Source organism: Rhinolophus hipposideros (genome assembly GCF_964194185.1).
Source record: "Rhinolophus hipposideros genome assembly, chromosome: 17".
NCBI lineage: Eukaryota > Metazoa > Chordata > Mammalia > Chiroptera > Rhinolophidae > Rhinolophus > Rhinolophus hipposideros.
In genome coordinates this window covers 59,069,928-59,214,106 of record NC_138063.1, presented here as the reverse complement: position 1 = coordinate 59,214,106, position 144,179 = coordinate 59,069,928, and the positions used below count along the sequence as shown (strand labels likewise).

General features: G+C 39.8%; 1 protein-coding gene and 1 pseudogene across 3 annotated transcripts; both read right to left on the bottom strand.

Annotated features, from left to right (window-relative positions):
* Nucleotides 1-33,930: 33,930 nt before the first annotated feature.
* Nucleotides 33,931-131,748, bottom strand: RAB7A (RAB7A, member RAS oncogene family). 2 transcript variants are annotated; one of them, XM_081078933.1, is made up of 6 exons: nt 131,382-131,748; nt 53,967-54,027; nt 50,972-51,098; nt 42,141-42,359; nt 40,405-40,533; nt 33,931-35,381 (listed from the first exon to the last, which is right to left on the bottom strand). In XM_081078933.1, the coding sequence occupies exons 2-6, from the start codon at nt 54,017-54,019 to the stop codon at nt 35,286-35,288; spliced, it is 624 nt and encodes a 207-aa protein (XP_080935059.1). In that variant the 5' UTR covers nt 54,020-54,027; nt 131,382-131,748; the 3' UTR covers nt 33,931-35,285. The 2 variants fall into 2 exon arrangements, with proteins under 2 accessions (XP_080935059.1, XP_080935060.1); XM_081078934.1 differs by lacking the exon at nt 131,382-131,748 and adding an exon at nt 67,227-67,296.
* On the bottom strand, nt 46,119-46,754 carry LOC308510061 (ATP synthase subunit s, mitochondrial-like; annotated as a pseudogene). The gene has a single exon. The product of its transcript is annotated as an ATP synthase subunit s, mitochondrial-like (transcript).
* Nucleotides 131,749-144,179: the final 12,431 nt, after the last annotated feature.

The window sequence follows — 144,179 nt, the reverse complement described above, 5'->3', positions numbered from 1 at the left end:
TTATTCTCTCTCACACTGTAGTGTTATATTTTCTCTGAACTATTCCTGTTTCTCACTCAATGGGGGGATTCCCTGGAAGGCGGGCTTCTGCTCTGTAAATAGTTCGCCTAGGTCATTGGGTGCCCCGTCTGTGGGAGGCAGGTGGAGAGCTTCTGAAGTTCCAAAGCTCTTCCTGCACCAGATTCAGAGTCCGTGTGTTTCAGGAGTTCTGTTTAGTCCCGCAAGGATCTGCCCAAATAGGCGGGGATATGGTCAGGGTGGGTTGTGAGAGGTGGCCCAGAGCAATGGCAGAGACCACCATCACAGCCAGTCCTGCTTCCACAGCTCCCTCCCGTTTGCTGGACCTAGTTGGGTTGCGAGTTGGTGTCGGTGGACCACAGTTCTCAGAACTGTAAATATTCTGTTCTTTTGATCTGACACTGCTACCATTCTGCTTCTAGCACTGAGCAGGTGGGGGCGTGGCGAGCTCTGGGAGGGTAGGAAGGGGGCAGCTAGGCTTCTGTTCTATGCTTGGCAGTGAGTGCTTAAACCATCGTTTTGAGCCTTCTTCTCTCAGTCTTTGCTCCAAGATGTCTGCCGTGAGTGTTGGGTTCACCGTGCTATATGTTGTTCCCTCAGCCCTGTGGGCCATAAACGGAGCTCTAGCAGTCCGAGTTCTTCCCTCTCCCACAGCTGCAGTAGTTCTGGAATGCAGGGAGCTCGGAGCACCGAGCTAGGTCTGTGTCCTGTGCCTGCGCAGCTCCGTCTCTGCACTTCTCTCTTCCCTCCTCCCTCCCTCTCGTGCAATTTGCCCAGCTTTAGATGATTTCAGTAGGCACCTCTTAGTTTTGCCTGTCTGCTGTGCAGGGAGTCCTTTGTGGAGTTATAGTTGTTCAATTTGTTGTAAATTGTAGGGGAGATTTCAAGGGGCTCACCTCATGTCACTATTTTTATGACATTATCACCCTCTGATTTAGAAAAGTTTTCAATTTTGATGAAATCCAACTTACAATTTTCTCTTTTGTTGCCTGTGCTTTTAGTGTCACATTCAAGAAATCTTTGCCAAACCCAGTGTCATGAAGGTTTCCCCCATGTTTTATTTCCTAATGGTTTGATAGTTTTAGCTATAACATTAGCTCTTTCTTTGATCCATTTTGAGTTAATTTTTTTATATAGTGCTAAATAAAAGTCCAACTTCATTATTTTACATGTGGCTATCCTGTTTTCCTAGCATTGATTTGCTGAATAGATTGTCCATTCCACATTGAATGGATTTAACATCTTTGTCAAAAGTTGACCATGTATGTGAGGGTTAATATTTGGATTCTCTATTCTATTCTATTGGTCCACATACCTGTCCTTATGCCAGCACTACCCTGTTTTATTTACAGTTTTGTATTAAGGTTTGAATCATGAAATTAAATGTGAGGTCTCCAACTTTATTCTTCTTTTTCAAGACTGCTTTAACTATTCAATGTCCCATGATATTCCATATGAATTTTAGGACAGGTTTCATCTGCAAAAAACATCATTGGGATTTTAATAAGTATTGCATTAAATCTGTAGATAGTTTGGAGTAGTATTGTCACCCTATATAATGACTTTCAATCTGAACATAGGATCTCTTTCCATTTATTTAGGTCTTTGTCAGCAATATTTTGTAGTTTTCAGTTAAAAGTATTTTCACCTACCTGATTAAATTTATTCTTCATATTTTATTATTTTTGATGCTATTGTAAATGGGATTGTTGTCTTAATTTACTTTCTGGACTGTTCAGTTAGTATTTAGAAATGCAACTGATTTTTGTATGTTGATTTGGATTCTGCAATGTTGCTGATTTAGTTTATTAGCTCTAATGGCCTTTCTGTGTGGATTCTTTAGGGTGTTCTACATATAAGATTGCATCATCTGTAAACACAGATACTTTTACTTATTTTCCAATTTGGAGGCCTTTTATTTATTTTTATTCCCTAATTGTTCTGGATAAAACTTCCAGTAATATGTAGAATATAAGTGATGAAAGTGGGCATACTTCTCTTTTTCCTGATCTTAAGGAAAATACTTTCAGCTTTTCATCGAGTATGATAGTTTGCTGTGGGGGTTTTCATATATAATCTTTAATATGTTGAGAAATTTCCTTCTATTGCTAGTTCATAGTGTTTTTATCATGAAAAAGTGCTGATTTTCTTTTATGATGACATATAACACATGAGGATTTGCTTGTTTGTTTTGTTTTAACACAGGAGACAGGTAAGTTTTAAGTGAGGTGGGTCCTCAATTACTGATCATTATGAGGAATTCAGGAATGAGATCACAGTGTTGCATTTTCTTTGAATTTTTAAAGAGCACCCAGAAAACTGGATTTTGTGGGGTATCTTCCAATATTAAAATATTGGGTGGATTTCTGTAGGGTAAGTGGATCAAAAAATATGTGCAATATTACAACTTAGTGGTGGAGGGGAGGGTTAAATGACATATTTGAGATCTTTAAGGTTTTTTTTTTTAAAGATTTTTTTTTATTGGGGAACGAGAACAGGACTTTATTGGGGAACAGTATGTCAATCTTAGTTGTGGAGGGTGCCGTTCAGCTTCAAGTTGTTGTCCTTTCAGTCTTAGTTGTGGAGGGCGCAGCTCAGCTCCAGGTCCAGTTGTCGTTGCTAGTTGCAGGGAGCGCAGCCCAACATCCCTTGCGGGAGTCAAACCAGCAACCTTGTGGTTGAGAGCCAGCGTTCCAACCAACTGAGCCATCAGGGAGGCAGCTCAGCTCAAGGTGCCGTGTTCAATCTTAGTTGCAGGGGGCGGAGCCCACCATCCCTCGCGGGACTCGAGGGATTGAACTGGCAGCCTTGTGGTTGAGAGCCCACTGGCTCATGTGGGAATCGAACCAGCAGCCTTCGGAGTTAGGAGCATGTAGCTCTAACCACCTGAGCCACTGGGCCGGCCAAGTTTTTTAAAAGGCTAAATCTCTTAGGAAACAACAGTAGGTTTTACAAATAACTGTAGCTCATAAGATATATGGTGAAATATTTTTACACCAGTTCAACTCTGTCTGCACATTAGAATCACATGGTTTCAAGACAGGTTTTAAGAGCCCTACCCAAGTTATGTAAGTTCAGCAAATCAGGTAGGGTCCAGTCCCTACAATGATTCTAATATACAGCCAAGCTTAAGAGAAAGGAACCTTCTTCCAGCCAAATTTTGGCAAGTAATTAACTTGTTCTCTCCTCCGTTTTTTATAAGTGTATTTTTTTAAATTATTAGTTTCAGGTGTACAAAACAACATAATGACATTTATACACATCACAAAGTGATAACCTCAAAAAGTCCCATCTGATACTGCACATATGCATAACAATTACAATACCATTGACTATATTCCTTATGCTGTGTTGCAACCTGCACAACACAAGCTGTGGGAAGGCAAGGGAGGCGGCGAGGGTTAAATTCTAAAAAAGAGACAGAGACTCATATACAGTTAAATCACAGAGGAACAAGGGACTCGCAGTCTCAAGAGACTGGAGCCCCAAATCTGGTCACCGACAGTATTTATTGATTACAAACAATGGACATCACATGATTAGGGGCAGGGTCTGTGAAACTCTTACACTATTTTAAAAAAAATGATACCAATACCCAATTGTTTGTCCCAAAACAGCCGAAGCATGTCGTCCCCTGATGACTAAGGTGCGGTATGTACCACCCTGGGGGAGAGAGTCCCTCAAGGTGAAACTATCCCATGAGCTGAGGAGAAAGAGTGTGATCTTATCGTTGTAATGGGCTTCTTTCACAATAAGGTGAAAGGGAGTAGCTGAGGCAAGCAGCAGCTTTCCACAATAACAAGAAGAAGGAGGGGCAAGGCCCCCTCATATTCTTACTTATAACAGCTCACTGGGGTCCCAACGGGGTCCTGTCTGGCTTGAGTTGTCCCTCCCATGAGGAATCTTACTCTTCGTTGATGGCAGACCCTTCTCTTGAGGACCAGATGGAGAGACTCAGGGTATTATAAACTCCATCCCAGAGAGGCATAGTCCCACAACTTCTTCTTTCCTTAGGGAAAGGTTGGAGGGGACAGACGGCTAGGCTGCTGTGTGACCACAATGCTGAACTTTACATCCCATGACTATATCGTTTGCATCCCATTATTATATTAAGTTTGCAAACTTGCCACCACATGCTTACATGGGCAGCACTGTACAAACAGCTCGGTAAGGTTTCATAACCTTGGTATATCGGTGTCTCACAGCTGTGTTCGTGTTGATGTGTGGTGATGTCTTGCTGAGTGGCATTCATTATTGTTGTTGCGTGTTTTTGTGTGCCATTGAGAGAATGTCTGAGCTTGAATTTGAGCAATGAACAAGCATTAAATTTCTTGTTACACTTGGCAAGAGTGGAAGTGAAATCAGGGACATGATAGTTAAAGTTAATGAGTTTAATGCCATGAAGAAAAGAGCAGTGTACAAATAGATTAAACATTTTTCTGAGGGGAGAGAATACGTCACTGATGAAGAGAGGTCAAGGCGGCCAGTAACTAGCAGAATTGACAAAACATTGCAAAAATTCATCGAACTGTGCATCAAAATCATCAGCTGACTGTGAGAAACACAGCAGTCCAAGTAAACGTTGATAGAGAAACAGGAAAATTGTAACTGAAAATCTTGGCATGAGAAAGGTGTGTGCAAAACTGGTCCTGAAGGAGCTCTTGCATTGCAACAATGCACCAGCTCACACAGCACTGTCTGCGAGGAAGATTTTAGCCAGTACACAAATAACTGTATTGGAACAGTGTCCGTATTCACCTGATCTGACCCCCAATGATTTCTTTCTTTGACTGAAGATAAAGAAAATATTAAAAGGAACACATCTTGATGACATTCAGGACATCAAGGGTAATACAATGACTGCTGGATGACCAGTCCAGAAAGAATTCCAAAATTGCTTTGAAAAGTGGACTAGGTGCTGGTGTTTGTTCATGGCTTCCCAAGGGGTGTACTTTGAAGGTGACTATAGTGATATTCAGCAATAAAGTATGTAGCAGTCTTTCTAGGATGAGTTCACGAACTTGTCAGACCTCGTGTGTGTGTGTGTGTGTGTGTGTGTGTGTGTGTGCGTGTGCGTGTGCGCGTGTATACCAGGGGTCCCAAAAAAATGTATACGCATGACTTGTATTCATCTTTTGTTATCAGTATATATATTGAGTATTACAATTTTAATAGTTTTCCTTTCTTAAAATGTGTATACATTTTTTGGCACCCTCTGTGTGTGTGTGTGTGTGTGTGTGTGTGTGTGTGTGTGTATAATTATAGTTGACATTCAATATTGTTTTATATTAGTTTCAGGGGCACAGCACTGTGGTTAGGCATTTATGTAATTTATGCAGTGATCCCCCGATAAGTCTAGTACCCACCTGACAATATACATAGCTTTTTACAAAATTATTGACCATAATCCAAATACTGTATTGCACATTCCTGTGACTACCAATTTGTGCTTCCTGTTCTTTTTACCTTTTTTAAAAATTTATTGGGGTGACAATTGTTAGTGAAATTACATAGATTTCAGGTGTACAATTCTGTATTACATCATCTATAAATCTCATTGTGTTTTCACCACTCAGAGTCAGTTCTCCTTCCATCACCATATATTTGACCCCCCTTACCCTCATCTCCCTCCCCCCACCCCACTTACCCTCTGGTAACCACTAAACTATTGTCTGTGTCTATGAGTTCTTGTTTCTCATTTGTTTGTCTTGTTCTTTTGTTGTTTTTGGTTTATATACCACATGTCAGTGAAATCATAGGGTTCTCTGCTTTTTCTGTCTGACTTATTTCGCTTAGCATTATACTCTCAAGATCCATCCATGTTGTCACAAATGTTCCTATACCATTTTTTCTTACCGCCGAATAGTATTCCATTGTGTATATATACCACAACTTCTTTATCCATTCATCTATCGAAGGATATTTTGGTTGTTTCCATGTCTTGGCCACCGTAAAGAAAGCTGCAATGAACATTGGAGCACACATGTCTTTATGTATAAATGTTTTCAAATTTTTGGGGTAGATACCCAGGAGAGGGATTGCTGGGTCATACGGTAATTCTATTCGTAATTTTTTGAGGAACCTCCACACTGCCTTCCATAACGGCTGCACCAGTCTGCATTCCCACCAACAGTGTATGAGAGTTCCTTTTTCTCCACAGCCTCTCCAACACTTGTTACTCTTTGCCTTGTTGATGACAGCCATTCTGACTGGGGTGAGGTGCTATCTCATTGTGGTTTTTATTTGCATTTCTCTGATGATTAGTGATGTTGAGCATTTTTTCATATGTCTATTTGCCATTTGTATGTCTTCTTTGGAGAAATGTCTCTTCAGGTCCTCTGCCCATTTTTCAATTGGGTTGTTTTGTTTTTTTGTTGTTGAGCTTCATGAGTTCCTTGTATATTTTGGATATTAGCCCCTTATCGGAGGCACTGTTTGCAAAAATCTTCTCCCATTCAGTCGGTTGCCTCTATTTTGTCGATGTTTTTTTTTGCTGTGCAGAAGCTTTTAAGTTTCATATAGTCCCATTCGTTTATTTTAGCTTTTACTTCCATTGCCTTTGGAGTCAAATTCATAAAATGCTCTTTGAACCCTATGTTTTCTCCTATGCAGTTTATTGTGTCAGGTCTTATGCTTAAGTCTTTGATCCATTTTGAATTGATTTTGGTACATGGTGACAGATAGCAGTCCAATTTCATTCTTTGCATGTGGCTGTCCAATTCTCCCAGCACCATTTAGTGAAGAGCTTCTCTTTCCTCCATTGCATGTTTTTAGCTTCTTTGTCAAAAATTATCTGTCCATATTTATGTGGTTTTATTTCTGGGTTCTCAATTCTATTCCATTGGTCTATGTGTTTGTTTTTCTGCCAATACCATGCTGTTTTTATTATTGTAGCCCTGTAGTACAAGCTAAAGTCAGGGAGTGTGATACCTCCAGTATTGTTCTTTTTTCTTAAGATTGCTTTGGCTATTCGGGGTCTTTTGTGGTTCCAAACAAATCTGATGATTTTTTTGTTCTATTTCTTTAAAAAATGCCATTGGGATTTTGATGGGGATTGCATTAAATCTGTATATTGCTTTGGGTAATATGGTCATTTTAACTATGTTGATTCTTCCAATCCATGATCACGGAATGTCTTTCCATTTCTTTGTGTCTTCAATTTCTTTCAAAAATGTTTTATAGTTTTCAGAATATAAATCCTTCACGTCCTTGGTTAAGTTTATTCCTAGGTATTTTATTCTTTTTGCTGCAATTGCAAAGGGAATTGTTTTTTGTATTTCTTTTTCTGAGATTTCATTGTTATTATATAAAAATGCAATGGACTTTTTTAAAAATTTTATTGTGGAAGGGGTACAGGACTTTACTGGGGAACAGTGTGTACTTCCAGCACTTTTTTCCAAGTCAAGTTGTTGTCCTTTCAGTCTTAGTTGTGGAGGGCGCAGCTCAGCTCCAGGTCCAATTGCCGTTGTTAGTTGCGGGGGCACAGGCCACTCTCCCTTGCATGAATCGAACCAGCAACCTTGTGGTTGAAAGGATGCACTCCAACCAACTGAGCCATCTGGGAGGCAGCTCAGCTCAAGGTGCCGTGTTCAATCTTAGTTGCAGGGGGTGCTGCCCACCATCCCTTGTGGGAGTCGAAGAGTTGAACCGGCAACCTTGTGGTTGAGAGCCCACTGGCCCATGTGGGAATCGAACCGGCAGCCTTCGGAGTTAGGAGCATGGAGCTCTAACCGCCTGAGCCACCAGGCCGGCCCTGCAATGGACTTTTGTACATTGATTTTGTAACCAGCAACTTTACTGTATTCGTTGATTGTTTCTAACAGCTTTTTGGTGGAGTCTTTAGAGTTTTCTATATATAGTATCATGTCATCTGCAAAGAGTGATAATTTAACTTCTTCATTCCCAATTTGGATGCCTTTTATTTCTTTCTCTTGCCTGATAGCTCTGGCGAGGACTTCCAACACTATGTTGAAAAGCAGAGGTGATAGGGGACAACCTTGTCGTGTTCCTGAACGTAGAGCAAAGGGTTTCAGCTTTTCACCATTAATTATGAGATTAGCTGAGGGTTTGTCGTATATGGCCTTTATTATGTTGAGGTATTTTCCTTCTATACCAATTTTAGTAAGTGTTTTAATCATAAATGGATGTTGTATCTTATCAAATGCTTTTTCTGCATCAATTGATAGAATCATATGATTTTTGTCCTTTATTTTGTTTATGTGATGTATCACATTGATGGATTTGCGAATGTTGAACCATCCTTGTGCCCCGGGGATGAACCCCACTTGATTGTGATGAATAATCTTTTTAATGCATTGTTGTATTCGATTTGCTAGAATTTTGTTTAGGATTTTAGCATCTGTATTCATCAGAGATATAGGTCTGTAGTTTTCTTTTTTTGTGTTGTCCTTACCAGGTTTTGGTATCAGGGTAATGCTGGCCTCATAAAATGAGTTAGGGAGTACTGACTCTTCTTCAATTTTTTGGAAGAGTTTGAGCAGGATTGGTATTAGATCCTCTTTGAAGGTTTGGTAGAATTCACTGGTGAAGCCATCTGGTCCAGGACTTTTGATTTTGGGAAGGTTTTTGATGACTGATCCAATTTCGTTACTGGTGATCTGCCTGTTAAGATTTTCCAGTTCTTCATGATTCAGCCTTGGAAGGCTATATGTTTCTAAGAACTTGTCCATTTCTTCTAAGTTATTAAATTTGGTGGCATATAGTCCTTCATAGTATTCTTGGATAATCCTTTGTATTTCTGTGGTGTCCGTGATAACTTCCCCTTTTTCATTTCTGATTTTGTTAATTAGTTTCTTCTCTCTTTTTATCTTAGTGAGTCTAGCCAAGGGTTTATCAATTTTGTCAATCTTTTCAAAGAACCAGCTCTTTGTCACATTAATTTTTTCTATTGTCTTTTTGTTCTCTAGATTTCATTTAGTTCTGCTCTGATTTTTGTTATTTCCTTTCTTCTGCTGACCTTGGGTTTCGCTTGTTCTTCTTTTTCTAGTTTTTTAAGGTGTAACATGAGGTTATTTATTTGGGATTTTTCTTGTTTCTTGAGATAGGCCTGTAATGATATAAATTTCCCTCTTAAAACTGCTTTCGCAGCATCCCAAAAATTTTCGTAGGATGTATTTTCATTGTCATTTGTTTCTATGTATCTTTTGAGCTCTCCTCTAATTTCTTCTTTGACCCAGTCGTTCTTTAAAAGTATGTTGTTTAATCTCCATGTATTTGTGTTTTTTTCCTGCTTTCTTTTTGCAGTTGATATCCAATTTCAAAGCTTTGTGATCAGAGAATATGCTTGGTATGATTTCAATCTTCTTAAATTTGTTGAGGCTGATTTTGTGTCCCAATATATGGTCTATCCTTGAGAATGTTCCATGTACACTCGAAAAGAATGTATAGTCTGATGTTTTAGGATGAAGTGCTCTATATATGTCAATTATGTCCATTTCATCTAATGTGTCATTTAGGGCTGCGATTTCGTTATTTATCTTCTGTTTGGATGATCTATCCATAGCTGTCAATGATGTATTTAAGTCCCCTAGTATAATTGTGTTTTGGTCAATTTCTCCCTTTAGTTCTGTTAGTAGTTGCTTGGACTATTTTGGTGCTCCCTGATTTGGGGCATAAATATTGATGACTGTTATGTCTTCTTGTTGTATAGTCCCCTTTACCATTATGAAATGTCCATCTTTGTCTCTTGTTATCTTTTTCACCCTGAAGTCTGTTTCATCGGAAATCATTATGGCTACACCTTATTTTCTCTGGGTACCATTTGCTTGGAGTGTCAATTTCCACCCTTTCACTTTGAGTCTATGCTTGTCCTTGTAGCTGAGATGTGTCTCTTGTAGACAGCATATGGTTGGGTTTAGTTTTTTGATTCAATCTGCTACTCTGTGTCTCTTTATTGGTGAGTTCAGTCCATTTACATTTAGGGTGATTATTGATATGTGAGGATTTCCTGTCATTCTGTGTTTAGTTTTCTGGTAAGGCTGTGTCTCCATTGTTTCTTTGCCTTTTTGTTGTTGTCTATTATTTCTGTGTGGTGGTGTTCTATGATGTTTTTCTCTGTTTCTTCTTTTATTACAGTACACATTTCAGATTTGGATGTTTTTTGAGTGGTTACCCTTGAGTTTATGTAAAGAAAGTTTGATATTTAGAGTATTCCAGTTTCTTCAGTACACTTACTTTCTCTATTCCCATATTCCAGTTCAGGCCTTTACTCTCCCCCTTTTTATGTTTCGGTTGTCACAAGTTGTCCCTGGTGATGGTGGTCTAATAGCCTCCTTTAGTATTTCTTATAGTGCAGGTCGTGTATTAGAAAATTCCCTCAGCTTCTGGATGTCTGGAAAGGTCTTTATTCCTCCTTCATATCTAAAGGAGATCTTTGCTGGATATATTATTCTTGGCTCATAATTTCTCTCTTTCAATAGTTTGAATATTTCGTTCCATTCCCTCCTAGCTTGTAGAGTTTCTGCTGAAAAATCTGATGATAATCTAATGGGCTTTCCTTTGTAAGTTACCATCTTCTTTTCCCTGGTGCCTTGAGGATTCTTTCTTTGGCGTTGATTATAGACAGCTTCAATACAATGTGCCTTGGTGAAGGCCTGTTGGGATTGAGGTAATTAGGTGTTCTATTTGCTTCTTGGATTCGAGGATCCAGTTCTTCCCACAAGTTTGGGAAGTTCTCATTGACGATTTGTTTGAATATATTCTCTGTTCCTTTCTCTCTTTCTTCTCCTTCTGGTATGCCCATTATTCTTATATTGCTCTTTCTGATGGAGTCAGAAAGTTCTTGTAGAGTTCTTTCATTTCTTTTAAGTCTCAAGTCTCTTTCTTCTTCCCTCTGTGTAAATTCCAGGTTCCTATCTTCGATGTCACTGATTCTTTCCTCCATCTGGTCAACTCTACTACCTAAGCTGGTTATTTCATTCTTAATTTCTTGTATTGATTTCTTAATCTCCAGAAATTCTCTTTGGTTCGTTTTTAAAATTTCAATCTCTTTCGTAAAATGCTCATGTTATTCTTTGATTGCGTTTCTGAGTTAATTAAATTGCCTTTCTGTGTTTACTTGCATCTCGTTGAGTTTTTTCAGAATTGCAATCTTGAATTCTCTCTCATTTAAATCACATATTTCCATATCTTTAATTTCTTTTTCTAGAGATTCTTCACTTTCTTTCTGAGCTGTCTTGTTGCCTTGGTTATTCATGGCAATTACTGATTTACTATTTCTCTTCCTAGACAGGAGTGACTTCTGCAACAGGTTGATAGGAAGAGGTCTTTTTTTTGTTTGCAAATACTTGTTGGTAGAATGTTTTATTTTCTCTCTGACTGCAGCCTTTTTTTCCCTCTCTTGCACAGTAATGCTATGTTTTCTCTGCACTATTCCAGCTTCTCACACAATGGGGTCATTCCTTGGGAAACAGGCTTCTCCTCTGTTAACAGTTCCCCTGAGTCATAGGGCGCCACGTCCCTGGGGGGATGCGGAGAGCTTTTGAAGTTCCAAAGCTCTTTCTGCACCAGATTCAGAGACCGTATGTTTCAGCATTTCTGTTTACTCCTGCAGGGATCCGCCGAGATAGGGGGGTCAGGGGTGGGGTGAGTTGTGAGAGTTGGCCCAGAGCAATGGCGGTGACCACTACCACAGTCGTCCCGCTTCCACAGCTCCCTCGCCTTTACCAGAACTAGTTGGGCTGCGAATCTGTATCTGCAGTCCACAGTTCTCAGAACAGCAAATGTTCTGTTCTTTTGATCTGACACTGCTACTGTTCCGCTTCTAGCACTGGGCAGGTGGGGGTGGGGCAAGCTCTGGGAAGGTAGGGAGGGGGCGGCTAGTCTCAATGCCTAAGGCTTCCATTCTCTGCTCGGCAGTGAGGGCTTAAACCACCGTTTTCAGCCTTCTTCCCTCAGTCTTTTCTCCGAGGTCTCTGCTGTGAGCATTGGTTTCAGCTGTGTTATATGCTGACCCTCAGCCCTGTGGGCCATAAGCGTAGCCCTAGCAGTCCGAGTTCTTCCCTCTCTTGCTGCTGCGGTAGTTCTGGGATGCAGCGAGTCCTGCGTGCTCGCGGCTCCGTCTCCGCACTTATTCCTTCCCTCCTCCCCAACTCACGCGATTCTCCCACCTGTAGGTGAATTCAGTAGTGGGCCTGTTCGTCTTGCCTGTGTGCTGTGCAGGGAGTTTTTGTGGAGTTTTTGTTGTTTGATTAGTTGTAAATTCCAGGGGAGCTTTACAGAGGTTCACCTAACACCGCCATCTTGATGATGTCCGATCTCTTTACCTTTCTCTCCCATCTGTCCAACAACCCTCCAATCTAGCAACCATCACTTTGTTCTCTGTATCTATGAGTCTATTCTGTTTTTTGTTCATTTATTCTGTTCTTTAGACTCCACATGAGATCATAAGATATTTGTCTTTCTCAGTTTGACTTATTTCATTTAGCATAATATTCTCTATGTCCATCCATGTTCTTAGAAATGGTAAGCTTTCATTTGTTTTATGGCAGAGTAATACTCCATTGAATAAATGCACCAATTTTTTTTCATCCAATTGTTTATTGATGGGCATTTCAGTTGTTTCTACAGCTTGGCTATTGTGAATAGTGCTGCAATAAGCATAGGGGTACATAGATTTTTTTCAAATTCGTGTTTTGAAAATCTTTGGATAAATACCCAGGAGTGGAACTGCTGGGCCTTAAGGTAGTTCTATTTTTAATTTTGGGGGGAATCTCTATACCATTTTCCATAGTGCCTGCACCAATTTGCAATCCCACCAACAGTGCATGAGGGTTCATCATTTATTGATGATAGCCATTCTGAGAGTGAGGTGGTATCCCATTGTTTTTATTTGCATTTCTCTGACAATTAGTGATGTTGAGCATCTTTTAATATGTCTACTGGCCATCTCTGGGTCTTTGGAGAAATGTCTATTCAGGTCCTCTGCCCACTTTTTAATGAGGTTGTTTTTTTGGTGTTGAGTTGTATGAGTTTTCAAATAAATTTTGGATATTACCCCTTATAAGAAGTATCACTGGCAAATAACTTCTCCCATAAAAGTCATAAAAGTCATCCAATTTGGAAAGGATGTCGTTCAGTAGGATGTCGTTTTGTTTTGTTGATAGTTCCCTTTGCTGTGAAAAAACTTTTTAGTTTGATGGAGTCCCATTTGTTTATTTTTTGTTTTGTTGCCCTTGCCCGAGATAATATATCAGAAAAAATATTACTAAAGGTAATGTCTGCGAGTTTAGTTTCTATATTTTCTCCTATGAGTTTTATAGTTTTGGGTCTTATATTTAAATCTTTAATCCATTTTGAGTTTATTCTTGTATATGGCATAAAAAGGTGGCCCAGATTCTTTTTTTTTCATGTATCTGTCGAGTTTTCCCAGCACAATTTATTGAAGACTGTCTTTACGCCAATGTAAATTCTTGCTTCCTTTGTCATAGATTAAATGACCGTATAATCATGGATTTATTTCTGGGCTCTCTATTCTGTCCCATTGATCTATGTGTCTATTTTTCTGTCAATGTCATGCTGTTTTGATTACTACAGGTTTGTAGTATAATTTGATATACCTCCCACTTTGTTGTTATTTATCAGGAGTTCTGTGGCTACTTAAGGTCTTTTATGGTGTCATATAAATTTTAGGATTATTTGTTCTAGTTCTGTGAAAAATGTCACTGGTGTTTTCATAGGGATTACGTTGAGTCTATATATTTAGGTAGTATGGACATTTTAACTATATTAATTCTTCCTATCCATGAGCATGGTATATGCTTCCATTTATTTGTATCTCCTTTAATTTTTCTCTTCAATGTCTTATAATTTTCTAGGTACAGGTCTTTTACTTCTTTTGTTAAATTTATTCCTAAGTATTTTTTTCATGCAATTGTAAATGGGATTATTTTCTTAATTTCTCTTGCTGATAGTTCATTATTAAAAATGTAACCAGTTTCTGAATATTAATTTTGTATCCTGCTAATTTACTAAATTTATTTATCAGTTCTGTTTTTTGGTGGAATCTTTGGAGTTCTCTATATGCATAGTATTATATCATCTGCAAATAATGACAATTGTCATTCCTCCTTTCCAATTTGGATGACTTTTATTTATTTTTCTTGTCTGATTGCTGTGGCTAGAACTTCCATTACCATGTTGAATAAAAGTGGGGAAAGTGGACATCCTTGTCTCATTTCTGATCTTAGGGGAATGCTTTGAGCTTTTCCCCATTAAGTATGGTATTGGCTGTGGGTTTGTCATATACAGCCTTTATTTTGTTGAGATATGGTCCCTGTAGCCCACTTTGATGAGTTTTATTTTTTATCATAAATATATGCTAGATTTTGTCAAATGTTTTTTGTGCATTTATTGATATGACCATATGATTTTTATTTTTCATCTTCTTTACGTGGTGTATCATGTTAGTTTGTGGATATTGAACCAACATTGCATACCAGCAATGAATCCCACTTGATTGTGGTGTATGATCTTTAATGTACTGCTGAATTCGGTCTGCTAATATTCTGTTGAGGATTTTGTATCTATATTCATTAGGGATATTGGCCTATAGTTTCCTTTCTTTGTAATGTGTTTGTCTGGTTTTGGAATCAGGGTAATGGTGGCCTCGTAAAATGAGGTTGGGAGCCTTCACTCCTCCTGGATTTTTTGGAATAGTTTCAGGACAGTAAGTTTTAATTCTTTCTTGAATGTTTGGTAAAATTTACCTGTGAAGCCATCTGGTCCAGAACTTTTGTTTGTTGGGAGATTGTTGATTACTGATTCATTTTTGTTGGCAGTAACCAGTCTGTTCAGATTTTCTGTTTTTTGTTGATTCACCCTTGGAGGGTTGTATGCCTCTAGGAATTTATCCATTTCTTTCAGATTGTCCAATTTGTTGGCACATAGGTTTGTTGGCTCATAGTATTTTCTTAACATTATTTTTCTATTTCTGTGGTGTCCATTACCATGCTCCCCTTTCATTTCTGATTTCATTTATTTGGATCCTTTTTTCTTGATAAGGCTGGTTAAAAGTTTGTCAGTTGTGCTTATCTTTACAAAAAACCAGCTCCTGGTTTCAGTGATCTTTTGTATTTTTCATCCTGTATTTTATATCCACTCTGATTTTTATTATTTCCTTGATTTCATCATTGATCCATTCATTATTTAATAGCACATGTTAGTGTGTGTTTTCCTTTTTTTTCCTTGCAATTGATTTCTACTTTCATACCATTGTAGTCAAAGAGGATGCTTGATGATTTCAATCTTAAATTTATTGAGACTTGTCTTGTGGCCTAACGTGGTTTGTCTTGGAAAATGTTCCATGTACACTTGAAAAGAATGCATATCCTGCTGCTTTGGGGTGAAATGCTCTAAAAATATCAAATCCATCTGGTCTAGTGTGTCATTTAAGGCGGCTATTTCTGTATTGATTTTCTCTGGAAGATCTGTCCATTTGTGACAGTTGGATGTTAAAGACCTCTACTACGACAATTAAGTTTGCAAACTTCTTGCAATGATGTTGCTAACTTTTTTTGATGTCAGAGGGATTATCCATTATGAATTTGTACCAAATGGACAAACAGTTAACCAAGTTTACTATTGGGAAGTGTTGAAAAGGCTGAATGAAAAAGTTAGATGACCTGAACTTTTCGCCAACAATTCATGGTTCTTGCATCATGACAATGCACCAGCTCACACGGCACTGTCTGTGAGGAGTTTTTAGCCAGTAAACAAATAACTGTATTGGAACACCTTCCCTACTTACTTGATCTGGCCCCCAATGGCTTCTTTTTTTACCCAAAGATAAAGGAAATATCAAAAGGATGACTTCAGGACATCAAGCATAATTCAACACCTCTGATGGCCATTCCAGAAAGAGTTCCAAAATTGTTTTGAAGGGTGGACTAGGCGCTGGCGTTGGTCCATAGCTGCCCAAGGGGAGTACTTTGAAGGTGACTGTAGTGATATTCAGCAATAAGATATGCAGCACTTTTTCTCGAATGAGTTGGTGAACTTAATTGTCCTACCTCGTATGATTATGTTACTGTTGATCTCTCTGTTTATCTTGGTCAATATTCATTTTATATATTAAGTTGCTCCTATGTTGGGTGCATAAATGTTTACTATGGTTATGTCGTCTTGTTGGATTGATCCCTTTATCAATATGTAATTTCCTTCTTGTCTATTACAGTTTTTGTTTTAAATTCTATTTTGTCTGATATAAGTATTGCTACTCCATCATTTTTCTTGTTTTCCATATGCATGAAATATCTTTTCCATCCCTTTACTTTCAGTCTATGTGTGTCTTCATCTGAGGTGGGTCTCTTCAGCACAGCATATGCATAGGTCTTGTTTTATCAATTCAGCTACCTTATATCTTTTGACTGGATCATTTAATTCATTTACATTTAAAGTGATTGCGAGTTATATAGTTATAGCCATTTTATTATTCACATGTTTTATTTTGTTTTCTCCTTTCTTTTGTTGAAAGATGTCATTTTAACTTTTTTTGTAATACTGGCTTGGTAGTAATGAACTCCTTTAGTTTTTTTCTTGTCTGGGAACCTCTTTATCTCACCAATTTAAAATGATAGACTTGCTGGGTAGAGTAGTCTTGGTTGTAGGCCCTCGTTTCTGACTTTGAATATTTCCTGCTACTCCCATCTAGCCTGCAGTTTCTGTTGAGAAATGAGCTGATAGCCTCATTGGAGCTCCTTTGTAAGTAACTAGTTGTCCTTCTCTTGATTTTAGGATTCTCTTTGTCTTTAACATTTACCATTTCAGTTATTATATGCATTGGTGTGGACCTGTTTGGTTTCATCTTGTTTGGTACTCTCTGTACTTCCTGGGCTTGTATGTCAATTTTCATTGCCAGGTTAGGGAGATTTTAAGTCATTATTTCTTTAAATAGGTTCTTGACACTTGTTTCCTCTCTTCTCTTTCTGGTAATCCCATGATGCAAATGTTGCTAGGTTGATGTCCCAAAAATTACTTAAAATGTCTTTTTAAAAAATTTTCTTCTTTTTGGTGTTCTGATTGGCTCTTTTGTGCTACTTTGTCTTCTAAATCGTTGATTCGATTCTGTGCTTCACTTAACTTGCTGTTGCTTCCTTGTAGTGTATTTCTTTTGTTTGTTTCTTCTTTATTGGAGTTTTAGTTTAAACAGTAAAACATGCTTATTCTAATAGTTCACATAGTACACAGGTATATAAAAAATAAGTCAGTCATCTCCTCTATTCTCCAGTCTTTATTCTTCATACTCTGCCTCCTTACTCTGTCAGATATTTATACTCATATAAATATTATCTGTACTTTAATATCATGAACAGTATTCTAGGTAAATATACTTTTTATAATGAATACCATTTTACTTAATATATGCCTTTTAGCTATGGTGGGTAATATACATTTAAACTTGTTTTCAAAATTATTTTCCTTGTGCTATATTCAAAAGGGAATGTACCCTTTTGTAATAAAATAAAACGTACCCTTTGAACAATTTTCCCCCTTATCCCCACCCCCCCATCCAGCAACTATCAGTTTTTCCTCTATGTCTCCATACTGTTTCTGATTAGTTCATTCACTTATTCTTTAGATTCCACATATAAGTGACATCATATGGTATTTGTCTTTCTCTGTCTGATTTATTTCACTCAACATCATGTTCTCTAGGTCCATCCATGAGGTTGCAAACGGTAAGATATCTTTCTTCTGTATAGCTGTGTAATACTCCATTGTATAAATGTACCACAGTTTCTAATCCAGTCATCTACCGATGGGCATTTCGGTTGTTTCCATGTCTTGGCTATTGTGTATAACGCTGCAATAAACATAAGTAGTGCACAAAGATTTTTGACTTAGAGTTTTGGATTTCTCCGTATAGATACCTAGGAGTGGAATTGCTGGATCATAAGGTAGCTCCATTTTCAGATTTTTCAGATACCTCCATTCTGTTTTCCATAGTGGCTGCACCAATCTGCAATCCCACCAACTGTGCACAAGCATTCCCTTTTCTCCACATCCGCGCCAGCACTTGTTTGTTGATTTATTGAGGATAGCAATTTTGACTGGGGTGAGGTGGTATCTCATCGTGGTTTTTATTTGCATTTCTCTGATGGTTAGTGAGGTTGAGCATTTCTTCATAAGTCCGCTTGCCATCTGTATGTCCTTTTTAGAAAAATGTCTCTTCATGTCCTCTGCCCATTTTTTAATTGGGTTGTTTGTTTTTTTGGAGTTGAGTTGAGTGAGTGTTTTACAGATTTGTGATATTAACCACTAATCAGACATATCATTGGCAAATATCTTTTCCCATTCAGTAGGATCCCTTTTTGTTTTATTGATGGTTTCCTTTGCTGTGAAAAAATTTTTTAGTTTGATGTAATCCCACATTTATTTTGTTCTTTTACTTCCCTAACGCAAGAGGATCAGTAAAAATCTTACTCCGGGTAATGTCTGTGAAGTTTCTTCCTATATTTTCTCTAGGAATTCTATGGTTTCAGATCGTGCATTTAAGTAAGCCATTTTGAATTTATTTTTGTGTATGGTGTAAGGAGGTGGTCCAGCTTCATTTTTTTGCATGTGTCTGTCCAGGTTTCCCAGCACCATTTATTGAATAGACTGTCTTTACCCCACCGTACATTCTTGCTTTCATTGTCGTAGATTAAATGGCCATATAGGCATGGATTTATTTCTGGACTCTCTATACTGTTCCATTGATCTATGTGTCTGCTTTTATGCCAGTACCATGCTGTTTTGATTACTGTAGCCTTGTAGTATAATTTGATGTCAGGTATTATTATACCTCCAACTTTGTTCTTATTTCTCAAGATTGCTGAGGCTATCCAGGGTCTTTTATGGTCCCATTTAAATTTTAGGATTATATGTTCTATTTCTATGAAAAACGTCGTTGATAGTTTGATAGGAATTGCGTTGAATATGTATATTGCCTTAGGCAGTATGGACATTTTAACTATATTAATTCTTCCTATCCATGAACATGGTATGTGTTTCCATCTATTTGTATCTTCTTTCATTTCTTTCTTAAGTGTCTTATAATTTTCTGAGTACAGATCTTTTACTTCTTTGTTTAAATTTATTCCCAGGTATTTTATAGTGTTTGGAGCAATTTTAAATGGGATTGCTTTTTAAATTTCTCCTTCTGATATTTTATTATTGGTATATACAAATGCAACTGATTTCTGAATATTAATTCTGTATCCTGCTACTTTACTAAATTCATCTATCAGCTCTAATAGTTTTTTGGTGGAGTCTTTAGGGTTCTCTCTATATAGTATCATATCATGTGCATATAATGACAGTTTTACTTCCTTCTTACTGATTTGGATGCCTTTTATAACTTTTTCTTGTCTGATTGCTGTGGCTAGAACTTCCAGCACTATGTTGAATAGAAGTGGAGAAAGTGGGCAAACTTGCTTTGTTCCTGATCTTAGGGGGAATGGTTTTAGCTTTTCCCCATTGAGTATGATGTTAGCTGTGGATTTATCATATATGGCCTTTATTGTATTGAGACATGATCCCTCTATTTCCACTTTATTAAGGGTTTTTATGATAAATGGCTGCTGGATTTTATCAAGTGCTTTTTCGGCATCTACTGATATGATCATGTGATTTTTATTTTTCATTTTGTTAATGTGGTGTATCACATTAATTGATTTGTGGATGTTGAACCACCCTTGCATACCACTTGATTCATCTTAAAAAACTTGATCTTTTTAATGTATTACTGAATTCTGTTCGCTAATATTTTGTTGAGGGTTTTTGCACCTATGTTCATTAGAGATATCGGCCTGTTGTTTTCTTTTTTTGTGGTGTATTTGTCTGACTTTGGGATCAGGGTGATGGTCGTTTCGTAAAAAAGTGTTTGGGAGTCTTCCATCCTACTGGATTTTTTGGAAGAGCTTGAGGAGAATAGGTGACAATTCTTTTTTGAACGTTTTGTAAAATTCACCTGTAAAGCCATCTGGTCCAGGACTTTTGTTTGTTGGGAGACTATTGATTACTGATTCAATTTCCCTGATGGTAATCAGTCTATTCAGGTTTTCTGTTTCTTATTGAGTTAGCCTTGGAAGGTTGTACGCCTCTAGGGAATTGCCATTTCTTCCAGATTGTCAAATTTGTTGGCATGTAGTTGCTCATAGTAATTTCTTAATTTTTTTTATATTTCTGCGGTGTTTGCTGTCTCTTCTCCTCTTTCATTTCTGATTTTATTAATTTAGGTCCTCTCTCTTTTTTTTAATGAGTCTGGCTAAAGGTTTGTCAATTTTGTTTACCTTCTCTAAGAACCACCTCTTGGATTCATTGATCTTTTGTATTGTTTTTCTGGTTTCTATTTCATTTATTTCCGCTCTCATCTTTATTATCTCCTTCCTTGTGCTCCTTTTGGGCTTATCGTGCTGTTCTTTTTCCAGATCCCTTAAGTGTGAAGATAAACTGTTGATTAGTGATGTTTCTTGTTTCTTTAGGTAGGCCTGCAATGCTATGAATTTCCCTCTTAGGGCTGTTTTTGCGGCATCCCATAGATTTTGGGTCGTCGTGTTCTCATTCTCATTTGTCTCGAGATATCTTTTGATTTCTTCTTTGATCTCCTGCTTGACCCATTCATTATTTAGTAACATGTTATTCAGCCTCCATGAATTGGTGTGTCTTCCAGATTTTTTTCCCGTAGTTCATTTCTAATTTCATAGCACTGTGGTCAAAGAAGACAATTGCTATGATTGCAATTTTCTTAAATTTATCAAGACTTGTTTTGTGGCATAACATATGGTCTATCTTGGAAAATGCTCCACGTGCGCTTGAGAAGAACGTGTATTCTGCAGCTTTGGGGTGAAATGCTCTGAAAATATCGATTAAATCCAAGTGGTCCAATGTGTCATTTAAGGCTGTTTCCATATTGATTTTCTGTCTGGAAGACCTGTCCCTTGTTGTCAGAGGTGTGTTGAAGTTCCCTACTATGACAGCGTTACTGTTGATCTCTGTCTTTATGTCAGTCAGTATCTGTTTTATATATTTAGGTGCTCCTATGTTGGGTGCATAGATGTTTACTAGGGTTATGTCCTCTTGTCGGATCGATCCCTTTATTATTATATAGTGCCCATCTTTGTCTTTTAATGTGTTCTTCATTTTAAAGTCTATTTTATCAGATACAAGTATTGCAACTCCAGCTTTTTTCTCGTTTCCATTTGCATGAAATATCTTACTCCAATAGTTCATTTTCAGCCTGTGTGTGTCTTTTGATCTGAGGTGAGTTTCTTGGATACAGCATATAAAGGGATCTTGCTTTCTTATCCACTCAGCCACCCTATGTCTCTTGATTGGAGCATTTAATCCATTTACATTTAAAGTGATTATTCATATGTACATAGTTATTGCCATTTTAAAGTTTGTAGTTAGATTGTTTTCATCTTTCTTCTATTTACAGAAGTCCTATTAATATTTCTTGCAATGCTGGCTTGGTGGTAATAAATTCCTTTAGCTTATTCTTTTCCGGGAAGCTCTTTATCTCTCCATCAACTTTAAATGGTAGCCTTGCTGGATAAAGCAATCTAGGTTGTAGCCCTTTGTTTTCCATCACTTTGAGTATCTCCTGTCACTCACTCCTGGCCTTCAAAGTTTCTGTAGAAAAGTCATTTGATAGTCTTAGGGCGTTCCCTTGTACGTAACCCTCATTCTATCTCTTGCCACTTTTAGGATTCACTCTTTGTCTTTAAGCTTTGCCATTTTAACTATAATGTGTCTTGGTGTGGACCTGGTTGGAACTCTCTGCACTTCCTGGGCTTGTATGTTGGTTTCCTTCATCAGGTTAGGGAAGTTTTCGGACATTATTACTTCAAATATGTTCTCAATCCCTTGTTTCCTTTCTTCACCTTCTGGTATTCCTATGATGCGCATATTGTTGTGCTTGATGTTATCCCAGAGGTCTCTTAAACCATCTTCATTGTTTTTTATTCTTTTTTCTTTCTGTTGTTCTGTTTGGGTGATCTCTGCTAACTTGTCTTCTAAGTCGCTGATTCGATCCTCTGCTTCATCTAACCTGCTAGGAATTCCTTCAAGTGAGTTCTTAATTTCGGTAATTGTCTTTAGTTCTAACTGGTTCATTATGATTTCTACATCCTTCTTTATGTCGTCTCTAAGCTCCTTAAACATTCTTATCATCAGTGTTCTGAACTCTGTCTCTGATATGTTGGTTACCTGTGTTTCATTTGGTTCCATTTCTGGAGGTTTCTTCTGTTCTTTTATTTGGGACATGTTTCTTTGTTTCCCCATTCTGGCTGACTCTCTGTGCTTGCTTCGATGTATTAGGTAGATCCCCTAGAGTTCTTAGTTCTTGCTGGGTTATCTTATGTAGTATGTGTCCTTTATATTTGACTTGCAATACTTCATTCTTCTCCTTCTGCATGTGCTCCACAGTTGACTCTTGTGTTGTGTATATTGTCCTGTTAAAAAAGATCTTTAATTGATTTTCACTTGTGAGTAGGTGGGGTTAACTCCTAGGCTGACTAGTTGTGAGACTTGGCTCTGCCCACGCAGGGTGTTGTGCTGCATGACCACTTAAATGTGGTTTAGCATCTATGGGCTCTCGTGCCTGTAGAGAATTCCTTCTGGGTGTGTCACTTGTAGGTCAAACCCGGTAGTACTCTAGTTTGGTCTGGAAGTGGCCTCTGGGTATGTTGAGTCTTGTGCCTCTTAAGGTGGGCCCTGGTAGGGCAGTTTCAGAACAAAGCAAATCACCAAGCACAACAACAACAACAAAGAAAAAAATCAAATACATTCACATGTAAAAACAACCGACAACACCCACTCAACATAGGCAAAGATATCAAAGATATAAAGACAAAACAAAACAAAAAGCCGTGCCAGTCTTGGCTTAAGCCCACCAAGTAATCTCCATGTTTTCCTGTGCTGTACCAAAGATTCCCCTCCGTATTGTACAGGCAGAGCCGGTCACCTGGTGCCCAGAGGGACATTGGGACTGCATATTTAGATGCATGGGGCTGAGGGGTCTGGACGGTAGTTTCTTCAAAGTCTGTGCAGTTTCTGCCCTTGCCTGCACATATCCGCTCTGAGAGTAGCACCACCAGCCCTGTGTCCAGTTCTCCTGAGTCTTAGGGCACTTCTTCCGTAGTGTGTGTGTGTGTCTGGTGGGCGGGAGATTTCTGAGCTGCTGAAAGCCCAGAGCTGTGTTTGCTGCCTACTTCTGATCCTTGGGAGTGCCTCCGCAGTTGTAATTGCCCTGCCCTAGGCAGGCCAGAAAAGGTGGTGGCTGGGGTGGAGGAATCTCTTCTCTGCTATTCCAGCAAAAATCACACTCTTCCCAGCCGCTTTCCTGGGTCAGAGCTCACGCCAGTCTTCCCAGAGCCTGAGCACTAAGGCTCCTCTGTAATCTGACACTACTCCTCAGTTCAGGGGCCAGTTTAAGTCTCTGGAAGGGTGGGGGTAGGATTGGAAGAACGGGGAGGGAGAAGCCCAGGTATGGAGTTTGTGTCCTTTATCCGGCCTAGGGCCCAACTGGAGGTCTCATCTGAGGTTATTGCCTCAAATGCTGGATATGCTGCCCCCTAGGCAGGAGAGATTGGCTGTGGGACGTAGGGAAAGAGCCCACCTCCTGGCTTTGTGTTCTCTGTTCCGTCCTGGGATCCCGTGTCTCTGCAGCTGCGGATGCCGGCCGCATTTCCACTGCCGCAGATGCAGACCAGGTCTTCTCTCCACTCCCTTCCCTCTTCCCCTGCTCGCTCAATTTGCCCACCTTCAAGTAATCCTTGCACGAGTCTCTTAGCTGTGATGAGTGTGATGAGCAGTGTCCTTTGATGGGTTATAGATGTCCCGTTTGTGATAAGATTCGGAGAACTCATAAAGTGCGCACCACTGCAGCCGTTCCTTTGACGTCCCCTTGTAGTGTATTTTTCATTTCAGTTATTGTAGTCTTTATTTCTGATGGTTCTTTATGTTTTCTGTCCTTTTTGTATGCTTACTATCTCTGTTGAAATTCTCACCAAGTTCCTTAAGCATTCTTATCACCAGTGTTTTAAACTCTGTCTCTGGTAGGTTCATTGCCTCCATTTCATTTAGTTCTATTTCTGGAGATTTAAAAAAAAAATTATTGGGGATGTTTGTTTCCTAATTCTAGCTGCCTGTTTGCTTCTATGTGTGTATCTGTCTTTGTTGCATAGCCGTATGTAGTGTCTCATATGTCTCTCAGTCTTGTTGAGTAGCGTTATGTAGTAGGTGTCCTGTGTGGTCCAGTGGCACAGTTTCCTTGCTCACTTGGCGTGTGTTTCAAGAGTGTCCTTTGTGTCAGTTGTGTGTATTCTCCTGTTGTAGTTGAACCTTTATCGCTTTCAATGTGTCCATGGGTGGGATTGACTGACTCCCACCCAGGCTGACTGACTATTGCCTAAGCCCAGTGTGTATGAGCTGCTATATGTGTATGTGACCCCTCAGAGGGATATTCATCTCCACGGCCTCATGTGGCTGTTGAGACTCCCCGTTGGGTGTGGGGAGTACTCTGGTGTGGTCTGAGGGCAGCCTCTGAGTGTGTTATTTCTGGTGTCCCTTGGGAGGGGCTCCGAAGCAGGACAATTTCAGCTTTGTCTATGACCAAGCCGGGGCTACCTGGTATGACCTACAAAGCTGTATGTGTTTGGTTGCTGCCTCTGCTGGACCTGGAGGTGTATGCGTGTGGCCTAACTATAAACCAAGGCCAGCTGATACCAGTATTGTGCCTAGGGCAGCTTACCAAAAGTTTCAGGGTTCCCCTAGGTGGCCTGTTGCCACCTGCTGGCTGCCCATAAGGCGTGGGCTAGTCTGGTTCACCTGGTGTTGAGTTTGCCTTTGGCGATGCATCACTCGTCAGGGTGGGGTCCGAGAGAGTCACAAGGCATGGACAGTGGTTTCTACCAGGTTAATGCAGATTCAGTTTTTGTGCCAGTGCCGGACTACTTTGAAAAACACCCTAAAAACACCGTGGCTAGCCACTGTGTGCCTCAAGCCCACAGATTTCCATGAGATTCCCGCAACCAAGAGAGGTTGCGGTGCAAATTGTGGCTCACTGCCGACCCCTGAAAGATCCCTGGGCCACAGTGGTCCCTCTGCTGCTGTAGAAGGCTTCCACAGCTTGTGGGACAGGGCTGGCCACCTGGGCACCGAGAGTGCTCTTGGCAATGCAGCTCTTGGTGGGCAAGGCATGGTTCCAAGGAGCTACAGGGGGTCGGCGGTGGTTTTTACAGTTAATGCAGTTTTGGTTCTTGCACAAGTCCTGGGCCTGTGCCCAGTTTGCAAAAACACCTTGAAAACACTGGTCAAGCACTGCTAGCATCAGGCCACAGGTCCCTGAAAGATGCCCAAGAAACGCTGTGACATTGTTTGTAACTCACTGCCCACCCTCAAAAGTTCCCCGGACCACTGTGGGCTGTCTGCTGCTATAAAAAGCTTCCACAGTTTGTGGTGTGCAGCTGGAGCCAGGAGTGCCCCCAGCGATGCAGTACTAGCAGTGTGAGGTGGGGCATCACAAAGGTGGTGCTCATGCATGGATTTTACCAGACCAATTTGGTCTCAGATTTGGTCCGTTGGGTGAGGGTTCAACATAGAAAAGATGGCACCCTACTGTAGGCTACACGTGAGGCAGTCTCCATACAGGGACAATGGCTCCTGTCCTTCCAGCCCTTGCTCTGAGAAGTCACACAATTCAGTCTTTCCCTGTATGTTTCTGGTGCCTCTCAAGTTGCCACCCTTCTACTGGAGACCAGGTGAGTGTTTGTAAGCAAGTGAGTTTGGGTGTGGGACCTTTTAAGATGGCATCTGTGTTTCCAGCCACCTTCCTTCTCGGTAGGACTGACAGAGTTCTCACTGATTTTCACTGATCTTTCCAGCACAGCACCTCCGGGCTGGGTGGGACTCCTCCTCCATCTTCTGGGGGAACTCCTGCCACTGAGGTGTTTCTCCCAATACTTAACCACTGTGTTTGGGGTCAGCCAGTTTTACATCTCTGCCCCTCCTACCAGTCTCAATGTGGCCTCTTCTTTATATCCTTACAGGGCTCTGTTCAACTAGTCTTCAGATGATTCTTGAGGTTGATTATTCTGATTTATTTATAATTTTGGTGTGATCCTGGGAGACAGTACACATAGCATTTACGTAATCCACCATCTTGGACCTTCTCACCTTGTTTTCTCCTATTTACAGAGGGTAGTTTGTACCTTACAAGGATTAAAACAAGGCAGTAAATCTAGCATGAAGCCAGATTTAAGAAATAAAGAAAAGGTAAAGTTAATGACAGACATTGGAGCTAATATGCAGATAGGATATGTTAAGAGCTGAATTGTGTCCCGTCCCAAATTCCTATGTTGAAGCCCTAATCCCCACAGAATGTGACTGTATTTGGAGATACCGTGTTTCCCCGAAAATAAAACCTAGCGGGACAATCAGCCCTAAAATCAGCTCCAAAACGTGCATTAGGGCTGATTGTCTGGCTAGGTCTTATTTTCGGGGAAACATGGTACGCTCTTTACAGGTGTAATTAAGTTAAAATGAGTTCATACGGGTGGGCCCAATATGACTGGTGTCCACGTAAGATGAGAAGATTGGATATATCTGAAACTAATATTGTGTCAATTGTAATTGAAAACAGTTATACATAAAAAAAGATTAGGGCACAGAAACGCATAGAGGTAGGACACAGGAAGAAGCCCATCTACAAGACAAGGAGAGGCCCTCAGAAGGAATCAATTTGCTGATACCTTGATATTGGACTTCTATCCTCCAAAAATTGTGAGAAAATAAAATTCTGTTGTTTAAGCCATCCATTAGCAGTCCTAGCTACTAATACAGGACTTATGTAAGAGAAGAATCAATGAAAAAAAAACTAAGTGGGATCTGGATATGATAGTAGATCACAGATGACAGAGATGACAGGATCAGGAAAAGGCCTCTAGAAGGGCACATCATGGTCAGGATCAGAGTCGGCATCTCGATAAATTCCACATGTGGCAGTTCTGGTCAATTATCATTAGATTCATGATAAAGGTTAATAGTATTGAGGTCAATTTTAAGGATAAGATCATTTCATTGTTGGTGTGGGTCGAAGAATGAATAATGATCTGTAACCAAAGGATTAGGATCAGGGTCAGTATAAGTTCAAGGTCAGAATGGGTCATTTTCAATACAGTGGCAGGATCAGTATGAAGGTAATGTTACTTTAAAGTCAAGCTGAGAAAAGTCAGGAAATTGTCAGTGTCATGGTGAGTAGAGCAGGGTCAAGGTCAGGTTTAAAAGAAAGCAAGACAATCAAAATGATAGGTCAGGGTCAGAATAAGAGTCAGATTCAAGAAAAAACTCAAATTCAAATTCACTTCAAGGTCAGCGTGGCCAAAGTAAGGAAGATTTTTAGTGTGAGGAAGAGGGTCATGCTAAGAAATAAGGTCAGGTTCAAGGTCAAATCAAAACTTAGAGAGGAGACAACCAAGATGGTGCACTAGGTAAACGCTGTGTTTACCTTCTCTCACAACCACATCAAAATTACAACTAATCTACAAAACAACCATTTTTGAGAATCGCCTAAAATCAAGCTGAACTGAAGCCTTTCAACTAAGGATTTGCAAAAGCAGCCACCTCCATACTGGTAGGAATGTCAGAGACGCCGCGTGTGACCATCGGGAGGTCTATTTTGGCTGTGGGGGTCCCCCCAACCCCTAAAGGAGTGAGAGATACCAGCCCCACCCCAGCCCAGGGTTCCAGTGCCAGGGAGAGAAGTCCCCATAATTTCTGGTTGTGAAAAACAGCTGAGATTGTGACTGAGACAGTGCAGCTGCACTCACAGGCGTTCCTCTTAAAGGAACTGCGTGCGGACTTACCCACCTACGGAATCACTCGCTCTGAGCTCCAGTGATGGGGCAGTAGCTAGAGAGGTAGCAGGGAAAAATGGTGGGGAATTGAGTTGTCTGGCTTGGGATGGGGGCTGGAGAGGTGGCTTTCTCTTGGATGGAGGAACTGGCGAAAGCCACTGTTTCTTTGTTGAGCCCTCCTCTCTCCTGGAGTATGAACACAGGCAGCCGCCATTTCTGAGTCTCCGCTGTTTGTTCGCCCCACCCTGGCAATTTGAGGCTTGGTCCTGACCAACTTTCAGGCACACACAGTCTGCTTTCTGTGGCTTTTTCACACAGACCGTTTGCCTTGGCTCAAGCTGCACTTTCCTAGAGTCTCTCAAAGGTTCACGGAACCCAGACAAGCAACATCAGGCTTGAGCGTGTCCTTTACCTCTAGCTGAGCAGTCCTAAGCTGGCATAGTGGCAGCCGGCCTTGGCTTGTGACTTGGCTTCTCAAGGTGCTTCCAAGCACAACACGGGTGGCAGACATCTGTGGGTATTTTCCTTGCTCCTGTTAGGTGGCCCTGGGTGGGGCACAGGCTGTGGTTGAAGTAGATCTAGAGCGGATCCCCACCAAGGTGGTTCTGGGGCTAGCGCCCCAGGTGGCCAGCTTTAAAACAAGCTAGAGCTTCATGTAGCGGTCTCCAAGTACGACACACCCAAGGGATAGATTGGGCAGGCACCAGAGTCCTGCTGAGGCAGACCCTGCTCTGTAGGATCAGCCCCTGCACAACAACTTCCACTATAGTCTAGGCCAGTTGTCACAACCCATGAGCCCAAAGGTCATTCCCTCACATGATGTGCAATTATCAAGCAAGGCTCAACTAAAAGAGGAGGGCACACACAACCCACACAAGGGACACACCTGGAGTGCCTGGCTCAGGTGACCAGGAAGACTGCATCACTAGGCCCCACAGCACACCTACTACATAAGGCCACTCTACTAAGACTGGAAGACATAGCAGACCTATCTAATACATAGAAACAAACAGAGAGGCAGCCAAAATGGGGAGACAAAGAAACATGTCCCAAATGAAAGAACAGCACAAAGCTCCAGAGAAAGAACTAAGCGAAATGGAGATAAGCAATCTATCAGACACAGAGTTCCAAACACTGGTTGTAAGAATGCTCAATTATCTCATATAAAAAATGGAGATGGAAACCATAAAAAATGGTTCTGAACCAGTTGGAAATAAAGGATACAACGGGCGGCTGGATGGCTCAGTTGGTTAGAGTGCGAGCTCTTAACAACAAGGTTGCCGGTTTAATTCCGGCATGGGATGGTGGGCTGTGCTCCCTGCAACTAAAGATTTAAAACAGCTCCTGGACTTGGAGCTGACGGGCCCTGGAGAAACACACTGTTCCCAAATATTCCCCAATAAAGTCTTTAAGAAAAAAAAAGAAAGGATACAATAATGGAAATGAAGACTATATTACAGGGAATCAACAGATTAGATGAAGCAGAGGATCCAACCAACCAACTAGAACAAAAAGAAAAAAGAATCCAAAAAATTGAGGAGAGTTTAAGGGGCCTCTGAGACAGTATCAAGCGTACCAACATTCACATTATATGGGTTCCAGAAGGAGAAGAGATAGAGCAAGGAATTGAAAACCTGTTTGAAGAAATAATGACAGAAAACTTCCCTAACCTGGGGAAGGAAATGGACATACAAGCCCAGGTAGCACAAAGTCCCAAACAAGATAAACCCAGAGGCCAACACCAAGATACATCATAAATGCCAAAGGTTAAATACAAAGAGAATATTAAAAGCAGCAAGAGAAAAGCAGTTAGTTACCTACAAGGGAACCGCCATAAGACTGTCAGCTGTATTCTCAGCAGAAACTTTGGAGGCAAGAAGGGAGTGGCAGGAAATATTCCAAGTAATGAAAAGCAATGACATACTCTACCAAGACTGTTCTACCCAGCAAGGTATCATTTAGAATATAAGGACAGATAGGAGGTTCCCAGAAAAGAAAAAGCTGAAGGAGTTCATCACCACCAAACCAGTTTTACAAGGAATATTAGAGGGACTTCTTTTAAGATGTGAGGGGGTTTAAGGATGGGTGAAAGGGGAAGGGATTAAGAACAAATTGGGTGTTATACAGTAATCATGAGGATGTAGGTTATAGCATAAGGAATATAGTCAATAATATTGTAATAACTAGGTATGGTGCCAGATAGGTACTAGATCTATCAGGGTGATAGATGGGAATGTGGTTGGGGGCAGGGTGAAAAAGGTAAAGGCATTAAGAAATATTAATTGATAGTAACAGTATGGGGAACATAACCAACAATGTTGTGTAAAGAGCATGTAAGGTGCCAGATGGGCACTGGACTTATCAGGGGGATTACGTCACAGACTGTGTCAATTCCTGACCAATGCACTATACACTTAAAAAGCTAAAGTAGAATAATACTGAATGTCAACTATAACTAAATATATAGGCATATATAGTCACGGGATGTGGAGTACAGAATAGGGAAGATAGTCGATGGTATTGTAACAGCTATATTATGTCAGAGGGGTAGTAGCTTTGGGGGGGTGGGTTATCACTTTATGAGGGTTTTAAACGTCTAACTATTACACTGCTTTGTACACGTGAAAACTGAAAAGAAAAAAAAAAACTTAGAAAAAGATGAAGTCAGGATGCTGCTTGGCGTCAGGGTGAGGATAAAATAAAACATCTGAACAAGGCTAAGGATTAAGTCCAGAGTCAAAGTCATTTTAAGTTCAAGGTAGCTCAAAAATCAAAACTATCATCAGTGACAGGATGAGAGATTCAAGATCAAGTATAAACTTAGGGCATAACATGGCCAGGACAATGATCAGGATGTTTTAGATTGAGGTTCAAGGTCGTGAAAAGCATCAGTGTCAGTGTTTGAGTTCAGTATCACAGTCAACATCAGTTTCAAAGACTTAAAAATGAGGGCAAAATATGGTAAGAATAATGGATAGGGTAAGAACAAGGGTCAAAATTAGGGCCTGACTCAGGATGCTGATTGAGATCACTTTCAAATTCAAGGTTAAGTTCAGGGTCATTTCAAGTTCAGAGATGGTTAAGGTCAGGGTGCTTGTCAGTATGCAAGGTTCATGATCAATGTGAAATTATATTCACAATCAAGTTTTTAAAAAAGGGTGAGACATGGTCAGAACATTAGTAATCAAGGTCAGCTTCCAGGTCAATTTCAAAGTTAATCTAAGGTCACTTCAAGGGGATAATCATCAGGATAACCAGTGTTTGAAGGACAAGACTGGGGTCAAGTAATTCAAGGTTAAAATTAGTGACACAGTGTGAGACATTGGCAAGATGAGCAGAGACAGGATAATATGGTCTATTTTAAGGCCAACTTCAAGCTAATCAAACACAAGGGTAAGTTCAGCATTCACTGTGGTTAACATGTCAGCATCAGGTTGAAGGTCAATTTTAAGGAGAAGTCCAAGTTTATTTCAAGGATGTGATGAACATTAGTGTGTCATTTAGAGGCAAGTTCAAACTCAAAATAGGGTAATTCATAAGGCACATGATATTCACAGAGTAACTGGATCAGGGTAAAGTCAAGGTCATTTCAAAGCCATGGTGGGTTGAGATCAGGTTCATGGTAAAGGTCCAGTTTGAGGTAAAGTACAAGGTCAACTTAAAATTAGGGTGAGGCATGGTCAGAATCAGGATAAAGGTCATTTCAGGGTCAAGTTCAAAGTCAGACAAGGTCAGAATGAGTTTTAAGGTTATTTCAAGGCCAGGAAGTGTCAAAGTCAATGTGAAGTCCAGGAAGACCTTCAGGATCATGATGAAGTTAAGCTGATCATCAAAGTCAAGTTCCATGTTCAAGGTCGGATTGGGGGCAAAATCATGGGTCTTTAAAGTATCTGGCTGAGCATCGGGGTCTGGGTTACGATTAGTGAAATGAGATAAACAGCAAGATGCATTCACCTCAACAGCAAGATCTTATTGCGAGTTTGAAGCGATTAAGATGAGTCTAATTACTGGTAAGCTCAGTCTCAATCATTCAATTAACGTAATTCCTGATTGCATGTTAGTGTACACTGAAATGGCCATAAGCAGTGCTACATACATTCATCTCTATAGCATTCTTACTGTGAGTAGGGTAAATTAGCATGAATCTAATTAGTGCTATTGGAAAGCTTTAGTATTAACACAAACAAGCTCAGTCTCAGACATTCTTCTCAAAGATAAAATCTTACAGCTGGTTAGTGTTAACTAACATAAACATGAGTAACACAACACATCATTAATCTCAAAGACATATTCTTACTGAGAGGTAAGAAAAATTAGGATCAGTCTGAATAGGAGTTTGGATTAAGAACTCTTCCTGTTAGTGCAACAAACTCTGTCCAGGATTCCTCATAGCTTGTTAGAATAATGTGAGACGAAAGTAAGCACAGTATTGTATTTCACATTCATAGTGTGAGACAGCATAGGGATGAAACTAAGGAGTACTACTGAAATGAATTTGGATTAGTGCAACAAATTCATTTTCATTTTTCTCAAAAGTAACTTATTGTTAGAGCTAACTGAGATGAATGTTAACACAGCAACAAACATTCATCTCAATTCACATTCTTACTGGGAGGTAAGGCAAATTTAAATTAACCTAAGGAGTATTACTGAAAAAAAATCCTTACTGCTTGTTGAAGCAAATGGACTTGTTTCTTTCAAAAGCTCATGCTTATGCTCAATCTAAGAAGAATATGGAAAAAGATACTATATTAGTGCAGAGTTCAGTCCGTGCCATTATTTCTTACTGTGTATAAACCAAATTTAGATGAACATAGTGTGTACGTATACAATTTACGTATACACAATGAAATCAAGATCAGCCTGGGCTGATGGGATATTAGACTGGTTAGTCTCAGGTTGGAGAGTAAGTTTGTCAAAGTAGGGTTCAATGTTAACTTCAAAGTCAGAATTATGGTTAAGGTCAGATTTAAGGTCATTTCAAAGGGGCTATGTTTAGGATAGGAGTCAAGGTCAGTTTAAGATCAAGTTTAAAACTAGGGTGAGCTATGACTGGGATCGGGGCCACTTATAAGGTTACATTCAAGCTTATCTCAAGATACAGATTAACGTCAGGAAGATCATCAGTTTTAGGATGATGGTTGAGAGAAACATGATCAGAGAGGAACAGTAGCCAGGTTTGTGGAGGTGAGTATCACACAGGGTCCATAAACCATGGCTCAGTCACTGGGCCCCTCAGTCACTGGGCTCAGTCTCTGAGGACTCTGCTTCTCTAGAAGCCAAACACAACACCAATTAGACCCAGCTCAGGAAGTGGGACCAGAGATTAAAGCCCTACACCACTAGCCATGGTAGAACTGTAGTCATGAGTGTCTAAGAATGGTATTTTTTAATGCATGAAGTATGAGCCAAGAGCAGGCACAAGAAAAGAAACCAACTGAGGAGCCTTAGAAGTGGAAATGTAGAAAAGCATGGCAAAGTACAATCGAAGAGCTAAGTCAACAGGGCACTTCTATAAAACCTATACCCAACACACTGACTGAAACACTACTATTTTATAAAATTGGTTCTAGATGGCATCTATTCAGTTCTAGTTGGTGGGTTAAATATGCTGGAATAAAGGGCCCCTGTTGCCAAATCTTCCTCTCCTGTGAAAAATCAGAAATCCAGAACTATGTAATATCTGAGTACTAGCAACTAGGCCAATTAAAAAACAAACAAACAAAAAGAAACCAACACAAAAGCTAAGTTAAACTCATAGGCTGTGGGTGGTCCATAGGTCACCAGCAATTTGTGGTTGTTCCTCTAAAGGGCCAATGTGTTCTCCACTCAGGGTCCCCATCCCTTCAATACTGTGATTAAAAACAAAAAACAGAAAACAAACTAGGAATAGGTAACGCAGGGCTGGATTTGAGGCTTTCTGCCTCAAAGCACCACCACATGCCCAGTTATGGAGGGCTGTTTTGCTTGATAAAGCATGGTTATGATTAGCTAACATGGTGTCTACTGAGCCAGTGGTATGGAAGAAGGAAAAATGACAGGGCAAAGGCAGATGATCTTTGCTCTCGTTACATTTTATTGGCATCACGTTCATTCTTTACAGAAGAACTTGGCCTACACCCTAGAATGTAGACCTTTGGAAAAGGGGGAAGTGCTCTGTTAAGCAAGCTATAGTGCAGGAGAAGATCCTAGAGAGGGGGCAGAAGTTCCAGGATTCCACACCAAAGAAACAGGTTAATTAATAATGGGCAATATTGGGGAGTCAGTGGAGAAAAGGAGAAGGTTTGCTAACCTAAGGATACCACAACCCTGACAGGAGTGCCTTCTAGAACAAAGGTAAAATCACTAGGACAGATCTGTTAGGATATTCCTTTTCCTCTTTTAAGCAGGATGCTGATCTAATAGGGGAGTTTCAAAGTGTGGAGCAGGAAAAAAAAGGGGGGTGGGGAATGAGAATTTTAACAGCCGTTTATCTACTGCACAAACCACCGTATTATGCAAATCAACCTTTTGGAAAATTTAGATACAGAAGGAAACTAGACAGTTTTCCCCCTGGAGAGATGAAAGGCTTTTTGGCTCTTAAGTCTTTGAAAAAAGGCGTACATAATTCTTGTGTCTACTGTACAGAATACTGCCTCTAGCTGGATTTCTGAATTCTGAGTTGCTAACACTCCGCAATCCAGACAGGGTTCAACCCTCCATCTTACACTCCTGCATTACAGGACTTAAACACATAATCCAAGAATTTCTTACACTAATTTATACATTTTTAATTGGTTGCATATATTAACATGTACTATAAGATTCTTTTCTAAGAAGCATTACATAATAAATGGATACTGTAAAAAGATCTGATTAGTTAAAAGTAACAAGCATTAACAGATACATACAAAACTCAGCTTGATCAGACTGGGTGTGAGCCTGTAATGAAGCATGGGGCACCAGCCTTCCCAAGTGGTAGCCTTCACAGGAGGGGGGGTGGGGATGGGGTAAAAAGACCACAAGACCGTTAAAAAAAAAATCAGATAACTAATTAGACACAGATTAACTGTAAACAGTTCTCTCTCCCTGGTGGATAAAAAGAATAAGCTTCGGATGCCAACTCTACGCCAGAATGATGTCTACAGCTGGCCCATCCTGCGGCCATACGACGGCTGATGTGGTGGGTGGGAAGACCCTGATGGGGCCATCCCAGGCCTGGGCTGGAGTCTGCCTGGGCTGTGTCAGGTGTGTGTGTGTGTGGGGGGGGGAGTATGGGGGGGTGAGTGTATTTGGTGGGATTTCTTTTGGCAACTGGATCCAGAGAAATCACATTATATTTTTTTTAGAAGAGGAGAGGGGGTTTGTGTTGGAAGGCCTAAGTGTGTTCTTGGTTTGTGAAGGACTCTGTGCTCTGCTCTCACTGCTCATTCAGCAACTGCAGCTTTCTGCCGAGGCCTTGGCCCGGTCATTCTTATCCAGTTTGATGGGTTCAGGAAATTCATTGTACAGCTCCACCTCCGTTTCCTGGGCAGGGAGAGAGAGAGAAAGGTTTGTCACTCAGGGTACAGGGGAATTCCTGTGTGCAGGTCTGGCCTGCAGTAGCACACTTCCACACTGTGCTCCTGAGCACAATGGGTAGGAGCAGGGACAGACCTAGCAGTGAAGGAAGGGCTCTTGCAGAAGGTACTCAACCCTCAAAGACCAAGCAAGAAGAAGACAGGTTTTGTAATAATTCCAGGACAGTGTGAAGAGATAAGTTAAGCAGGAATAGTAGCAATTGACACTGAGCAGTCAGGACAGAAGCTGACTCATTCTCTACATCAGATCACAGGGGTGGCTGGTTGGCTCAGTTGGTTAGAGCTCAGTTCTCAACACCAAGGTTGCTGGTTCGATTCCCACATGGGCCAGTGGTCTGCATCCTCCGCAACTAGATGGAAAACAACGGCTTGACTTGGAGCTGAGCTGCGCCCTCCACGACTAGATTGAAAACAACTTGACTTGTTGCTGATGGGTCCTGGAAAAACACACTGTTCCCCAATATTCTCCAATCAATCAACCAATCAATAAGAAATAAGTAAATAAATAAATCAGACCACAATGTGGTGGCCTAAGGACCATAGCTACCTCACAGATGCTTTCAGTATGGTCCATATAGTCACCAACACTTAAAAAGAAGTTATACTTTACATGGCCTGGATTTTTGGCAACTCTTAGCATTTCCACAAGGCAAACAGTATGCTGAAAATGAGTGCTAGCTGTCTCTCAATCCCAAAATAGTCCCCAATTTCCCTATATGCCACTAATTTTTCTGGATTTAGGGTCTATTTTCTTTTTTCTTTTTCATCCAAAGGTTTAGGAGAGTTTTGTCTCCAAATGCTGCATGCTTAGAAACCAGTTGTGGATGAATTTTATCATCATCTGTGGTGAGAGATCACAGGAGGTGGACTGTGGTCAGTTTAGTGGGACTTTTGCTGAATTAACATTTTCCCAGTGACGAGGTTTCTACTTCGTGGTATAGGAAAATAATTTGTCATTTAAACACTAAGTACTCATGTGCCGGGAACTGTTCTAAGATTTGGAGATAAAGCAGGGAATGTTTCTTCTATTCATTAAAAGTTCTCTAGGAATTAGGGAAACCAGTTCAGGGATGCTGCAGATGCCTGATCATTGCACTGTATACCATAAGCTGAAGCTGAATAATAATGAATGTCAACTATAATCATATACATATATGTATGTGTATATATACACACACACATATATATATATATTTACAAGAAGAGGAGTACAGCATAAGGAATAGAGACAGTAGAAATGTCATGGCTGCATGCGATGTCAGAGGGGTAGAAGATTGGGGGAGAGGGGTTATCATTTTGTGAGGGGTATAAATGATAAATGTCTAACTATTACAGTGTGTTGTACACATGAAACTAAAAAAAAAGTTCTCTAGGAGAAATTATTCCATTCACAATAGCTATATATAAAAGTGAAGACCTCTGTGAAAACATGGATGGACTAAGAGGGTATTATGCTAAGTGAAATAAATCCGACAGATAAATCCATGTGATCTCACTTATACAAAGAATCTAAAAAACAAAAGAACAAAACAGAAACTGACTCATACAGATACAGAAACATTGTGATGGTTGCCAGAGGGGAGAGGGGTTGGGGAGCTGGGTGAAAAAGGTGGAGGGATTAAGAAGTACAAATTGGTAGTTATAAAATAGTCATGGAGATGTAAAGTATAGCATAGGGACTATAATTAATAATGCTGCAACTGTGTATAGTGCCATGTGGGTACTTGACTAATTGGGGGGATCACTGCATAAATTATATAAATGTCCACCCAATACGCTGCATACCTGGAACTAACACAAAATAATACTGAAAGTCAACTGTAATTGAAAAAAAATATTTTTTTTAAAGGGTAAAAACCTCTAGGAATACTTAAAAAAATTAGCTTCCCCCAGTCTTTAGTAATCACTTATCTATTCTCTGTTTTGCCTATTTTGGACATTTGCCTATTTTAATAGATTTGCCTATTTTGAACATCTGATTTGATGGATGTTTGTTTGGGTTGTTTCTACTTCTTGGCTATTATGAATGTTATGAACATTCATATACAAGTTTTGTGTAAACATATTTTCATTTCTCTTGGGTATATACTTAGAAAAATTGTTGGGTCTTATGGTAACTCTTATGTTTAACTTTATGAGGAACTGCCGGTTTTCCAAAGTGGCTGCACCATTTTACATTCCCACCCACACCTAGGAATACATTTAATACGAAAGGCAAGGAATCTGAAAAATTATAAAATCTTACTGAAGGATGTAACAGAAGACCTAAAATAATAGCTATTATAGACTGAATGTTTGTATCCCTCTAAAATTCATATGTTGATATTCAAACTCCCAGTGTGATTGGTATTTGAATTAAGAAAGTAATTAAGGTTAAAATGAGGTCATAAGGGTTGGGCCCTGATCTGACAGCATTAGTATGTCCTTTTAAGACTAGAGAGCTAGCAGGTTTTCTTTCTCTCCTCTTTCCCCACCTCTGCACGTTCCCACAGAGGAAAGGCCACGTGACGACACAGGAAGAAGGCAGCAGTATACAAGTGAGGAAGGAAAAATGAATTTGCTGGCACCCTGATTATGGACTTCTGGCCTCCAGAACAGAGAGAAAATAAACTTCTGTGTTTAAGCCACCCCCGTCTGTGGTATTTTATGGCACCTAGAGGATAGTAATACAATAACTATAATGCAATTCCAATCAGAATCTCAAGGTTTTATTTCAGGGGAGGGTGAGGAAGAAATAAGGCGGGACTAAAATAAAATCTCTAGGTCTTAAGTCTAAATGGAAAATGCACCAATTAAAAAATAGCCAATTAAAAAAAAAGAATAAGAAAAAAATATGTATATGAACAGGACTAGTGAGGGGAGAGGGAGATTTGCCTTATCAGAAGTCAGATCATACGATAAAGGCAGTAAAACCAAGACGGTCCAGGCAGGGCATTCGTAAGTCGCCAGAAAAGATATAGGGGAGACCAGACATAGATCCCAATACACACAAACATTTAATATAACAAAGGTAATGTTTCAACCCAGTAGGGCAAATGGTTTAACAACTAGCTAATATCTGAAACAACTGGTTATCCTTTTGAACAAAAAAGGTGAGTCCCTATTTCCGGCCATAAGCCAAAATAAATTCCAGCTGAATTAGTCAACAAAGATATAATCTAGACATAGGAAACCTAGAAATTGAAAATGACATAGCCGACTAAAAAATTACTTTTTTCTTACAGCCAAAGAATATCTATCTTATCTATCTTATCCTATCTATCCTATCCATCTATACATCTATCTGTTCTAATCTAATCCAGTCCATGTAATCTAATCTATCTATCCATCCATCCATCCATCCAGACAGCAGAGTTGGAAAAATCACTTGCAATACAGGTGAAGTTAATTTCCATTCACAAAAAGCTCATGAGAACTGACAGGTACCCAGGCAAGTGCTTATATACTGGTTATCTGCAGTAGAGAAAACCCAAAGATTGGCAGTGTCAGCGGAGTTACAGATGATGCCTGCCACTTACTGTTAGGGAGGTAAGAGAAAAAAAGACCTGCGATGCTGGTGGGAACTGAAGTGTTACTGCCCTTGCGGAAAACGCTCTGGCACTATCTCTTAAAAATACACATACCTTTCAAAAATCTTAAAAAAAAAAAATTCCTTCTTTGCGAAAAAAAATACACATACCTTTCAATCTAACAATATTACTCCTGGGAGGCTAGCTTGAAGAAATAAAAGCATTATAATAAGGCTATAGGGAAAGCAATATTTGGAAAGAAAAACTCCAACAGTGATGGCAGGGAATTGGTGGAAAACAACTCCCCAAACATATTTATATTTACATGCAATTAGGTGCACTTTTGGAAAAACACACTAGGTTATTAATTGGTGAGAGGGTGGGTTAAAGGCGGGGAAAGAGGGAGGCAAAAGGCCTTACAGCTGCATCCTTGCCAGTTCCTTCCCACTGTATCAGTGTTTCTCAGAGGGGGCTCTCCTGGCATTTTGGGTGGACCAATTCTTCACTGGGTAGGGCTGTCCCTTTTCATTATGGAACACTCAGTGCAGCCCCCAGTCCTTGGAACAACCCATTCCAAATATGTCCCTGCCCACAGTCCAGATGCCCTGCCCTGCTGAGAATTGCTGCCTTCTGTATAGACACTGCTATCTGGAGCGAACAGAACCCACCTGGCCCTTTACAACCTCTACGTTCCCCCACAAATGTCCTCTGCATCCCTGACGTGCATCTCACCTCTGACACCCATTCCCGTATCTGACCACCACAGACCACTAACAATGCCTCATGACTTGTCTTAACTCACTGGCCCTAACAGAACTGCTAAATCTAAAATACCTCCCACTCTCACATGCCAACAAGTACCTTTTTTTCTGTGAACTGTTGAGTAAACAACACAAGAAAGAAAATACAGGAAAACTTTATTCAAGGAATATAATTCCTGAGCTTCTAGTTAACATTTCTGGTGGTCAAATATAGCCACTTATGAAAACAAGTGTCTCATTTAATCTGCACAACCACCGTGCAAAGTCAGAATTCTCATCTTACAGACAAGGGGATGGAAGCTCACATATGATTAAAAAAACTAGATCTAATGATGGCTAGCAGAACTAGGATTCGAATTTGAGTTTATCCCCTCCATACACAGGAGCAGTGTGACCAGGGGCCTCCTAGTATCCTGATCTCCTAACAGCATGCCAAGAGAGGAGGAACATGCCCAGTCAAACAAGGGTAGCCTCAGCTAAAGTTGTCACTGCCCCTGCTTCGTGTAGGTTATGCACTAACAAGTAGAATTTTTAGAAGCTTTAGCAGAATGTATAATTACCTTTCCAGGTAAATATACAAGATTTTCTGGCTACACAGAAAAGAATCAGCTAAGAAACAAGATTAAGAACAAGTAAGCCAGGCAGAGGCTGGGTCAATGGTCAATCACCAGAGGGAGCCAGACAGTTGCTAGAGACCCACCTGTTTAAGTGCATTCCGTGCAATTGTCTGGAACGCCTGCTCCACATTGATGGCCTCCTTGGCACTGGTCTCGAAGTAGGGAATGTTGTTTTTGCTGTAGCACCAGGCCTGTGCTCGCTTCGTGGCCACCTGGAAGAGGAAGCAGGGTGCATGTGTGCTCATAATAGAAGCAGCTAGCACTGACTCAACACTTCCCAGAAAGGATCATTGTCCCTAGTCTACAGTTGAGTTAGCAGATTTCAGGAATGAAGGTGGGTGGGGAGGGAGAGAGACCTACAGACCTGTCCAAGGTCACCCTGCTCGTTACGTATAATATAGCTAGAATCAAACCCAAAGCCCATTCTCTGTCTACATCCCACAGCTTCAGACTCTTAGCTAACACATAAAAGCAGCTTGTGAAGGGAATAAGAAGCCCACCCAGGCAGAAATGAATCATCTCTGCTGAGACTTCAGAGGTCCCAGCACAGGAAATGCTTGACAGCTTGATCTTAAGGATTGCAGTTCCTTCCCCACTACTGCTCATTTTACATCACCTGTGCCACACACCCAAGTGCCACAGAATTCTGCAGCTCTCCACACCACCCTTGCCTCTCATATCCTAATTCCTTCCCTAACCCCAACCCATTTTCAGTCCTTTAGGAAAGGGAGAAAAAGAGAGTCTGTGTTCCAAAGAGGAATGCTTTTTGAGAGTAAACCAGAACAATTTTACTCAAAGCTCAAAGCAATCTTCTGCACCCATGAATATCCATCCAGGCAGGTCCTTGAGGCATTGGGAGAGTACTTGAGAACAACAAAATGTAGAAAAGAAAACAACTTTTCTTTTTTTTGTTTTCTTTTTGAAAAGAAAACAACTTCTTTTCAAGTGTAGAAAGGCAACTCAAGATCAGAGGGCAAAGGCAATGGCCCAAAGTGACATGAAGCTGGGGGCAGCATGGGGATTTAAACCAGATCTCCTGGGCACTGGTCCTCAAAGGCAGCTGACCTGAAGGTCGTTCACACTCCCACATGCACTTTCTAGAGCTATTCCGGGCTCAGCACAGAACCCTTCAAATTTACGTGGCACCTTAGAAACAGGTGTCTCTAGTAGGAGAAAAAAATAGCAATGGGACCACTAGAAAGTCACCATTTCCCAAGCTCCTCCCGGATGCCAGAGCTTTCACGTGCATTGTTATCTGACCCAGAGTGTTCTTGTTATATGAGTGAAGACTCAGATTCTGAACAATATTCCCAAATTAAGAGTGCATGAGCCAAGTTTTGAATTCAATTCTGCCTTTAAATCTAAAAGATCAAATGCAGAACACCACATATCCTCAAGTCAAATTATTTAACTGGGATGGACCAAGAGGAGTGACCAATACAGGCAGCTCCACGGAGCAGACTTGTTGCTTTGCTGGCATGACTTCAAAGGGAACACCACTGCAGACTTCACTGTCCCTGTTTTGCCACAGGGGAAGCCAAGATGGTATGCCTTTACCAGGTTAGAGAGCAAAGCCCCACTCCAAGGGCCGGGCAGGTAACTTGTTAGTTATGCCTTCCCCTTCCCCCACCATGGGGGCACAAGACATACTGGGCATGTCCTTTAGGCATGTGGCTTTATACCAAACAGCACTTGTCACCCCAAACTTAGCTGTCACTTTTAAAACAAGGCCGTTACTATGATTCAATAGCCATAACCTACACGAGGTTAGGTTCATAAGCCTCCACATTTATGATTCCCACCATTTTTTAGTACTTACTTGTCTGTTTTCAAGGTCAATCTTGTTTCCTAACACCACAAAGGGGAAGTTTTCAGGATCCCGAGGACTGGCCTGGATGAGAAACTCATCTCTCCAACTATCAAGGGTTTTGAACGTGTTGGGGGCAGTCACGTCAAATACCAGAACGCAGCAGTCTGCGCCTCTGTAGAAGGCTACACCAAGAGACTGGAATCGTTCCTGTCCTGCAGTGTCCCAGATCTGTGAGAGACAAAACATTTATTCCTTGGGGTCAGAGGACCAGGTGTGGCAGGATTCCGAAGGAAAAGGGATAATTACAGTGCCACCAGAGACAAGCAAATTCAGAATTCAGGAAACAGATTTCAACACCACCATATACAAAACAGCCCTGACAATAACGCATGAATGAGTGTGTGTGTCTATGAGGGGTGACATTGAGTTTGAACTTGGGAGTGCTAGAAAAATTTTTTTTAATTTGACCCATGTGGTGGTCACAATGGTAGATACTTATGTAAAATTTACACTATAAACTTAACATTTATGTACTCTGGGAACTTTCTGGGAGTGATTACTCACTGAATTGTATATATAAACCTATGCATTTCACCTAAAAAATTTTTAGTTTACTTAAAAAAAAAATCAGTGTTTTATTTATAGTATACCTCAATTAAAAAACAAAGAAAAAGTCCTGACAGAGAGATAAAGGAAAAGACAGAGAACATTGTAGAGCATAGATGAAAGTCAGCTTTTACTCAAAAGAACACCAGATACTAGTGACCAGCTCAAAGAACTTGACACCAGTCACTGCCATGCTGGATTGGATTTCTTTACTGCCCCAGGTCCCTAACAAGGCCACCCTGGAGAGATGACTAGTGTTCTGAGGAATGTCCCACACCCCCAAGCAAGGCACCAGGTTCAGGAGAGTGCCTGAAAGAGCATGCAGTTATTTCTCGCTGACAGGAGTCTTCAACTGATGCATCTACTGTCTGTTTGCAGGAAGACCACTTAGCTTCAGAATATGAGAACTTGGACCATTCTCATAACCGAAATAAATTCCACCTTTATGTCCAAAACACCAGCCAATTCTCCCAAAAGCCCAGGGTTCAGACCAAAATGGAGTATGGACTGGGGCACTAGAGTTTTATATCCAGAACCAGATTTTGCAGGACAGTCAAGTTCTTCTGTGAAGGCCTCTCAGGTAGTCAGTCCTATCTCCCTGTTATTCAAAACACTTGGGGAACATGTCAACTGCACCCAGGCCACAGACTAAGCTCCCAGTTCAGGTAGGATGAGCCTCATTACATAAAATGAGGGTATGATGCTTGGTTGGAGTAAGTAAATATGCACAAAGGCAAAAAAGTAGGACAGGACATTATTATGGGATCTTTCTAAGGTAAACAAAGTTTATGATATTCTAAACACAATACCTCCCAATATGTTCTTCAGAAGGAGTCCTAAAACATAATATGCAATTCCAGACAGCTGGTTTACTCTTGGGAACAGGCTCAAATGACACAGTGGCAAAACAGGAGCAGAACCAGGACTTAAAACACTATCTAGAAGGCTGCAAATGGCAGCACTAAAACCCCTCAGAGATGCTTCAATAAAGAAACATAACAACACAGGCTGAGTTCTCACAGATCATCCAAAAATATCCCAGGTGAATGGATGGCATGTTGGAAGGGGCAACGGTGGTAACCAGGATTAGTCCTGGGCAGACAGCACACTTCAACTTTCTGTCTAATAATAATTCCCAGGAGCCCAAGGGTTGCTCCTATGAGGGCAGCTCTGAGAAGCACACCTCAGCCTTTTCCTCTGATGCGTGTGGCCCTCCACAATCAGTAGTACATGACAATGTGGTCGACTGGACTCTCAGCCACACCTCTAGGAGCAGGGAGCCTGATCTTAGCAGCCCACTCCATTCCCAGGCAACTCCAACCAATACACACACTACTCACTCTAGGAAGACCTTTTCTAAAATAGGACATGTCCTATCGGCTGTGGAGGTTGGCCCTGATTGCAGGAATGGAGTTAGGAGGCTGTCATGAATGTCTGCACATGGCATATGAGTGCTCAAACCACTGGGTAAAGGAAGTAGCCACTCAAACAGAATGAGAAGAACGTGATGATGGCTTAGATATAAGGATAAAGGGCAATAAAGACAAACTCAAATTGAATTATTCTACCTGCCTCTCAGCAGAGTAGGGAAATAAATGCTGCCTGCTCCAAATATAATAAGCAAAGTTCATCAATTTGGCAAAACAGGATCTCTATTGATAGGAGATAACCAGGAGAGGGACTGCTGGTGATATTCGCCTTTGTGGTTTTCTGCTTTTTCATTGTTCCACACTGAACATGTATCTCTTGGAGTGGAAAAAGTGAGCCTTTTCTCATAAAGGGGGACCGAGGTGGAGGGGAAATAAAGAACGTGGTCATACAATAAGTAAAGTAGAAAGAGACAATTACTCCTATAAAGAAAAAGTAGAAAAGAAAAATTTAAATCTGGGCTTGGACAAATTTAAAAAAATATCTTTCATTAGAGAAATAACATTGTTACTATGTAATTTGGATAAGCAAAAGCAAACAAAACAAGCAAAACTCAAATACTTGACATCTTCCCAGAGACCATCTTCACTAGCTCATGTCTTTTTCTGGGTACCCACATTGTAGGGTTTTACATAGCTGAAACCTTGTGGCACACGTCACTCCATACTCTCTCCTATCACTCCTCTCTGCCCTTCAAAACACTACAACATACATCCCAGCAATAGCTCGTATCTTTATTGTTCCTCAACAAACTCAGAAAATAAACTCAGTGAACAACTTGATTCCTGTTTTTTACAAAAATATTGCCGCCAATTTTCCATAATTGTAAATAACTCAATAATAAACATTAACATACAGAGCCTTTTCTGTATCAGATTGCTTTTTTTAGGATAGAATCCCATGAGGAGAACTATGTAAGAATTCTTGGATGGAACAAAATGGGTAACTAGGTCTCAGATACACAGAGAAGGAAGGCAAAGTAAGGAATTAAAAAGAATAATCAAATACTTGGGGGTTATTATCAAGTTTCCAAAATTAATTTAACTTCAAACTTAGATAAGAACAGTTCTATGGCTGACTGTGATCTTTTCAATTTTTAAATATTTTAATTAAAATATTTTATTTTCTACATTCAAAATACACCTAGTACTCTAAAGTAACAAATGCTAACACTGCCATTTCAACGTCATTTAAAAAAAACAAACTGTTAATCCTTCTTCATAGCATTCCCTTTCCTTCCTCCCCAGAAGTAGATAGTTAGTGAATATTTGTCTTACATAAATAGTATGATCCTGTACATCTTTTTGCAACTTGCTTTTTTCTTTTCCCAAAGTTAACCACTATATAGTATTCCATTGCCTTAATATACTGTACTTTATTCCCTGGTCATCGAAGTTATTTTGCAGTTTTTTGTTACTATACACAAGGCTGCAATGAGCATTCTTAGTACACTTCTCTTCTTAGTGCCCAGAGGTAAATTTCCCTAGGCTACATACCTATTTCTCTAGGCTATATACCTGTACACTGAACTGCTAGACTGCACATGATTAACAATGGAGAGCAAAATGGTAGTCTCTCTAAAAAGGCTACACTAATGCATTCCTACCACCACCTTGAGAATATTCTACTCCCTATATTCTAGCCAAAACTTGATTTACTCAGCCTTTTTACTCCCATAATTGTACATTTATAGTAGTAACATGCTTCAATAACTTTAAAATATAACAAAGTACTGTTAAAATACAATAAAGTATATCTGTGCTGTACATTTCAGTAACTTTAATGAGCCATATCTGAATCTTTATTTTCTACATGATGACTCTCTTGTTTCTAAAATGTCATAATGTGATATCATTATACTTCTATTGATGACTAAATAATATTTGTTGCTATTTAGGATCAACAATTCAAATGATAAGATATACTGAAATAAGATACTTACTGAATTTTATTTTACTTTAAGTCTAGTTTTAGTTCCAGAGAAGGCAGTGCTATCTTAAAGGCTTGGACAAAGTTTTCTTTTTGTCTTATTCCAGGAAGACCACTTAACAAATAATTAAGGTTTCTTAAGTGATGCAAATGATGCCTTTGTCTGTGATATTCCCACATGAAATTATTTCCAACAGGCTTTTTGGTAAAGTTTCAATTTTGAAACTTTCTAAACAGTCATCCTTAATATAATGACAGTCATCCTTAATATAACGGTCATCCTTAATATAATGACACTTGCATAGCTTTAGCTTTTCAACATGCTATAGGCCCTCCATGTGATCAAATCTAATGCTCATGACACAAGAGTCGGTGGCATCAACCGCCTTAATCTTGTATTTTTCCAGAGGGCCAGTTGGGGGGTTGCTGTAGTCCTTCTGCCATCTCTCCTGCCCATGGCAGCGCACCATGGCCCCACAGCACAGCAGCCACTCAGACACTGCCCTGTTGAGGATAACAACCCTGATGTGTTCATAATCCATTTTTTCATAATCCATTTTATTAAACACGATTTAACCAGCCTCAGAAGTATGTGAAGTCACATGGCCATGGGAGTTTCTTTAAGCCACACAACTGCTGGAAAATTTTTCCAAACAGCATCACAAAAGGGAGAGGGAGGGAAAGAAGAAGGGAGGGATCTAGCAAGGGTCCCCTGTGCCTAAGGTGGCACTAGCCTGTCCAATCAGCCTTTTGAATTTGTTACTGCCTGAAGTCAAGCCACTGGACGTTAAGGTTTCTTTTGAGAGTTGCCTGTTGAACTCTGCCCAGTCGTCTGTCGACTGGATACTATTATGCATTATCAACATTGTTTTCTTGTTCTATGGTTTTTGTTATTTGGGAATCTTGTTGTTCAGATGTTTAATTTAATGTGATTTACTATCAATCTTTAACTGTTTATGATTTTTACTTTCTCTACTTTAAAAGCTGAAGGTAAAAAAAACTATTTTCATTTTTAAAGTTTTCATTTTGTACTTTCGCCATTTAGATCTTGAACCCTCTGGGTACTCCTCACCTAAACAGAAAGCCACTGGTCCAGCCTTGTTTACTGTTAACTCCTCCATCCCTTAGTCTTCTTCCAAGTCAGCTCTCTATCCAGTGTCTATCTTGGTATGCCCTGTTTCTGTGTCCTATTCCCTGATCTGTTTATCTCTGTGACAATATCATACCATTTAAATTACTATGGCTTCATAATAAGTTGCCTTTAAATTTAAATTTTTCATGCAAAGTTGACTCCATCTAATGTTTAATATCGATTGATTTCTAGCTTCTTCCAGAACAATGTAGGAAATTTTTATAAACCCACAACAGTCATTAATCCTCCCCTACACATTAAAATACACAGTTCCAATCCTCATTTCCTTATACTAGTTTGGAAGTTACATGCTCTTATATTAGGATTATAATTCTAAAAATAGATATATGCATAATAATCTCGTGCTGGCCCGGTGGCTCAGGTGGTTGGAACACCATGCTCCTAACACCGAGGTCGCTGGTTCCATTCCCACATGGGTCAGTGAGCTGCACCCTCTACAGCTACGATTATGAACAACGGCTCTTCCTGGAGCCGGGCTACCGTGTTTAGGCAGGAGCAGCTGGTGGCCAACATGAGTGGCCGGCAGCCAGAGTGACCTGCTGAGCGGCTAACTGCCAACCGACTGCCTCAGCCCCGGCTGCATTCTCTACAGCTAAGGTTGTGAACAACGGCTCATAATACCAGCACGGGCCAGGGAGCTAGCTGTGTCATACACAACCAGACTGAGAAACAACGGCTTGAACCAGAGTGTGTGTGCGTGTGGGAGGGGCAGAAGAAGGGGAAGAAAAAAACAGTTTATCTCAGTTTAGCTTATGTCAGACCTTTCCAAATGAAATCACTTTCCTTCTGCCTCAAGTACATACTTTAGAATTTTTGCCACTTGAACTTAAGGATGTATGCTTTCATTCTTGGAGGATTATTTTCAGTAGGGACACAATACTATGCTGACAGTCTGAGAATACATTACATTGCCTGTTGATTTTCATTGTTACCATTGACAGTAAACCTCATTATTGCTCCATTCAAGGTCATCTTTTTCCTCTGGCTGCTTTCAAATTTGTCTTTTCTTTTTTCAATTTCATTATGATTCAGGTAGATTTTTTATTTGTCCTTCATGGAATTTGGGCTTCCTGAATCTCTGCAATGGTGCCACAGCAGTTCTGGAAAATTCTTGGCAAATATCTTTCATCTACTTCTATCTTCTGAGATTGATTAAAAATAGGCCCAACCTTCTCACTGAATCCTGTGTTTATCTCTCTTTAATATTTTCCACTATTTTTCGTCCTTTCAGCCCTTTTCTCATGTATCTTACCTGCTGCTAAAAATACTGGTTACTGTATTTCACTTATACAAGTTCTATTAACCTAGTTTCTTTTCTGAAGATATATGATTGCCTTACTTTTTTAAATATAAAAACATACTCTAAAATTACCATTTCCACTGGTTCTTGTCTTGTTTTCTTATTTGGATTATCTTTCATCATAAGCTGCTAAAAGTCCTTGAAAAACATGTGAGGATTCCTCAAGATCTAGGATGACAGTGCCTTTGTCCAAAGATGATGGGTTTTCATTTACTTCTAGTCTTTTAAATTGGCTGCAAAAGCACAAGGCCAGCCTTTTGCTTCAACCTCTCAGAAACCTATGCTCATTCCCACTCTTTCCAGACTCCACTCAGTGCCCTGTGGTTCTTCAGACGGTGCTCACTGCAGAAGTGCAACACTCCAGGGTTCCAGCTTACTAGTGTGTGTGGGGGGCTTTAGTATAATGCCCCCAACCCAGGAGGGGCTAGGCTCTGACTTCCAAATCAGCCCACAAGACTATCAAAACAATAGCTTGCTTCCACAGGTCTGTTTCTCCTTGTACAGGAAGCAACTTTTAATCTGGCTGGTACACATGCAAAATCTTCAGGTGGTACTTTACCTCAGCACCCGGAAGGTATTCCATTCCCTTCTGCCTTCTGTTGATGCTGAGAACTCATCCGTCTAACGAATGTTCCTTTATAAGCAATCTGTCTTTTCTCTCTAGTTGCTTTTGTGATTTTGCTTTCTGGTGTTCTGCAATTTTGAGTTTTCTTTGAGGTAATTTGTTCAGCTCTTACAGTTTACTGTTTTCTTCAGCTGTGTTTAACCTGCAGTTTAACTGTTCATTTAGTTTATTTCAATGACTATTTTTTCACTTCTTAAAGTTTTAAGTTTTCCATATCCTCATTTTTATAGTATCCCTTTCCATTATGGTTTCTACTCCTTTTTCAAGTCTCCGGTCATTGTGAAATTTTTTGTGGTACACTATTTCCTCATGTGGCTATGAGCTCATATTCTGTCCAGGAGTTGTAAGTGTCCCTACAAAGTCGTCTTAATCTTTGTTTTTGCCAGGAGTGACAGGGATTTATGTTAAATTCTTCCAGACAAAGACTCGTGTGCAGAGTATACGCTCAGAATCCATACATGAGCATAGTGGGATTCTCTAACAAGGAGGCACAGCCCCAAGCCTATACTTCACACACAAGCTTTGCCACTTCCTTTGGTTGAGGTATTTGATCCGTCTTCACATCTTTCCAAGGCCCTAGACAAGTATGTGTGCGCATGTGTGTCTAAGGGGATGCTCAGTTCTAGCTCCTCCACCTGGTGGTCACATATCTTCTCTGATGATTGATAAAACTCTACAGTCCCGGTTATAAATTTGCAAATAACACGGCAGGAGTCCCTGAGCTTATCACTAGCTTTCAGTTCCCTCTTCTTTCCTGTAATGTGGAAATTTCTCAAGCTTGGCCTCCTTAGTAATTTTTTGAATGTCTCTATGTGCATGTGGCGGGGAGGTGAGGAAGGGAGATCCGTATTAGTTCTGTCCTGGATGTGTGAGTCAAGGAAGTATGAAGAGTCATCCTCTGGGAGGTTGTCTCAGCTCAAGATCGACACATGTGAAAACTTCTATCTGTAACCTGTAGTAGTCAAACATTTCAGTGAGTCTAGTGCTTGCTAGTACTATATTGGGATAAAAATTTTATTTGTCTCTAGAGGCTTAGTCACCCAGGAATGTCATTTTAATATAAACACAAACAACTGCTATGGAGGTAGGTGTTTCAAAAGACAACATTTGGATTAAAAGTTGGAGACTTCAGGATAAGTGCATATGTGACAAAGGGGCCACACTAGAAGCAGAGTCACGCACAAAGACAGGTTTGTAAGAACAGCACATGATTTGGAAGAACTGGCAAGAATGAAGAATATTTTGTAGCTAGAATGTGACAACTTTCAAAAATCCATACTGAGGAATGCATATTTTATCCTAACTGTTGAAAGGGAAGACCATGGAAGATTAAGCACTAATACATGAAAAAACGAAATTGGCTTAACAGAAACACAACTTTGGTGGCTATAGATAGGATAGATTAAAAGGAGCCAGAAAAACAGGGAAACTATTTTAATGTCTGCTGTAAGAACCTAGGAGAGACACAGGTTTTTTTCTGGCCTAAAGCACTAGGTAAAGATATTAAGTGATGAATTAGACATTTTGGAGGTTGACAAATTTAGCAAACAAACAAACAAACAAACAAAACCAACAACAAAAAACAGAAAGTCCAGTTTAATTTTTAGTATGTCTCATGCTATATTTGGGACATACTTGCTGTCTTGTACTTTATCTAGCAGTTCTACCCGCAGCCAATTATCCATGAATATAACAGTGGGATTTGAAGAACAGGGAGGGAAAATGCATGGGAATTAAAAAAGGTTTACGACTGAATGCACCAACAAGGCTTGGCTGGCCAAGTTCCGACATGTGCTTACCTGCATTGTTACTAGTCTGTCATCCACCATCACCTCCTTTGTCAGAAAGTCTGCTCCTATTGTGGCTTTGTACTGATTACTGAATTTCTTGTTCACATACTGGTTCATGAGTGATGTCTTACCGACTCTGAAATTGAAGAAAAAAAATGAATATAAATCAAATAGGAAGGAAGTGAAAACTGATTCTGACATTTGCAGCTCTGAAGGAAACTGCCTGTTGTGAAGAACAGGAGCTGCCCTCACAACAGAGGGCAGCCAGCAAACTTAGCAGCATTACTCATTTGAGATTGTACTTTCTCCTGGGATAAAAATACAGGGTACAGATGTGGGCCAGATGTTAAAAACTGCTTGTAAGTTTTGGTACAGGAAACTAAGATGGTAGAACTTTTATTTTTTTCCCGTCCAGAAGGACGCCAGCAAATACCTTCTGAAAGAAGCTTCAGCAATAAGACTGCTCCACTATTCCAAAAATATATCTGCTGCCTTGGGTGTCTCTCCATTTAGTGGTTGCTATTTAGTCCAAGAAACTAACAGCAAGAGAAAGCCATTGGCTTTGAGAAACACATATGCCAGTCAGCTAACCTGCTCCTTCAGTTTCAAATCAGAAGTAGAAAAGGCACCAATATTCCACCAAACCAAAATCTACCTCAAAGTACGCTCCCTCAGTAAGAAAATTCAGCAAGAGACAATGTGTGGGGGCTGGCCCGGTGGCTCAGAAGGTTAGAGCTCTAACTCCAAAGGCTGCTGGTTCGATTACCACATGGGCCAGTGGGCTCTCAACCACAAGGTTGCCAGTTCAACTCCTCGAGTCCCGCAAGGGATGGTGAGCAGCACCCCCTGCAACTAAAATTGAACAGGGCACCTTGAAATGAGCTGCCTCCAGGACGGCTCAGTTGGTTGGAGCGCAGGCTCTTAACCACAAGGTTGCCAGTTCAATTCCTTGAATCATGCAAGGGTTGGTGGGCTCCACCCACCGCAACTAAGATTGAACACAGCACCTTGAGCTGAGCTGCCTCCCTGATGGCTCAGTTCGTTGGAGCACATCCTCTCAACCACAAGGTTGCCGGTTCGACTCCCACAAGGGATGGTGGGCTGTGCGCCCTGCAACTAGCAATGGCAACTGGACCTGGAGCTGAGCTGCACCTTCCACAACTAAGATTGAAAGGACAACAACTTGAATTGGGGGGAAAAAAAAAGTCCTGGAAGTACACACTGTTCCCCCAATAAAGTCCAGTTCCCCTTCCCCAATAAAATCTTTAAAAAAAAAAAAAAAAAAAGAGAGACAATGTGTGGTTTTTCTGGTGATGAGGTTATTGGGACAGGCTGACGATAATGCAAAAGGCTTCCTCATGGCCCGTAATATCACCTTCCTTTCCCACACAAGAACATATTCATACGCAGAGGACCTAAAAAGTACAGATGCAGCCTAAGGCAGTGTTCTCCAATCCAGGCCACCTGAATCAAAACTTCCAGGGGAGACTGGGAAATCTATGATCAATAATCAAACAAGTTATTGTTCTTTTTTTTTTAATTGGGGAAGGGGAACAGGACTTTATTGGGGTACAGTGTGTACTTCCAGGACTTCTTTTTTTCCCAAGTTGTTGTCCTTTCAATCTTAGTTGTGGAGGGTGCCATTCAGCTTCAAGTTGTCCTTTCATTCTTAGTTGTGGAGGGCGCAGCTCAGCTCCAGGTCCAGCCGCCATTGCTAGTTGCAGGGGGCGCAGCCCACCATCCCTTGCGTGAGTTGAACTGGCAACCTTGTGGTTGAGAGGACGTGCTCCAACCAACTGAGCCATCTGGGAGCTCAGGGGCAGCTCAGCTCAAGGTGCCGTGTTTAAGCTTAGTTGCAGGGGGCGGAGCCCACCATCCCTTGTGGGACTCGAGGAATTGAACTGGCAACCTTGTGGTTGAGAGCCCACTGGCCCATGTGGGAATCGAACCGGCAGCCTTCGGAGTTAGGAGCATGGAGCTCTAACTGCCTGAGCCACCGGGCCGGCCCCAAGTTACTGTTCTTTTAAGGCAAGTGTGGGTAACACAGGCCTAAAAGCAATAAGTATCTTTCAACTCTGACAGCATATCAGAATCACCAGGAGAGTGGGTGTGTGGGTGAATGTGAGAGAGAGAAAGAGAGAGACAGAGAGACAGAGACAGAGAGATACATGGGGAGGGGGGTGGGCGGGAGGAAGAGAGAGAGAGAGAGAGAGAGAGAGAGAGAGAGAGAGACAGACAGACAGACAGACAGACAGACAGAGAGACAGAGAGAAAGAGAGAAGATTTAAGTATTACCCCACTAGTCTGGGCAAATGCTAACTTTAAAAGGCTCCTCAGATGATAAAAAAAAAAAAAACCCAGCAGGGTAGAAAAATTGCTGCCCTTTTTAAAGGACGGGCAGAAAACTTTGGAATAAGATTTTTTATTTCAAAAAACCCTTATTTTATTATGATTGTTTTAAATATGTAGCCTCCAGGTTTTCACAGGGTACTTCAGAAGCCAAGTCTAAAAGAGCCTCCCACAGAATCTTAACAGCTACTAAAGAGTGAGCTATTTGGTTGTTGCAGATCACAGATTAGAATCCAGTTCTCCAGTACCAGGCTCTTTCAAATATAGACCAGAATCAGGCATAGCAAGAGGAGGATACCGCAGTGTACTCCAGAGCCACATCTGGGAGGCACAATGCCAGTGGCAACAATCTACATACACAGGACTCCCTAGATCTAACCAGCTTGGAAAAAAGAGATTTCACAAAACTACTATTAGCTGAGTTCAAATAGCCACCTTTTCCCCCAAATCATGCCAAAAATCAGGGAACAAAAGGGTTAATAAGGAATAATTCAAACTCCTGCTGCATTCCAAAACAGCAGGGAGACCTAGGGCCCTAATGCCACTGCCATTAGAGAAGGAAGTGACAAATATCAGTACAGAAGGCATGGGTTCCAAGTAGTTGAAGTTTGAATACAAACCAATTTGTTAGCTCAAATTTATGAGAAACACTTACCCAGAATCTCCTAGGATGATAACCTTCAGCAATACTTTCTTCCTAGAGGTCATTCTTCAAACTGAAAAAAGAAAGGAGAAAGCACTGTGAGTGGGATGGAGACACCAAAGTGAAGCATCTCCCTTGGCACAAACATCTAAGTACCTTGAGCCTTCCCACTGGCTATTTCGCTACCATCTAGGGGCTGTGACAGAGAGCAGTACCAGTCATTACAACTCTGGATTCCAAAGTTAGGCAAAACAGAATGGCAAAACCATCCTGCCTCTGGGAGTAGTCTGAGAGAATGGATTCTCCAGCTTGGATACAGGATCAATTTGGGTTAAAGTTCCAACTTACTCAGCTCAAATCTGCTTTTTTCAGGTCTCTGCTCAAATATCACTTCTTCAGAGAGGTGATCACTTTATCTAAAGTAGCTCACTGTTCTCTACTTGCTTTCTATTCCTTGACTCTGTCTTATTTTTGTTCAGAGCAAAGTAAGAAAACTTACCACTACTTGACACTTTTTACATATTATATTTGTCTGTTTTCTCCCTTTTCTAATAATAATCTCCATGAAGACAGTTTTATTCCCCACTGTATCTCCAGTGCCAAGTAGAGAATGATCAAATATTGGGTTAGTGCATGAATAATACTTGACTTTGAAGCTCTCAGGACCACCTTTTATCAGAAAACCTTTCAGGCAGCCTTCCCTCCCCTTGACCAGACAATACGCAAGATGCCTAATCTCTGCTTAACTGTCTTCTACAACTGGCCCCAGCATGCTCTATTTATTTATCAGGACAGTGCTCCTGTCTTACGCTCAGTCCCAGAGCCTGACTCAGTGACTTTCAGAAAATGAGCTGCTTTCAGAAAAGTAGGAGTCCTAAATCCTGGATCCCAATACGCGACTTTATCTAAAGACTGCTGGAGAAGCACTCCTCCTCAGATGCTGGAATCCCCCTGGGAAGCTTTGGTTCTCCAGAATCCAGATTTCAAGATTGAATGTGAGTGCCCTCAAAAATGGCACCTATGCCTTCCGAGAACCCCTAACTTTGGCACATTATCTTCAAGACATTGAAATAGGCAGGGTAGGAGACTATGAGTAATAAGGTAACCTCCAACTCCTGGCTTCAGTAGAACTGGGGGAAAGTGTTTCTACATAAACAGGAAGGAAATGGGTTCTATACAACCTGGTGTTATTTTTCTATAGTTTGGGGAAACAAAACAGTCAAGAATGGGTCTCAGAAAAGGTACTTTTTAGTTTCACCTTTAACTAAAGATGAACTAGCTTCCCGGAGGATGAGGCTGATAGTACTGCCTACAGTAGGAATGACTTAATCATGCACATTCTAATTCCAGAATGCCTAGATTTTTTTCTGGCTTTGCTACTTATTGTTAGCTGTGTGATCTTGGACAAGTCATTTAACCTCTGTTGGGATAGGGATACAGAGATAATAGTTCTTAAGTCGTAAGGATGATGTGAAACCTGAATGAGTAAAATGTTCAGGACAGTGATTAGAATATAGTGGTTAGTAAATGTTGGCTGCTATCATAAGGTGTGCCAAATACAGAAATGAATAAATAACAGAACACAGAGTCCAGAAGACAATGAGAGAACCAGTAGGATACAGAGCACAGGCAAGGTAATTAAGCTACACTCTGCCGTTTCCAGATGCTTGGCTGCCAACTGTTATCTTTCAAAGTGGTACTGCACCAAAAATCACAAACTGAAAGGAAATATTAGACCTAATTACTGCCCCATAGGGCAGGATTAGATAATGAGTCCTATGCTACTGAAAGTGGCATTTTCCATGTCTTCGGAAACAGTGTTGGAATGGGCCCAGATTACAGGTAGTTTACTAGGCACTTAAATCAGGCCCCATTACATACCATGAGGTGTCTCAGTGCCCAAAGCCTTGTGCCCATGGCTGGTCTATGAAGACACCATATCTCAGCTTCCCAGGATTTGTCTATAAAGCTCCCACTGGTGCTAGATAGAAAGCAGTATAAGATGAGGGGGAGTTGGGCAAAGCCCATTTCCTTTATCTTCCATCATATCTAGGTTTTTTGGTTTGTTTTCCTATAAGCAGTGAGAGATAACGGGCATACCTCAGAGATATTATGTGCCCGGTTCCAGACCACCACAATAAAGTGAATATTGCAATAAAGGGAGCCACATGAATTTTTAGGTTTCCCACAGCATATAAAAATTATGTTTTCACTATACTGTACTCTATTAAGTGTGCAATGGCATTACATCAAAAAAACCAGTGTGTACATATCTTAATTTAAATTATTTTATAGCTGAAAAATGCTAACCATCATCTGAGTCTTCAATGACTCATAATCATTTTGCTGATAGAAGGTCTTGCTTCGATGCTGATGGCTAATGACTGATGAGAGTGGTAACTGCTAAAGGTTGGGGTGGCTGTAGCAATTTATTAAAAGAGAACAACAATAAAGTTTGCTGCATCGGTTGACTCTTCCTTTCATGAACAATTTCTCTGCCGCATGTGATGCTATTGGATAGCATTTTAGCCACAGCAGAACTTCTTTCAAAATTGAAGTCGGTTCTCTCAAGCCCTGCCACTGCTATTATCAACTAAGTTTATGTAATACTCTAAATCCTTTGTTGTCATTTCAAAAATCTTCACAGCATCTTTATTGGGAGTACATTCCATCTTAAGAAAACATTTCTTTTGCTGATCGTAAGAAGCACCCCCTCATCCATTCAATTTTATCCTAAGATCCAACAATTCAGTCACATCTTCAGGTTCCACTTATAATTCTAGTGCTCTTGGTGTATTTCCACATCTGTACCACCACATCTGTACTTTCTCCACTGGACCCCTCAAAGTCATCCATGAGGGTTGGAATCAACTTCTTCCAAACTCGTATTATTTTTGCTATTTTGACCTCTTTCTGAATCACAAATGTTCTCAATGGTATCTAGAATGGTGACTCCTTTCCAGGTTTTCAATTTACTTTGCCCAGATTGATCAGATAAATCACTATCTATGGCAGCCACAGCCTTATGAAATGTATTTCCTAAATAATAAGACTTGCAAGGTGAAATTACTCCTTGATCTGTGTGCTGCAGAATGGATGTTGTGTTAGCAGGCATGAAAACAACATTCATCTCACTGTACATCTCCATCAGAGCTTTTGGGTAACTAGGTGCACTGTCAGTGAGCAGTAATATTTCGAGAGGAATCCTTTTTTTATGATCAGTAGGTCTCAAAAGTGGGCTTAAAATATTCAGTAAACCATGTTGTAAACAGATGTGCTGTCATCCAAGCTGCATTCCATTTACAGAACATAGGCAGAGCAGATTTAGCATAATTCTTAAGGAACCCCAGGATTTTTGGAATGGTAAATGAGCACTGGCTTCAAATTAACATCACCAGCTGCATTAACTCCTAATAACAGAGTCAGCCTGTCTTTTGAAGCCTGGCATTGACTTCTCTCTACTGTGTTTCCCCGAAAATAAGACCTAGCTGGATAATCAGCTCTAATGTGTCTTTTGGAGCAAAAATTAATATAGGACTGGGCATAATAATATAATATAATAAATACAATACAATACAATACCGGGTCTTATATAAGACCAGGTCTTATATAATACAATGTAATATAAGACCGGGTCTTATATTAATTTTTGCTCCAAAAGATGCATTAGAGCTGACTGTCTGGCTAGGTTTTATTTTCAAGAAACACAGCAGCTATGAAAGTCCTAGACAGCATCTTTTTCCAATATAAGGCGGTTTCCTTCACAGTGAAAACCTGTTGTCTAGTGTAGCTACCTTCATTAATGATCTTAGCCAGATCTTTGGGTAACTTGTTGCAGCTTCTATGTCAGCACTGGCTGCTTCACCTTATACTTTTACGTTGTGGAGATGGCTTTCCTTAAATCTCATCAACCAACCTCTGCTTGCTTCAGACTTTTCTTTTGCAGTTTCCTCACCTCTTTCAGCCTCCACAGAATTGAAGAGAATTAGGGCCTCGCTCTGGATTAGGCTTTGGCTTAAGGGAGTGTAGTGGCTGGTTTGATCTTCCATCTAAACCACTAAAACTTTCTCCACATCAGCAATAAGGCTGTTTTGCTTTATCATTCATGTGTTCACTGGAGTAGCACTTTTAATTTCCTTCAAGAATTTTTCCTTTGCATTTACAACTTGGCTAACTGTTTATTTAGCACAAGAGGCCTGCCTAGCTTTCGACCTATCTTGACTTTCAACATGCCTTCCTCACTAAGCTCAATTATTTCTAGATTTTGATTTAAAGTTAGAGAACATGTGATTCTTCTTTTCACTTGAATACTTAGAGGCCAGTGTAGGGTTAATTGGCCTAATTTCAATGTTGTTGTGTCTTAGAGAATAGGGAGGCCCCGAGTTACCACAACAATTATAATACTAATGAAAAAGTTTGAAATATTGGAAGAATTACCAAAATGTCACAGAGATACAAAGTGAGCAACTATTGGAAAAACAGTGCTGACAGACTTGCTGGAAGTAGGGTTACCACAAACCTTCAATTTATAAAACAACAGTATCTGTAAAGCAAAGTAAAGCTAGGTATGCCTGTATATGCCAAATCACCCCTTATTTGTAGAGTCCTACGGCTCCATCTTCCTCCCCGGGACTGCTTTGACCAAGGTTTAAGAGTTTCATCCCAAGGTCTGGTACCACATTTTGGACTAGAGATCAGATTATCACAGTTGAGACAAATTTCAAATCCAAAGAAGAACAAATTAACGAAATGGATGTAAAAATGAGAAGCTTTGTACATTTTTTTTTAGAGTAGAAACTTTATTCTTTGATCAAGGAATGGAGAAGCAAGAGTTCATGCTCTAATGGTACCTTCTCTTTTTTTTTTTTATTAGTTTCAGGTGCACAAGATAATGGTACCTTCTCTTAAGAAATTACTGAAGAATATTTTAAAAATTCGAGAATAGGAAATGGGATTTCCATAATTTGGTTTAGTGAGTTTCACCGGTATACTAGTATTATTTAATATTAGAAAGAAAAAAAACACAAAAAACAAGAAATACACAAGCTCCCTCCCTGGTCCCACGTGACAGATTTCATGTTTGTTTCCTTTGTATTTCTGCTTACAAAGGCTGCAGATGTGCCTGGGGCTATCTTGTCAGGATGACCCTCTTGGACAGCAGAGCACAACACCTAAATCTCCTTCCTCATCTGCAAACCCAGTCATAATAATCCCCAAAAGCAGCTGGGGATGCGGTACAGAGTCCCCCATGTCCCTATGTATCGATAAGTATTATCGATTGCTGTGCACAGACTTATTTTCAAGGCCCGATACACAAGACACACCACCACAAGCCGGGATGAAGGGGTTAAAGAGTTCTATTACAAAGTGAAAGTAAGTAAGACAAGACAGAGATTAGAGGAACATATTATCATACCACTAACAAGCAAGGAGGCAATTCATCATACCACCAGAGCCCGGTCAATTAGAGTCGTAGAAACAGCAACGGCCTTTCATCAGCATGGCAAAATCCCAATCGAGTAAAGTTATCAGCACGGGCGAAACATCATGCGCAGAAACAGCACCGGTAAAAAATCAACACGGGCAAAACATCATGCGCAGAAACAGCACCGGTAGTTTATCAACATCGGCAAAACATCATGCGCAGAAACAGCACCGGCCCTTCATCAGCACGAGCGAAACACCTTACAGCAGCCCAGGCGGCCAGAACAACTGCTGCTGTTCCGCCTCCGCTTTCTGGGGTTTTTTAGGACTTCACTAACAACAGCAGCAAGGAGCCAATAAGCATACGTGTTAACAACACAAGGCACTGGTCTCGGATCTGGCTAGGAGCCGGGGCCAGTCCTTGGTCCGTGATTAGATGTATCGGAGCTCGGCCCACCTGTACCAAGGCGAAGGCCAGGCTCCACATCCTGTAAATATTTTCTTGGTCCTTGGGAGGGTAGTCAATCCTTCCAAGGCCAAGCACGTATCCCAGCAGCCACTGTGAGAATTTACATCCCCAAATGTTCCCAGGCACACCTTCATATATTCTATTCCTTGCACCCTATGAGAGCAGTCCTATAGCCTCAGCATACAATCTGGCATTTTGTTCCTTCCGCGTTATCATTTATCCTTATTTCTATTATAGTCTTAATGTCCAATATTCCTTTAAGTGAATTAAGTGTTTAAATAGCCATTCCTGCCTTTTATTTAATATATCAAAAATTATGGAAAAGTAATGCTGCAAGAAACATCTTCGAACTTCCATTTGTGGGCTCATTTCCTTGGGACAGGGTAAAGCCCACGGGATGGGGGAAGGCCTTCTCAGACTCAGACCCACAAGACTGTCACAGGCCACACCTTGTACCCATTTACTGAGGACTAGCACAAGAACAAAACTTGCTGGTTGTACTTGCAACAGTCCACATAGGAGATAATGTGGACTTAACACCCTGACTTAGAGCCCTTATTCCTAAGGGGAGCCAATATTTTGATAGCTCCTTTGGCTCCCCATGAGGGACACATCTAGCCACTGTGTTCCATGAAGCCCAAGTATGGGGATCATCAGGTACTCACAGCCCTCCGTATCCAGATACAATTACCAACTAGGAGTGAGTTTGCCACAAGCAGTGCTGCCCAGCAACAGAGATGACAGTCTGCCTTTATCGGGGTCCCAGGGAAACAGCTAGAAAGTTAACCACAAGTCAAATTCTCATACAGGGGAAAAAAGTGTTTTGTTAATCTTAACTCACAGATATTGTTTAGGAATGGGATTACTAGGTCGAAAGTATTAACATTTTCATAACTTTTGCTAATTCATCTTCTTAAAGGACATTCCAAGTTTATACTGCAGTGATTAACAGCAGTATAAGGCCTAAATGAGAAAGATGACAGTTTTACTGAAAAAAAGAAAATCTGAATGTAGAGATATTTCCAGTAGGAAGAGGTATGTAAAGGAATGAATTCTTCCCTATTTAAGCAATTCCAAAATTCTGGGGGCAATTTGATGAAATAATTTTAACTCTATTCATAAAAATAAACACATAATAGTCCCTTCCATTCCTCCCAAAGAAGAGTAATGACAGGGGACTTGCCTTAACAGTGTGGGCCTGGAATAGGTCTAAATAGAGACTTTGTAAATGAACAATCTGGACAAATATAGCATATAAAATTCAGTGGCAAAAATAATGAACAATTCCTAAGTGGTGGAAGCCAGAAAAATTTTGGTGAAAATTAAGATCCCTGCACCTCATCTTCCACAAAAGATTCCAAAGGAGTAAAAACTTAAACATAAAGGCTATGCATGAAGTTGAAAGAGATACACAATATTAGCAGGTTTTTCCTGGGTGGTGGTGTTAAGTAGAAGTTATTAGGTCGGTGCAAAAGTAATTGCAGTTTTTGCAATTGTTTTTAACATTTTAAAAAGCAATTACTTTGGCACCAACCTAATAGAAAATGTAAGTAGGAGAAGGAGGAGGTATAAGGCCTAAACAGCAGTATAAGGCCTAAATGAGAAAGATGACAATTTTACTGAGACAAAGAACATCTGAGGGGTGGGAGAGAGTCCATAGTGCCCACAGAAAAAGCTCAAAACTAGCTTTGATTAACTGCCTCCAGCCACGCATCTGTTTTGTATAACAACAGATGATAAGAGGTGGTCTGCAGCAAGATAAGGATCTGAGTCAACAGACCTCATGTGGAAGAGCATGCACCACTTTTTCCACTAAATCAATATGTAACTCCCTCACCTCACCCAGCAAACTGTAAGTCCTCAAGACAAGAGCGCGCTCTCGCGCTGTCTGTCTGTCTCTCTCTCTCTTTCTCTCTCTCTCTCTCTCTCTCTCCCCCTCTTCCCCACCTTGGCTAGACCCGTTCTCTTCCCTGAGCACGCATCACTAATAAACCCTGCTTGCATATTAATCAGCAATGCTGACCTTTGATTCTTCACTGCTTTGGCAAGAAGAACCGTGACTCCCGCAACAGTGGGATTACAAATAGTTTTGTGTTCTTTATACTCACTTATTATGATCTTTAGAGGGGCACATTACTTTTAAACTCAAAAGGCTATTTCCATTTTTGAGAAATATGGTAACCTGTTGATATTGCAAACAAGTTTTATGATTACAAAAATATTCCTTGCTCATCATGAAAGACAAACTACACATCAATGTAGATTTTCATTTTCACTTAGGGCTTGCTAAACAGTCAGGGGTTGCTGCAAATGGTACTCAACAGCTGATCTGAAGAAATCACACATCAGGTCTCACAAGGACGTTGACGGCTTTAAACTGGCAAACGTTAAGAGCTATGTTTTTTTTGGTTTGTTTGTTTTGTTTTGTGTACTAAATGTTGTCCAGGATCAAGAATGGGACACTTGTTTCTAGAAAAAAGCAAAACTTGTACAGAACTTTTGTCACAAGAAGCTGCCCAAGCAGCAGAGCTGTTAAAATCTCCACTGGCAGTTTTTGCTTTCTGTTATCCATTTCCATCACCATTTTCATGGATTTCTGAAGACTGAAATTACCTCTTTAAATTCTACAAAGTTAGAAATTTCTAACTGGAAAACAGTTCTCTAATGCACAGAACACTTCTTTTTACAGGAGAAAATGAAGCAAGCGGAGCAGAACTAAAGAAAAGAGTTCTTGTATACAAGGCCCCTGACCCGTTCCTTGGAAATGAACATTTCAGATAATGTCCATTAATCTGGTTACATATGAGTATCTCCTAAAACCTTTCTAGAATAAGGTATATTCATAACAAATTTCCTTACTGTTAGATCTCTCAATGTTAGAGACCTCGACTTAATGTTAGGTTTCTGAACGTTAGGTCTTAGAGACCTTGATTTACAGACAGAGTCTGTTGGCCTGCACCTGCAGACAGAGCCAAACTTGCGATAACAGAAAACGCCACAAAACAGTTACTGGCTTGCAAGCAGTCAGCATTTTCTGTCAGCACAGCCCCTATAAAATCCTCCTCACTCCCTCCTTTGGGTCTGCAAGTCTCCTTTAGGTGTGCAGCCTGCACTGTAGTGGTCTTTGCTCAGTCCGATCTACTTTTCTGTCTTACAATAAAAACTTTCTTAGCTTGCTGGACTATGCACGTTCCTTGACCAGCTATCACCTACCTATCACTTCTTTCTGCTGTCAAATCAAACCTCGTCAGTGCGCTCTAGACTGAGTTCCTTAAAAGAACAAGTACTTTTTGGAGCAAACACTAACAGTACCCTATGCTGAATTGATTTTCTTCCTCAAGGATGTTTCTTGTGTAATAAGTCCAAACCTAGAATTTCCCTCCATTAGCCCGCAGTTATCACTTCCCTTGTATCTGAAGCAGAGATGCCAAATGACCACACAGGCAGACATCAGAAGGAAGCATCAAGCAGGGAAAATACTGTTCAAGGGTCTAGGCTGGGCGTGGTTAGTGAGGGCAGAAAGGACCTGACAGAGAATGCAAATGGGGCAATGAGAACGAAGGACTGATGTAGGAAAAATGAGAAGACTCGGGAAAGGGTAGGAAGTTCAAAGTTCAGGGCCAGTGGGGCCATTTCAAAGTCTGAATTCTTGGAGTAGAACAATTTTGCACGGTAATCAAAAATGCACAATGACCATGCTCAAGTAGAGGTCAGGTTCTAGAGGGAGTTGCAGTATCAAGCAGTTGAAAGCAAAGTTTTTGCAGTCATCAAGATAACAGTGTAAAATGCAGGGAATTAAACTGAACCAGGTGTTTATCGTGTCCAAGGTCACACAGCAATTAAGTGGCAGAGCTGCAATTATCAGGTGTCAGTCAGTCCAGGCCCCAACAGTTAACCATGCCATCCTGCAATACCAGCTCTCACCAAAAAGTGGATTCTGATTCACCAGGTGTGGGGAGCAGAACCCCATTAGACATTTTTAAAAGTTCCCTCTGGCAACTGAGGCGCATGCCCCAGGCTTGGAAACCACTGAAAGATCAATAACTGCTGTCCTGATTTATATGTGTATCTAATACGCATATGTAACGATGGTACTAAATATATGGATAAATGCTAATGGTTCAATAGGCTGGGACAGTTAAACTAATTGCCTTTCTATAGTCCATTAACATTGTTCACTTGGTTGGTGTTCCCAACTTGCCTACCTATGAACACCTAGATCTTAACCAAAACATTGACTTTTCTGTTGCCATGCCCCTCATCCACCACCTCCAATTAAAGTACTGAATTGTAGAAAGTTCAGGTAAGTACTAAGTTCAGGTAAGGAATGAAGCAAAGACAAAAAGCCACTCACGATTTCATCTCCTAAGAAGCAATCACTGTGAGCATCAGGGTGTAAGTCTTTCTAGTTTTCCTGCAAATGACTGAGATTATAGTGTTTAAATTTTGCAGTTTTTTCTACACTGAGTATCTTCACATGTTATTAACACTGAGGTTGCATGCTATTTCAGCGTATGGTTAATTCCACTCCTTTCCTTGTTATTTAAGCACATAGTTGTTTTTAATTATGAGATGAACCTACGTATCATCTGTTAGCATAATCTGATCACATTCACAAATGTGTTATTACTCAGCTAAATGGTACAGATATTTTAGAGGCTCTTGAAATATATTGACAAATTACTTTCCAGAATAGTTTCCACCCCTATCAGCAATGAGCTCGTATTTTCCACTTCACCATACTCCAGCTATCATGAGCACAAGTCATTGTTAATCATATACAGGCATATCTCAAAGACATTGCAAGTTCGGCTCCAGACCACTGCAATAAAGCAAGTATCTCAATAAAGTGAGGAATAATCCTTTTGCTGGTTGAGGATCTGGCCTTCCATTTGTAAAAAACACATCTGTGGCGGCACAATAAAATGAAGTATGCCTGTAGCTAGAAATGAGGGTTGACTGGTTCCATTTGCGCTTCTTAAGATAAGTAGTCAAACATTTTAAACATGTATCTTTCAATCACACTCTAACTATAGCATTGGGAAGGAACCATCATAGAGACACAGATTTCAGCGGTAGCAGGCTTCTGAGCAGATTCAAAAGCACCATTCTAAACTTTAACTAGTATGAAACATCTCCAAGCCTTTTTCTTCCAAGATTCTGTGCTCTGTACCTGAACATTATAGAAGACCCAGCAGTCATCTTGCCTTCAAAACTGATGAACTTCAAGGCTCAGACTGAGGTACGCAAGCAACACTGGCTGATGAAGTTTTGGATGTTACAGGGGAGAGACCAGGAAGGCATTTGAAGTCACACACACACACACTACTATGCTGGTTGTCAAGATGAACAGTAGTGTTTGTTGTAGGCAGATCTTTATTGGGGACTACTGGGGAACAGTGTGCTTCCCCAGGGCCCATCAGCTCCAAGATGTTGTCCTTCAATGGCAACCTTGTTGTTGAGAGCTCGCACTCTAACCAACTGTGCCATCCAGCCACCCGGCAGATCTTTTTTTGATTTTCCAAACTGAGGAATCAGATTAGGGGACAAACAGTGGACGAGCACAGCCTATTAAACAGCAAGAAATAAACACCACTTAACTGAACACGCTCTGTGCTAGGTAATGCACTACAGATTTTACTGAGGTCATTCATTTAATCCCCACGACAAGCCAAGAAGATCAAATTCTCATTTAACAGACAAGAAACTAGAAGCTCACAAGTGTTCACTGGGTTCCTAAAAATATTCAGATGTGAGACTGGAGCTGTGGACCGATTCCAAAGACCCTCACCGCAGCCGCTACACTGGGCGATCATCAAGATCAAAAAAGGCATTTCATGCTTCAAAATAAAAGATGGTGAGATGACGAGCACCATCTTAGTTATCAGACGAGCTGATAACTAAGGCTGAGCGATGCATACGTAACACTATTCTATTCTCGCTATTGTACATATTTGTACATATTTGAGATTTTACATAAAAATTGTAAATGCAATTCATACTTTTAACAAACTCAGAATATTTGTAAGAAAAATCAAGAATGTGTAAGTTTAGGGGTGGCCGGTTAGCTCAGTTGGTTAGAGCGTGGTGCTGATAACACCAAGATTGCTGGTTTGATACCCGTATGGGCCACTGTGAGCTGTACCTTCCTTTCAAAAAAAAAAGGAATGTGTAAGTTTATTTCCATTAATAAAAATACTATGACAAACTTTTATGGCAAAGGTACCCCAGTCTAAGGCTTGATAAGCACCTTTGGTTTTCTGAATCATCAGCCTCTGGTGGGAAGGCAAACAAGACTGTTAAGTCTTGCCTTCATAGAAATCTGAGGTTAGAAAACACCTAGTTAGAAACACCTAAAAAGCGGGCCTTTCTGATCATGAAATGAATAGAACTCTTAAAGCTCCAGGACTACCTACCAATTAGTGTCACATTAATCTTATTATACTCATTCATTAAATAAATATCAAGGGCAAGAACAGACATTAGACGATAAGCAGAAATCACATAAAATGCAAAAGTAAAACACGACTGTGATAAAGACATGTTAAATTTATTTTAAGGCTAATTCCTTAGCTGGGAGTTACGGAAGGGATTCTTCCAGGAAGAACTGACTGAACCTGGATCTGAAGGAGGAAAGAGAGCAAAACAGTTTTCCTGGCAGAAAGAATAGCACATGCAAAAGCCGTGTTGGAGGAGGAAACAAAAATCTGGAGGTTATGAACTGATAACACGGATAGGCCAGAGAAAGAGGATTTTCACGCAGTTTTGTCCATACTGTGAGCCCTGCCTGCCGTGGGTGGGGAGATGGTGCGAGAACAGAAGGAGACCCTATTGTGGACCTGAGCGGAGGCTGCTGTAAATTTCAGGCAACGATGACTACTCCAGAGTAGTGGTCAAAGTGGGAGCAAATGGATGCATTTTAGGGTTTGAAGTAAAGATAAACAGCATCAAGTTATGGACTGGATTGGTAAGGGTGCAGGAAACGAGGGAAATGCCAAGGAAGTTGCCTAGGTATATGCCTGCGTCCTCCACAACTAAGACTGAAAGGACAAGATTGAAAAGGTCTTTGGGGTTAGGGAATCCTGAAAAAGAGCCAGGAGTTTTCTGGAAGGGAATTACGTTTGAAGTGATCTTGACACACAAAGAAGACATGGTCTTTACTCAATTAAATATGTTTTATTTTGGTTAATGTTCAAAATGTCTTTGAATGGTAAATGTATAACTGAGTAGAGGACAGACATGGACCAAAACACAGATAAAGGATGTGAGTAATAGTTACCTTTCACTGTAGGAAAAACCCAGTAAAAGCCAAGATATTTTGGGTGGGGCTAAGCTGTGACAAACCCAGAGTGGAACCTGCCAAAATAGGGAGCTCATACCTGAAACACAGGTGGCTGCAGACAGAGCAAGTCCTGTGGAATTTCTTGTCTTGCTGAAGTAGTTCGTACTCTGGAAAGTTCAAGAACCAGTGCTTTTACAGACTCAAGGATGTGGTATGGAACATGTATTTTGAAATTCACATTCAACTACTTCCATCTTATAGTCTACAGGGATTTCCAACACTAAGAAAAATATGAGCTCAGTTAAATTTTATCATATTCCCCTTTCCTCCAATACTCGAAGGCCTGGAGTAATCTTGCAATCAAATCTATTTTTAAAAGATACGGTTGTATTTAGTTATATCTTGTTTCACTGTTAACTGAAGGAATGCTTGTCTGTGCTAGGATTTCATGACTTAGGTTTAGGTGCCTGTGCTAAAACGGGAACGTCAGCATTCACCAGACATGGAGGGCAGTACAAAGAATAACAGATGGCTGACCTTGCCTTCCAGAGATTTGCTGTCTGGTAGGCAAGAAGACATAATCACTGCACAGGGCAATATAAATACAGAGTACTTTAAGAGTAGCAGAGCAAGACAGAAACACTATCAGCAGAAATACTGACAGTTTTCAAAAGTGAGACCAAACACCTGTACATGAAATGCCTAAAGAGCACTCAGTGTGTCAAAACGAATTGGTCAGGGGGCCGGCCCGGTGGCTCAGGATCCGTGAGGAGCTCCGTGCTCCTAACGCCGAAGGCTCTGAAGGCTACCGGTTTGATTCCCACATGGGCCAGTGGGCTCAAGCACAAGGTTGCCAGTTCGACTCCTTGACTCCCGCAAGGAACGGTGGGCTCCACCCCCTGCAACTAAGATTGAACGCGGCACCTTGAGCTGAGCTGCCGCTGAGCTCCCGGATGGCTCAGTTGGTTGGAGCGCATCCTCTCAACCACTAGGATGCCGGTTCGACTCCCACAAGGGATGGTGGGATGCACTCCCTGCAACTAACAACGGCAACTGGACTTGGAGCTAACCTGCGTCCTCCACAACTAAGACTGAAAGGACAATAACTTGACTTGGAAAAAATCCTGGAAGTACATACTGCTCCCCAATAAAGTCCTATTCCCCTTCCCCAATAAAACCTTTTAAAAAAGCCCACCAAAACACTAGTTGTTCGGGATGTTTCACTTGTTTTCAATTTATTACAAACTTGAGAGGAGTTCCCAGGAACTGAAATGAGAAAAAGCAAAACTGGAACGTCAGGTTTGGGAAGCAGTGGACATCAGACAGACGAGAAAGAGTTGTCTGGGGCCAAGATAGTGGGGATGTGGGAGAAGCATGAATTCACCAAGACCGGAGGCCTGAGAGGGCACACAAAAGCTAAAGCCCAGGCTGCCATGGGCACTCCAGACAACCATGCGAGGGAGTTATGTAGTCCAACCTTGCAACATTTCTCCAGAATATGCCTCATTTCCACCCCTCCTCCTTTGTACCCAGAAGCCTGCTCAAGTGGGAGGGGGTGAGGAGCAGGTTGTCTTCCTGGACACCACTCCCACAAGCCCCAGAGCATATGGGAGCTGGGGTAGCCTTTTAACATACTGATTTATGACTACCTGTTTATCTGCCTGTCACCCAGCTGGGGGAAGAGGAGGAGGCAAGTTCTCCGTGAAGGCAGTCTTTCCTCCATCCCTGAATCCCCAATTAAAGCAGTGCCTGTCACATGTCACAGCTTGGTAAACAACTACTGCTCAGATAGTGCACATTCTTGGAGGCCAAGGAAGAGACCTGGAGAACAGCGGTCTTTCTTGGTTTAAATACATAGTTCCAGGGTGCTGATGTTGAGTGTCTTCTTAGAGTCTCAAACTAGGACTGATGATTCTAAGTCTCTTAGCACAAGGCTAGTTAGCTCTCATTCAAGTGAAGACATTGAGCTCTTGCCCATCATGACACCTCATCTATGTCAATAGGAGGAAAGGCTGGCTGAGATTCTGACCAGAGCAAAGCCTCTGAAGCAGACACAGTACTAAGTGTTGACTGTGGGCTCACTTAAAAGGTAGAGCCAGGCAGCCAGTTTGCTCAGTGGTCAGAGGGCAGTGCTCATAACACCAAGGTCGCCGATTTCATTCCCACATGGATCAGTGAACTTGCACCCTGCACAACTAGATTGAAAACAACAACTTGACACGGAGCTAATGGGTTCTGGAAACACATTGTTCCCCCAAAAAAATTTGAAAGCAAAAAAAATTAGAGCCGTTAACTTCTTTGTGTGCAGTAATATGTGGTCCTTTAGCAATAATGGTTAAAGGCAGTAAGCAAAAATCTAAAAGGATTATGCAAGACATAAAGAAATGCCTTTGGAATGACTTTTCTACAGAAACATTGAAGGCCAGGAGGGAATGGCAGGAGATACTCAAAGTGATGGAACACAAAAGCCTACAACCTAGATTGCTTTATCCAGCAAGGCTATCATTTAAAGTTGATGGCGAGTTAAAGAGCTTCCCAGAAAAGAACAAACTGAAGGAATTTATTACAACCAAGGCAGCATTGCAAGAAATACTAAAAGGACTTCTGTAAATAGAAGATGAAAACGATCTACTACAAATTTAAAGATGGCAATAACTATGTAGGTATCAATAATCACTTTAAATGTAAACGGATTAAATGCTCCAATCAAGAGACATAGGGTGGCTGAGTGGATAAGGAAACAAGACCCTTGTATATGCTGTATACAAGAGACTCATCTCAGATCAAAAGACACACACAGGTTGAAAGTGAAGGGTTGGAGTGAGATATTTGACGCAAATGGAAGCTAGAAAAAAGCTGGAGTTGCGATACTTATATCTGACAAAACAGACTTTAAAAAGAAGAACACATTAAAAGACAAAGATGGGCCCTATATAATAATAAAGGGATCAATCCGACAAGAGGACATAACTCTAGTAAACATCTATGCACCTAACATAGGCGCACCTAAATATATAAAACAGGTACTGATGGACATAAAGACAGAGATCAACAGCAACGCTATCATAGTAGGGGACTTCAACACACCTCTGACAACAAGGGACAGGTCCTCCAGACAGAAAATCAATATGGAAACAACAGCCTTAAATGATACTTCGGACCACTTGGGTTTAATCGATATTTTCAGAGCATTTCACCTCAATGCTATAGAATACATGTTCTTCTCAAGTGCACATGGAACATTTTCCAAGATAGATCATAAGTTAGGCCACAAAACAAGCCTTAATAAATTTAAGAAAATTGAAATCATACCAATTGTCTTCTCTGACCACAGTGCTTTGAAATTAGAAATGAACTACAGGAAAAAAAAACCAGGAAGACACACCAATTCATGGAGGCTGAATAACATGTTACTAAATAATGAATGGGTCAAGCAGGAGATCAAAGAAGAAATCAAAAGATATCTCGAGACAAATGAGAATGAGAACACGATGACCCAAAATCTATGGGATGCTGCGAAAGCAGTCCTAAGAGGGAAGTTCATAGCACTGCAGGCCTATCTAAAGAAACAAGAAGCATCACTAATTGACAGTTTATCTTCACACTTAAGGGATCTGGAAAAAGAACAGCAAAATAAGCCCAAAGGGAGCACAAGGAATGAGATAATAATAAGGATCAGAGCAGAAATAAATGAAACAGAAACCAGAAAAACAATACAAAAGATCAATGAATCCAAGAGTTGGTTCTTAGAGAAGATAAACAAAATTGACAAACCTTTAGCCAGACTCATTAAAAAAAGGAGAGAGAGGACCCAAATTAATAAAATCAGAAATGAAAGAGGAGAAGTGACAACAGACACCACAGAAATACAAAAAATTTTAAGAAATTACTATGAGCAACTATATGCCAACAAATTTGACAATCTGGAAGAAACGGACAATTTTCTAGAGTTGTACAACCTTCCAAGGCTAACTCAAGAAGAAACAGAAAGCCTGAACAGTCTGATTACCACCAGGGAAATTGAATCAGTAATCAATAATCTCCCAACAAACAAAAGCCCTGGACCAGATGGCTTTACAGGTGAATTTTTCAAAACGTTCAAAAAAGAATTATCACTTATTCTCCTCAAGCTCTTCCAAAAAAAATCAAGAAGGAAGGAAGACTCCCAAACACTTTATATGAAGCCACTATCACCCTGATCCCAAAATCAGACAAAGACACCACAAAAAAAAAAAAACTACAGGCCGATATCTCTAATGAACATAGATGCAAAAATTCTCAACAAAACATTAGCGAACAGAATTCAGCAATACATTAAAAAGATCATACACCATGATCAAGTGGGATTCATTCCTGGTATGCAAGAGTGGTTCAACATCCGCAAATCAATTAATGTGATACACCACATTAACAAAATGAAAAATAAAAATCACATGATCACATCAATAGACGCAGAAAAGCATTTGATAAAATACAGCAACCTTTTATGATAAAAACCCTTAAGAAAGTGGGAATAGAGGGATCATATCTTAACATAATAAAGGCCATATATGACAAATCCACAGCTAACATCATACTCAATGGGGAAAAGCTAAAACCATTCCCCCTAAAATCAGGAACAAAGCAAGTTTGCCCACTTTCTCCACTTCTATTCAACATAGTGCTGGAAATTCTAGCCACAGCAATCAGACAAGAAAAAGATTAAAAAGCATCGAAATTGGTAAGGAGGAAGTAAAATTATCATTCATGCAGACAATATGATACTATATATAGGGAACCCTAAAGACTCCACCAAGAAACTATTAGAACTGACAGATGAATTTAGTAAAGTAGCAGGATATAAAACTAATATTCAGAAATCAGTTGCATTTGTCTATACCGATGATAAAATGTCAGGAGAAATTACAGAAACAATTCCATTTACAATTGCTCCAAAGACTATAAAATATGTGGGAATAAATCTAACCAAAGATCTAAAATATCTGTACTCAGAAAATTATACGACACTGAAGAAAGAAATGAAAGAAGACATAAATAGATGGAAACACATTCCATGTTCATGGATAAGAAGAATTAATAGTTAAAATGTCCATACTGCCTAAGGCAATATACACATTCAATGCAATTCCTATCAAACTACCAACGATGTTTTTCACAGAAATAGAACATATAATTCTAAAATTTATATGGGACCATAAAAGACCCCGGATAGCCTCAGCAATCTTGAGAAATAAGAACAAAGTGGGAGGTATAACGATACCTGACTCCAAACTATACTACAAGGCTACAGTAATCAAAACAGCATGGTACTGGCATAAAAATAGACACATAGATCAATGGAACAGAGTAGAGAGTCCAGAAGTAAATCCATGCCTATATGCCCAACTAATCTATGACAATGGAAGCAAGAATGTACGATGGGGTAAAGACAGTCTGTTCAATAAGTGGTATTGGGAAACCTGGACAGACACATGCAAGAAAATGAAGCTGGACCACCTCCTTACACCATATACAAAAATAAATTCAAAATGGCTTAAAGACTTAAATGTAAGATCTGAAACCATAAAATATCTAGAAGAAAATATAGGAAGAAACTTCATGGACATTACCCGGAGTAAGATTTTCACTGATATATCCCCTCACGCAAGGGAAGTAAGAGAAAAAATAAACATGTGGGATTACATCAAACTAAAAAGTTTTTTCACAGCAAAGGAAACCGTCAATAATACAAAAAGGGATCCTACTGAATGGGAAAGGATATTTGCCAATGATGTATCTGATAAGGGATTAATATCACAAATCTATAAAACACTCACTCAACTCAACTCCAAAAAAACAAACAACCCAATTAAAAAATGGGCAGAGGACTTGAGGAGACATTTTTCTTAAAAGGACATACAGAAGGCAAGAAGACATACGAAGAAATGCTCAACCTCACTAACCATAAGAGAAACGCAAATAAAAACCACAATGAGAATCCACCTCACCCCAGTGAAAATGACTATCATCAATAAATCAACAAAGTGCTGGCACGGCTGTGGAGAAAAGGGAGCGCTAGTGCACAGTTGGTGGGATTGCAGATTAGTGCAGCCACGATGGAAAACAGTATGGAGGTATCTCAGGAATCTGAAAATGGAACTACCCTATGATCCAGTAATTCCACTCCTCGGCATCTACCCGGAGAAATCCAAAACTCCAATTCAAAAATCTGTATGCACTCCTATGTTTATTGCAGCACTGTACACAATAGCCAAGATATGGAAACAACCGAAATGCCCATGGGTAGATGACTGGATTAAGAAGCTGTGGTACATTTATACAATGGAGTATTACGCAGCCATAAAGAAGAAAGAAATCTTATCATTTGCAACAACATGGATGGATCTAGAGAACATTACGTTAAGTGAAATAAGTCAGGAAGAGAAAAACAAGTACCATGTGATCTCACTTATATGCGGAATCTAAAGAAAAGAATAAGTGAATGAACTAATCAGAAACAGTTTTGGGGAGTAAAAGGAAAAAACCGAAGAGTTGTTAGATGTGCGGGGGGCGGGGGCATAAGGGGAAAGGTGAAGGGATTAGGAAGCAGCTGGTAACTACAAGATTGCCTCAGGGTTTTTGAAAATTAATCTGGGGATCGTATTCAATAATGTTGTAAAGATTTTGTTGGGTATCCGATGGACATGTGTCCTATTTGGGAGACCACCTCAGGGATACTGTGGATGCCTGATCATGGCACTGTACACCAGAAGCTAAACATTAATGAATGCCAACTATAATTTTGTATATATAATGTGATGGCTCGGTGTGAGGTCGGAGGGATAGTGGATGGGGGGAGGGGGTTCACAATGTGAGGGATATAAATGTTGAAAGTCTAAGTATTACCTTGTCTTGTACACCTGAAACTAATAAAAAAAAAAGATGTGGGATATATACACAATGGAGTATTATTCCACAAAGAAAAGAATGAAAGTTTGTATTTGAGACAACATTGTTGGAAGTGGACGGTGTTAGGCTAAGTGAACTAAATCAGACAGAGAAAGAAAAGTACCACATGATTCCACTTATATGTGGAATCTAAAAACAAAACAAAATAAAACAAATGAACAAGAAAAACAAAACAGAAATAGAGTCATAGATGCAGAGAACTAATTGATGGTTGCCAGTGAGAGGGGTTTTGGGGGATGCTGAAAATGTGAAAGGGAATAAGAGATGATACAAACTTCCAGTTATAAAAATAAACAAGTCACAAAGATGTAATGTACAGCACAGGTAATTAGTGAATAATATCGTAACAGCTTTTTACAGTGACAAATGGTTACTAGATTTATTGTGGTGTTCACGTGGTAAGGTATATAAATGTTGAATCACTGTGTTGTACACCTGAAACCAATATAAAATTTTGTGTCAACTACACTTTATTAAAAATATAAGTAAATAAATAGATAGATAGATAAATAAATAAATAAATAAATAAGTAAATAAATAAATAAATAAGGAAATGCCTTTGGTACTATCTTTTCCCCACGAAGTTTAGATAATTTTTGTGGAAAGCCCTGCATCTCACTAGAGTTTACCATGGCACAAAAGGGAAATTGGTACATGTTCACATCAAGGAGTGGCTAGACATCACAATGAAGTTATGCTTGCTGTTACTTACCATAAGCACAACTCAGTGCCTTTAAAGCACTGCTATCCCTTAGGTCTAGCCTGGTTGTTAGACAGGTGAAAGGGAGCAGGAAGCAGATGGCAAGTTTCCCCACCCATGTGGGCATCAGCTTCTGCCACAAAGGGAGAACTGTCTGGCAAATGCAATGTTTGTCCATTCAGCTACAGCTCAGATGGCAGCCTCTTTCTTATAACTCAAGATAGACACAGAAAAGTACGGTAACTTGTCTAAGGCCAGGCAGGCTAGTCATCTGTGGATCCAGGATTTGAATCAGGCAGTCAAGCTCCAGTGTTCTTGCCCTTAAATTGTCTTTCAACAAGAATCACTGGCGACTATTCCAACATTCAAGTGTTCGCTGGGTATCTAAGTGCAAAGTATCAGGCCACATTCTATTTTATAGTTCTGCTTTGCCTGTCTCATTCAAATTTGCTTAAGGAACTTGAGATCACAGCCCCCACTAAATGATAACCAGAAGCGGATACTCCCAAACTCTCAAAGAGGCGGCTAAACGGTATGCTGAATACCAGGAAAAGAAGGGTGGCTAGAAATTGCCCAAACAAGGCAATTTAAAGCCTACTCCCCTTCATGGGAAATTGCTAGAGCAGTGGGAAGACCACAGACTTTGGTGTCACAACCATGGGTTCAAATCCCATCTCAAACACATTCAGTTGTGTGAACTTAAACATGCCTCTGCTTTCGTGTGAAAAATGAGGATTCTCTCCAAATGAGATAATGCAGAGAGAGCTCCTAACATTCCATCTGGCACATGAAATATATTCAGTAAGTGGTTAATATTACATGAGGGCTTAGTCAACAAGTATTATCTCACCTTTCAAAGCTCATTACTGCAGTCTCTTATATTAACTTTATGACCTTTGCTATATCTATATGTCAACTCATTGAAATGTACCTGAGGTCCCAGCTATATTTCTTATATCACACATTCACTTATCACGTACCACCTGAAATTATCAGTGTATCAGCACTGATGCGTTGTGCCGTATGTTAGCAAACAACACCATGGAGAATCATATTTAGGATATGACTTATCAACTGAGGAAGATATACGGCCAATGCCAACAGCAGAAAAAGCAGAACTGAGAAGTGGGCGTTGGATCACTAAGTCACTTACTCCCACACACCAATTTGAATTCCTGCCTCTGCTTTTATTGTTTTGCAGTGACAGTATAGGCACATGAGTCCAAAGAGCATGGGTTACCGCTCACGTGATCCTAACCCATGTTGGTTGGACCACCTCAGACAAAAATATCCTATGTTTTGACATTTTCTATGCCTTAATCAATTTTAAACATGTCCAATCACGTGTCTCAACATTTTCAGGAACAGTGGTCACTAACTATGAACTAGGGGGTAAGCACACCTAGTTCAGTTCAAACACTCGCTGAGTGTCCATTAAATGTCATTTACTGGGCTGGATATCGGGGCTGAGCTACAGAAAACTACAAATACTTTTTTTACAACAAAGGAGATCATCATAATTCGCTATAAGCTAAACAAAGCATTCTGTTTCATAGCTTTTTAAAGATTAAACTAGAAAACCTCACTGGCCAAATTAAGCTGGCTGTTTCACAACTCCCTACTGGAAAAGGGGTTCTATGTAATTCTACAAACAGTGAGGTCAGTTACAGAACAAAACCAAAGCACCTTAAATTCAACCATAATAGGTCCTTTGAAGTCACTTAATCTCGACTTTTTATTAGGAGAGATACTTCTTCCAGAACACTGATACACCCAGTTTCTGCCTGAACACTAACAGTGGTTATGAACTACCTTCTGTGCAATATTCAATTTTCAGAAGCTGCAAAGTGACTTAGAGACACCCAGTCTCTCCATTACCAACCCCAACATCTTTGATTTTTCTCCACTCCTCTCCATGCAACATGGTTTCTAGACCCCTCAATTTACTGGTTACCTACCTCTGACTGGATTAAATTCAGTATATCTCTTAAAATGTCTGCCTCTTTGTACAAGTATCATCTATTACCAAAACATGTTGATGCCATAAGAATATCACCCAAGGACAAAAAAGGATGACTGATTTTTTACAAACCTCTAAAAACTTACAGCTTTGAAGTTCTTATTTGCACGTATAGGTACCATTAGCCTTAGTAGTCATAATTGTCCAGATACTGTACTGACATTGGGTTAAGCTTCACTATAATGCCAACCCTCAACTGGTTGAGACCACGCACTCCCAAAGGGGTGATATTAACAATGGTTAGTGGCCCTTTAGAAGGTACAGTATATAAATGGATGTACACAATATATTTGTGGTATTACAGTTTCACTGGGGCAGGGAAGACAATTAAGGAGAAAATGTCTAAAAAGGCCCAGGGGTGGGGGGTGGGGGGGCGGAAGGGAGATGCGGTAATGAAAAAAGGTTGAGAAATGCTGGTCTAGACCTGTGCTGACCTATACTGTAGTTACTAGTCACGGATGGCTATTTAAATACAATTAAATGAAATCAAATACAGTTCGTCAGCTATACTAGCCACATTTTAAGTGTTCAGTAGCCACTTGTGGCTAGCACCTACCATACTGCACAGTGCAGATATACAACATTTCCATCCTTACAGAAACTTTTATTATATAGTGCCGGTATAAACAATTCTGAAGCATTTTACTAGGTTAAAATATAGTCCTCAAACATCTCAAATCTCAATTTATGGCTAATACTCACTATCCAGTCTCTCTTCTTTCATTCTTGAAAACACAGTAAAGATATTGGTTCTTCAATGACAAATGTTAGGTATTATGTAACATCTAAATTTTTCGTTAGAATATTACAGCAGAGTAATGATTATATCATAATCATTTCAAAATATTTGTAGCCATTTGCCTTAGCAGATCAGAGGACTCCAAACACTATACTAGGTCTTTTGCAACCCACTGAGACTGAGGTTCAGTTTTTAACTATTTACAAATCACTGGCTTACAGGAATGAGGTAAGCACAGGAACAAAGGACATTTAAATTCAAGCATGCAATATTGTTAACAATATAATGAACACTAAGGAGACAAACTGATCGCACTGATCAACAGGAACAATATTTAGAGATTCCTTGCCCGAGTAAGGTACAGTAACGAAAAGTTAACTAAAATTAAAATCCTTCTCTGATTAGGTGCTATTGATAGTTCAGATGGTTTCATCAGATTGGAGAAGATCCTCTTTAGGAATTGTACACAATTTTGTAGGGCAGTTTCATGCATTTTATCTCAAGTACTCTTATAAGAACCATGGAGGTGTTTCATATGGCTACATTTATATTCCCAAACAATTTCTTCCTGATTACTTCCTGAAGCAAGATGCCAAAATAAAAGAAATCCAATCAGGTAAATATAATGTCTCCATACTTGGAATTTTTTTAAAGCTCCAAAACAAGCATAGCAAATAATGCAAAATGTAGTATCATGCCTCCCTAGGTTAGATGCCAAAAAGTTAACTCACACCATTCAAGGAATACATTAATAGAGTGTTCTCAAATAGGGAAGTACAGGTAATGTGGTATAGTACTGCTGCTAAGAAAAAAGGAAAGAAGTCAAAGAGGCAAGGGTTATGAGTCATGAGGCGTGAACAACAAATATGGTGAATGCTGCTGCCAAGTGCCATCCAATGGAAAGGGAGGGATCTTCAATACGCAAAGCAGCACGTTGAACCTTAGTAACAGTGTGTGACAAGTTTCAACTTGTTCGGTGCAGTCAATTGGGTGTGAGCTACGGTTGAGATGTGTTTTAAAGTGTGCCGTGAATTACAGGTCATGAACAACACATTAACATGAAATGTGCAAATGGTTTCATCCTCCATCATGACAATGCTCTGTGTCACACATCACTTCTGATATACGGCAATTTTTGTCAAATAAAAACATTACAGTGTGTCCTCATCCACCTTATTCACTGGATCTGGCACCGTGAGACTCGTGGCTCTCCCCCAAAGTCAAAATGACCATAAAAGGTGAACATTTTGAATCGATTCAGGACATCGAGGCAGCCACGACAGCGCAACTAAAGACACTCATGAAAGAGGACTTCCAGAACTGCTTCAGAAAGTGGCAAGACCGATGGGATAAGTGTGTTCAACGTGAGGGAGAGTATTTTGAGGGGAAATAATGGCAGTGTGTCTTTTACTGTAATGAATTTTTTAAAATTTAAACATTCACCGTATTTTTTTATCACACCTTGTATATTAGTAGGAAAGCAAATGTGTCCTTTCTCCTCCTATGGTAGAAACAGTGAAGACTAATGGAAGACAGATTCAACAAGAGATGAGCAAGTCAAGCAAGGTTCAAATGAGGGTAAATAAGGTTCAAATGAGAGCCTTACTAAAGCCAGGCAGACTACCAGTTGCCATCTTAACACAAGTTGAGGCCAAAGGCCAGGCTACAAATGTCAAGGCTGCATTAGTGCCACCTCGCAGCCCCAGCACTCCTGATAATCTCTAATCAATAGGCCCCAACCAGGATTTTCCCTCCATGGCACCTATCCCTCGAACTTTTAAATGAAGTGCATAAAAAGGACTTTCAATGCCTCCTGCGTTTCCAGCGTATCCAAGAGCCATTTAGTCCCAAAGGTATTCCACATTTAAGACTGAACTGTTTCTTCAAAAAGGTGAACTGCAATTTAGACTTCTGCACCATCACTCCACCCCAACCAACTGCCCTGCCTCTTCAAATTTTAAGATCAAGGAATAATAGTTTCAGGTCAAGACGGTGGAACAGGTAAACGGTGTGCTTGCCTCCTCTCATTACAACATCAAAATTACAACTAAATTACCGGACAACCATCATTGAGAATCGCCTAAAGTCTATCTGAAACTGAAGCTCTATAACTAAGAATATAGAGAAGCCAGCTTGAGACTGGTAGCAAGGGTGAAGACACGGAACATCTGGTCCCACACCTGTGTGTGACCATTAAAAATAGAGAGGAATATCTTGGATGCAGAGGTCCTCCCTGAAGAGCGAGGATTCCGCAGCACAGGGTTCCACTGCTGTGGAGAGCAGCAGTCCCCAAACTTTTGGCTGTGAAAACCAGCGGAGACTGTAGCTTAGTGAGAAAAAGGATAGCTGGATTCCCAGGCACTCCTCTAAGGGCCCACACACCACATTAGCTGACAGAGTCACGCACTCTGAGCTCCATCGTGGGGGTAGCAGCTTGAAAGTTACCAGGGACATACAGGAAGAAACTGAGTTATCTGGCTTCAGGGCCAGAGCTGGAGGGGCAGCTTTCTCCCAGATAGAGGAGCTGGAGGAAGTCATTGTTGCTTTGTTGAGCCCTCCCCACTACTAGTAGGCAGACAGAGGCGGCCACTATATCTGAGTCTCCATCAACCTGGCAACATGGTTCATTCACCCCCTACCTTCCATGGTTGTGATCCTGAGACCCTGCCAAACTCAACTTTTAGGCATGCCCAAATTGCTTCCTGTGGCTTTTCCTACAGTACAACCAAAGGCTCATTCTGCAGACTTTCTCAAAATCTCTCAAAGGTTAAAATAATCCAAACAAGTAGAATCTGGTTTTGGTGTCCCAAACCTTTTGCTGAGCCTGGCATTAGCAATAGCCGGTCTCAGTTCGTGGCTTGGCCTCCCGTGGCACCCCAAGCCCAGAGCAGGTGGCGGCCGTCTGCAGATTGCTTTGTGGCTCATGCCAGGTGGCACTGGACAGGGCCCACCTGAGGCTAAACTTGGCCTGTGGTAGGGTCCCCTCCAGAAGGCCAGGGGTATCATGCGGTAGCCAGCTTTGGACAAATTAGAAGTATCACTCGGCCACCTCCAAGGATGAAACGCCCAGAGAGCAGACTCAGCAGGCACCAGAGCCCTGCGAAAGCAAATCTTTCTCTATACAGTCAGGCCCTGTACAAGAGCTCCTCCACTGTACTCACAGCCAGTCCTCACAACCAATCAGACTGAGGGACAATCCCTTCCATTGACATGCAAACAGCAATCAAGTCTCAATTACAATAGGAAGGCACACAAAATCCACACAAGAGATACACTTGGAACATCCAAATCAGGTGACCAGGGAGACTATGCCACTGGGCACCCCAGGACACCTACAACGTAAGGCCATTCTACTAAGACCGGGAGGCATAGCAGCCCTATGTATTATATAGAAAAAAACACAGAAAGAAGTAAAAATAAGAAGAAAAACATGTCCCGAATAAAAGAAGAGCACAAAACTCCAGAAAAAGAACTAAACAAAACGGAGACAAGCAATCTACCAGACTCAAGGTTCAAAACACTGGTTATAAAAGGAAGCTCAATGATCTCAATGAGAACTTCAACAAAGACATAGAAAACATAAAATGGAGATGAAAAAAAAACCACCTAAAAATGAACCAGTGAGAAAAAATAGGATAACTAAAATTAAGAATACATTAGAGGGAATTGACACTAGATTAGATAAGGCGGAGGATCAAATCAACAATTTAGAACACAAGGAAAAACACCCAATCACAACAAGGGGAAAAAAAGGTATTTTAAGGGACCTTTGGGACAACAGTAAGCGTATCAACATTCACATAATAGGGGTACCAGAAGGAGAAGAGAGAAAGCAAGGAATTGAAAACCTATTTGAAGAAAGAATGACTGAAAACTTCCCTAGCCTGATGGAGGAAATAAACATATAAGCCCAAGAATTGCAGAGTCCCAAACAAGATGAACCCAAAGAGGCCCACAAAAAGACACTGTAATTGAAATGCCAAAGGTTCAAGACAAAGAGAGAATCTTAAAAGCAATAAGAGAAAAGAGCTCGAGTGAAGCAGCTGATTTCTCAACAGAAACTTTGCAGACCAGAAGGGATTGGCATGACATATTCAAAGTGATGGAAATCAAAGACCTACAATCAAGATTACTCTACCCAGCAAAGGCAACATTTAGAATCAAAAGACAGATAAAGACCTCGCCAGACATGAAAAACGTAAAGGAGTTCATTACCACCAAAACAGTGCTACAAGGATTGTTAGGAAGACTTTTTTAAGGGGGGAAAATCCAAAATATAAACAATAAGATGGCAGTGACTATCAACAATTACTTTCAATGTAAATGGGTTAAATACTCCAATCACAAAAAAGGGTGGCTGAATGGATTAAAGAAAAAAACAAAACACCCCTTACATATGCTGCCTACAAGAGAGTCACTTCAGATCGAAAGATAAAGACTGAAGGTAAGTGGATGAAATAAGGTATTTCATAAAAATGGGAATGAAACAAAAAGCTGGGGTAGCAGCACTTACCACTAGACGAAACAGACTTGAAAACAAATACTATAATAAGAGACAAAGAGGACCAAGTAATCTCACTCTGGGGTATTTATCTGAAGAAATCCAAAACACTACTTGAAAGGGACACATGCATCCATATGCTCACTGAAGCATTATTTACAATAGCCGAGATGTGGGTTAACCTGAGAGTCCATCAATGGATGAGTGGATAATGATGTCCGTATAATGGTGTCCATATACACAATACAATATTGTTCACCATAAAATAAAGAAATCGGGGCGAGCCAGGTGGCTCAGGTGGTTGGAGCACCGTGCTCCTAACACCAAGGTCGCTGGTTCGATTCCCACATGGACCAATGAGCTGCGCCCTCTACAGCTAAGATTGTGAACAACGGCTCTCCCTGGAGCTGGGCTGCCGTGGGCTGCTGTGTGCTGCCGTGAGTGGCCGGTGGCCAACGTGAGTGGCAGGCAGCCAGCATGAGTGGCCAGCAGCCAGCAAGAGCTGCCGTGAACAGTCTAATGACGACTGGTGACTGACTGCCTCACCTGGGGGGAGGGCAAGGCTCATAACACCAGCACGGGCCAGGGAGCTGTATCCTACACAACTACACTGAGAAACAACAGCTTGAATTGGAGTGGGGCGGGGAGAGGTGGAAGAAGGGGGGGAAACAAAAAAAACTATACAATAAAGATAGTTTAAGAGACCTGTGGGACAACATCAAGTGTAACAACATTCCCATAATAGCAGTATCAGAAGGAGAGAGAGAGCAAGGGATCAAGAACCTATCTGAAGACATAATGACAGAAAACTTCCCTCACCTGGTGAAGGCAATGGACACACAAGTCCGGGAAGTGCAGAGAGTCCCAAACAAGATCAACCCAAAGAGGCCCACAAAAAGACACATCATAATGAAAATACCAAAGGTTAAAGACAAAGAGAGAATCTTAAAAGCAGCAAGGAAAAAAGCAATTAGTTACTTACAAGGGAGCTCGCACGAGACTGCTGATTTCTCAACAGAAACTGTGCAGGCCAGAGGGAGTAGCAGGAAATATTGAGTGATGAAAAGCAAGAACATACGACCAAGACTACTATACCCAGCAAGGCTATCATTTAAAATAGGAGAGATAAATAGCTTCCTTGACAAGAAAAAGCTAAAGGAATTCATTACCACCAAGCCAGTATTACAAAAAATATTAAGGGGACATCTTTAAGAATAAGGGGGACAACAAACAAAAAAAGATTAAAAAAATATGAATAAAATGGCAATGACTATGTACCTATCAATAATCACTTTAAATGTAAATGAATTAAATGTTTCAATCAAAACACATGGAGTAACTGAATGGATAAGAAAACAAGACCCATATATATGTTGTATACGAGAGACCCATCTCAGATCGAAAGACACACACAGACTGAAAGTAAAGGGATGGAGAAAGACCAAGCAAATGGAAATGAAAAATCAGACAAAACAGACTTTGAAACAAAAATTGTAATAAGAGACAAAGAAAGACATTACATAACGACAAGGGATCAATCCAACAAGAGGACATAACCCTAGTAAACATCTATGAACCCAATATAAGAGCACCTAAATATATAAAACAAATACAGCCTGAAATAAAGGGAGAGATCAACACCAACACAATCACTGTAGAGGACTCTAACACCCTATTGACCAATGGCCAGATTTCCGGGCAGAAAATCAAAAAGGAAACAGCAGCCTTAAATGACACACTAGATCAGGTGGATTTAATTGATATTTGTAGAGTATTTCACCCCAAAGCAGCGGAATGTACACTCTTTTTAATTGCATATGGAAAAATTTCCAAGACAGACCACATGTTAGGCCACAAAACAAATCTCAATAAATTTAAGAAGACTGAAATCATATCAAAGCTTCTTTTCTGACCACAATGGCACGAAACTAGAGAACAATTACAAGAAGAAAACAGAAAAACACACAAAGACACTGAGGCTAAATAACATGCTACTAAAGAATGAATGGGTTAATGACGAGATCAAGGAATAAATCAAGATACTTTGAGACAAATGAAATGAAAACAGAATGACCTCAAATATATGGGATACAGCAAAAGCAGTCCTCATAGAGAAATTCAGAGCAATGTAGGCCTACCTGCATTGGAGTAAGAAAAATCTCAAATAGACAATCTAACTTTACAGCTAAGGGGAACTTGAAAAAGAACAGCAAACAAAGCCCAAAGTGAGTACAAGGAAGGAAATAGAACCTGAAAAACAAAACAAAACAACAAAAGATCAATGAAATTAAGATCTGGTTCTGGGGCAGCCAGTTAGCTCAGTTGGTTAGAGTGCGATACTCTTAAGGTTGCCGGTTGAATCCCCACATGGGCCACTGTGAGCTGTGCCCTCCACAACTAGATTAAAACAACTACTTGACTTGGAGCTGATGGGTCCTGGAAAAACAAAATAAAATAAAAAGTTAGAAAAAAAGCTGCACAATAAATTATTTAAAGAAAAAGAGTTGGTTTCTTAAAAAGACAAAGTTGATATAACTTTAACCAGACTCATCTAGAAAAAAAGAGAGGATCCAAATAAATAAAATCAGAAATGAAAGAGAAGTCACAACTGACACCACAAAAATTTGAGAAAATACCACACGCAATTATACGCCAACAAATTTCACAATTTGAAAGAAATGGATAAATTCCTAGAAGCATACAATCTTCCAGGGCTGAATCAAGAAGAAACAGAAAACCTGAACTGATCGATTACTACTAATGAAATCAAATGGTAATCAACAAACAAAAGTCCTGGACCAGATGGCTTCACAGGTGAATTTTACCAAATATTCAGAAAAGAACGAATACCTATTCTTCTCAAATTATTCCACAAAATTCAAGAGCCGGGGAGGCTCCCAAGCTCATTTTATGAGGCCACCATTATCCTGATTCCAAAACCAGACAAAGACATAACAAAAAATGAAAATTATAGGCCCATATCCCTGATGAACATAGATGCAAAAATCATCAACAAAATAGCAGCAGACCGAATTCAGCAATACAATAAAAAAATCATACACCATGATCAAGTATGATTTATTCCTGGTATGCAAGGTTGATTCAATATCTGCAAATCAATCAACATGACACACCACATAAGGGAAACAAAAGAAAAATAAACAAATGAGACTACATCAAACTAAAAAGCTTTTTCACAGCAAAGAAACCATCAACAAAACCAAAAGACATCCTACTGAATGGCTGAAGATATTCACCACATATATCTGATAATAGGTTATTATCCAAAATCTATAAAAAACTCATATAACTCAACACCAAAAAACAAACAATACACTCAACAAATGGGCAGAAGACCTGAATAGACATTTCTCCAAGGAGGAAATACAGATGGCCTATAGACATATGAAAAGAGCTCAACGTCACTAGTCATCACCAAAATGCAATTAAAACCACAATGAGGTATTATCACCTCACACCTGTCAGAATGGCCCTAATAAATCAACAAACTATAGTATTAGAGTGTGGAGAAAAGGGAACCCTTGTGCATTGTTTCTTGTATTGCAAATTTGTGCAGCTACTATGGAAAACAGTATGGAGGTTCCTCGAGAAAAACTAGACCATGTGATCCAGCATGTCCAACAAAGTTTTAGCCATGTCAGGTCCATTTTCAGAGGCAAAATACAATATTCTCAGAGAATATAAAGCGTGACGAGATTCCAAATAGTTTACAGCCAGTCACACTAAGGCTGGTCAGAATGCCATGGCTTTCGTAGACGTTCCCAATACTCTTCCCCAAAAGGGTCTCAGATCTGCTTCTTATCAAGAATTTAAGACAAATTTTAGGATAATAGACCAACTAAGGGCTTGACTAAGTAAGACGTTATGGTTCAAACAGGGCTCTGAAACAGACTAGCTGTGCAAGTCGAGGTAAATAATTTGTCCTCCTTGGGCTTTACACTGAATTCCTAAATCTGTAGGAGGTGGATGCTTTTATTTTGTGTTTCTGTAAAGTTATGAGAATGAAGATACAAAGGAGACAGAGAACAATGTCTGGTACATTACCATTAAGCATTATAGTAGCTTATTTACCTTTCCACCTCTCGAATTCCTGGAGCTAATACAAGTTCCTGGTGAAATGGAGTATGCCCCTGATAAACCCAGTGCAGCATTCTCCATCTCAGTGTGTTATGGGATTCCTCGTCCTTTGACCAATGCAATTACAGAACCTATTTTAGTCTTTACTCTTCTTGTTGAGATTAGCCCTATGACTGAGGCACTTTCCCACTAAACATATAAATTAAAATTAAAACATATCCTTTCTTAACATTTAAAAATAGGAGAAACAGCAGCAAGAGTCCAAGCTAGAAATGAATATCTACAATAAATACAGTCCTCAGGGATACCAACATGCCTCAACCAGGATACCTGTGCCAGAGTACAACTCTAAAACAATGGGCTGACGAGTACATGTGACACAAATTTAAGACTCCTTAGGGATTTAGGGGTAAGAGAGGAAGGAAATATGGGTTAGAAATGGAAGGAAGAAGACAGCAATCAGACAAGAACATGAAAATTGGGAACATTTGGATGACGGGAACAAGAATACATGAAAGACTTAGAAGAAGGGGTATATAGTAAGCGTTGATCGAATATTTCCTTACCCCAAGCACAACAGGATTTCTTCTCTAGCAAGCAAGGAAATGGAGCCAGAAGAAAATGAAGGGAGATAAATCCTCATACTTGGAAGGTTCTATGGGCTCTGTCACAACACCTTTTACACAGAGAATCCTTTTACACATGGAAGAAATGTACAGTTCAAGCCCAAAAGAGAAAAAAACGGCAGTAGCTTAAGAAACTCTTTAAAATCACCAAGTTCTCAAATAATACTTCATTGACTAGAGTAGTATAATCATTTTCTTCATTTATGTAAAAAAAAAAAAGTCATTTTGACTTGGATTTTTTTTTTTGGAAGGCAATTTATCTTCTAATTGCCTTCTTCTAATTTAGAAAGGCAATTTATCTTCTAAGTTTTATTTTTCTTAACACTGACTCTTTATACATTTGTTTGACAACAGAAAGAGCTAAGCTAAAACACATGACGACAGACAGGGAACTTTGGGGGAGAATAGGGAACCCTGCATCATTTTAGAGCTGGCTAAGAAAAGGGATATTCACATAACTAACAGGTGACTGGGTAACTGATTACTTTGATAGCTGGCTTCTTTGAAAACAATCTCTGACTCTCTAGTGTATCACTAACGAAGACAGATCATAAATGTGAATGCCTTCTGGGTGCCTGAGACCCTCGCTTAGTTTAAAATCTAGTCCTATTTCAAAAGGTTGTCAGAACCTTGCGTTAGGCAAAGATTTCCTAAATATCACACCAAAACCACAATCCACAGAAAGACTGACAAATTGGACTTCATCAAAATTAGAATATCTTGCTCTTCAAAAGACACTGTTAATAAAATGGGAAAACAAAGACTGAGAAAATATTTGCAAATCACATATGATGAAGGACTTGTAATTAGAATACATAAAGAACTCTCAAACTGAATAAGAAACAAACAGTAAAATGGGCAAAAGATTAAACAGATACTTCATCAGAGACAAATAAGCATGTGAAAAGATGATTAACATTATTACTCAATATGGAAATACAACTTAAAACCCTGAGATACCACTACTCACCTGTTTGAATGGTTAAAAATTTTTAAATGAACATACCAAGTGTTGGTGAGGACCTAAAACACCTGGAGTATATGGAGCGGTATTGCTGGTGAGAATTTCAGATGGTAAACCATTTATCAAATTAAACATACATTTGGGGGTGATGAAACCATGTTCAAGAGTTAAATAGTTGTCATAGTTGTATAATGAATATACTAAATGAATATACTATAATGAATATACTAAAAAGGACTAAAGTGTACCTTTCTAATGGTGAATTTTATGGTAAATGAATTATTATATCAATTTTAAAAAGTTAAATTGGGGGCTGCCCGGTGGCTCAGGCGGTTAGAGCTCCATGCTCCTAACTCCGAAGGCTGCCGGTTCGATTCCCACATGGGCCAGTGGGCTCAACGAGCGCATCTTCTCAACAACAAAGTTGCCGGTTCGACTCCTGCAAGGGATGGTGGGCTGTGCCCCTGCAACTAGCAACAGCAACTGGACCTGGAGCTGAGCTGCGCTCTCCATAACTAAGACTGAAAGAACAACAACTTGACTTGGAAAAAAGTCCTGGAAGTACACACTGTTCCCCAATAAAGTCCTGTTCCCCTTCCCCAATAATAATTTTAAAAATCTTAAAAAAAAAAAAGTTATATTGTACAGCTACCATATGTCCCACCCATCCCCTTCTAAGTATTTGCCCAAGATAAATGAAAGCATATGTCCAGAAAAGACTTGTACATAAATATTCACAGCAGCCTTACTTGTAATAGCCCAAAACTGGAAACAAATGTCCATCAATAGGAAAATGGCTACACAAATTGTGAAATATCTACATAATAGAATACCATTCAGCAATATGAGGGAATGAGCTATTGATACATGCAACGTGGGATCAATCTAAAAATAATGACGCTGAGTGAAGGAAGCCAGACACCTCGCCTTCAAAAGTACATATACAGTCTGGACATATACGTAAAGTACATACACAGATTCCATTTATATAAAGTGCCAGAAAATGCAAACTAGAAAGCAGGTCAGTTGTTGCCTGGGGATGGGTAGGGAACGAGCGGCAGGCACGAGGGAGGAATTACAAAGGGGTATTAAGAGACTTAGGGGTTAATAGATTTGTTCATTATCTTGACACTATATGCATACGCATATATCAAAACTCAAATTGTATAGTATGAACATGTACAGTTTACTGTATGACAATTATACCTCAATTAAGCTGCTCTGTGTTTTAAAAAGGTAATCAGAAGCTCTCTGAAGCTACATGAGGGGATGGCATGAAAGAAACAGTGGCCTGTGTTGCTTCAGTCCTCTCAGGATGCCAAGTCTGGATTCACTTTAGGCTTTTCTACTGCATGCACGTCTGTGATGTGTTCTGTTAACATCTAAAGTCACATTACATATAGAAATCTTCCACCCACCCAAATCTGTCCTTCGCAAGAACATTCTCTCCTGTTCTCAGACTCAAAACTATTTCCTCTGTTCCTTTACACCAATCATCACTTGACCTAGTCCTACCCATATTAATCTCCCCCAAATCTCTTCTTTCCATTTGAACAATCCCAGTTTGAACCCTCATTATTTCCTCATCCCCAGACTCTCTCCACTCTACTCTGTCATGCTTTGTTATATATTATATTAGCTACCAAAGACAGAGCTCCTTAGGCTCACTCTTCCGGCCCTCCCAGAACATGGCACCAGCTGCCTTTTGAGGCTACCACACACAGATCTATTTGCTCAACCATATCTAACTTCCCCTTCTACCTTAACCTGCCTCTCCACATTTTGCCACTTCCCAGTTCCTAGGAGCATCCCTGTTGCGCTCTGTGACTCAAACCCAGTAACTCCTGATTGGACTAGAGGTAAACACCCAACGGAAGGGAAAACTCCATCCACAGTAGGGACTAGAACCACTCAGATGCTCAACGATATTATTTGATTGCCAACATGCAGCATGGCTGCAGCAAGAGATGGTGTCAGGTAAGTCAGACCCAGGTGTAAGTCAAAAGAAAAGAAGAACCCACCAGGATGACTATAATCAAAAGGATAGGCAGTAACAAGTGCTGATGGGAATGTGGAGAAATTGGAACCCTCATACACTGCTGGTGGGAATGTAAAATGGTGTAGCCATTCTGGAAAAGTCTGGCAATTCCTCAAAAAGTTAAACATGGTTTTACCATATGACCATTCCCAGATATGTTCTCAATTCCATTCTAATACCACTCCTAGATATGTTCCACTCCGGAAAAAAATACAACACACATCCACACAGTAACTTGTACACAAATATTTGTAACAGCATTGTTCATAACAGCCAAAAAAAAAAAAAGAAAAGAAAAAGAAACCACCCAAATGTGTATCAACAGATGAACAGAGAACAAGCTAAGAGTACGCAAAATAATCTGAACTAAAGAGGTCAAAAAAAGAGAAGACATGAGAAACCCTGATATATCCCACAGAGATGACAACCTTCCCACTTTCATTAAGCCGGGCTGGAAACGAATTCCTTAAGGTTCTCCTTAGTACCCTTCTGGGTACTCTTGCGACCCAATGTGAGCAATAAGTAGAGCACTGAAGAGTCTTGACTGCACACCATGTTCCTGCCCCAGTCATAAAGAGCTCTTCTAGAGGCAACGTGCTCACTTTGCCAAAATCAGTCCTTTTGTAGTACCCTACTTTTCTACCTCTGACTCTGCCAGTGACAGTATTTTTAACTTGAATGACCTACTTGCCCCTCCTCACCATCCCTGTTTTTCACTCTTACCTACTACCTACCCTCCCTCACCCCACCTCAAGTAACACAATTAAATAACACCTCCTGAAATAAATCTGTCTTCGGTTGGCCCCTCTACCTACACATGCACATATACAAAAAATTAACATTAACTCTGATGTTGCTCTACTGAATACAGAGACTCAAACATGGCACCCTCAGTATATAATAAATTAATGTTTGACAAATTGTATTGCTCCAGAGGACAGAATCTGAACCAGCTGTTTAACAAACAAGTTTTGAATCAAAGAGTAACTACCAATTGCTCAACAATAAAGTAGGAAACACCAAGAAGCACTGGATAAACACTGTCATGGGAAGCAGAAGACAGATCATTAATCAGGACAGTGAGTATAGGATTGGACTAAATGTACCACGTGATTCCTTTCTGGCGTCATGATTTTATAATCCGCTACCAAAAATGTTACAAAGCATAAATTCTAACAAACAAGATTATTTCATTGAAGATGAGTATCTCATATAATTACTCAGAAAACCTGCAATTAGGGGAAAACAATTAATATAGGGTGCCTTTTTAACAGGAATTGTACCAGTTAACAAGTGGGGGAAAAACTTTTAACAGTAGAACTATAGAAGCAATGACTGAAACAGAAAAAAAAATCATTTTGCAACCCTAATGAAAACAAAAGATTCAGGTAAAGATTATCAATGATGTTAATACCACAGGAGAAAGATGAGTGGGGAACTAGAGATCCACATCGCTCCAAAATATCACTGCATAGATCACTTCCTAATCACAGAGGTTGGGAATAAAGAGCAGTAATATGGCGGTGACCATCTCAATATACAAGTCACGTGCTGCTTAACAATGGGGATATGTCCTGAGAAATGAGTTGTCAAGCAATTTCATCACTGAGCGAACATCATATTCTCACACAAACCTAGATGGTACAGCCTACTACTGTTAATTATATACGCTATACTTTTACAAAACTAAGAGAGCACTAGGTCTGTTTACACTAGCATTACCACATGTGACTAATGTGTTGCACTACAATGTTATGACAGCTACCACCCCCCTAGGTGATAGGAATTTTTCACCTCCATTATAATCTTATGGGACCATTATCATATGCGGCCCATCATCGACAGAAACGTCATTATGCAGCACGTGACTGCAGTGACTAAACTTACCTTCACTAACATTGGGACATTCAGATATTATATATAACCTAAACTTATTCAAGCTTTTAGATCTAACTTCTATTCACAAGAAATACCAGTGATAAAGGAATACATTAAACATCAAAGGACGCAATCAGCCAAACCTAGAATGTGGAACATTCTGTTAAAATAACTGGCTTGATCTTTTCAAAGTTAAAGGTAATGACATAAAAATGGGGAGGGGAAAGGAACACATCTAGATGAACGAACTTTATGGGTGTCATGATGTCTAATTTACTTCGTGTCGGTTCAACCAAAAGAGCAGATGAAGCAAATAGATAAAATGCTAACTGCTGAAATTAGGTAGGAGAGTATGTGTGTTCATTTACTGTATGACTCTATTTGTGTATGTTTGGAAATTTTTTCATAACAAAACATTTTAAAAAGAGATGGCTACTCCACATTAGAAGAGTGACTTCCTGAAGCAGTGCTGATAGGGCATCATCTCTGATCATATCATAACAGAGCTTCTGATACTTGCCTCCAGCACCATGGGCTGTTAGACCACCCCCACCTCCACCCCCCTACACACAAAGAAACTTCAACATGTAGAAATGCGCAAACCAAACTTTCCAAAGTACTTCAGGTGTGCTTAACAATAAACACCCACCACCTCCACAAACAAGTAGGCACTCACTTCCTAATCAGAGGTTAGGAATAATTCAGATTCAAGTCATCCCTCTTGTGGATTTTTTTTTTTTTTGGAAGGGTGTGTGATTAACCTTCACAAAGTTAAAAAAAAGTGTGTGGGGGGGTACTGCAATAGAGTAAATAACAAGGCTTGTGTACTTTACTGAATGGGGGAGAAGAGCTTGTAAGGGAATGAACATTGGTAAACGTGCTAACTTGTGGGGAGCACAGCAGAAACCCTCTAGTTTCCCTTTTTTTCCATCCCTTGTACCTCATCCTTAGCCTTTTTCATCTTTAATCTTCATACAACAAAACCTATCTACAGCCTATAGAAACTGACCTATAACGTTTAATTTTTAGCTCAACATAGCGTATTTCCACCCCTCACCCAGGTTTTCAAATTTATTAGCATAAAGTTATAGAAAGCACTCGTTTTAATTTATATATTATAGTTTACTGTGGTAAAATATACTTAAAACTTACCATTTTAACCATTTTTAAATGTCCAATTAAGTATCATGACGTTTATTTTTATTTATCTTTTTATGAAGTTTATTTTTAACAATAGATTTTAAATTTCACTTGAAGGTAACTAGCAAAACATGAGGTTATATATGATGCCAAGTCCTGGGTAGGAAAATGGTAAGGCAAAGGCTACATACTTACTGTACAGGAAGAGCACAATAAATGTCTGTTCACGAGATGATGCCACAGATTGACAGGCATCAACATAAATGAAAATACTAAATGTCCAATTGCTTTTCAGTAATGCCTAAAATAGTCAGTTACTCAGATTACTATTTCAACATACTAATTCAATTCAATATAATCAGACTCTGTCCCTGCAATTTGACTAAAACTCAAAAATTATTTTTTTAAAATTTTATTGAGAAATATGGGAGGACAGTGTGTTTCTCCAGGGCCCATCAGCTCCAAGTCACTGTCCTTCAATCTAGTTGTGGAAGGTGCAGCTCAGCTATAAGTCCAGTTGCTGTTTTCAATCTTTAGTTGCCCGGGGCGCAGCCCACCATCCCATGCAGGAATTGAACCAGCAACCTTGTTGTTAAGAGTTCATGCTCTAACCAACTGAGCCATCCAACCTCCCCTCCTGCAGCTCAGTAGTACCTGGTTGTCTTCAATCTAGCTATGGAGGGCACAGCTCACTGGCCCATGCGGGAACTGAACTGGTAACCCTATTGCTCAGAGCTCGCGCTCTAACCAACTGAGCCACCCGGCTACCCCATCAAATTATTTTTTTAAAACAGGATTACTGCTGACAGCTATTTGGAGTAGATGTGCCTCATTTTTCCAGAAGAGGAATCTATTGTATAAAACTACCATGTTTCCCCCAAAATAAGACCCAGCCGGACAATCAGCTCTAATGCTGATTTGGGGGCAAAAACTCATATAAGACCTGATCTTACATTATATTACATTATATTATATAAGACCAGATCTTATAGTAAAATAAGACTAGGTCTTAAATGAATTTTTACTCCAAAAGACACATTAAAGCTGATGGTCCGGCTAGGTCTTATTTTCGGGGAAACACGGTACGTCTTAAAAGATCTAAATACAGAAAGGACAGCTAGTTTAGAGATCATGCCAATATGGATGGACATGCTTTGGCATAGCAGTCCCCCCTTATCCAAGCGGGCTAGGTTCCAAGAAACCTAGTGGATGTTTGAAACTATAGATGGTATATATACTGTTTTTTTCCTATATATACACACATATGATAAAGTTTAATAATCTCAGGGACAATTGTATTTACTTATTTATACTTATGGAATGCATTTGGGGGTTACAAAAATCTGACTCCTGGATTCTCTACTTATAGTTTTATAAACAAATTCTCTCATCTGCACCTCAATTTCCTTCCACATCTGTAAGAAAGACTTTCCTGCCCACCTCTTAAGATAGTAGGGAGGATTCCATAGGTAAATAAGTAAAGAAGCCTTGTAACAATAAAACACTTTACATAGGTCCCTACGCAACTGACCTAAAGTCGCTATGGAAATGGCAGTTAGAAATGACAGTTTTGCCTTGCTCCCCATAAACAGAGGATTAGACTAGAGAAGATTTCAAAGTTAACACTAGTCCCATATGTTTATCAGTCAGTAAGCAGAGACTGGAGTATTTTCTTACAGCTCTCAGTAGCCAAAAAGTTACATACCTTTCACTTCCACATCTCACTTCTGTTACGGTTGCTGGATGAACTCCCTCACTTCTACCCAAAGACTAACAATCAAAGGCCTGTTGATTAGGTCTCTGAACTGACCTTTTTGCCAGTCAGAGTACATCTAGGTATTTACAAATCAGAGATAGGAAAATCAATATAAGGATGCTCTGGGACCTATCTCTAGAAAAGACTGACATTATTAATGCTGGGAGTTTTAGTCAAGGGTTCTCCAGATAAACAGAACAATTAGAATGGAGGGACAGCACCTAACGGCGCTGTTGGCTCTGACAATTAAGTTTGTGAACTCATCCTGGGAAAAGTGCCATATACCTCATTGCTGAATATCACTATGGTTACCTTTAAAGTACTCCCCTTGGGAAGCTATGCACCGATGCCAGCACCTAGTCCACCCTTCAAAGCAATTTTGGAACTCTTTTTCTGGAATGCCATCAGAGGTGTCGCCGTACTGCACTTGATGTCCTAAATGTCATCAAAATGTCTCCCTTTCAATATTTCCCTTATCTTCTTATCTTCAGGTAAAGAAAGAAGTCACTGGGGGCCAGATCAGGTGACTAGGGAGGGTGTTCCAATACAGTTATTTGTTTACAGGCTAAAAACTCCCTCACAGAAGTGCCGTGTGCATTGTCATGATGCAAGAGCCAAGAATTGTTGGCAAAAAGTTCAGGTTGTCTAAACTTTACACGCAGCCTTTTCAGCACTTCCAAATAGTAAAGTAGGTTAACTATCCAGATGGTACAAATTTATAATGAATAATCTCTCCATTATCAAAAAAGGTTAGCAACATTGTTTTGACTCGATTTGGACTGACAGAACTTTTTTGGTCACAGAGATTTGACTGACTTCCATTGTGCACTTTAACACTTTGTTTCAGGGTTATACTGGTATACCCATGGTTTCATCACCAGTGATAACATGGCCCAAAACATCGTCTTGCCTCCAAAAGGTCTTGGCAAACTTCGACTCTCCTTCACTTTTATTCATCAGTGAGCTCCTTCCAGACCACTTTTGCACACACCTTTCTCATTCCAAGATTTTCAATGAAGACTTTCCTGTTTCTTTATTGATGTTTACTTGGTCTCCTATGCTTCTCACAGTCAGCCAATGATTTTGATGCATAATTCAATGAATTTTTGTAATGTTTTCGTCAGTTCTGTTTCTTACTGGCCACCCTGACCTCTCTTCATCAGTGACAAATTCTTTCCCCTCAGAAAATGTTTAATCCATTTGTACACTGCCGTTTTCTTCATGGCATTATCCATATAAATTTGGACTAACATGTCCCTGATTTCACTTCCACTCCTGCTAAGTTTAACAAGAAACTTCATGTTTGTTTGTTGCTCTAATTCAAGCTTAGACATTCTCGCGACGGCACACAAAAGACATGACAATGCACGCCACTCAACAAGACACTGCCACACACCGACACAAACACAGCGGTGAGACACTGATACACCAACGTTATGAAACTTTACTGAGCTGTTTCTACAGTGCTACCAATGTAAGTGCATGGTGGCAAGTTCGCAAACTTAATTGTCACACCTTGTAAGCCTGTGAGATTTAAAATCTGTTGTTAAAAATAAACTTCATATATATGACATTTATATATATAACTGTATCAGTTATATATAAATATATAGTTATATGTAAATATATACGTGACATTTATTATAAGAAACTTACTCACATGATTACAGAAGTTGAGAAGTCCCAGTATCTACAGTCTAAAATCTAAAGGCCTGAGAACAAGGAGAGCTGATGGTGTAAGTCCGAGTCTGAGGGCAAAAATATTCAGATAGAGTCCCTCGTGCCTTGTTTTATTCAGGCTTCCAGTGACTGGACGAGGACAATCTGCTTTACTGAGTCTACAGATTCTAATGTTAATCTAATCCAGAAACACCCTCATAGAGACACTCAGAATAATGATCTGGGTATCCAGGCCCAGTCAAATTGACACAAAATTAATATAGATATGAAAACCTAACAGTCCTCACTTGAGGTTTCAGGTAATTTGGGGAGCTGTAATCCTCAAGCACAAGTCCAGCTCTTCAGGCTGAGGAGGAAGCGCTAAAGAACAGAATGTCTTTGAACAAAAATTTCGAAACACAATTCTTCCATTTCAAAGGTGACTTTATTAAACAATAGGTTTACACAGACACAAAGTTTGCAAGATTTTGGCAAAATAAAGATCTGCCTGCCTCAAAAGATCATCTATGCACAGCCTGCTTCAGATAACACTTAGGGATATTACTGCTACCTACTAACTATAAAGATGGAAGTACACCACTACCACGTTAAAAAGGAAAAGGGACGAACATTCCCTAACTACTAGCTTAGGCTCCTGTACTTTTCTACCATATCATATTACATAGCTGATAATTTTATTCCTCTTGGTTACTGTAATTGCTTTAGAATAGAGGTTCTGTTTCCCTGTTGGTGTTTACCAACTTCAATGTAACTATGAAATCACATTTCAAGGTCAGAGATCTGTCAGTTAAGATGCAGTCTGGCTTTCACCTGGAAGACTTTGAAAAGATAATGATCCTAACTTTCCTCATTTCTAAGAACATCACACTATGGTGCAACCTTCACAACTATATTTACGGAACTTTTTCTAAACAGCAAACAGAAACTCTATACGGATTAAGCAGTAACTCCCTATTTCCTGCTCTTCCAGCCCTTGGTAATCTCAATCTTACTTTCCGTCTCTATGAACTTTCCTTTTCTAAATAGCTCATGTAAGTGGAATCACACAATATTTGTTCCTTTTTGTCTAGCTTATCGTGCCATGTTTTCAAGGTTCTTCTATGTTGCAGCACACATCACAACTTCATTCTTTTATATGGTGAATAATATACTATTGCTTGTATATAGCATTTTGTTTATCCATTTATCTGTTGGACCTGTGGGTTGTTTCTACCTTTTGACTGTTGTGAATAATTCTTCTGTGAACAATACTATAAGTACCTGTTTGAGATGTTGTTTTCAAAGCTTTTGGATACATACCTAAGAGTGAATTTGCGAGGACATATGGTAGTTTTATGTGTAACCTTTCAAGTAACAAACAGCTTTCCACAGCACCAGCACCATTTTATATTCCCACCACCAATACAAGAGTTCCAATTTCTCCACATCCTTGCCAACAGGTTTTTTTGTGTTTTCTTAACAGTCATCGCAGTTGGTGTGAAGTGGTTGGCACCTCATTGTTGATTTGTATAATGTTTTCCTAATGACTACTGCTGTGCACTTTTCATGTGCGGATTAGCCATTTCTGTACCTTCTTTGGAGAAATGGCTATTCAGATCCTGGGCACAGGATCTAATAGGGCTCTTTCTTTGCGGCTGTTGAATTGCAGTTCTTTAAAAATTCTGAATATTAATCCCTTATCAGATGTTAAGACTTACAGGTACTTTCTTCCATTCTGTGGACTTTTTACTTTCCTTGATACTGTCATTTCAAGCATTTGAAGATTTTTAATTGTGATGAAGTCCAACTTACATTTTTCTATTGTTGCCTGTGCCTTTGGATTCATACCCGCTAAATCGCTGCTACATCCAATGTCATGAAAATTTCCCCTATGTTTTCTTCTAAGAGTTTTGTAGTTTTAACTGTCAAAGATTTAAGTCTTTCGTTAGTTTCTTTCTTTTTTTTTTTTTTGTATACAGTGATGTTAAGGGTCCTACTCATTCTTATGCACATGGATGTTTTCCCAACACCATTACCATTTGTTGAAGACACTGTCCTTTCACCAGTGAGTTGACTTGGCACTTCTGTGAAAATTCAATTGACCACGTATGTCAAGGTTAATTTTGAGGCTCTACATTCTATTCCAATGGTCTACACACCCAAGGTCTACACACGTATCCTTATGACAGTACCACACTGTTTTGATTTCTGTAGTTAAGTTTTCAAATCTGAAAGTGGGAGAGAGCGAACTCTGTTCTAAACTTCCGAGACTGTTCTGACTATTCATGATTTTAGGGCAGGTTGTTCTATTTATATAAAAAAAGTCATTGGGAGTGACATCATAGGAATGGCAGCAGCGATGTGGTCTTCTTGAGTTCTCCGGAACTTACCACAAATTGAACACCTAAAACCCATCAAAGGACCCTCTGTTCATCACACAGAACCACTAAGAGACTCCTATGAGGATTACTTGAAGGTGGGCAAATTGGGCAAGCAGGGGAAGAGGGAGTGCAGATGCTGCCCTGCACTGGCGGGTACAGAGACACAGGAGGTCCCAGGACAGAATAGAGACCACAAGAGGCAGTAGGTGGGCTCTTTCCCTGCATCCCACAACTGATGTCTCTTGCCAAGAGACCAGCATATCCAGCATTTGAGGCAGTAACCTCAGCTGGGGCCTTCAGTTGTGCCTTAGGTGGGACAAAGAACGCAAACTCCATACATGGACCCCTTCCCACACTCTCCCAATGCTACCCCCGCCCTTCCGGAGACTCAAGCTGGCTCCTAAAATGAGAAGTAGTGTCAGATTACAGAGGAGCCCTAGTGCTCAGGATCTGGAAAGACCTGGCTTGCAGCTCTGACCCAGGGAAGAGGCTGAGGAGAGTGTGACACTGCTGTACTGGAAAAGAGAAGAACTCCTCCATCCCCAACCCCCACCTTTTCTGGCCTGCCTAGGGCAGGGCAATTACAACTGCGGAGACACTCCCAGGGGTCAGCAGCAGGCGTCAGATCCAGCTCTGGGCTTTCAGTAACAAAGAAACCTTACGCCACACACACACACAACACACACGAGGTGCCCTAAAACTCAGGAGACCTAGGCACAGGGCTGGTTGTGTTACTCTCAGTGCACACATGTGCAGGCAAGAGCAGAAACTGCATTGAATTTGTAAAAACTACCATCCAGTCCCCACAGTCCCACTCATCTAGAACTGCAGTCCCAGGGTCACTCTGGGCACCAGGTGGCCGGCTCTGCCTGCACAAAACGCAGAGGACTCTTTGGTACAGCAGAGGACAACCTGGAGATTAACTGGTGGGCTTAAGCCAAGACTACCGCTGCTTTTTTTGTTTTGTTTTTGTATTTTTGCCTGTATTGAGTGTGGGTTATCAATTGCTTTTACATGTGAATGCATTTGGTTTCTTCTTTGTTGTTGTTGTTGTTGTTGTTGTTGTGCTTGCTGATTTGCTTTGTTCTAAAACTGTCCTACCAGGGCCCAGCTCAGGGGGCACAAGATTCAACATACCCAGAGGCCAACTCCAGACCAAACCAGAGTATTACCGGGTTTGATCTGCAAGTGACACACCCAGAGGGAATTCTCTACAGGCACAAGAGTCCACAGGGGCCAAGACTCACTTGAGCGGTAAACCCTCACAAAGCAGAACATCCACTGTGGGCAGAGCCAAGTCTCACAAGTAGTCAGCCTAGAAGTCAATTCCACCTATTGACAAGCCAAAAACAATGGAAGATCAACTTTAACAGGACAATACACACATCACAAGGGTAACCTCTGGAGCACACGCAGAAGAGAATGAAGTAGTGCAAGTCAAATATAAAGGACATATACTACATACATATTACCCAGCAAAAACCAAGAACCCTGGGGGACCTACCTAGTACATCGAAGCAAACAGAGACAGCCAGAATGGGGAAACAAAGAACCAGGTCCCCCAGAAAAGAACAGGAGAAACCTCCAGAAAAAGAACCAAATGAAACAAAGGTAACCAACCTATCAGAGACAAGAGTTCAGATCACTGATGATAAAAATATTTAAGGATTTAGTGACAACATAAAGGACAGAGAAATCATAATGAACAACCAGTTAGAACTAAAAATACAATAACTGAAATAAAGAACACACTTGAAGGAATTACCAGCAGGTTAGACGAAGCAGAGGATCGAAACAGTGACTTAGAAGACAAGTTAGCAGAGAATGGAAACGGAAAAATGGAAAAACGGAAAAAAAAAAAAAAGAATAAATGGAAAAAAAAAGAAAAAGAATAAAAAACAATGAAGATGGTTTAAGAGACTTCTGGGATAACATCAAGGAATACCAGAAGGAATACCAGAAGGTGAAGAGAGGAAGCAAGGGATCGAGAACATATTTGAAGTAATAATGTCCAAAAACTTCCCTAACCTGGTGAAGGAAACTAACATACAAGCCGAGGAAGTGCAGAGAGTTCCAATCAGGATGAACCCTAACAGGTCCTATAGTTAAAATGGCAAACTTTAAAGACAAAGCCAGAATACTAAAAGCAGCAAGAGAAAAACAGTGGGTTACATAAAAGGGAATTCCTATAAGACTATCAAATGACTTTTTTATAGAAACAGTGGGAGTGGCAGGAGGTACTCAAAGTGATGGAAAACAAAGGCCTACAACCTAGATTGCTTTATCTAGCAGGGATATTATTTATAATTAAAGGAGAGATAAAGAGCTTCCAGAAAAGAATAAACTAAAGGAATTTATTACCATGAAAAGAATCTAACTGCAAATAAAAAAAAGGCAATAACTATGTACCTATCAATGATCATTTTAAATGTAAATGGTTAAATGCTCCAATAAAAAGATATAGGGTGGCTGAGTGGATGAGAAAACAAAATGCTTGTATATGCTGTATACAAAAGACTCACCTCAGATCAAAACACACACACAGGATCAAAGTGAAGGATTAGAATAAGATATTTCATGCAAATGGAAATGGGAAAAAAGCTGGAGTTGCAATAGTTATATCTGACAAAATAGACTTTAAAATGAAGACTATATTAAAAGAAAAAGATGAGCACTATATAATAATAAAGGGATCCATCCTACAAGAGAACATAACCCTAGTAACATTATGCACCCAACACAGGACACCTAAATATATAGAACAGATATTGACTGACATAAAGACAGAGATCAACAGTAACACCGTCATAGTAGGGGATTTCAATACACCTCTGACAATAAGGGACAGACAAGTCTTCCAGACAGAAAATCAATATGAAAACAAAGGCATTAAATCACACATTGGGGCAGTAGTTTGCAGTAGTGTCCATCAGACTGCCCAGCCAACCCTCCTATTACTTTGATAAATCTTCCTTTTATATTTAAAAAAAAAATGACAATTTGGCCCAGTTGGATTGAATTGATATTTTCAGAGCATTTCACCCCAAAACTGCAAAATACACGTTCTTTTCAAATGCACATGGAACATTTGCCAAGATAGACCACATGTTAGGTCACAAAACAAGTCTTGATAAATTTAAGAAAATTGAAATCATACCAATTGTCTTCTCCTACCACAGGGGTATGAAGTTAGAAATCAACTACAGAAAAAAAACTGGAAGACACACAAATTCATAGAGGCTGAATAACATGTTACTAAATAATGAATGGGTCAACCATGAGATTGAGGAAGAAATCAAAAGATATGACGAGACAAATGAAAATGAAAACACGACAACCCACAGTCTATGGGATGCAGCACAAGCATTCCTAAGAGGAAAATTCATAGCAATGCAGGCCTACCTAAAGAAACAAAAAATATCACTATCGACAGTTTCTCTTCACACTTAAGGGATCTGAAAAAAGAAGAGCAAAATGAGTCCGTAGGGAGCACAAGGAAGGAGATAATAAAGATCAGAGTGGAAATAAATGAAATAGAAACCAGAAAAACAACACAAAAGATCAATGAATCCAACAGTTGGTTTTTAGAGAAGATAAACAAAATAGACAAACCTTTAGCGAGACTCATAAAAAAAAAGAGACAGAGGACCCAAATTAATAAAATCAGAAACAAAAGAGAAGTGACAACACACACCACAGAAATACAAAAAATTATAAGACATTACTGTGAGCAACTATATGCTAACAAATTAGACAATCAGGAAGAATTGGACAATTTTCTACAAGCATACAACCTCCCAAGGCTAACGCAGGAAGAAACGGAAAACCTGAATAGACTCATTACCACCACGGAAATTGAATCAGTAATCAACAAGCTCCCAACAAACAAAAGCCCTGGACCAGATGGCTTACAGGTGAATTTTACAAAACATTCAAAAAAGAATTATCACCTATTCTCCCCAAACTATTCCAAAAATCCAGAAGGAGGGGAAAGCTCCCAAACACTTTTTATGAAGCCACTAACACCTTGATCCCAAAATCAGACAGACATTACAAAAAAAGAAAACTACAGGCCGACATCGCTAATGAACATAGATGCAAAAATCGTCAACAAAATATTAGCTAAGAGAATTCAGCAATACATTAACAAGATCATACACCATGATAAAGTGGGATTCATTCATGATATGCAAGGATAGTTCAACATCCGCAAATCAATTACTATGATACACTACATTAACAAAGTGAAAAATAAAAATCATATGCTCATATCAATAGATGCAGAAAAAGCACTTGACAAAATCCAGCAGCCACTTATGATAAAAACTCTTAAGAAAGTGGGAATAGAGGGACCATATCTAAACAGAATAAAGCCTATATATTATAAATCCACAACTAACATCATGCTCAACAAGGAAAAGCTAAAACCATTCCCCTTAAGATCAGGAACAAGGCAAGATTGTCCACTTTCTCCACTTCTATTCAAAATAGTGCTGGAAGTTCTAGCCACAGCAATCAAACAAGAAGAAATAAAAGGCATCCAAATTGGTAATGGGGAAGTAAAATTGTTATTATATGCAGATGATATAATACTATAGAGAACCCTAAAGACTCCACCAAAAACCTATTAGAAATGATAAATGAATTTAGTAAAGTAGCAGGATACAAAATTAATATTCAGAAATCAGCTGCATGTGTATATACAAATAACACATTTGAAGGGGAAATTAAGAAAACAATTCCATTTAGAATTGCTCAAAGACTACAAAATACCTAGGAGTAAATTCAACCAAAGTAGTAAAAGATCTGTACTCAGAAAATTGTAAGACACTAAAAGAGAAAACAAAGATACAAATAGATGGAAACACATACCATGCTCATGGATAGAAAGAATTAATATCGTTAAAATGTCCATACTGCCTAGGGCAATATACAGACTCAACACGATTCCCATCAAACTACCAAGGACATTTTTCACAGAAATAGAACATACAATCCTAAAATTTATATGGAACCATAAAAGACCCCAGATAGCCTCGGCAATCTTGAGAAATAAGAACAAAGTGGGAGGTATAATGATACCTGACATCAAATTATACTACAAGGCTACAGTAATCAAAACAGCATGGCACTAGTATAAAAACAGACACATAGATCAATGGAACAGAGTAGAGCCCAGAAATAATTCCAGGCTTATATGGTCCTTTAATCTACGAAAATGGAAGCAAGAATTTACCGTGGAGTAAAGACAGTCTGTTCAATAAAAGGTGCTAGGATACCTGGACCACCTCCTTACACAATATACTAGAATAAATTCAAAATGGATTAAAGACTTACATGTAAGATCTAAAACCATGAAAGTCCTCAAAGAAAATATAGAAAGAAACTTGACAGACGTTACCCAGAGTAAGATTTTTACTGATATACCCCCTCGGGCAAGGGAAGTAAGAGAAAAAATAAATATGTGGGATACATCAAACTAAAAATTTTTTTCACAGCAAAGAAAACCATCAAAGGTAAACAAAAAACATAAAACAAAAAAGGGATCCTACTAAATGGGAGAATATATTTGCCAATGATATATCTGATTAGGGGTTAATATCCCAAATTTGTAAAAAAATTAACTCCAGAAACATAAACAACCGAATTAAAAAATGGGCAGAGGACATGAAGAGACATTTTTCTAAAAAGGACATACAGATGGCAAAAAGACATATAAAAAAATGCTTAACCTCACTAACCATCAAAGAAATGCAAATAAAAACAACAATGAGATAGCACCTCACCCCAGTCAAAATGGCTATCATCAATAAATCAACAAACAACAAGTGCTTGCGAGGATGGGGAGAAAAGGGAACCCTCGTGTACTGTTGGTGGGATTGCAGATTGGTGCAGCCACTATGGAAAACAGAACGGGGGTATGTCAGACCTCTGAAAATTGAACTACCTTATGATCCAGCAATTCCACTCCTAGGTATCTATCCAGAGAAATCCAAAACTCTAATTCCTAAAAATGTATGCACCCTATGTTTATTCCAGCAATATACACAATAGCCAAGACATGGAAACTGATACACCCATCAGTAGACGACTGGATTAAGAAACTGGTACATTTATACAATGGAGTATTACTCAACCTTAAGAAAGAATGAAATCTTACCAGCTGCAACAATATGGATGGACCTAGAGAACATTATGTTAAGTGAAATAAGTCAGACAAAGAAAGACAAATACCATATTATCTCACTTATATGTGAAATCTAAAGAAAAGAATGAATGAACTAATCAGAAACAGTCTCAGAGACATAGAGGAAAAACTGAGGGTTGCTAGATGGGCGGGGAAGTGGAGATAAGGGGGAAGGTGAAAGGATTAGAAACCACAGTCAGTAACCACAATATTGCCACGGGGTTACGAAAGTCAATTTGGGGAATGTAATCAATAATGTTGTAAAGATTTTGTAGGGTATCCAATGGACACGTCTCATTAGGGAGACCACCTCAGGGATGATGTAGATGCCTGATCACTGCACTGTACACCTGAAGCTGAACTGAAGTTGAACAATAATGAACGTGAACTATACTTTCATGTCAGTATAGTTCACGTTCACTTTTATATATATACGTAAAAGTATAGTTCACATTCATTATTGTTCAACTTCAGCTATATATGTACACACACACATACATTTCCAAGAAGCAGAGTACAGTAATAGGAATAGAGAGTGGAAATGTAAAGGCTGTGTGCGATATCAGAGGGGTAGTGGATAGGGGGAGGGAGGTTATCACTGTGTGAGGGATATAAATGATAAATGTCTAACTATTACATTGTTTTATGCACCTGATATTAATTTAAAAAGTTTAAAAAAAAACAACCCTTGCAGTTAGTAAATATTCAACATTTCCAAATAAATAATATTCAGGGTCTAGTCAGACAGAGACAGGCATGATACATACATTATAATTCAAACTAAGAGTCAATAAAATAAGCATATATTTTTTAGTTGTACTTCAGGGTAAAAATTGTAAAATTATTACCTGTAAATGACTGCCTTTAAATTGGTATTTAATGAAACCCATAATAAAAATGTATCTACTTATGCAGCTGCTATACTATAAAAATACAAAAACTTTTATTTATGGGTTTTTTTATTGAGAATAACTTCACTTAAATTTTTACCCATTACCTTGTCAAAAATGTATATATTTCAGCTATCCCATCATCCTTCCCACCTTCTACAGTGTTATTAAAACACATAATAAAGACTAGGTTTGGATGCCAAAAATAAAAAAAGTCATTGGGATTTTTGATAAGGATTGCACTGCATCTGTAGGTGGCTTTGGGTAGTAACATAATCCTAAAAATGTTTTCTAATCTATGAACATTGGCCGGATGGCTTTCCACTATTTACATCTTTCTTAATTTCTTTCAACAACGTTTTAATTTTGTTTACAAGTCTTTCACTTACCAAGTTAAATTTACTTCTAAATACTTTATCTTTTTTGATGCTATTATAAATGGAATTTTCTTAATTTCCTATTTGGATTGTTAATTAGTATATAAAACTACCAAATGGTTTTCGTGTGTTCATTTTCTATCCTGTAACTTTGATGAATTAGTATATTAGTACTACCATGTTTCCCCGAAAATAAGACCTAGCCGGACAATCAGCTCTCATGCGTCTTTTGGAGCAAATATTAATATAAGACCCAGTCTAATTTTACTATAATATAAACCTGATCTCATATAAAACCAGGTTTTATATTAATATTTGCTCCAAAAGACGCATGAGAGCTGATTGCCCAGCTAGGTCTTACTTTCGGGGAAACACGGTAACAGGTTTTTATTGTTTTTATGGTATGAAATCTTTACTGTACTCTACATACTATAAAATCATGTAATCTTCAACAGAGATAGTTTTACTTGTTCCTTTACAATCTAGATGCCTTTTACTTCTTTTCCGTGCAGAACTGTTCTTGCTAGAACGTCCAGTACTATGTTAAATAGAAGTGATGAAAGTGGGCATCCTTGTCTCGTTCCGGATCTTAAGAGGGAAAGCTATCGGTCTTTCACCATTGAGTATGATGTCCACTGTGAGTTTTTCACATACGGTTTTTATTCTGTTGAGGTAATTTCCTTTAATTCCTAATATTTTGAATGTTTTCATCATGAAAGTGTAGTGAATTTTGTCAAAGGCTTTTTCTGCATCAAATGAAATAACCATGTGATCTTTTCCCTTCATTCTGTTAATGTGACAAAATAAAACAATATTTTGAATGTGGACCCATCCTAGCATACCAGAAATAAATCCCACTTGGTCATGGTATATAATGGTATATAATCCTTTTAATACGCTACTGGATTTGATTTGTTGGTATTTTTTTCTGGGTTTTGGCATCGTTGTTCTCAAGGTGTACTTCTGTGTAGTTTTCTTTTTTTGTAGTATTTGTCTGATAGAATGAGTCAGGAAGTGTCCCCGCCTTTTGATTTTTAGGAAGAATTTAAGGATTGGCGTTAGTTCTTTAAATGTTTGTTAGAATTCACTAGTAAAGCCATCAGGTCCAGGGCTTTTGTCACGTTTTTCATAACTGATTTAATCTCCTTACTTCACAAGTAGGATTTTTTGTTTTATACTGAAGCAGTTTGGATAATTTGTTTCTAGGAATTTGTCAATTCCATCATTATCCAATTTGTTGGCATTCAAGTTTTCATAGAACTCTTATCATCCATTTTACTGGTGTAGAATGGGTAGCAACACCCCCACTTTCTTACATGATTTTAGTAATATGAGCTTTTTTGTTCCTTAGTCCATCTAGCTAAAGGTTTGTCTGCTCTAACCTTTATTATTTCCTTTCCTTCTACTAGCTTTGGGTTTAGTTTGTTTTTCTTTTTCTAGTTCACTAGAAGTAAAGTAAGGTTGTTGGTTTGAGATGTTTGTTCTTTTTTCATGTTGGCGTTTATAAGTATAAATCGCCCCAACCCTTAGCACTACTGCTTTGCTGTGTCCTGTAAGTTTTAGTATGTTGTATTTTCATTTTATTCATCTGTAAGTATTTTTAAATTTGCCGTGATTTCTTCTTTGGCCCATTAGTTCTTTAACAGTGTGTTCTTTAATATCCATAAATTTGAGTGTTTTCCAGTTTTCCTCCTGTTATTAATTTGTCACTTCATCTTGCTGTGATTGGAGAAGATAGTTTGTACATCTACTTTTAAAAAATCTATTTAGACTTTTAAATTGTGGCCTAACGTATACTCTTATCTTAGAGAAGGATGTCCATGTCCACTTAAAAATATGTATTCTGTTGTTAGATAGGGTCCTGTGTATGTCTGTTCGATCTAATTGGTTTGGGTTACTTGAGTCCTCTATTTCCTTACTTATCTTCTGTCTGGTTCTATACACTCTCAACTCTTACGGTAAAACTTTCTATTTCTCCCTTTGTTTTTGTTAATTTTTGCTACGTATGTTTTGATTGCCTGTCCTTAGGTGTGCAAATATCAGTATTATCTTCTTGATGTATTGAGCCTTTTATTAATATATATAGTTTTTCTTTGTGTCTTATAACCTTTTTTGATTTAAAGTCAATTTTGTCTGATATTAGTACTGTCACCCCTGCTCTCGTCTGGTGACTATTTGCCTAGTCTATCTTTTTCTATCCTTTCATGTTCAACTTTTTTGTGTCTCCGGATCTAAAGTGAGTCTCTTACATATAGCAAATACTTTGATCGCGCTTGTCTATCCAATCTGCCAATCTGTCTTTTGATTGGAGTTAGTCCTTTTACATTTAAAGCAATTACTGATAAAGAAAGATATGTCATTTTGCTGTTTGCTTTCTATACGTTTTATAGCTTTTTTGTCCCGCATTTCCTGCATGAATGTCTTCTTCTGCATTTAGTTGACTTTTTATAGTGAAGCATTTTAATTCCCTTCTCATTTTCTTTTGAGTATATTCCATACCTTTTTTTTTCTGGTGACCATGGGATTACATTTAACATCCTACAATTATAACACTCTTATGTGAATTTATATTAGCTTAACTATAATAACATATAAAAACTGCTCTTACAAAATTAAATCTTTGTGTGTATGTGTTCAAAAACAGACTAATCATTTGTTTTTTTAATACATTTGTCTTTCAAATAAAGTAGAAAAGAAAAAGTGGAACTACAAACCAGTTACAATAGTACTAGCTTTTATAAAAATCATCCGCGTATTGACTTTTAGCAGAGAGCCTTATTTCTTTATAGGGATTTGTTTTCATAGGGAAACAAATCAAAGGGATTCTTCAAAGGGATTTGTTTTCAATCTTTTCATTCGAACCTGAAGGACTCCCTTCATGCAGAACAGGTCCAGTGGTGAAGAACTCTCTCGGTTTATCAGGCAATGTCTTAACATGTCCCTCATTTCTGAAGGACATTTTTGCCAGACACAGGATTCTTAGTTGACAGCTTTTTTCCTTCAACACTTTGAATGCATCAACCTTCAGGCCTCCAAGGTTTCGGATGATAAATCTGCTCACAAACTTATTGGCAAAATTATGACAAAAGCTATGTCTCTCTCACCTTTACGGATGTTAATAGTGTACCTTAATTTATGCAACAGAACATTATTAAGAGTCAGTAGATCTCCAGCCTCCAGGGAGTTTTGTGTGAAGTCCACTGCATGAAGATCTTGAATAGCCCTAATAAGTAAGTTATTTGAGGTGACTGACACGGAGAAAACATTATTCCTCATGTGGTGACAACATCCATGGCTGCATGACTAGGAATGAGACCTCAGGCAAATTCTGGCAGCTACTATCAGCTGTGTAGTACTTCCATCAGAGGGGAATCATACATAGGGGCCTGAAGCCAGAGAATGTGCTTTTTGATGGTGAGGTGAATATAAAAATTACAGACTTTGGCTTCAGCAATGAGTTTATTGGTCACACGCTGAACACGTTCTGTGGCAGCCCCATGTATGCTGCCCCAGAACTCTGCCTGGGCCAAAACTTTGATAGCCGCAGTGAATGTGTGGAACCTGGGAGTTGTTCTGTATTTGATGGTTACTGGGAACAGCCTTTTGTGGGATAAGACTTTTGGGAGCTGCAGTGGCAGATACTGAGTGGGCATTACCACATCCCCTATTTCATGTCTTTAGAGTGTGAAAAGCTTGTAAAGAAATTGATGACCCTGGACTCCCGTGAGAGAGAAACTTCAGAAGAAATAATGAGGGACCTTTGGCTAAAACATGGGCCAGGAGGAGGAATTTATAGTGAGCTGCCCTGTGACAACAGGGACCCCCAAGTTACAGAGGTGATGATGACCATGGACTTTGAGTGGGACAAGATCCAAGATATCATTAACAAATAGGAGATACGACGACAGAGTGATGGCCACGTACCTGACCTTGAGCTCTAAGAAACCCAAGGTGCAGGGCCACACCATCATGGTCAGATCCTCCCCGACCCGACCCCCAACAGCTACAGTCCTTCCCCAACCCACAAGGTTCCCCTAAGGTCTTTGCACACCCAGTGAAACACACCTGTAGTGAGCCTGCTTTTCCTACCTGGTTCTACAAGGCAGAAAATCAGCAGCCTGAGGAGGACCAAGATTCAGGGCAGAAAACCAAAAAGCCTGTCAGTCCCCAACACAACATGGAGTCGAGGACCCCCTCCCCCCAAGCTTAGCCCCACTAGCATGCTCCTGGGGCCTCCCACGCCTCCATCCACAGCATCAGCCACAGCAACAGCAGCAGTGGAGCCCCAGAGGAAACCAAATGCCCCTAGGGTGTGTCCTACAACAAAAATTCCCTCCATGCTGGGCATTCTGATGGTGTGACCCCCTAGCCTCTCCCTCTGGCCACAGTCGGGGCTGGCAAGGGTTGGCTAGGGGTATCTGAACTTTATTTTAAGACATCTCTGCTGTAGGGCATCCAGCAATAAGCATCATGGCAAATAGACCAGAGTAAAGCCAATGTAATTTTTAAAATTGTCGAGGGCCAAAGCAGGGCTACAATCAAAGACTCTGGGGAGGTCAACACACTCCCTGAATTTTAAATGGAGAACAAGAAGATGCTGAGCTCCAGCGAGGCCAGCAATGTGCTACAGGAGATCAGTCAGAGGCTAGACACAAACAGCTGCGGGTGGGAGCAGTGCAACACGTAAACACTGTTGTGTGAAGGAACCCCAGGCAAAAGGACTTGGTCCATTGGATGCTGGAGGTGTGCAAACTGCCTCGGCGTTATCTGCCCAGAATTCCTATCAAGTGGGGGTATCCAGCCATCTCCATAACCTTCAGAAGCACTGTATCCAAAATACCTGGTGACCACACTCATTCAAGCCCTTGAATCGCTGCTCATTCTCTCAACAGAAAGCACCAAGTATGTGCATATTATATTCTTAGGACATAAGGTATGATTTGTTTTCTAGTTTTGATAAAGAATCAGGAAAGGTCACTCCTTCCTTAAATCTCTGTGACCACAGAAGACTACCACAGAAAGGGTTTGATGTGGCGGAACACAAAGATAACCTAATATATAATAGCACAGACTCAATACATCAAACTAGTAGCTTCTGGTTTTAAGCATTGTTGTATTAAGTGAAATGTAGTATTAAGAAGTGATTATAAGAAGCATGACATAGAATATATCTCAAGAGTCATTTTAGAACAAGTGCCCAGTGCTCTGAAATTGCAGCTGGAGTTAATACTTCTCTGTGCCCAACACACATTTGGAACTTGAATGTTTCCTAAAATATTCAGCTTCCTTTGTCTTGACAGAAGCATCTTTCCGGAAGCATACATAAGGAAGGATACAAACAATGCTTCATGCAGAGAAAGTACTTAAATCTCACTCCTGAAAACTTCTCTCTCTAAAACATACCTCTTTTGAGGCAATTAATTTGTATTAGTAGAATAAGTGAGGAGTTACAATGTTCGGGAGATTGACTATTCTAATGGTCAGCAACTCCAACCAAACAAGTTCTTCCTCCAAAAACAGCCAAACTATATCAACTACATGGTTCAGTGGCCATGACTGTAACGTGATCATTGGTGAGCAGAAAGAAGGTCAGACCTTCTGTGTCACCAGAAATTGGTACAAACATCCTGCCAGAACTGCTGAGATATCTTTGGTTAATCCTGTTTTTTAGGAATTAGCCCTGCTTCCTCTTTCACAAATTCTGCTGTGCTTGCCCAAGCCCAAGCGCACCTTCTATCTGTGCAAAGCCTGTCAAACAGGTTTCCTTGCTTTTATAGCCACAGTCATCATCATAGACCAAGCTTGCACACGTCATTTTCATGCTATTCTGGTTGGAAATCGTTTCAACCAGAAGAATCTCCCTTGTATTTTCCTGTCATTTCCTTCAAATATGTAAATATGGATAGGTGATCATGATAAAATGTGGCTAATGTAAAAAGGAAAGCACCACAAAACTGCTTTTACCACATCACAGTACTTCCTACCTGGGCACTGGAATAATAACATACCTGAAAAATGCAAAGCCCACCATACTTGAAATCACCGGAGTGGTTTTACATAACACACTAGCTTTCTTATTGTACTGAGTCTCAATTCCTCCTCCTCATTTTCAAGCCTACCACCATCTCAAATCAATCACTGCCAAGAATCTAGATAGCCTCTGCCAGGTTCTGCCACATTAACACATTTGGAAGATTATAGGTCCACTTCTCTCCTCCCCTTGATGCATCTCTTTTAGCCAAGAAAACCCAAACCCAAGTGAGGGAAAAACTGCCCCTACTTCAAAATACATATTCAAAACACATAACAGGGGGCAACCCTGTCGGGACTCCCTCTCGTTCCGAAAGCTGCGGCTTTTTACTCTTTACTTTTAATAAACTATCCTCTTTAAAAAAATACAAAAAACACACATAACAGGCAGACTTACATATATTATTAAATATTCTAAAATGTAATTCGATTTTTTTAAAGTAAGGCACAAAACAAGTTATGCTCTCATTTGTGTTTATTAGGTTAAGTCCTATGAAAATGTTATTTTCATAGATCAAAGCCAAGCAATTTTATGGGGTTCATCGTTATCTCTAGGTGGGACAGACTGAGGTGGTACAAAGCCTTGTTTTTAAGGTTTCCTTTTGTACAACTGGGTTTGCCAAGTATATCATTATCTATTCACACAAAAAAATGAACATCTGTCCAGAAAGCCACTATTAAATCTTTTTTCATACTACATCAACCCCCTTTTGTAGCTGGCTCTTCACGTGTCACATAGCCAAACAGAATTCCTCCAGGATAGGAACTTTCTTTACTCCTTTGGCATTTCCTAGAATAGTACCCAGAACATTACATCCTTTAGGTGCCTGCATGTCTGACTGATTACACTTCCACTTCCAGTGTACAACCAGGGGCAGAACTCATGTTCTCTACCACTGCAGTCGGAAGCATAAAAAACAACTGACTTCTCTGATTCTGACATACATTGTTTGATTCTGGCCTGTGAACAACAAAGGTGAAGTTACTCATTAACTGTGTACACCATCTACCCAAGCAGAAGGTACATTACAGGGCTGGGCAACATGAGCTCCTAGTTCCTCGTTACCCCCCTCAGCACCTCCACCCATTCCCAAGAGGAATCTTTTAAGTTCTCCCTCACCTCTCCAAATGGAACCTGGCCACAGGTTCCACCCTTCACACAGATTGTGGAGGCTGTACAACTCCAGGCGAAGTTATGGGCTCACAGAACAGCAAGCCACAGAAGACTGCCATTTCGCAGGGGAAGCTGGTCAGTCACATGTAGACAAGATTTCATATAAAAACATACAGAAATGATTAGCTACATCTTTACAAGATAACAAGTAAGATTTTTAAAAAGGGAAGAATTGGCTAACCTAGTGTACTTTTTTCCTGCCTAAAGAGCATCATTTTTCCCAATTCAAACTGCTGACTGTCCTTTAAAAGCCCTGAAAATTAAGAATGGTCCCAACAGTCTCCTCTTTATCTGTGAAAATTAACCTCCTCTTTATCTGTTACAATTAATTAATAAAGAAACATTTTTAATGAATGCCTAGCCTAGGACACTTGTATGTAATCTGCTATTAATAAACTTCCACCAGGAGTGACAAATCTAATTTGTCAAAAGTTAAACAAAAACAATTAACTGTAAAAATCCATCTAGAGTGCAGATTACGAACTGCAAGAAAAAACCAAAAAAGCCAAAACATGAAATGCTTAAAAGCTTCATGAACACAATTTAAAACCTAATACTTTCTTTCCAACCCATTACACAAAGCAAGATACAAGGATTAAAAGATATGTACCACTGCCCTACCAAACCCAAGGCTCCTTGGTAGTGGTGGCAGGGTGGTCAGGAACCAGGTTTTCAATTGTTTGTACCACTTCTGCCTCGAACGACGCTTGGGACATGGTAGGTACTCAATAAAACCTGAGTGAATAAGCAATTACACAGTATCTGTCCCAGATACATGGGGAGTGGGGATAGGGGGAGATTTAACTTCTTCCCTATGAAAGGGCACCTTAGATAAGCCTACATCTAAATTTCTTGATGAATGAGTCTGCCAGACAAATTGGACCAGGAGAAGGGGTAGAAAGAGCACCATTTCATCAAACGCAAACCTGTATTTGAGCCTAACTTCAACAAAGTTCAGTGAAAGATGAAAAACTGCCTCGATTATCAAAATGTATTATGAAGCAGAAACAAATAAGACAGTGATACTGTCCCAGAAACAAAGAATGGAACAAGAGTTTTTTAAAAGATGCATGTAGGTGGGAAATTAGTGTGACATTAATAAATTTTTAGTCAGTGAGGAAAAGATGACAATACAATGAAATGCTGAGATAATTATGCATTTGGAAAAAGATTCTGACATTACATCAGGCAGAAGAATTTCAAGTGTGCTAAGTACTAGGAAAAAGTGTTTTTATTGTCCTAAGGATGGAGAAAACCTAAGTATAAAATGAAACCCAGAAAAGAAAATAAATTCACAGATGGGACTAAAAAAAAGTTTCTATACTACAAAAACATCAACAAACCAAGCCAAGAGAAATAAGCCAGAAACGTCTGCAACAAGAAAAAGGTCAATATTCTTTCTATATAAAAAGTTTAGGTCAAAAAAAAAAAAAAACACCACAAACCCCACCTTCATTGAGCATTAGAGAACAAATGTCAACTCACAAAAGAAAAATAATTGACTAATATATTTTAAAGGCTTAATTTATCAAAGAAATGTAAATGTTAAACAATGAGGCATCATTTAAATTTTTTCCACTAGTTCAACTGGTAACCATTAAGAAAATTGACAATTGGCAACTACATATGTAAAATTCTCAAACTATAAATGTTACAAACACAATCTTCCAAGAGGCAATATGGCAATAAACACCAAATTTTAAGTATGTATAACCACTATATCATAAAGAAATGATAAGGGGACAAAAACAAACATTAAATAATTTGTTAAAGAGAAAAGTTAGAATAACTGAATTGTTCACTTAGAGGATGGTGAAACTATAGTAAATATTACAAAACCTTTAAAAACAGTATGTACTGACAAGGAAAGGTGTCTAGTATATATACAGGGAAATTGTTTAAAATCAAGTTACACAAGTGTGCTTCATGATCCCATTTAAATATAAAACTGTAAGTCTGGAAGTATAGTTAATAAATTATCCAGAAGGATCATAGAGAACTATTCAATATTAAGACTTCTATATTGCTTCCGTAAATTAGGAACACGTCCATTTTAGGAAAAAAATCTAACCACCTAGCAGTGAGGTCACCCTTGCCACTCAGAAAAAAGTGAATGAGCAGGGCTCCATGTAGGTGAGAGCTTTTAAAATGGCCAAAAGGGTCCTTTAAGTTTTAGATGATGTCATCTTGCCAGTTTGGATATTGCAAAAACCACTGCAGTATGACCAAGAGCCAAATAAAGTCAAACCATGAAAGGATCTTTATGATAGCTAATCTCGCATTTTTCAGAAGTGAAAACGGCTTTAGTGATTCACTTGAGAGCCACATTGTGACCCTAATTAAGCATCTGGTACATTGATTTCTTTTTTTCCCCTCTTTTAAAAAGTTTTATCTTTATTTCTGTATTTTAATTTTTTTTTATTTTTCACTTACAGCTGACATTCAATATTATACTGAATGTCAGGTACACAGCAAAGTGGTCAATTATGTAACTTACAGGGTGTTTCCCCCCATAAGTATAGTATCCACCTGACACCATACATAGTTATTACTACATTATATTATTGACTTGACTTTACATCCCCGTGACTATTTTGTAACTGCCAATTTGTACTTAATTCATTCACCTTTTCACACCCCCGAATCCCCTCCCTCTGGCAACCATCAGTTCTTTCTTTCTTTGTTCGTTTTTCTTAGATTGCACATGTGAGACCATATGGTATTTCTCTTTCTCTGTCTGACTCATTTCACTTAGCATAATATCCTATAGGTCCATCAATGTTGTCATAAATGGTAAGAGTTCATTCCTTTTTAATGGCCAAGTAACAATCCATTGTATATATGTGCCACCTTTATCCATTGATCTATAGATACACACTTAGGTTTCTTCCATACGTTGCCTATTGTAAATAATGCTGCAATGAACATAGGGGTGCCTATATCTTTTTGAATTAGTGTTTTGGGTTTCTTTGGATCAATACCCAGGAGTAGAACTGCTGGGTCATATGGTAGTTCTATTTTTAATTTTTTGAAGAACTGTTTTGCATAGTAGCTGCACCAATTTAAAAACTCTATTTCATTTATTCCCGCTCTGATATTTATCTCCTTGTTCTGCTTACTTTAGACTGCCGGCTGTGTGGAATAAGGCTCAACAAGGGAACAATGGTGCCTGCCAGCAGTCCCCGAGAGAGCCACCCCTCCAGCCCTCGCACTGCAGCCATACTATTCAGCTTCGTTTTGTGCGTTCTTGGCACTTTTAAAGCTGCTGTCCATTCACTGGACCTTTGGGCCATTGTTTGTGAGCAAGTGAGTCTGTGTGTGGACCCTGTAAGGGGACATCTGAGTCTACAGCAGCCCAGTCTCACCCCGACAGAACTCCTGCTAATTTTAATAACCAGATGTTGTGGGAACACCTCTCTCTGCCACTGGTGATCCTAGCTGGGGAGCCCACTGTGGTGCTGGGGTCCCTCACTCCTCAGAGGAAACCTCTACAGCTGAGATATCCCTCCAGATTCTTAACCAACACACATGGGTGTGGCAGCAGACTGTTTCGTGTCTCCACCCCTCCTGTCTCCATGTGGCTTCTTTATATCCTTAGTTACAGGGGTTCTAGTCAGCTATTCTTCAGGTGGTTCCCATGGGTGCTCTGTAGTTCAGTTGTAATGCTGATGTGGTCGTGGGAGGAGGCAAGTACAGTGCTGACCTGCTCTACCACCTTAACTGGAAGCCCACTCATTTCAAACAGTGTGAGCAATTACAGTTACTTCTTTTTTCGGCTAGGGAATACACAGATGTACGTGTATATGCATCTATCAAAAGGCACTTGGGGAATATACTTTTAGCTCTTTCTTTCAAATAGTTAACTTTTGGAGGGAAACAGGTAATTCATTCTAGGATCTACCCGGAGGACCCTCTTTTATGGTAAGACACATATATAAAATGTGTGCAACACACATAAATAAAATGCAGATCGCAGGGATCCAGTGAATGATGAAAGGTAGTATGGGCCAGGAAATACTACTGAAGTGCCCAGGAAAAGCTTTAAAATGGAACCGGCAATACCAGAGTTAGCCAAGAGATAGAACATAAAAATGAAGGAAAATAGCAGAACCAAGCTGAAGGAAGCTGAGAATAAAGTTTAGTAAGGAAAAAGTAAGTAAAGCAACTAGGGGCAACATGGGATATGCATCAAAAGAAGAACAAAGACAGAAACACAAATTAAAGACAGGTGTGGAGGGCCACAACCAAGGGCAATGGGAAAACATTTAAATCCTGTGGACAAGTATTAAAAAAACACAACAGGCCCCAAATGGAGTCACTTCTACTAAGCTCCATGTCAGCAAATCAAGACTTAATGCCTACCTTAGTTTCAGCTTCCCCCAAAATGGAATCTTAAACTAGCCAATCTGGAATTACCTGGTAAGCAGTAGTAAAGAACAGTGCTTGAAAGACATCATCATCTCCTAAAGCAAGGTGACCTTGCCACAATCCACTCTTTGCTAGTTAAGTTCCTTGTTCTGCCTAGTTTTCCCTATAAAAGTCTTTCATTTAGTACAGCTCTTCTTATCTGCTAAATGGGATGCTGCCTGATTCATGAAAGGTTGAATAAAGCCAGTACGACCTTTAAAATTTATTTAGTTGATTTTTTGTTTTTTTAAAACAGGGAAGAAATAGGACCTAAAGAGTACTTTAAAACTATTTGGTAGCACTTTACAAAAAGGAGAGCAGGGGTAGGAGGTGAGGAATCAGGAAAAAGACAGGAAGTCTTATATGAGGTGGGACAACTAGGTTCTCGAACTCCTCCTAGAAAAGTACTACATACCTCATTGCTGAATATCACTATGGTCACCTTCGAAGTACTCCCCTTGGGAAGCTATGCATCAATGCCAGCACCTAGTCCACCCTTCAAAGTAATTCTGGAACTCTTTAGCCATAAGAGCTGTTGTCGTATTACCCTTGATGTCCTGAATGTCATCAAAATGTCTTCCTTTAAATATTTCCTTTTTCTTTGGGTAAAGAAAGAAGTAACTGGGGACCAGACCAGATGAGTGGGGAGGGTGTTCCAATACAGTTATTTGTTTACTGGCTAAAAACTCCCTCACAGACAGTGCCGTGTGAGCTGGTGCATTGTCGTGATGCAAGAGCCATGAAAAGAGCCATGAATTGTTGGCGAGAAGTTCAGGTTGTCTAACTTTTTCACACAGCCTTTCCAGTACTTCCAAATAGTAAACTTGGTTTATTTGTCCGTTTGGTACAAGTTTATAATAAATAATCCCTCTGATATCAAAAAAGGTTAGCAACATTGTTACAATAAGTTCACTAACTTAATTGTCAGACCTCGTATAATTTCAACACTGAAAATATGGAAGGCACGGGAGGGCTCAGAGTCAATCACTTCTTTCACACCTACTTCACGCAAAGAACCTTTCAAGGCACATGAACTGAGGTTATCACACCTATCATTTAAAACAAACAGGTTTCTTAGGATTGGATGGTTACTTATGAGTAATGAAGGTGGGCAGCATGTTATATTTTTAGCATTTAAATTACCAGCCAACTAAAACAAGAATTTACAGATGAAGCATTCTTTTCCCCAATAGTTATCAGCTATTAAAACAGGCCAATGTAAAACTGGTACCACTTCCCCGAATATTTTAACTCTGCTTTCCAAGTCCATGGTGGAATCACAGTTCTTGATCTCTTGTGCAATGCGACTCATTCTGGCCAGTGAGTTGTAAGCAGAAGGGATGTGTAATTTTTAGGTTGGAACATTTAACTGCAGGAGCAAGACCCTCCAAAATCCTTTTTCACTTTGCCAAGAGAGCGAGCAATATTCCATATCATGGCTGCTCCTTCAGCTGGAGTAAAATGATGTAGAGCCCCTGGAAAATCCATAATGAACATCCTGCATAAGCAGAAAAGAAACCTATGTTGTTTTGGGTCATTTTGAAGTTATTTGTTACTACAGAACAATCTAGTCTATTCAACTGACAATGCTTGAAAATTCATTACCTGGAAATTTACATTCCAAAAGAAACACGACAGTCAAAGCATCATTGATAAATAAATAAATAAAACTGTACAATAAAATTTACACAGAAGATGCTATTCTTTTTCTTACCTCTATTAATTCAAGAATCTGCCAAATGGGGATTTCCGGTCAAGGTTACACAGTAGGTAAATGCTGTGCTCACCTTCTCTCATGATCGCATCAAAATTACAACTAAACTACAAAATAACCATCATTGGGAATCACCTAAAATCTTGCTGAACCAAAGCCCTACGACTAAGGAGACACAGAAGCCACCACCTCAAGACTGGTAGGAGGAGCAGCGACGCTGAACAGACTGTTCCCACATCCATGTGTTACCATTAAAAAGTGGGAGGGATATCTAGGCTGTGGCAGTCCCCCCAGAGAAGCGAAGAGTCCCAACTCCTCCCCAGCCCAAGAGTTCCAGTGCTGGGGAGAGAATTCCCCCAAAATTCTGGCCGTTAAAACCAGCAGAGATTGTGACTGAGACGGAGGATGGCTAGAGATCCTGGTGCTCCTCTTACAGGGACCGAGCAAGGACTGAGTCATCAACGGAAATCACTGGCCATGAACTCCAATGCTAGGGCAGCAGGTGGAGAGGTGGCATGGACATATGGTGGGGAACTGAATTGCGTAACTTCAGGACGGGGGCTGGAGAGGCAGCTTTCTCCTTGACGGAGGAGCTGGGGAGGCCATTGTTTCCTTTGTTTAGCCTTCTTCCTTCAGGTGGGCAGGGACAGGTGGCTGCCATATCTGAGCCTCCATCAAGCTAGCTAATGCCCTTCACCGGCCACACACTGGTGATTCGAGACCCCACCCCGCCCAAATTTTGGACGATGCCAAGCTGCTTCCAGTGGCTGTTTTGTAAACCGTCTGTCTTGGCTCATGCTGCAGACTTCCCCAGGGTCTCTCAAAGATTCACGAAACCCAGACAAGCAGCATCTGGCTTAAGCATATCCTGTACCTCTGGCTGACCAGCTCTAAGTCTGGCACTAGCGGAACCCGGCCTTGGTTCGCTGCTTGGCCTCTAGAAGCACTTCCAAGCACGGCACAGGCTATGGCTATCTGTGGATTTCTTTGTGGATCCAGTTGGGTGGCACAGGGCGGGGCACTGGCTCTGGCTGAACTTGACCTGCAGCAGGTCCCCTCCCAGGTGGCCCTGGGGCTGGCTCTCCCAGAAGCCAACCTCTAATGAGGTGGGGCAGCACACAGCTGCCTCCAAGGAGAAAACATCCAAGGGGCAGATTGTGCAAGCACCAGAGCCCTGCTGAGGCAGATCCTGCTCTATAGGGTCAGCCCCTGCACCACAACTCCTCCTCTGTAGTCACCTCCAGTCCTCACAGCCAATGAGCATGAGGGTCAATCCCTGCCCCTGAAGTGCAAATAGCAACCAAGGCTCAACTACAAGAGGAGAGCACACACAACCCACACTATGGACACGACTGGAATGTGTGGCTCAAGTGACCAGGAAGACTGTGCTACTGAACCCCACAGCACACCTACTACATTAGGCCACTCTCCCCGTCTACTAAGACCAGGAGATATAGCAGCCTTATCTAATACATAGAAACAAACACAGGGAAGCAGCCAAAATTCAGAGACAAAGAAACATGTCCCAGATAGAACAGAACAAAGCTCCAGAAAAAGAACCAAACAAAATGGAAACAAGCAATCTAACAGAGACAGATTTCCAAACACTGGTTATAAGGATGCTCAATGATCTCATGAAGAACTCCAACAAAGAATTAGGAAACACAAAAATGGATAGAAAACATAAAAAACAACCAGTCTGAAATAAAGGATACAATAATGGAAATGAATACTATACAGGGCATCAACAGTAGATTAGATGAAGGAGAGGATCCAACCAGCGATGTAGAAGATAAGGTACCAGAAAACACCCAATCAGAACAGAAAAAGAAAAAAGAATCCAAAAAAATTCGGGAGAGTTTAAGGGGACTCTGAGACAACCTCAAGTGTACCAACATTTGCTTTATAGGGCTATCAAAAGAAGAGAGAACCGCAAGGAACTGAAACCTATTTGAAGAAATAATAACAGAAAACTTCCCTAACCTGGAAAAGGAAATAGATATATAGGCCCAGAAAGAGCAGAGAATCCCACACAAGATGAACCCAAAAAGCCCAATACCAAGACACATAATGAAAATGCCAAAGGTTAAAGACAAACAGAATCTTAAAAGCAGGAAGAGGAAAGCAGTTATTTACCTACATAGGAGCTCTCATAAGACTGTCAGATGATATCTCAACAAAAACTTTGAAGGCCAGAAGGGACTGGCACAAAATATTCAATGTGATGAAAAGCAAGGACCTACAACCAAGATTATTCTACCCAGCAAAGCTATCATTTAGAATCAAGGAACAGATAAAGAGGACAAGAAAAAGGAGTTCATAACCACCAAACCAGTATTAGAAGAAATGTCAAAGAGGCTTCTTTAAGAAGAAAAAAGATAAAAAACATGAATAAAATGGCAATAACTACATGTTCATCAGCAATTACTTTAAATGTGAATGGATTAAATGCTCCAATAAAAAAACATAGGGTGGCTGAATGGATGAGAAAACAAACCTTTCACATACTGCGCAAAAGACTCACTTCATATTGAAAGACATATACAGACTGAAAGTAAAGGGATGGAAAAAGATATTTCATGAAAAAAAAAAAGCTGGGGTAGCAATACTTACACTATACAAAATAGACTTTGAAACAAAGGATATAACAAGAGATAAAGAAGGACCCAGTAATCTCATTTCTGAGTATTTACCCAAAGAAACCCAAAACACTACTTTGAAGAGACATGTGTATCCATATGTTCATTGTAGCATCACTTACGGTAGCCAGGATATGGCAGCAACCTGGGTGTCCATCAATAGAAAAGATAGCATGCATACACACACACACACACACACGCACACGCACGCACACACACACACACACACACACACAGAGGAATATTATTTCACCATAAAAAATAAGGAAATCTTACCATCCGCGGTAGCATGGATGGACCTACAGGGTATTGTGCTAAATGAAGTAAGTCAGACAGAGAAAGACAAATGTCACATGATTTCACTTACATGTGGAATCCAAAGAACAAAATAAATGAACAAACAAAACAGAAACAGACTCAAGATACAGAGAACATTTTGGTGTTTGCCAGATGGGAGGAGGGTTGGGGGACTGGGTGAAAAAGGTGAAGGGATAAAGAAGTACAAATGGTAGTTACAAAAGTCATGGGGATGTAAAGTATTGGATAAGGAATATAGTCAATGATATTGTGATAATTATGTATAGTGTCAAACGGGTACTAGATTTATTGGGATGATGATATAAGTTATATAAATGCCTAATATGTTGTACACTTGAAACTAAAGTAACACTGTACATCAACAGGACGGACGGAAGGAAGGAAGGAAGGAAGGAAGGAAGGAAGGAAGGAAGGAAGGAAGGAAGGAAGGAAGGAAGGAAAAAGAAAAGAAACCTGCCAACTGGGAATACTGAGTCCCACTACTCCAGGACTCCATGACAATGAACGTGTACTTTCAGGACATTTTCCCATCTGAAAAAAAGATGGTGACAACTTAAATCAAAAATAGAAAGAGATTGTTTATGTATATATACTTTGTTCCAGGCATCACATTCATGAAGGGAGGGAAAAAAACAAAGGCAACTTTCACAAAGAAGCAACTTCCTTGGAAAGCAATTCTTGGTAAGAGGATTCTGAAGTCCAGATGAGTATATTCTTACACATGATACTCCCACTGCCTTCAAACTTTCTAAAGGCAGGTACCAAACCAAGAACTAAGAGTCTTTTAACAAGAGGCCATGAAGATGGTGTCCCTTTCCCTCTTCGTTTTAGTATGGGAAACTGGAAAGCAGAGAGCTACAGTAAAACAGTTACACAGAATTATTAGTATTTTCAATAGCTTACAGATTTTGGTATCAACCCTAGATCGTCTCAGGCATTTACCTAGTAAAATACATTGTCTATAAAGTGCTAAGAGGAGCCCACAGTGGGCTGGCTGGCAAGAGGAAAACCAAACTGCTCTCTTCCTCTACCCCATCACCCAAACCAGTTTCTACACTTTTAACCAGTATTAAAGGTACTGCAGGGAAAGCACATCTTTGAAGGTTTGAGCATAACATTTGTACTTCAGGCCTAGCCCCATCAATCTCTAAATGTGTTTGTTTAGGTGAATTATAACAAATACTAAAACCATTCCTCATCCATAATTCGGATACCAAAATCTACCCTATCCTAGCATTACCCAGTGAAATATTACCTTGGGTGATACTTTTAAACACCAACCCTTCAACGCGGCATTGAAGTGCCTATCTTCCCCTAAGCCCAATCTGGTCCCCCATACAGTCATTCCCAAATTGGACATAATGCAGTCCCTCCATCTGCCTTACCATTTCCTGACCTCCATTCACTTGCTTATGCCGCCTTCCCTCTAACTGTAATTGCTTTCTAAAGTCTATCCTCTATATCAATTTATCCAAAATCCACTCAGCACCCACCTAATCCAGCCACTGAACACCTCTAGCATTTTCTTTAAGCTATTTTTATGACTCTCATCTGCCTTGTTCTCACAATTTCTAAATCTCCAGTGTTCTTTATTTTATATTCCCCATAGCTGCCAGCAGTGTTTTCTTAATAGCAGACAATAAAAATCTGTCAAGTGAACACAGAACACAGTTTATTATTTAGGAAAGCCATACATATAATCACTGGCCCAGAAGCATAACTGACATGCTACAAATAGTAACTAATTGTACAAAGTTAGAACTGGAAAATATCTTTAAAGTTGACTAATATTTCAACATTCATCCCTGCCCTCGAGCTTAGAACGGGAGCCCTCTCGTTCTCTTATTACAAAGTCATGTAATAATATTCCAACAAAACTAGGCTCTACAGTAGATGTACAAAGCTCAAAATCACTCAGCCAAAAAACTGTCAAACACTAATATCTAAGTAGTCAGAATATGTAAAACAGAACTACTTCTATCATGTGTGAGGGAATACATATTTTAAGGACTAAAGTATCAGACCAAAGAAGAATTTGAATGAAAGCACTTAGTCTACTAGGTTGGCTAGATTTATACCCCATAGATATTTTGGGGCCAATTCTACCACTGGCAATGTGTCCACGTTATAAATGCAAAAACTAATCCACAATGGGAACTACTTAGGGCTATTTCCTTACTAGACTGAAGCCATTCTGCTTTTCTAACCCCAGTGAATTTCAGAAGTATTTACAAGATGTAGTCTCAAATGATGGCACATTTTGCTCCAGAAATAACTTCTTCACCCCCTCAAGGACTGCCTAAGCTGGTACTAAATGGCGCCATAAAGAAACAGGCTCCTACCAGAGCAGCAAAATTAAGAGACAAAAAAAAAAATAACAAGTGTTAGCAAAGATGTGGAATTTGTGGAACTCTCATATACCGCTGGTGAGAGTGTCCACTGGTACAACAACTTTAGAAAATTGGCAGTAACTACCAAAGTATAAGATATTGTTATGGCCTGAATTGTGTCTCCCCCCCCCCCCGAAATTCATGTTTTAGTCCTAATCACCAAAACCTCAAAACGTGACTGTATGTAGAGATAGAGCATTTAAAGAAGTGATTAAGGTTAAATGAGGATACAAGGATGGGACCTAATCAATATGACTGATGTCTTGATAAGAGGATATTAGAACACAGACATATGAAGAGAAAAAAGATCAAGTGAAAACACAGGTAGAAGAACATGGCCATCTGCAAGCCAAGGAGAGGCTTCTAAAGAAACCAATCCTAGTGATACCTGGATTTTGGACTTCTTAGCCTCCAGAATTATGCGAAAATAAATTTCTGGTACGTTAGTCACCCAGTCTGTGGTATTTGTCACAGCAGCCCTAGTAAAAGAATACAGATACATACCCTAAAACTTAGTCTTTCCATTCCTCAGTATTAACCTAATAGAAATGTGTATATGTACTGCATTTTTCTGGTATTATTTTCAGGGATACATGGTATTCAATCAGAAGACAGACACACAAGCTCATTCATACAGCATTATTTGTAACGGCTATAAGCTACAAGCGACCCAAATGCCCATCAGTAAGTTAATAAATACATTATGGTATATCACATAATGGAATACTACTGAGCAATGAAAATCAAGTTACAACTACACTCAACACAGTCTCACAAACAATACTGAGTCAAAGAAACCAGACACAGAAGAGTACTTATAAGATGTGATCAAAACATACAGTAATTGGTTAAATTAAAAAAAAAATTATGACAGTAAAAGATACAATGCCATTAATCCCCCTCAAAATACTCTCCCTCACTTCAAACACACTTACCCCATTGTTCTTGCCACTTTCTGAAGCAGTTCTGGGAGTCCTCTTTTGTGTCTTTAGTTGTGCTGTCGTGGCTGCCTTGAAGTCCTGAGTCGATTCAAACTGTTTACTTTTCATGGTCATTTTGACTTGGGGAAGAGCCAGAAGTTGCACGGTGCCAGATCTGGTGAATAATGTGCATGAGGACACACCGTAATGTTTTTATCTGACAGAAATTGTAGTTCTGAAAATGATGTGTGACATGAAGTCTTTCTGTTGTGATAAAAAAATATGGTGAATGGCTGGTGAATAACAAAATATGGTTGCTGGCTGCTGCCGAGTGCCATCCTACAGAAAGGCAAGGATCTTCAACACAGGAAGTGGTGCATCAAACCTTAGTAACAGTGGGTGACAAGGTTCAACTTGTTCAGTGTGAAATATGGTTGAGAGAAGGTGTTTTAAAGTATGTCATAAATCATCCTCCATCATGACAACGCTCCGTGTCACATATTGCTTCTAGTACACAGCAATTTCTATCAAATAAAAACATGACGGTGTGTCCCCATCTACCTTATTCACTGGATCTGGCACAGTGCAACTTCTGGCTCTTCCCCAAAGTAAAATGATTCAGGACACTGAGGCAGCCCTGACAGCACAACTAAAGACACTCACGAAAGACGACTTCCAGAACTGCTTCAGAAAGTGTAAGAACAACGGGGTAAATGTGTTCGAAGTGAGGAGGAGTACTTTGAAGGGGATTAATAGTGATGTGTCTTTTACTATAATAATTTTTTTTAATTAAGCATTCACCATATTGATTGATCACACCTCATGGTGTATGATTCCATTTATACAAAGTCCAAATCAGGCAAAATTAAACTAGGGTTAACAATCAGGAGACTCGTTACCCTGGGAGGAGGGGATGATAATGACCTGAAGGAGGCACAAGAGGGCTGAGTTTATGGAACTTCGCCAATTTCACTTATTTGTGCACTTTTTTGTATGTATGTTCTACTTCAAATTCAAAGTTTAATAAAATAACGACAAATCACTTAAAAATAAGGGCAACACTTTGCTTATCTAGTGTCACCAGGGGAAACAAACCTCATTCTGGAACTGGATGCATCAGGTTCTTTACCTACTGCCATTAAATATTTGAAAAATACAGCAAGTCTCATGATCCCCAGGAGATATCTCCAACTTCTCATCACTGAGTCTTTATTAGGAGAAGTCCGACAGGTCAAAGGATCCAAGAGTGTCCAGTGCCTCCTCAGTTAAATTCTTACACCATATTTTTACTCAATTTCATTAAAGGAAAGCATTAAGGTATACATTCATAGGAAGAAAATAACCAGTTAACACCTTGGTCTTCCTCTGGGAAGTGAATGTAATTTTTCCTCTTTTTACTTCTGTATTTTTCTAGCTATTTTTCTATGAACTGACTAATTTAATAATCAGCAAGAGAAAAATGTCATTTAAATGAAAGATAGTGGAAAAAAGATACATTTTTATAAGCAGTCAAATGCTGAGGCCTTTATGGTGATCACATGTAACCAAAAAGACAGGCTGATGAACCAGAAAGAGCACTGAGCAATGTTTCCACAGACTTAGACTAGCGCTCTCCTAGCGGGGCCCCCTGAGCGTCCATCCAGCCTCAGCCTCAGCTATCTCAGGCAGAACTACAGAAACGCCTCGCTTCTGAAGCCGACACAGTTGTTGTGAGCACCAAATGAAATCCTATGCAAACTGTAAGCACTACACAAATACTGAAAAGCATTTAAAGACCAATACTGTGTAGGAAGATTTCTACAAAACATTAATGCTCCTTAACAACTATCAACTGAATGGCACAGGTCAGAGGATTTAAGAGTGGCTCTTAACCTGTGGGCTGCTCAGATGACCCAGTTATTTCAGGGAATTCCCAGATCTGTAACTGCACAGAGAATTGGTAGACAGATTTAATACCATATGTAAGAGGCACTATTTTTCATAAACTCTGTGTTGTTACAACTCAGTTTTTTAGAGGTTAATTCAAAGCCACTTTGTCATACAGTCTCAAATAACTCAAACTAGAAGTTTTGTCAAATGGAAATAAAACGTTTTAATTAAAATTGCGTACAAAGATTGGAAACCAATGTTTTAACTATTTGCTTCACAATTTTTAAAGGATTCCCAAACGGAGCTAGGTAACGACAGGAAAGCCGGTAGTAAAAAGCAAGCCATCTTTACTTGAAAGGGTAGGGAAAAACTAAAGATGCTCCTTCACTTTATCAGGAACAGTCACACGAGCAAGCCCATTTGAGAGCCATGCAAGGTTACAGAATTCCTAACACTGCTCAGGTGCCAGACCCCCCTTAATAGTATGCTTCCTCAGATTTGCTCTGTCCTGACGCAAGCAATCCTAGATGACCAGAAAATGGAAAACAGAAGCAGTCAGACTGATCTCTCCAGCAGTGATGACATCAACAGAACAGAGAGCCTCAGGCAGAGGCTTGAAGTCCCCTGCATTAAGTACTGCATCTTCAGGCAAATCAACAAAGCCAATACTGTATGTCACCACTGGAACCATCACCCAAGCTTTCTTCCTCCCCCACAGACATTTTGCAAGTAGTTATTCTTAAATTTGTTTTTGAAATCACAGCCTGGACTACTAAAATTGAAACTAGTCAGAAACGTTGCTAAAAAGCCTGTTCTAATTTCACCTACCACATCACTTTTACCTTTGATTCACTGACCACAATCACCATTAACAAGTTTTAAAACATAAATACAAGCTATTTTTCTGAGTTTAATGCCTTATGTGGGAAGGAAAAAGCAGAAAATAGAAGATATGAAAGAAGAGACACACTGCAAAATGTTGCTGCAGCAAACTGCAGACAGAGAAGCATACAGATCTATTAGCATTAACAGGTAAGTGTTTGATAACACATAGGAATGTATGTCAGAAAATACAATGGCCAACTTTACATGGGAGGTCAGAGTCAACAGAAAGCCAGCAGCCACAAAAATGGGGAGGAGGGTGCAGTTAATTTCTAGAACTTCAGTCTCCTTCAGAGAATATTAGTGCCAAGAGGAACCACTGTTTAGCTTTACTCAGGAGGACTCCTCTCTTTATTTCCATGGAAGACCTTGCATCTGTAACTCCCAGCCCAATATCTGGTCAAATCCTTCTTAGCCGTATGTGTTGAATTATATAGACGGAGAGTGAAGACAATTTATCAGAGGAATAATGGTAAACATGTCAAATTTCAGAGAGGAACAGTACATAAGATGACTGTCATAGATGTGTGGTCTGGGTTTGCTACACCTTTGCCATCAGAAGGCTAATATTTAATGTCAGGGTGAAAAATATTATTAGTGCAGATCTCTTCGGAGATTTATTAAAAGCTAATCAAATAACCAAAACCTTTTTACTTCACTTGACTGTGGGGTCAGGAACTGGATTCAATGCCACACTTTACTATAAAGCAATGCCCTTTGATTATGAGGCTGGGACTTATGCCAGGTTGGCACCAAAGAAAAAAAAATTGTACCAAGTGGTTGCTAACAAGTACCTGGAAGGATATACTAAAAAACGTGTTTTCTGAATGCCTTCTGCTACACTCCACCCTTCTGTTTGTTTACTCATGCAGTTCTACCACAAATGCAAAACTCACATCCCCTTTTAAAGAAAGGAGCCATAACAGTTGTGGCAGATAGATGGCAGAAGGCTTTACCTAGGATGATACTGGTACTATGACTGATAGGCACTACGTTCAACTTTCTTTCTTACTATGACTGATAGGCACTACGTTCAACTTTCTTCTTCAGCTGAAGAAGAAAACGCCAGCATGCCAAGTGCACCTTTGCGCAAAGAGCATGCAACAGCTAACGTGTGCAGTGTAAAAGGGCAGTGACATGAACTCCCTCTTGCATGAACAAAAAATGCCACCAGAGCAAAAGGAGAAATAAGTTTAGGGTTGAAGGTTACTCTTCAAAAGAATGATAATTCAAAACGTAATATTATTTTCCATACTCTCTTCAAGAACAAACCATACAAACGTTGTTAAAAGTAACAAAGCCTTCAAGTTAGCCAGAACACCAGACTGTCTGGATTACTGCAGATTCACTTGCAGGGATGAGAAATGAGAAACAACTCCTCTTTCCAAAAGCCTCAAGTTCTACCACCATTGCACCACACAATTCCAGACCATGATCATTCACCATCTTTAAGTTCCTTGAGGACAGAAAAAATGCCTATCTCCCTGAGTCAATATCCAGCAATGCCTGATACGGAGTTTCCACGAAAATAAGACCTAGCCGGACCATTAGCTCTTATGCGTCTTTTGGAGTAAAAACTAATACAAGACCCAGTATTATATATTATATTATATAAGACTTGGTATTACATTATGTTATATTATACCTGGTCTTACTTTAGTATATTAATTAAATATTATTATATTAAAATAAGACCGGGTCTTATATTAATTTTTCCTCCAAAAGACCCATTAGAGCCAATTGTCCTCCTAGGTCTTATTTTCGGGGAAGAACAGTACTCTAAAAACATTTGATGAATGAATGAAAAGGTGCTCATCATTACCCTCCCCTAAAATCAAACATTGTTTAAAGCTACCATACTTATTACCCACTTAAATATAACAAGCTGGGTGGCAAAGTTAAAAAAAAAAAAAGTAGAATAGGGCTGCGAGTATTAAGCTTCACTCATTGGCTAGTGTATTCAGAAGTACTCACAACCTCACTTTCCAGTTCTTAGACTTAAACCTGAACAAACTCTCCCAAGTCTGAAAAGATAAACACATTAATAGATTTTATTGATCCATGGATGGGAAGTCACTTGACTAAATCAGCTGCTTAAAGGAAGAGACAAGAGCCTGTTCTATTGAAATCTAAAGATAAGACACAGTATTTTCAACAGGAAAGAACCAACTGGCTGGACACCTATGTACTAAAGTTTTATGAAGGTTGTTCTGAGAATTAAACACAATAACCTGCGCAAAGGTCTTGCCAGGCTGTCCAACATACAATAAGGCTCAAATGTTTGTTATTATTATTCTCGATTTTCCCACTTTTTGGAATCACTATGCAGTAAGAGATGGTTGGAATTCAAACACAGCTCTACAGTCAACCACCACCTTTCCCACAATACAGTTTTAAAATTTCTTTCAGCATTTACCATTAATAAGTTTATGATAAAAAGTTCCCCGTCTCCCAGAGCCAAAGGCGTATCACATGTATACAAGTGTTTGAAGCGAGCCCAGTGCACGTGACCTGACTCACAGCCTTGATTTAGTTGCCGTCAGGAAACCTCTCTCACTAACAGGGTCAGGCTGTTCAACTGAAGAGACAGATGGGAACGTGGCTCAGCCCTGGGCGCCTTTTACCAATGCCCGCACGGTTGGTGGCGCCTGGATCGCGTCCACCGCCAGACACGGCACCGCGGGGTCGGCTTCGACATCCTCCACCTCGCCGCTCCAATGAACTCAACCAGCTAGCTCTTTTCGCCGCAGCACAGAGTCCCCAGTGTCCAGCGGCCACCCAAGTCAGGACACCTTCCCGGGAGGCCGGTTTCGACAACCTCTGACCTCTCCCCGGCCAGGCGCGGTCCGGGCCTGCTCCTGGGCCCTTAGCAACAAGGACATTCCCCGCGAGGTCGGGGCTGGGCCCAGGGCCTACCCAAGAAAGGGATGACGCGAAGCCCTGGCGACCGAGGGGCTGAGGAGGGGGATGGGGCTGGGCCACCCGCCAGGCTGGGCCCGCTGCTCACCGCTGCCGCTCCGCTGGGGGCTCCGGGCTGGGCGCGTCACAAGGGCTCCCGCCGAGGAGACGCAAGGCAGGACAGGCGCAGAGAAGTCCAAGTTCCGGTTTGAAAGGCCTCCTCGGCGTTTTCTAAACCTCCAACGCCGCCGCAGCCGCCGCCTCAGGCTTTACGGCCAAGAATCTGACTCCGCTCCCACTTCCGCCACCGCCGCGACCCCGAGCGGAAGTACCTGTCACGAGTCGCTACACGCCAAGGGTGCGGGGGAGGAGCCCCGCCTTAACCCCGCGTCACGTTTGGCCTACTTTGGCCTGAGCCTGGATCACGTGCTACAAATATGTCTGCCCCCAGAAGGCTGTCGCCATCTTTGAGTCTCGTGCAAGGAGCAGGACGGCGCTATGTTGAAACCCAAAACGGATGTTTCAGTCATCCCCGTTTACCCTGGAATAAGAGTGCTAGGGGAAGAAAAGAGAAGATAAATTGAACCTTCCATTAGTGTCACTTTCCAGTTAACCAAGTAGTCCTGTGTGCCGAGCATTTCAGCATGAACAAAGTTTGCTCTAGGAAGGGGGTTTTCCCAGGGAGACAAGGCAGTAGTTATTTAACAAATTTACAGAGGGAGAGGAAGGGCATCCATATTTACTGTGCACCCATACTACACCTTTGGATTGTCTCTATTTGTCCTTACTTTAACCACTTTAAGATTATTTTAACCCTTTTGGAAATAGAGAACTGAGACCCAGACCCAGCACAGGTACCTTGACCTAGCTCACACTAAATGGTAAAGCAGGGATGTGAATCAAATATGTCTGATACCAATGTGTTTGATCTTTCCAGTAAACTGGAAATGATTGCACCAATGATGTAGCAAGGTGGTAGAGACACAGGAGAATTACACATTAACAGAACACTTTCTCTTGCAGAAAAGCCAGGATTTAAAAATATAAGAATATTAATTTCATAATTTGTGGCGCAATATTTGGATTTTTACAGCTTGAGCTCTGAAGCTGCTTGCAAAGCATAACGTTGCCCTTCTGGGCTCCAGATGGGCCTGCAGAGCCAACAGCCCCCCTTGTGTTGATTGTATTGTTTGACTGTACTCCTGTATCGATTGTACTGCTGTATCTAAATAATACTCCCTGTACTATTGTCAACAGAAGAACATCCAAACCTGTAGAGAATTTTTACAAAAGTTTATTTGAGCCTAACTACATATGCCATGGAGCAAAATCTCAAATGCTCTGGAAAATAACAGTTTTGCAACTTCTTTTATGTATTTGAAATTAAGGAGGGGATGTAGGGAAGATTGCAGAAAGCAACTTAAGGATTGCATTGCAGGATAGTTAACAAGATTACATGCTCTCTTGAGAATTAATACCCCCTTTAAGGGGCATTCTTTTGGCATTAAAAGGTGTGTTAACCTAGATGCACAAGAACAATGGACAGGGCTGGCTTAAAACCTTTCAATAAAGAACATATAGGCCTGGGGTATGACTACCCCTCATGACCTGCCCAACAGGGAATTTATAATCAGATCACCCTTGAGGTTACTGTTCATAGAACCGCATTTTTCATCCATACAATGTGTGATCAAAGACACCCTTTTTGTTCTACAGGCCTGGGCTGAAACGAGGACTCGATAAATGATTAACCACATATTACCTATTGTTCTCACCTCACAACCCCACTTACTTGATCACTTAGTCAGCCAACCATTGAATGAATGTCCAGTTGCCCCCACCAATCACAAAACAAATGTTAAGTTTATGGTCTTGTTTCCCCTAGAATCCATTTCTTTGATCAACAGCTTGCAACTTTTGCCTTTATAAACCCTGGCCTATCCCCTCCATTTTTGAATGTATTCTTGGTTCATACCAAGAGCTATGTTTCCTGGTTTGCAAGTCATTATCTGAATAAACTAAATTTATTTTGAAAAAGGTATCTCTGGACTTTGTTTACATGAATGGTGATGAAGACCGGATTTGAAGCAGCTCCCTAATCTCCTTTGTTTGAAGGCATGCCTTCAAAGCCTTTTGAGCTCAAGTTGCCTTCCCCCACTGTGGGGAAGCATGCTTGGGTGAGTCCTCTCAAATCCTCCATCCCCCATGTTTTTGGTTGAGATCTGAGAGTTTTATTCTGACAGTTTTATTCTTAAGGGGAGGACCCCTCTATAAGGCTTTTCAAGGAGGTACGAGGCGCCTCCATAGGGGTCACAAGAGTCTGAGTTACCCATAAAATATTAGATAAAAATCTTCTCGAGCTATGCTGGTAGGGACGCCTTCACATAGTAAATAATTCTGGTTCTAAAATGACCTGTGCTGGCTAGCAGCCATCCAGCAACCCTACCAGATTTATGTTAAAAAATAACTTGTGGTCCTGACAGTTGGAATTGGTTTAATCTCTGGACAAGAATTACACAGGACGATTTTAAACATTTTTTGGCCCAAATGGGGTACCTTTGAAATTTCCAAATTAGCTTATTTGAGATCTCAATTCAAATGCCAAGGTTTTCAAAACCGCGAAAGCAAATGAGAGGCTTTCTTTAATTGGTATTTTGAGGCCTCAAAACCAGACCAAAACCATTGCCTCCCTCCAAGAAAATAGTTCTAAACTTAATAAATACCTCCAGAAATTAGAAGATAAGGCATGTGTAAGCGACATCCCTCCCTTACTTTCAGAATTCCTTAAACCATCTTCTCTTAAAAGCCCGTCAGATGCTCCTTCAGCTGCTGCCACATATCCCTCCCTATTGCCCGATCTACAGGAGTTTCTCTGATGGATGACTACTCTCCATGTTTAGAAATTTTAAGTAAAAGTCTAATAGGAAGTAGAAGTAGATAAACAAAAATGTAAACACAGCCCTCAGCTGCCTGAACTAACCCCAAAAGAGATAGAAAAAATTGGAAAAGAAAGCTCTTTTTAAAAATACAAGTCGCTGAAAGGCTCCCTTTCCCAAGCAGACCTCTGCCCTGCCCACAGTCTCCTTAAAACTTGTTTATGAGAGAGATGAAAATCTTAAAGCCTTAGCCACCTGATGAATAAAGTTAACTTATTCCAACTGTTAAAAATTAATGGCTTTTTCTCTTTAGCCTTATAAACCTGTCTCATGGCTAAATTTTTTAGATTGAACTATCAGGTCTCTCTGTATGTCTCTGTCTATATGAGGTCTGACAATTAACTTTGCGAACTTTGTTGCAATGATGTTGCTAACTTTTTTGATATCAGAGGCATTGTTCATCACTAATTTGTACCAACTGTACAGTTAACCAAGTTTACTATTTGGAAGTGGTGAAAAGTCTGCATGTAAAAGTTAGACAGCCTGAACTTTTTGCCAACAATTCATGGCTCTTGCATCACGACAATGCACCAGCTCACACAGCACTCTCTGTGAGGGAGTTTTCAGCCAGTAAACAAATAACTGTATTGCAACACCCTCCCTACTCACCTGATCTAGCCCCCAATAACTTCTTTCTTTACCCAAAGATAAAGGAAATATTGAAAGGAAGATATTTTTATGACATTCAGGATATCAAGGGTAATACGATGACAGCTCTGATGGCCATTCCAGAAAAAGGAGTTCCAAAATTGCTTTGAAGGGTGGACTAGGCGCTGGCATCGGTGCATAGCTTCCCAAGGGGAGTACTTCGAAGGTGACCGTAGTGATATTCAGCAATGAGGTAGGTAGCACTTTTTCTAGGATGAGTTCGCAAACTTAATTGTCAGACCTCATATATGTGTATGTATACTCATATCTACCTCTGAGGAAATTATTAAAATTAGTTTATATAAGAGCTCTGTTTAAATGGCTTAAAGAAATTAAGCACTTATGTAGATTAAGAGACATAACAGAGGGCAGCCAATTAGCTCAGTTGGTTAGAGCTCTGTGCTCTTAACAACAAGGTTGCCGGTTCCATTCCCACATGGGTCTGTGTGAACTGCGCCCTCCACAACTGGACTGAAACAATTATTTGACTTAGAGTTGATGTGTCCTGGAAAAACACACTTAAAATAAATAAAAGTTAAAATAAAAAAGAAGCATAACAGAAACTAACCCAAATACTTTTCAGGATCACACGATCTGAAGCTATATTTAATATTGAAACTAATTTTAGTTTAATGAAAACAGACATGTCTTTAAATTTATTAACATCTAATATAATATTTTATTTTTATCTAGGTTTATAAAAAAAGTTCATATTATCTCTGTTATAGGGTTTGTCAACAGGAAGATAGCTATAACAATTGGCTCTGTTTTATGTCTCATAAAATTTTTATGAGTAATGTTAACATATTTTTTATGGAATTAATAAATTAAAAGATAAAGATTATTGAATATCTAGATCTATTTCCAAGTAAGATGAAATACTGAAACATTAATTGTTAAATGAATCTAAGTTTACCTACTTGGGGCTTTTTAATACAGAAAAACTAAAGATATTTGGGTCTATTAGTAAAAAATGCCTTATACTCTATTAAGAAAATACATGATTCTAAAAAATTATAAACTATATTTACCAAAAAGCATATGTTTCTTGAGGTATTTTATGAAATGTATTCATAAATTTGCCAATCTAAAGAATGCTGATTGTTTACTTTTGGTTGTCACAAAAGTTAAGATTTCTATGGGTTAAGAATTCTAATTAATATGAAAGAAATTGATATGTTTTCAGTTAAAAAATGGTATAAAATATGGAGATATGTTTTCATTAAGGGAAATGGAAATAACTTTGTTCTGGTTATTTCAGAATGGAAAGAAAGAGAATTTTACCTCATACATAAGCTGGCTAAATTTAAATTATTACTATAACGGCTAAAAAATTAATTAAGCTTTAGTATCAATGATGTGTTTATGCAAAGCTAAAGCGTTATGTTATTTCTCTGCTGAAAGAATGAGATATTTCCAGTGCTATTAGTATGCTTTTAATAAGAGATTACAAAAGAAAAACAAAGGTATGTTTTTTATTTATTTATTTATTTATTTATTAGTTTCAGGTGTACAAGACAAGGTAATACTTAGACGTTCATCATTTATATCCCTCACACTGTGAACCCCCCTCCCCACATCCACTATCCCTCCGACCTCACACTGAACCATCACATTATATATATAAAACTATAGTTGGCATTCATTAATGTTTAGCTTCTGGTGTACAATGCCATGATCAGGTATCCACAGTATCCCTGAGGTTGTCTCCCAAATAGGACGCGTGTCCATCGGATACCCAACAAAATCTTTACAACATTATTGAATACCTTCCCCAAATTAATTTTCAAAAAAACCCTGAGGCCATCTTGTGGTTACCAGCTGCTTCCAAATCCCTTCACCTTTCCCCTTATCCCCAACCCCCCACCCCCAACACCCATCTAACAACTCTCGGTTCTTTCTTTGTGTCCCCAAAACTGTTTCTGATTAGTTCATTCACATAGTCTTTTCTTTAGATTCCATATATAAGTGAGATCATATGGTACTTGTCTTTCTCTTTCTGACTTATTTCACTTAACATAATGTTCTCTAGATCCATCCATGTTGCTGCAAATGATAAGATTTCTTTCTTCTTTATGGCTGCGTAATACTCCATTGTATAAATGTACCACAGCTTCTTAATCCAGTCATCTACCGATGGGCATTTCGGTTGTTTCCATATCTTGGCTATTGTGTAAAGTGCTGCAATAAACACAGGAGTGCATACAGATTTTTGAATTGGAGTTTTGGATTTCTCTGGGTAGATGCCTAGGAGTGGAATTACTGGATCATAGGGTAGTTCCATTTTCAGATTCCTGAGATACCTCCATACTGTTTTCCATAGTGGCTGCACAAATCTGCAATCCCACCAACAGTGCACTAGCGTTCCCTTTTCTCCACATCCACGCCAGCATTTGTTGTTTGTTGATTTATTGATGATAGCCATTTTGACTGGAGTGAGGTGGTATCTCATTGTGGTTTTTATTTGCATTTCTCTGATGGTTAGTGAGGTTGAGCATTTCTTCATATGTCTTCTTGCCTTCTGCATGTCCTTTTTAGAAAAATGTCTCCTCAAGTCCTCTGCCCATTTTTTAATTGGGTTGTTTGTTTTTTTGGAGTTGAGTTGAGTAAGTTTTTTATAGATTTGTGATATTAATCCCTTATCAGATATATCATTGGCAAATATCTTTTCCCATACAGTAGGATCCCTTTTTGTTTTATTGATGGTTTCCTTTGCTGTGAAAAAAATTTTTAGTTTGATGGAATCCCACATGTTTATTTTTTCTCTTACTTCCCTCGCGTGAGGGGATATATCAGTGAAAATCTTACTCCGGGTAATGTCCATGAAGTTTCCTCCTATATTTTCTTCTAGATATTTTATGGTTTCAGATCTTACATTTAATTCTTTAAGCTATTTTGAATTTGTTTTTGTATATGGTGTAAGGAGGTGGTCCAGCTTCATTTTCTTGCATGTGTCTGTCCAGGTTTCCCAAGACCACTTATTGAACAGACTGTCTTTACCCCATCGTACATTCTTGCTTCCATTGTCGTAGATTAGATGGGCATATAGGCATGGATTTACTTCTGGACTCTCTACTCTGTTCCATTGATCTACGTGCCTATTTTTATGCCAGTACCATGCTGTTTTGATTACTGTAGCCTTGTAGTGTAGTTTGAAATCAGGTATCGTTATACCTCCCACTTTGTTCTTTTTTTTTTATTTTTTTTTATTAATTAATTTATTTATTAGTTTCAGGTGTACAAAACAAGGTAATACTTAGACGTTCATCATTTATATCCCTCATACTGTGAACCCCCCTCCCCCCATCCACTATCCCTCCGACCTCACACTGAACCATCACATTATATATATAAAATTATAGTTGGCATTCATTAATGTTTAGCTTCTGATGTACAATGCCATGATCAGGTATCCACAGTATCCCTGAGGTGGTCTCCCAAATAGGACGCGTGTCCATCGGATACCCAACAAAATCTTTACAACATTATAGAATACCTTCCCCAAATTAATTTTCAAAAGAAAAACCCTGAGGCCATCTTGTGGTTACCAGCTGCTTCCAAATCCCTTCACCTTTCCCCTTATCCCCAACCCCCTTCCACACACCCATCTAACCACTCTCGGTTTTATCTCTGCGTCCCCAAAACTGACTCTGATTAGTTCATTCACATAGTCTTTTCTTTAGATTCCATATATAAGTGAGATCATATGGTACTTGTCTTTCTCTTTCTGACTTATTTCACTTAACATAATGTTCTCTAGATCCATCCATGTTGCTGCAAATGATAAGATTTCTTTCTTCTTTATGGCTGCGTAATACTCCATTGTATAAATGTACCACAGCTTCTTAATCCAGTCATCTACCGATGGGCATTTTGGTTGTTTCCATATCTTGGCTATTGTGTAAAGTGCTGCAATAAACATGGGAGTGCATACAGATTTTTGAATTGGAGTTTTGGATTTCTCCGGGTAGATGCCTAGGAGTGGAATTACTGGATCATAGGGTAGTTCCATTTTCAGATTCCTGAGATACCTCCATACTGTTTTCCATAGTGGCTGCACTAATCTGCAGTCCCACCAACAGTGCACTAGCGTTCCCTTTTCTCCACATCCGCGCCAGCATTTGTTGTTTGTTGATTTATTGATGATAGCCATTTTGACTGGAGTGAGGTGGTATCTCATTGTGGTTTTTATTTGCATTTCTCTGATGGTTAGTGACGTTGAGCATTTCTTCATATGTCTTCTTGCCTTCTGTATGTCCTTCTTAGAGAAATGTCTCCCCAAGTCCTCTGCCCATTTTTTAATTGGGTTGTTTGTTTTTTTGGAGTTGAGTTGAGTAAGTTTTTTATAGATTTGTGATATTAATCCCTTATCAGATATATCATTGGCAAATATCTTTTCCCATACAGTAGGATCCCTTTTTGTTTTATTGATGGTTTCCTTTGCTGTGAAAAAACTTTTTAGTTTGATGTAATCCCACATGTTTATTTTTTCTCTTACTTCGCTCGCGCGAGGGGATATATCAGTGAAAATCTTACTCCGGGTAATGTCCATGAAGTTTCTTCCTATATTTTCTTCTAGATATTTTATGGTTTCAGATCTTACATTTAAGTCTTTAAGCCATTTTGAATTTGTTTTTGTATATGGTGTAAGGAGGTGGTCCAGCTTCATTTTCTTGCATGTGTCCGTCCAGGTTTCCCAACACCACTTATTGAACAGACTATCTTTACCCCATCGTACATTCTTGCTTCCATTGTCGTAGATTAGATGGGCATATAGGCATGGATTTACTTCTGGACTCTCTACTCTGTTCCATTGATCTACGTGCCTATTTTTATGCCAGTACCATGCTGTTTTGATTACTGTAGCCTTGTAGTGTAGTTTGAAATCAGGTATCGTTATACCTCCCACTTTGTTCTTATTTCTCAAGATTTCTGAGGCTATCCGGGGTCTTTTATGGTCCCATATAAATTTTAGGATTATACGTTCTATTTCTGTGAAAAACGTCGTTGGTAGTTTGATAGGAATTGCGTTGAATATGTATATTGCCTTAGACAGTATGGACATTTTAACTATATTAATTCTTCCTATCCATGAACAAGGAATGTGTTTCCATCTATTTATGTCTTCTTTCATTTCTTTCTTCAGTGTTGTATAATTTTCTGAGTACAGATCTTTTACATCTTTAGTTAGATTTATTCCCAGATATTTTATGGTCTTTGGAGCAATTGTAAATGGAATTGTTTTTTTAATTTCTCCTTCTGCTATTTTATCATTGGTATATACAAATGCAACTGATTTCCGAATATTAATTTTTTATCCTGCTACTTTACTAAATTCATCTATCAGTTCTAATAGTTTCTTGGTGGAGTCTTTAGGGTTCTCTATATATAGTATCATATCATCTGCATATAATGATAATTTTACTTCCTCCTTACCAATTTGGATACCTTTTATTTCTTTCTCTTGTCTGATTGCTGTGGCTAGAACTTCCAGCACTATGTTGAATAGAAGTGGAGAAAGTGGGAAACCTTGTCTTGTTCCTGATCTTAGGGGAAATGGTTTTAGCTTTTCCCCATTGAGTATGATGTTAGATGTGGGTTTGTCATATATGGCCTTTATTATGTTAAGATATGATCCCTCTATTCCCACTTTCTTAAGGGTTTTTATCATAAAAGGTTGCTGTATTTTATCAAATGCTTTTTCTGCATCTATTGATATGATCATGTGATTTTTATTTTTCATTTTGTTAATGTGGTGTATCACATTAATTGATTTGCGGATGTTGAACCACCCCTGCATACCAGGGATGAATCCCACTTGATCATGGTGTATGATCTTTTTAATGTATTGCTGAATTCTGTTTGCTAATATTTTGTGGAGGATTTTTGCATCTATGTTCATTAGCGATATCGGCCTGTAGTTTTCTTTTTTTGTGGTGTCTTTGTCTGATTTTGGAATCAGGGTGATGGTGGCTTCATAAAAAGTGTTTGGGAGTCTTCCTTCCTTCTGGATTTTTTGGAAGAGCTTGAGGAGAATAGGTAATAATTCTTTTTTGAACGTTTTGAAAAATTCACCTGTAAAGCCATCTGGTCCAGGGCTTTTGTTTGTTGGGAGATTATTGATTACTGATTCAATTTCCCTGGTGGTAACCAGACTGTTCAGGCTTTCTGTTTCTTCTTGAGTTAGCCTTGGAAGGTTGTGCGCCTCTAGAAAATTGTCCATTTCTTCAAGGTTGTCAAATTTGTTGGCATATAGTTGCTCATAGTAATTTCTTAAAATTTTTTGTATTTCTGTGGTGTCTGTTGTCCCTTCTCCTCTTTCATTTCTGATTTTATTAATTTGGGTCCTCTCTCTCCTTTTTTTAATGAGTCTGGCTAAAGGTTTGTCAATTTTGTTTATCGTCTCTAAAAACCAACTCTTGGATTCATTGATCTTTTGTATTGTTTTTCTGGTTTCTATTTCATTTATTTCTGCTCTGATCCTTATTATCTCCTTCCTTGTGCTCCCTTTGGGTTTATTTTGCTGTTCTTTTTCCAGATCCCTTAAGTGTGAAGATAAACTGTCAATTAGTGATGTTTCTTGTTTCTTTAGGTAGGCCTGCAGTGCTATGAACTTCCCTCTTAGGACTGCTTTCGCAGCATCCCATAGATTTTGGGTCGTCGTGTTCTTATTCTCATTTGTCTCAAGATATCTTTTGATTTCTTCTTTGATCTGCTGCTTGACCCATTCATTATTTAGCAACATGTTATTCAGCCTCCATGAATTGGTGTATTTTTCTGGTTTTTTTCCCCTGTAGTTCATTTCTAATTTCATAGCACTGTGGTCAGAGAAGACAATTGGTATGATTTCAATTTTCTTAAATTTATCAAGGCTTGTTTTGTGTCCTAACATATGATCTATCTTAGAAAATGTTCCATGTGCACTTGAGAAGAACGTGTATTCTGCAGCATTGGGGTGAAATGCTCTGAAAATATCAATTAAATCCAACTGCTCCAAAGTATCATTTAAGGCTGTTGTTTCCATATTGATTTTCTGTCTGGAGGACCTGTCCCTTGTTGTCAGAGGTGTGTTGAAGTCCCCTACTATGATAGTGTTGCTGTTGATCTCTGTCTGTATGTCCATCAGTACCTGTTTTATATATTTAGGTGCTCCTATGTTAGGTGCATAGATGTTTACTAGGGTTACGTCCTCTTGTCGGATTGATCCCTTTATTATTATATAGTGCCCATCTTTGTCTTTTAATATGTTCTTCATTTTAAACTCTATTTTGTCAGATATAAGTATTGCAACTCCAGCTTTTTTTTCGCTTCCATTTGCATGAAATATGTTACTCCAACCCTTCACTTTCAGCCTGTGTGTGTCTTTTGATCTGAAATGAGTCTCTTGTATACAGCTTATACAAGGGTCTTGCTTCCTTTTCCACTCAGCCACCCTATGTCTCTAGATTGGAGCGTTTAATCCCTTTACATTTAAAGTGATTATTGATAGGTACATAGTTATTGCCATTTTTAAATTTGTAGTAAATTGTTTTCATCTTTCTTCTATTTACAGCAGTCCTTTTAGTATTTCTTGCAATGCTGGCTTGGTTGTAATAAATTCTTTCAGTTTGTTCTTTTCTGGGAAGTTCTTTATCTCTCCATCAACTTTAAATGATAGCCTTGCTGGATAAAGCAATCTAGGTTGTAGGCCTTTGTGTTCCATCACTTTGAGTATCTCTTGCCACTCCCTCCTGGCCTTCAATGTTTCTCTAGAAAAGTCATTTGATAGTCTTATGGGAGTCCCCTTGTATGTAACCTTCTGCCTTTCTCTTGCTGCTTTCAAGATTCCTTCTTTGTCTTTAAGCTTTGCCATTTTAACTATAATGTGTCTTGGTGTGGGCCTGTTTGGGTTTATCCTGGTTGGAACTCTCTGCACTTCCTGGGCTTGTATGTTGGTTTCCTTCATCAGGTTAGGGAAGTTTTTGGACATTATTACCTCAAATATGTTCTCAATCCCTTGCTTCTTATCTTCGCCTTCTGGTATTCCTATGATGCGCATGTTGTTGCGCTTGATGTTATCCCAGAGGTCTCTTAACCCATCTTCATTGTTTTTTATTCGTTTTTCTTCCTGTTGTTCAGTTTGAGTGATCTCTGCTAACTTGTCTTCTAAGTCGCTGATTCGATCCTCTGCTTCATCTAACCTGCTGGTCATTCCTTCAAGTGAGTTCTTAATTTCGGTAATTGTGTTCTTTAGTTCTAGCTGGTTGTTCGTTAAGATTTCTACATCCTTTTTTAGTTCTAACTGGTTGTTCTTTATGATTTCTATGTCCTTCTTTATGTCTTCTCTAAGCTCCTTAAACATTCTTATCACCAGTGTTCTGAACTCTGTCTCTGACATGTTGGTTACCTTTGCTTCATTTGGTTCCAGTTGTAGAGGTTTCTTCTGTTCTTTTATTTTGGACATGTTTCTTTGTCTCCCCATTCTGACTGACTCTCTGTGCTTGCTTTGATGTAGTAGGAAGATCCCCTAGAGCTCTTAGTTCTTGCTGGGTTATCTTATGTATTTTGTGTCCTTTATATTTGAGTTGGACTACTTCGTTCTTCTCTGCATGTGCTCCACAGGTGGTTCGTGTGTTTAGTATATCGTCCTGTTCAAGAATAACTTTAATTGATTTTTGCTTGTGAGTAGGTGGGTTTAACTCCTAGGCCGTCTAGTTGTGAAACTTGGCTCTGCCCACCGCAGGGTGTTCTGCTGGGTGAGGGTTGGCCACCTAAATGAGGTTTGGCCTCTATGGGCTCTTGTGCCTTCAGAGAATTCCCTCTGGGTGTGTGACTTGTAGGTCGAACCCGGTAGTACTCTGGTTTGGTCCAGAGTTGGCTTCTGGATATGTTGAATCTTGTGCCTCTTAAGCTGGGCCCTGTTAGGGCAGTTTCAGCACAAATCAAGTTACCAGTACAACAACAACAACAACAACAAAAACAAATCAAATACATTCACATGTAAAATACAACCGACAATCTCCACTCAACATAGGCAAAGATATGAAAGAAATAAAGACAGAACAAAGCAAATCACAAGAAGCAGAAAGAAAAAAAAAAGAAGAAAAGAAAGAAAGAAAAAAAAGAAAAAGAAAAGAAAAAAGAGAAAAAAAGAGAAGAAGAAGAAAGAAGGAGAAGGAGAAGGAGAAGGAGGGGGAGGGGGAGGGGGAGGGGGAGGGGGAGGGGGAGGGGGAGGGGGAGGGGGAGGGGGAGGGGGAGGGGGAGGGGGAGGGGGAGGGGGAGGGGGAGGGGGAGGGAGAGGGAGAGGGAGAGGGAGAGGGAGAGGGAGAGGGAGAGGGAGAGGG

Excerpts from the sequence above, each read along its gene's own strand:
- RAB7A (XM_081078933.1), bottom strand. The coding sequence starts at position 54,019 with ATGACCTCTAGGAAGAAAGTATTGCTGAAGGTTATCATCCTAGGAGAT. Across the intron at positions 42,360-50,971 it reads ACAGACTAGTAACAATGCAG|ATCTGGGACACTGCAGGACA; the intron begins GTAAGCACATGT and ends TGTCTCTCACAG. Across the intron at positions 35,382-40,404 it reads CACGGAATGCACTTAAACAG|GAAACGGAGGTGGAGCTGTA; the intron begins GTGGGTCTCTAG and ends CTCCCTGCCCAG.